This window comes from Hydractinia symbiolongicarpus, chromosome 1 (genome assembly GCF_029227915.1).
Source record: "Hydractinia symbiolongicarpus strain clone_291-10 chromosome 1, HSymV2.1, whole genome shotgun sequence".
NCBI classification, from domain to species: Eukaryota; Metazoa; Cnidaria; class Hydrozoa; order Anthoathecata; family Hydractiniidae; genus Hydractinia; species Hydractinia symbiolongicarpus.
In genome coordinates, this window is record NC_079875.1 from 5,610,130 (window position 1) to 5,732,025 (window position 121,896).

The 121,896-nt window shown below is 33.8% G+C and overlaps 11 protein-coding genes across 12 annotated transcripts in view; 6 read left to right on the forward strand and 5 right to left on the reverse strand.

Annotated features, from left to right (window-relative positions):
* The window catches only part of LOC130633558 (snurportin-1-like), a 7,774-nt gene extending 4,684 nt beyond the window's left edge, over positions 1–3,090 (forward strand). The window contains exons 8-10 of the mRNA XM_057444560.1: positions 894–974; positions 1,072–1,152; positions 2,301–3,090. Of these exons, the coding sequence (XP_057300543.1) occupies positions 894–974; positions 1,072–1,152; positions 2,301–2,570 (432 nt within the window). The 3' untranslated portion in view covers positions 2,571–3,090. The remainder of the gene's footprint in view (positions 1–893; positions 975–1,071; positions 1,153–2,300) is intronic.
* A 103-nt stretch (positions 3,091–3,193) lies between these two features.
* Positions 3,194–10,860, reverse strand: LOC130633526 (bifunctional peptidase and arginyl-hydroxylase JMJD5-like). The gene is made up of 8 exons (XM_057444557.1): positions 10,578–10,860; positions 8,564–8,715; positions 6,894–7,063; positions 6,449–6,603; positions 5,818–5,985; positions 4,848–4,914; positions 4,459–4,500; positions 3,194–4,241 (listed from the first exon to the last, which is right to left on the reverse strand). Exons 1-8 carry the CDS (start codon positions 10,814–10,816, stop codon positions 3,993–3,995), a joined length of 1,242 nt encoding a protein of 413 aa, XP_057300540.1. The 5' UTR covers positions 10,817–10,860; the 3' UTR covers positions 3,194–3,992.
* An 18,786-nt stretch (positions 10,861–29,646) lies between these two features.
* On the forward strand, positions 29,647–41,316 carry LOC130633661 (E3 SUMO-protein ligase PIAS2-like). Its single transcript, XM_057444566.1, has 18 exons — positions 29,647–30,489; positions 30,666–30,706; positions 31,710–32,047; positions 32,772–32,929; positions 33,142–33,226; positions 34,291–34,341; positions 34,413–34,503; positions 34,823–34,960; positions 35,195–35,300; positions 36,780–36,853; positions 37,050–37,144; positions 37,219–37,284; positions 37,740–37,831; positions 37,908–37,976; positions 39,069–39,276; positions 39,458–39,561; positions 40,569–40,606; positions 41,020–41,316. Exons 1-18 carry the CDS (start codon positions 30,468–30,470, stop codon positions 41,125–41,127), a joined length of 1,884 nt encoding a protein of 627 aa, XP_057300549.1. The 5' UTR covers positions 29,647–30,467; the 3' UTR covers positions 41,128–41,316.
* Positions 41,317–41,541: 225 nt separating this feature from the next.
* LOC130633677 (survival motor neuron protein 1-like) lies at positions 41,542–48,900 on the forward strand. The gene is made up of 11 exons (XM_057444567.1): positions 41,542–41,866; positions 42,579–42,656; positions 43,783–43,817; positions 43,907–43,967; positions 44,711–44,968; positions 45,628–45,758; positions 46,079–46,134; positions 46,427–46,473; positions 47,589–47,648; positions 48,314–48,475; positions 48,553–48,900. The coding sequence occupies exons 1-11, from the start codon at positions 41,816–41,818 to the stop codon at positions 48,631–48,633; spliced, it is 1,020 nt and encodes a 339-aa protein (XP_057300550.1). The 5' UTR covers positions 41,542–41,815; the 3' UTR covers positions 48,634–48,900.
* Positions 48,901–49,840: 940 nt separating this feature from the next.
* On the forward strand, positions 49,841–51,902 carry LOC130633693 (solute carrier family 35 member G1-like). Its single transcript, XM_057444568.1, has one exon. The coding sequence runs from the start codon at positions 50,001–50,003 to the stop codon at positions 51,255–51,257; it is 1,257 nt and encodes a 418-aa protein (XP_057300551.1). The 5' UTR covers positions 49,841–50,000; the 3' UTR covers positions 51,258–51,902.
* Positions 51,903–55,145: 3,243 nt separating this feature from the next.
* Positions 55,146–61,626, reverse strand: LOC130633797 (uncharacterized). 2 transcript variants are annotated; one of them, XM_057444577.1, is made up of 6 exons: positions 61,360–61,626; positions 60,008–60,785; positions 58,991–59,067; positions 57,823–57,996; positions 57,024–57,101; positions 55,146–56,390 (listed from the first exon to the last, which is right to left on the reverse strand). In XM_057444577.1, the coding sequence occupies exons 1-6, from the start codon at positions 61,499–61,501 to the stop codon at positions 55,825–55,827; spliced, it is 1,815 nt and encodes a 604-aa protein (XP_057300560.1). In that variant the 5' UTR covers positions 61,502–61,626; the 3' UTR covers positions 55,146–55,824. The 2 variants fall into 2 exon arrangements, with proteins under 2 accessions (XP_057300560.1, XP_057300559.1); XM_057444576.1 differs by having other exon boundaries at positions 61,351–61,626.
* Positions 61,627–61,640: 14 nt separating this feature from the next.
* LOC130633823 (uncharacterized) lies at positions 61,641–84,233 on the reverse strand. The gene is made up of 10 exons (XM_057444579.1): positions 83,716–84,233; positions 83,418–83,525; positions 77,082–77,856; positions 76,105–76,187; positions 75,981–76,034; positions 67,518–67,571; positions 67,250–67,303; positions 65,703–66,011; positions 64,157–64,465; positions 61,641–63,541 (listed from the first exon to the last, which is right to left on the reverse strand). Exons 1-10 carry the CDS (start codon positions 83,741–83,743, stop codon positions 63,528–63,530), a joined length of 1,788 nt encoding a protein of 595 aa, XP_057300562.1. The 5' UTR covers positions 83,744–84,233; the 3' UTR covers positions 61,641–63,527.
* LOC130633903 (uncharacterized) lies at positions 73,185–75,152 on the reverse strand. The gene is made up of 3 exons (XM_057444584.1): positions 73,849–75,152; positions 73,581–73,634; positions 73,185–73,369 (listed from the first exon to the last, which is right to left on the reverse strand). Exons 1-3 carry the CDS (start codon positions 74,117–74,119, stop codon positions 73,329–73,331), a joined length of 366 nt encoding a protein of 121 aa, XP_057300567.1. The 5' UTR covers positions 74,120–75,152; the 3' UTR covers positions 73,185–73,328.
* A 6,691-nt stretch (positions 84,234–90,924) lies between the features above and the next one.
* On the reverse strand, positions 90,925–95,828 carry LOC130633781 (uncharacterized). The gene is made up of 3 exons (XM_057444575.1): positions 94,284–95,828; positions 93,488–93,655; positions 90,925–92,774 (listed from the first exon to the last, which is right to left on the reverse strand). The coding sequence occupies exons 1-3, from the start codon at positions 95,503–95,505 to the stop codon at positions 91,948–91,950; spliced, it is 2,217 nt and encodes a 738-aa protein (XP_057300558.1). The 5' UTR covers positions 95,506–95,828; the 3' UTR covers positions 90,925–91,947.
* A 12,199-nt stretch (positions 95,829–108,027) lies between these two features.
* LOC130633871 (uncharacterized) lies at positions 108,028–113,225 on the forward strand. The gene is made up of 5 exons (XM_057444582.1): positions 108,028–108,358; positions 108,800–108,925; positions 109,153–109,257; positions 111,040–112,707; positions 112,949–113,225. The coding sequence occupies exons 1-4, from the start codon at positions 108,055–108,057 to the stop codon at positions 111,363–111,365; spliced, it is 861 nt and encodes a 286-aa protein (XP_057300565.1). The 5' UTR covers positions 108,028–108,054; the 3' UTR covers positions 111,366–112,707; positions 112,949–113,225.
* Positions 113,226–116,228: 3,003 nt separating this feature from the next.
* LOC130633855 (protein ABHD8-like) lies at positions 116,229–121,091 on the forward strand. The gene is made up of 5 exons (XM_057444581.1): positions 116,229–118,442; positions 118,618–118,714; positions 118,829–118,942; positions 119,462–119,532; positions 120,084–121,091. The coding sequence occupies exons 1-5, from the start codon at positions 117,769–117,771 to the stop codon at positions 120,421–120,423; spliced, it is 1,296 nt and encodes a 431-aa protein (XP_057300564.1). The 5' UTR covers positions 116,229–117,768; the 3' UTR covers positions 120,424–121,091.
* Positions 121,092–121,896: the final 805 nt, after the last annotated feature.

Genomic DNA, 121,896 nt, shown 5'->3' on the forward strand with positions numbered 1-121,896 from the left:
GGAAACCCGATCTATGATACCGAGATAGGAAAATCCGGTCTACGATACTGAGGTAAGGGAAACCCGATTTATAATACAGAGGTAAGGGAAACCCGTTCTACAATACCAAAGTAAGGAAAACCCGATTTACGATAGCGAGATAAGGATTTATTTCTTCTTGACCTCCAGCGCGATTTTACTTCCAAAGATTTCAGAATGGGTTTTGTTAAATGACGTTTCGGTGATGACAATAACCACCTTTATAAAAATAGCGTGGTTTATTTACTATAAAAATCATTAAAAATCACCAGTCACTAATTTCAAATTTAAATTCCCTTTAGTAAAATTAACAATTTTTACGTAGCTACAATCCTCTTTAAATTTTCTAAAACAGCCGTTTTTTGCAAAACAGGATCATGTGGCAAATGTTCCACTGTCCAGTGGGATGCGAAAGCTCCACTTTAAGAGATCTTTAGGCAACCAAAAAAAAATCCGTTAGTCGCAGTTTCTTCAATTACGCTTTGACATCAGCAAACATTAGTATTGTGTAAGAGTTTGGGTGTAACCAAATTACCAACAATTACAATTACCTAACTACAAAGTCCTAAGTTGTTTGTGAACATTGGCAAGGTCAACGTACGTGTGTCTAATATAGAGAAAGCGCAAATGATTTCTTGTTTTTTTTAGTAATATTTCCCACAAAATTGTAGTTTAAAAATTAAATTAAAATTCGTAAAAAAGTAATTTTTCCGTTCCTTATGATTTTTTTAAAGATAATTCTAATCCTGACATTTACTAAACGTTTAAGTCCTGAAACTGTAAAATAATTTATTTATTTATTTTTTAATCCTCTTATATCAGAATTCGTTATAAAAATGCGTAGATCTCTAATACAATTTTGTTTTCGTTTTTAGGTCGATTTCAGATTTTTTTGGCTAAACTCGAAACTCCTAGAAGATGCTCCAAAGCTATCCGAGCAATCTAGTGTAAACCCGGTAAGCCGGTTCTCTTTTACTGAATGACCCCGATTTACAAGTTCGGAAAAGCATAATAAGCTATTATTAGGAAAATATTCTGATATATATCTTTTAGTTCAAGTTTAAACCGTGTAGAAATGTTTTGTGTGAGAAGACGGCGATCGTGAACGCTGTTACAGACACATATCCATTCGAGGTAAATACGTTTCTTCTAACTGACAACTTATAAGCAACGATCACATTCGTACGAATCCAAAATCATTAGGCAATAAAGACTAGAGTACTTTAATTGGAGATACTTTCGCGAGAGAAACTTTCGCGAGAAAAAAAATTCGCGAAATTTTTTGAATAAACTTTCGCGAATGAAGAAATTCGGAAAATTTCGCGAAATTAACTTTTGCGAATAAAGAAACCTTCAAATTTTTGCGACATAAACTTTTGCGAACAAGAATTTGTCAGTTAGAAAAAACTTCAAAATTCTTAACATAATTAAAAATGTTATACATTTTCTTTCTTGAAATAAGATTTATAAAGTAGTTTGTGCGTTTTTCGTGAAAAATGATAAAATAGCTTACTGGATAAACTTTCGCGAATAAAGAAACTCGGAAACTTTCGCGAAAGTTTCTCCAAGATTTTACTACCTTTATGCTTCAAATATATTTTTAGAACCACATGCTTTTTTGCAAACAACCTTTTATAAGCAGGATAAAACTCAAATCTCTCATAAAAGCATTTGTTAGCCTACAACCCACCAAAAGTGATTAAAGACGAAGACGAAAATGGCGCTAACAAGAATTAAAAAACAATAATTTTCTCAAGTTTCGTACAAAGAACGTAACTGCACTTTGATTTCGATTAGTACACTTAACCTAAAATAGTCAGTAAACACGCGAATTTATTTTTAAAAGTAGAAAAGCCAACCACAATAACCAAAAACTTTGCGTTGCTTTTTAAGTATATATTCAGCGGAACGAATTCTTGATTGATAGTCGTGTAGTTCTCTCCCTATGCAAAACTTTCGATAAATCACTTTGTGGTTAGAATGATGAGTTGTGTGACGAGAAAAGTAGTTGGTTTTTCCATAGATTTGGATTTTAACCCGACTATAAATTGTCCAAGAACTTTGCTACTTTTCCTATATGAATCAATTGAAGAGTTTCATATTAAAGAACTTTGATGAGTACAGAAGAGAAAAAATAACTGGAGGAAAATACACCACATTTTCTTTCTAAACAAACTGTACATGAGACCCAACTTAAACGCGATAACCGCAAAGACTTTAAACTGAATTATTTGAAGTTATTTCGCGTTATCAAGCGTTTTTTCATTCCCTTGTGTTTTTAGATCGACGGTGTACTGTTTTATCATAAGTTGGGCCATTATGGACCTGGTCGCACACCCCTCGTGGGCTGGTTAAAGCCATATATGATACCCGAAATACTCGGTATAGCGATGCCATTAACAGTTATGGAGACAGCACCCGTAGAATTTAATCGTGACATTTTAAAGAATGCAAATAAGGAACTGCAAAACACGACTAGTGATCGATCTTTTAATAATCCGAAAGATGTGACAAAGAAGAAAAAAGATAATCAAGTCAGTATGGAAAGCTGATCACATGTTGCAACAATACACCAAAACACGATCGTTTAAGGTAAATGTGGATACACCTTAACGAAAGTTAAAGCCTGCATTAGACTAGCTTAAAAGAGCAGTGCACTCCAAAAGACACGCGTAAACCAAGCATATTTATTAATACATATTTATAAAAGTAATGTGGTTGGATTTTTAACTGGCTAAATGTTTTTGTATACATCCAGATACGTGAATGATCATAATCTTGGACTCAAAGTAATATATTTTAACAAAGACATATAGTTGAGCCTATTTAAACCAGTCGTACATGGAGAATTTAGAAGTGTCCCTCGATTGGAAATGTCTGTTTTATAGGTTTTTCTTCTTCTGAGGTTTGAATGTACACACTGTCGAAACCTGATATGGAGCATGCATGCTATGTACAGGTTTGACTGCGCACTTATATTTTATACATTACACCTTTTATCATGTAACAGGCGTAGCAATTGTAAACTTACCAGTAGCTCTTTTGTTACGAGTAGAAGTGAAAAAAAACCTTTTTTTTTAGTTCTGTTTCCCTTTTTGCGATTCACATCAGGCAGAAGATCATTTTCAACTTCTAAGGCTACAACAGGGAAGACAAATGATAAAAAAATCACATAAAAAGTTGGAAAAAGATCGATCATTATTCATTCTGATATTCATTCATTCTAATAAAATAATTCCTAACAAAGTGAAATAATTACAAAAAATCAATATATCACCATGTCAATAAAAATAAATACAGTCAATAACAACGCCAATTAGTTGAAAATGTCAACAACGATTCGTACTGTCAACTTTATTTTTTGCGTAATACATTAGGAACGGAAATTTTATTTGTCTAAAGAGTTTGGTTCACCTAGTTTTTTTTAAAAAAGGACCAATGCATAAAAATAATATATAGGGTAATCAGAAAATCAATAAAAACTTCCGTTTTTGAACTTTTTCTTTTCGTTCTATAAAGTTGGATCCTGAAGACCCTTTTTTAGATCTATGGTGAATATATGTACACTTTAAATACTTCTACCCTTCTTTTTGTGTCATTTCCCGTAATCATTACTTTTGAAATTTGGTTAAAATTCGTTCAAAAGACTTACCCATACATTTTTTGACTTCATAATAAAAAAATTGTGTCCGAAAGTCTTTCCGTCGAAAATTTTAGTTCTTAATGCAGTCCTCGAAAGAAAAGATTGATGCTTCAAATCTTTACGTCTTTTTGTAATCGCCAGAAAACAAAGTAATCTTTTTGTAATGTTTTTTGTAATTTTCTTTGTAATGTAATGTTTTGAAAACAAAATAAAAAGAAAATTGAAATATAAAAAGACTAGGTATAAAAACGATAAAAAAATGTTTCAAATATTTTCTTCATTTTTTTAAGCACTGAAGTATAGCACACTTTTTTGTTTTCTCGTATCTCTACTACAGCTCTTCTCTTTCTGGCTCTAAACTCTCGTCTTCACCTAGATCTTCATCACCTTCTTCACCCTCCATGCCTACACCACCCTCTTGGTCTTCACCGCCCTCTTCGCCTCCATTTTCCTCTTCACTCACTGCTCTTTCCAACCCTGGGAACATCCTTGATAATACCGTTAAGTCGTCTTCCGTGAGATTATCTAATTCTTCCATGGTTACCATTTTATCTCCATCTCGATCGAGCATTGACAACACCTAAAAAGATACAAACTTAGAAAGTTTGAATTCGTTTTTCCAACATAATTAAGTAGAAAGCGCAAACACAATCCAAAGCAAGATTTTTTTTTCAACAATACGCACCATTCCTGAAAATAATTTTGCGAAGATTTTACCAAAAAATATTTCCGCAATTGTCTGAAAAAATTCTAAGAAATAATTATATTTTCTTTGAAAAAACAGGCAAAAAAATTACCTCTTTTATTTCTGCTTTACTTGCCACTGCACCTATATGTGCCTAAATAAATAAATAAAATTATTATATCTGTAATGAGATGGCTCACAAAACACTGCGTACAACTTTCGCAAAACCCTGCGTACAACTTTCGCATCAATGTAATCGGATGAATCATTTAATATACAGGACTGAGACGTTGTCTTTCGTGACGAACGCAAAAATAAAAAAACAAACGAAAAGATAAACAGGAAAAGAGAAAAACAAAAACAAATGCTTTTTTTATAAGCAATTTTTTGCATTTCTTTTCAAATGCTGTTTAGGGAAGACCGCCATGAGTTTATAAGTTTATTGTTTATTTTCAAAGTATTTTTTATTTATGCTATAAATGTGCCCAAATGTAAAAATACCTTTATTCGACCAGTCATCTTTCGAACATGTAATGGTCCATCCTGAAGCTCCAGCTTCAAAACATACCTACGAAGAGAAGTAACAACAATCTACCATAAAGTTTATATGCACACTTTAACTGCAGGAAGATTTTGATCTTCTGACACTTGAGGTTGTTCACTTATATCAAGTCCTCATTTTCCTGATGTATTTCTGACATTTTTTGACTGATTTTTCGAGATGTTGAATACTAAATTTTTTTAAAGAACGTATCTTAAGGGAATAAACGTTTTCGCGAGAAAAGATTGCGGAATTAAAGAATTCATGGTCGAAAATTTGGTAAATTACGGAACTAAAGACTGCGAATTAGTGATACAAACATAAAATTGCGGAATTAAAGATTGCGAATCTGATATTGTTTAAAGAAATTGCGGAATTTAAAATTGCAAATTGAAGCATAATGATCCATAATTTTTCCACGAAATCGCTTGATAATTTTTTTTTCATCTTGGTCATTACGATTTCTTTCTTTAAAAATTTCTTTTGATGCAAAAAATTAAGGGGTTTCCTTCATATAGAAAAAAAAACGAACAGAAATAACTCGTCTTTGAAAATCGACAACATTAGATTGCAAATTTTGACCAATTTCGCAATCTTTAATCCCGCAATATATCTTGCGCAATATTTTCTTGCGTAACATTTTCTTGCGCCATAATTTCTAACCTTAAGGTATCTGAAATTAAAATATTCCAATATCCTGATATTTCAACCTGGAAGTTTTTTGACGCACCCTAAACTGTATTCCAATTCCTTACTTTCGAAACAAAGTAAACACCCTGAACTTTATGTGGAGCGCTAATTACGATGTTTGGACTACGTTTTGTTTCATTTAGACGATAAAGAAAACTGACAATAGAAAAATATTTTTTCACACTACCAAGGTAAATTCCTTGTTCACACGTTCTTTGTCAAATAATTCAAAACACTTACCGCGCAGACTCTAAATCTCCAAATTTGAATTTATCGAGCGGTACATATTTGCCAGCATCTTGATTCTTCTCACAGTCAGTCAAGTTAAGCTTTTGCATATGGTAAAACCAAACGTTCACAGCCATATTGCGTTTGTTATCAGTAAACGAGCGGACCTGATGGAACCATCTAAAAGGAATGCATATAAATAAAGGGCTTATAAGCCGTTTTACCTGACCCTTGATAATGAATAATCGTTCAAACACAACCAAGAATGTTTATGGTAAATTGTTCCCAGTTTCAAAACTCTACATATTTTAGTTATCTTCCCATCCGACTGACCAAGCCATATATGTATAATTTTTACTCACTTACAGAGAAACAAATTTCTAAATCTTAATTTTCTAAATTTTACCTGGGGAGACACCTTGCACGACAATACACAATGTTTAAACAAAGCGAATTACAGAGCTAACAAATGTTTATACTGCTATAATCAGCTTTTTTGTAAGTCACTACAGTAAAAAATCAGTAGCTCATCTCCACGCCCTTTCACAAAAAAATGGAATTTAATGTCACTTTTTGTAATTATTTACTTTAGTTTTTATCTACCCCACGACAGACACAAACCCATAATTTAATAAAAACAAACCTTGATGGAATAAACAAACAATCTCCAGCTACCATATTAGCTTCCCACCATGGCGCCTTAGCTATGCCCGGGTATTTATCTAAATCAACAGCATCAACATCTACTTTGCTAAAAGCTCCATTCGGTGCATCTATATCGATAAATTCGCGATGTTTCTGAATAACACAAAATTGATAAAGAAATAAAATGATTAAACAAAAAAAACAAATAGCAAAGTAAACACGTCTAACAACAATGTAAAAAAGCAAGGCAAACAAACAACAAACAAAACAAACAATAAACAGAACAAACCAAAACAAACAAACAAAGACTGAAAAAAACAAATACAAACGTTTATAAGCAAAAAAATGATCAATAGGATAAAACAACGAAAAAAACACAAACTCACAAACATAAAACATAGTTAGACAAAAAGATGAAGCATGAGAAGTATTCTCTTACATACCCAGTCCACCATATATAACTGTTTAGAACCGCTAAATAAACAATTTACGTTGTCTATGTGATCATTATGGAGAACTGATTTGGTCCCTCCACTGGAGAACCACATCACAACATCGTTCAGTACACGTGTGTATCCTCCACATGATAAACTTGGAAATAAACGGAGATCACCTGTACAAAAATTTAAAAATTTAACCAAAGTAACCTCTATTAATTATAAGTACTGTTGGTAATAATGCACCTGTAAAAAAGGCTTTGATTCATTTCAAGCATCTGCGTAAACTGAAAGCTGTACAAGGACAAAATCACAACAATACCACAACTCTGGGCAATAATCCAAATATCTATGAAACTTTAAGTTCTTAAGGTTTTTTCCCTTTTTTGTTTTGTTTTTAAAGTTTTCTGCTATAACAATATTCAAAATTTTTCGAGCCCACAGACTAGGTAGAATTAAAGCGAATGTAAAAAAGCCCTAAAAAGTCATAGCCAAATATAAGAGTTTAACAGAATGCAAATACAATAAGTAAATATTTTTTATACATATACATATACATTTTATACATATTTATAAGTTATTTTAGTTATTTTAGGGTCATCAAGCATGACTTTAAGTATCTCTGAAGTACATCAGACACCCTGAATTAGTTGGCTAATCCCATAAGCATAACCTTTTATGTTACATTGGTATGTTATTTTATTTTTTCACAGCATGTAGTTTGTACTGTAATTTTTGTTTACATCATGACAAAATGATTGTGGGCATGTACAGTTAAAAATATTTTCATACTTATTTATAGCCAAAACAATATAACGTTATAATATGTCCTAAGCAGAGGCAAGCGTTGCAAAGGTGAGATTATAGAGAATGAAGTATTTCCAGCTTTAATGATGTACAACAGTGGCTCGTTAGAGATAGTTAAGAACTTCTGTTACTTAGGTGATATGTTGGGCAGTGAAGGGGGTGTTGGAAGAAGTTTTACTTGCAGGATAGGTTCTGCTTGGAAAAAGTTTAGAGAGTTACTTCCTTTATTGACTAGCAGAGTCCTGTCAATTGAGGTAAAAGGTAGGTTGTATGAGGCCTGTGTAAGAAGTGTTATGTTGTACGGTAGTGAGACATGGGCAGTGAAGCAGGAAGATCTTGACCGTTTAGAAAGGAATGATATGAGAATGGTTAGGTGGATGTGTAATGCCAGTCTGAGAGACAGAAAGAGTTCAGATGAGCTAAGAAGCAGGCTAAGTCTCCGTAGAATTAAAGATGTTATCCAGATAAGAAGATTGAATTGGCTGGGGCACTTGGAAAGAATGGAGGAGGATAATTGGGTAAGAAAGTGTAGAGACTTGATAGTTCCTGGGGCAAAGCCCAGAGGCAGACCGAGAAAGACTTGGCAGGAGGTTATAAGGACAGACTTGATAGAGAGGAAGTTGAGTTTAGATCTAACACAGTCTAGATCAGATTGGAAGAGGGTCATTAATATACCCTGTCCAACCCATGCTAGCATGGAAAACAGACGTTAAGCCGAGAATGATGATGATGATGATGATGAGAGTCATAGAATGTCATGCGTTTGCATAATATTACGTAAAAAACAACAAAAGTTCCTTGTTACACCAGAAGCACGACAAAAAAAAAATCACAAAAATTTACATGCATTGTAAGTAAACCTTACAAACCTCGCATTTTTTCTTCTAAACTATGAACCATATATACATCTTCTTTCTGATATGTTTCTAAAAACTTTTTAAATGGCCATCTCCACATTGACAGTGACCTGTTTTCTTTTTTCCCTTCTTCAACATCCACTTGCAGCTCCCCAAAATGCTCTCTAAATGCAAAAATATGCAACATACAATGTACCTTTTCACACTTTTATGTCACAAACGTAAAGGGTAGAAAACTTTCTCACAATTCATAAGAATAAAGATATAGAAAAAATACAGGGTTGATATTATTTTTGAATTCCAAGTTGCCAGCTTCTTTGGTGGAAAGGGTATTCTTTTGCAGCCCATTTCAACCAACACAAATGTGTTAAAAAATAAATAAATATTTATATTATCGCTTTCAGTTTCAGATCATTTAAAATGACTCTTATTATCATGTATATAGCAGAGTAATTAAATATGAACCCTCAAAGGTCTATATGAAAAGTACATCAAAGTGATTAAAATAATAAAAAAGAAAAACCTTGCAGTCACATCATTCAGAACTTAATTCCTTCACAATTAAACATTTAAAAGTCTTTTTTCAAATATATTTTGATCGTAAAAACAATGCAATTGTTGTGTTGAAGTTGTTAAAGGGCCTATTCAATTTAAAAAGTAATTTGACAAATTATCCCTTGCAAGCTTGTCATAAATAACAGTGTGTAATTTAGAGTCAAACTAACATTTAAAAGGTAAGAAATTTTTATGAATTAATGGTCTGAAAATTGCGAATTTTGAGGAAGAAATTTTTGCAAGTTGAAATTTTCATGAATTAAGCCGAACAGCAAATCTGAAAATTAGAGGAAATTTTTTACGTATATTTATGTCTTTTTAAAAAATAGGTCGGGAAGGTAATTTATTGTGAATAAATTACCTTCCTGACCTACTTTTTCACCTACAATATACAATAAAGAGAACGGATTTAAAAAATGCTTACTGTTTTTATGGAGGGGTTCATGTAATTTTTTTTGATAGGCATTCCGTGATAATGATTGCTGGTAGCTGCACCCATTATGAAATATTGTGTATACCGTACATTTGAATTTAACATTTCTAATTCAATTTTTTGACAACACAAAAAAATAACACAGTATAGTACAGTATCAGTATTTGTAATTGTCAACACGAGTGCCAACATGAATTAGAAAAGTCGGTATTATAGAAGTTTAAAGTTTTAAACATTATATAATCTTATTTCTAATATCAAATTTTTTTTTTTAATATTGAGAATATTAGAAGGAAGTTTTATTATTTCTGATGTTTAAATGTATATACATATACATTTCATCGTTAAAGATGCCTTTAACATAAAAACAGCACAGTTTTGCCATTGCAATTACAGGTTTTTGATTTTAGGCTGTTCCTTAAAATACCTTCATTTTGCAATCTTTTCTTTGGTTTTAAAACAGCCTTTGCAATTTGCGATGGTACTCAGCATTTGCCAACGTAATTTCCAACAAATTTTTAAAACATATAACCTAGCGTTGGCAATTATATGCCGTGGTAAAATCGCACATAAGAAATCTACAGGTTTTGTGTGCAGTCGCACATGTGAAAAAAGAGGTGATATAACAATGAAAAAAAGTTGTTTTTTTCTAGAGTATAGTTCAGTTACCTTTTTTGGCACTCCACAAACATTAAAACTCTTAGCTAAAAATTAATTAACTATTTTTTGCAGTTTAACAGCATCATAAAAAACAGTTTTTAACTTGAAAATATTACAACTTATCTGTTTAGTTATTGTCATTTGGTGCTTCATATTTTTTTTCATATCATTCATGCTTTTTTATTTTCTAACTTGCTGGCTGAAATACTTCAGTTGGAAGCACGAATCAAGGAAATTTCTTGGAATGGCCTTAGCGCTGTCCTTTCCACACTCCTATTCTGAAGGAAAGTGATTGAATTTTTTTTAACCTTTGCGTTGTGTGCATGCATCTTAGATTCAAGAATAAAAGGAACAACAAAGAATAACTATTTTACGTACTTTAAATATTCGTCATTCCATTTTTTAAATGCAGGCATGTTTTTAGCAGCTCCTTTGAAAACTATTGGCCTGCTTCCAGCAATATATTTCTCAAAAAAAGTCTGGACATCGGGTGCATCTTCAGTCACATCAATATGACCCTCAGATTTTCTTTGTTCACCAAGAGGTTTCATGTTGCCTGTAGGCTCTGCAGATATCGCAGCGAAAAATAACAATAAACCATAAAGATACAAATCCATTTTTATTTTTATAGGTCTGTCTCTAAAAAATAAAATATTGTTAGCTCTTAGCTAGCCTATCTTATCTTGAAAGGTTAAAATAAAAAACTAATATATAATATATCAGCAAATATAGATTGAAATTTAGTGTATGACAACTCATCTAAACATTGAGGGTTTAGCCACCTAACTGACAATAACATGCAATATGTGTTGTGATTAAAATCTTGCAAACTGGCATTTGGCGCACCTCGTTTTGACTAGGGTTCACTTTCGATTTTGCAAAAGGAAGTTTTTTGTATTATTGAAGGTCTACGGTGGAGGGCATTGAAGATTACATGACACACGGTCCTCAACCCCCCGCCTTCTATCTCCGAAAATTTTACAGAAGAGGAGTAAAAATAATTTGGCGGTGATATTTTGATCGTATGTCAGTAAAAATTATAACCTCGTCCCTGGAGCATCTTCTATCTTTTTTGACATCGGAACGGCGTGACATGATAAGTGGTAAATGACATGATAAGTGGTATATTTTTTAAAATTGTTTCTTTAATTCATTTTCTTCGAGGTATTGATACGTACCATAGTAAAAAGATTATTGTTTCTCTTCCTTTAAATAACAATGTATGGCGCCCTTTTAACCTTTGCGTTGATCCGCGGGATTCTTTTTGCATCCAACAGCAGCTGCAATGTTATTTATTATATCATATCAGGGTCTTGACTGTATTTATGGAAGAAAATGTAGAAATGTATGTAAGAGAAGGATAGATAGATAAGTAACGACATATAGGAAGAAGAGCTTCATCACGAAAATAACATTCTCATGAATGAGACTTTTAAATCACCACACGCTTTACAAGAAGAGTAACGTCTGATTTTTGCCGTTGACCCAAACTGTCAGTCGACTGCATTTTTTTAAGATATACTTGCGTGTATGCAGCCGTTTCTTCTTGCAACTTTTTAGCCATATGCTGTCTATGTCATACTAGACTAGTTGTAGGCTTGAGGGTGACATCACTCCCCTTTAGTGACAACCTCGTCCCCAGGGTTTGTTAGGTTTTTTATTCTTGGTTCTGTCTTACAATAAGTAATGATTTATTTCCTTGTCACCCGGTGAAAAATTCATCAGTGAAAAATTTCGTGGGAATTTCGTCACTTCTTTCCGGCCATAATTTTTATCCTCCGGTTTTTGCCAACAAAACAAAACAAGTTTTCTTTGGTAGCTCAACTTTAGCCGGACACTTTTATCCATCAATTTCGTCTTCAGGCTCTGGAATCGAGGTTGCTCTATCCATTTTATCACTGGAAAATACATATTTGACAAAAAATAATCGTAGAAAATACAGAAAAGTTACTGCTTCTACATATGGAGGTAAATTTAAAAGACGTTTACATGTTTAAATTTTCGATATCCCTATTGCACCAAATCATAGGTCATGAAAACAAGAAAAGTGTCTAGGTTGCTCATTTCCTGTATGACAGAGACTTGACTCGTTATGTATGGCCAGTCACGGCAAAAACCTTATATTCTAAGACAACCTCGTTCCCATAGCATCTTACCTCCGTGATAAAGCCTATACGAGGATAGCGCCAAAATACGATCAGGGTCGTGTGTATTTACCATTGGAGTTGAGGTAAACTCTTCTACTATCCGATCCGTGGCGAGAGTTGAAACTACCACTTGTCAGGCGGTTGCAACACTTGGGAAGCAAATGTTTAGTAAAGTAGACTCTCGATATAACGAACCCCTTAAGGAGAATGGAAAAAATGTTCGTTATATCGAGAATTCATTATATCGAGAGACTAGTAAAAATGGAAATTTTTCCCCAATTTTCCTAAAATCGCTTAAATGTTTGTCCATTGGAAGAACTTGGATGAAAAACACTTTTAATTTTTACTTCACTACAGTTATAGAACACCGTCTAATATATGTGGAATTAACTAAGGTTAAATCACATGAAATTCGAATAAAATATGTTCGTGTTTGTTTACAAAAAGCAATGCAAAGAACTTCTATCATAAAATCATTTGGTTGTTTTTTGTAGACACGCGTTTTGACTTTTTCCGAAAATGGCTCTAAATCTGATTTACCAAACTGTTTTGCCGGAAGAATTGCCTATTATTGTGATAGTAGAAATGTCACTTAAGACAAATATAAAAAGACATCATGTCTATAAAGACATATGGTTGAAATTGGGTGAAAACTTTAAAGACTAATGCAAGCCTCAAAATGCTGTTTGTGTAAAAACGGAAGATGATAAATTAGTTGGACATTTGTGATCAGGACGTTTTGCCGAAACTATATTTTACTTTTTACAAAGTCATGCGGAAGCACAGTGTATGGCAAAAAATACTAGTAAAAGATTAAATCTTGGAGACGGAGAGGGTTTGCAAGTACCCTCCATTTTGTATTTTGTAGGAGAAAAAAAATTTGTAGGTGGAATCTCTCTATCTCGACTACTTTCTATCTCGAACTTCTCTCTATCTCGAACAAATTTTATGGTCCCTTGCGAGTTCAAGATAGAGAGATTCCACTATTTTAAAAGTACAATTCAAACAAATAAATAAAACATAATTTTGGGGTTTTTAATTTTTCTTTTTGAGTTTTTAAGTATAGGTAACTAAAGATTGTTTACAAAGCTATCTAACCTGCTAAGAACAAACTAAGGCTCAGAACATTTTTTTAACAGTAAGACTTCACAAAAATCAAGACCAATTCACAAATTTCGAAATTATCGCTGTTTCAATAAGATTTAAATTTAAGAACACAGAGACTTGAATTTTGTAACTTGTTCTTATAGCAAAGGTTTTCCTAAGACAAAACAAGAATATTTCTGCTTAAAATTATAAAAAAAAGTTAAGAACAGCCAGCCTCAGGTTGCATTTTGCTGGTTCTTCTAAATTAAGCGTGTAGTTTCTTTTTGTTTTTTTAACAACCTTATTTTATACATTTTCTCAATCTCACTGATTTTTTCCGCATCATTTCTCCGTCCTCTTGGAAAAGACAGTATTGTAGAAGGGTTTCGATAGCTCGACATACTACTCTTTTATTTGGTGATTCGATGATTCGTTGGTTCTGATCAATTTCTTCAATGTCGTCATTTCGTCATCCTAACTTTCGATTGATCGGACCCGGTCAATGATTTCTTGGTCAGTCATGGAATTGATCTGGGAAATTTGGACATCTTTATCTGTGTCCACGTAGGTGCTAACCGTGAATTCAATAGAAGATTAATCATCATCTTCACAGGCTCTTTCGGAAATCCCCCGTCTGAGCAGCAAGTAGTTTGAATGGGTCATCTTCGTCCGATTGGCTGTGAATTTGTGCTCTTTGACTTATGCCAGCTTTCTTAAAAAAGAAAACCAGTGTTTCTAGTGTAACACACTGCCAAGCTGCAACGATTAAAGTCATTGCTTCTAGAATGTTGACTTTTTGGGGTGAAATTTCCTCGTCAACACTCTTTATCAATTGCCTAATGAGTGAGTGACGATAATAAGCTTTCAAACTTCTGATCACACCTTGATCCATTGACTGGGTTTAAATGTCGTGTTCGGTGGCAAGAAGACCAACTCAATAGCGTGTAGCCCTTCCACAGTAGGGTGAGCAGGACAGTTATCGATAATTAGGGCGACCTTTCTGTCTTTGGGCCTCAAACATTCGATCCATATCCCTAACCCACTCTATAAAGAGGTCCCCATCCATACACATTTTCTTTTGGGATCGATTCCCTTGAAACAGCGTGATTCTCCAATAACAAATAAAGGCAATTTTTCTCCGGTTGCATTTCCAGCTGCTAATCCAGTAAATCTTACCTTGGCTATGCTTATCACCAATGCAACGGTTTCCCTTGGACTGAAGTGAAAAGATTTTTCTGTGAGTGCTTGGTAGAAAAGACCAAAATCTTTAACTTGTACCTTCACAAAATTGTTGGGACGTATGTCTCTTTCCAGCTTGCTGTCATTTCAGGGGTAACACTATTCTCTTCTCCCGAAACAGCTTTGAAAGTTACATTGTGTCTCTTCTTCTTTTTATGCAGCCAAACCTCAGAAGCTTTAAAATCAGGAACGTCTAGGCTTCTGGAAAGAAAGGTAGCTTTTTCCTTGATAATAATTCCATTGACAGATCTGTCAGCAATTTTAATTATTTTGTTCCTTTTTTCAATATTTGAAACTATCTCCTGTAAGATTTTTGTAGATCTGTGCTTTGTGCCTTGTTTTATCAGATCTCCCAACGTCTCAAGGTCACGTCGAATAGATTCATTATACTCGTATTGTTTTTGTTCCCCTAAAACTTAAAAGAAAGTCCTGGTACCTTTTTGAATATCTTTGCTAGTTTAAAGATGCTTTGGCAAAAACTTCCACAGAGCTTGAGAATATCTCTAGCGAGCTTCTTCAAACTAAATTTGCTTTGCAAGAAGGCAAAGAGGAACTGGAGGGTTTGAAATGCGACAGTAGCAAGAAAATTACCGACCTGGAGTTGCAACTTGAAGCAAGAATCGCTGAACTGTCTGAGACCAATGCGGTGGTCTACTGTTATAGGTTCTTTCTTCTTCACTTGTTGCTTCCTTATTCTCTTTGCCGCCTCAAGCATGTTTTTAACGATAGGAGCTTCGCAAGGATCATGACATGAAATGATGTTGTGGTGAAACTTTATGGCATAGAAACAGCTTTCGATTATACTAATAGACGCATCACCTTGAATTAAACTCAACAGAGGTCGGGCAGGTGCGCACGGTGAACTTCCCTTCGTGTGACTACCTCCTCTCGGGGCTCCTCTTCGACAGGCACCTCCTCTTCCACCTCCTTTCTTGTGCCATCAGGCAATACGATGATCTTACGAAATAGAAAAACAGCTTCATCAAGGTCGTTGTTGGTACTCTTTTTCATTTTTTTCGACTGGAGTTGATTTGACCTGATTGATAAGCTTCGGTTATTTTTCTTTTATTTGCAATCCAAGTCTGGACACCATATTCCTCAGCGATGCTTTTGTTTGTACTTTTGCCCTGTGCATTTTTCTGCAGCGCTTTATATCTATCGGTTATAGAGATATTTACTCGCTTCATTTTCATTTACTTGCTGTTTTAATTTGCCTTCTTCACCTTTAAATTTTAAATAGTTTTTTGCGTATTGTTTCAACTTAGTGTTTAGACTTGAACGTCGAATGTTATGGTTCAAATCACTCAATTTGAATGACATTGCATTGCGTTTTCTTTTTTCTGTTCGTCAGTTGCTATCTACGTGGTGTAAAAATTTTGAAAACATTGTGTTTTGGTTTTGTTTGTCGTATTTTGTAGCATTTGATACTTTGAGTTTGTTATATAGAGGTCTTATTGGTTCAGGAGACGGAAAAAAGGGTTCGTTATGTCGGGGATTCGTTATATAGAGGGAATTTATAAGAGTTTTTTAAGGTATAATCCAAGGGGAACGAAGTTTGGTTCGTTAAATCGAGGTGTTCGTTATATCGGGAGTTCGTTATATCAAGAGTCTACTTTATACTTTAATAGGGCGGCTTATTTTTTCTATGTATAGTTATAACATAGAAAAAAGTAACACGTGCAAAAGCGTTCCTTAAATACAAAGGATTTCTTCTAAATTCTCACGAAAGGGCTTATAAGTTTCTTTGCAGGTAATATACCTGTCTACATGTTAAGATAAAATGTATAAGTTTATTTAAAAAAACTCTTTTTTCACAATGAATACCAAAGAAAAAACACGTAAATCTTCAGTTGCCGGTATTGTTATAGCAGCAGGGTAAATGATGAAAGATAAAAAGCGGTTATGATTGGAAATTGAAAAAATATGCTAACATTTTCAGTTTAAACAATAGCTCATTAATCATTTTGTAAATTTTAGTAGAAAAACTTAGCAAAAGTTAAAAATGTCCAACTTTTAAAAAAACTTATAAAATCGAAAAAATTGTACATCTTTGCTGTTTACACGGTAAGTTTTTTATTTTACATTTAAACGGTCCGTTTAAACTTACCGTGTCTTAACGGTGCAGTGCTAATTTGAAGGCGAATGCTTAACTTACAAACCTCAACAGTTTGGTGCTTTACATAGCGAAAAGAAACGAGAAAGAATTGTCACAACTAAAAATATTAGGCCGCAGAAATAGAGAAATGTATGTTCTGGCGCAATCGCGCACACGCGCACGCGCACGCCACAGTCAATTCCTGATCATCCAATACCCAGAAGGGTAAGTACTTACCATGCTGCGTTTATTCATGCATATGAAGGTAAAGTCCTTATGACGCTATATTTATTCATGCACATCAAATCAATGCGGCAAATGAGTAAAAATAGTTCTAGCGCACATGGAGGTAAATTCCCCAGCACATTACTGATCTCATCAAAAATCAACGCATGCGCAGTAACTGCGCCAGTTTTAATGAAATTCACTGACAATCAAAAATTCATACAATAAATGTATGACAGGCTACGCAAGGTTGCTCTATTGGAAGATGTACAACAGAGGTCACTTAGGAGGGCTGGACAACGAAAACCAGTCAGGCCTGTGACTATAGTACCAACACCGGAGGCTATGGATGTATTTGAAAAACAGGAGATGTCAAAAAATCACTTGATCGTGAAAACCAAGATGCGAGGATGGTACAACTGGTTAGTGGACGCAGTTCCCAAGCCTATAAAAGAGGGAGTCAAGAGAACCTATGGGGCCTGCAAACGTAAATTTATGAATCTCTATGATAGTGCGACTAACATCATCGCGAGACCTACGCTTCATGATGAAGTGGAAAAAGAGGCTGAAGAAGACTATCTCAAAGATATTCAAAATCTATATACTCAGCCAAAACAAGATTTTACACCTCGGGAACATAAGCACGCGCTGCACAAGACATTTTGAAGTTTTCGTATTCCCGGTGTATAAAAGGCCGACGTTGATGGGTATATAACGATGGTGCGACCTAACGTGAAAACCTTGATCAAGGAGCAGGTAGAAGATATGGGATCAGCAAAGGTACAGATGTCCCTATGGATCATGTGGAAGAAGAAGACGCTACCAAACTCGGAGGAGGCTATCGATGAGTACATTGAGGTGAAGAAAGTCTTTAACAGCAAGATGACAGAAATTTTCCAAAGTAGCGACGTAGACGACGTGCTGGATAGGATGTTTGCTGATATCAAGACACACGTGGAACATCCAGCACTACCCCAGAGGGGATTCACTATTGGTTAAATCCTGCACCTTAATGTAGACTTTCATAAGCTACAACTAACAAGGGGTTCATCATACGTAGCACTACCCAAATGAGTAGCCTCAAAGAAGGTCATCATCAACCCAGTGAATTAGGACGAGGATTGTTTCAAGTATGCGGTCATAGCCTCGTTACATCATGCAGATTTTGAAAAAGACGTGCAAAGGATATCTAAGCTGAGGTTCTACGTAGATCTCTACAATTGGGGGGAAGGTGGGGTATAGAGTTCCCGACAACCATCAAAGACATATCCAAGTTTGAGAAGAACGACACAGGCATTGCAGTAAACGTCTTGTATGTAATGGGAAAGAAGGTCAATATCCTGCAGCGATCCGAGCACAACAATTAAGCGTAACAGGCATGTGAATCTGCTTCTCATCACGGATACTATTAGGTAGTAAAAACCTCAAAGAACACAAAATCAATGCACTTCTGCCTGAACTGTCTTCAAGCCTTCAGCACAGTTGAATCGAAGGATAAGCATTATGGGTATTGTGGGACCACGAGGCGGTCAAGGTCACAATGCCAAAGGAGGGTGAAAAGTGGTTAAAAAAATTACTTGCGTTTGTACACCTTGTTTTGTAAAGACATTGTGCCCCGGTACGTCAAACTGTTAAAAACACTAATAAAAATACCTTTTTTCAGCTTTGGCCCCTGCCCCGTCAGCCAGGAAAAATCGCGGTTTGTTAAGAGGCATCGTAGGGTCCTACGCTGCCTTGATGGTAAGCTATCGTTTGACCCCCTACCCCTCGAATGCAATACTCGAAAGACCCTTCCTGCCAGGCGTCTCTTTATAGTAACCATGGAGGCGCGTGGTTATGTTCTACCTGTATTGTAACGTACCCGAGGGTCTATGATAAAAAATGGTGTTATCAATAAATGTTGAACGTTATTAAAGAGCCGCATATGGCAAGAAATTATAGGAAAAAGTGAGGGGGTACCACCCTACTCCGGTCGGGTAAGCTAGGGGGAGAAAAAAAAAAGGGGGAGAAAGAAAACTTGCATGACGTCTTTGTCACGCTAAATTGCGCCCACGGGATTGTTGTCAAATCAAGAAAGCAGAAGGCCGTAGCTTTGACAAAATTGTTGGCTGGGAAGGGGGTGGAAAAATTGCAGGATGAGGTGAGGGAGCAGCGTCAAGCCCTCAAGGACAGGGATATTGCTGTTGTCATTCTTGAGGATGATCTAGGTGATAGAGACAAACAGCTCGTGGTGTTGGGAGATGAACTTGAGGACAGATATCGACAACTTGTGGCACAGACCCAGGAAAATACAAGACGTCAGGAACGGTATGTACCACATGCTCAAGATTCCAGGAAAGACAACGTTATTTTAATCCATCGCAAGCATACCGCACGGGACGACAACGGGTACCACCATCTTCCCTATTACTGCACGCGTGTTCAGAGTCGCAACATTAAGACCAAGAGATGGTGATTCAAGGACAGCTACCCAAACGCAGAAGAGATTGTAGTCATAGACAACCCCAACGGTATTCACGCATTCAATAGATTCGAAGAAGAAGGGCGCGCGGAGTGCTACCGATGTCACTTCAGGCTTATCGACCTTACTCGAGATGACCTGTACAACCTAGATGTTCCAGCACCAGAAAACTAATTTTAAGACTCATCATGAGTTATACAGTTACAACTTCATCGGATAACATCAAGGACCGCAATAGGTGTGGACAGATCTGTCCACACCCAACCAAACACAATTTTTCTAAAGTGTAGTCACTTTGGAAAGTGGTAGACATTTTTGACCCGTTTGGCCGCATATTAAAAGCCATTGAAATATCAAAAGATGGAGGCATACATAAAAACACAACAATTGATTACAATATTCAAGTACTTGTACTACACTGTTGCATCAAGGTAGCGTCTGTGACTGGTTATTGCCCAACATGCTTGGAAAATTTTACGTATCGAGATGGACTATACTACAAAGCTTTTGAATATAAAACTGATGAAGACCTTTTAGAGAGATTAGCGTCAGGGAAAAAAGCCTAGAGTACATTCAAGGAAGAAGATCGAGGAAAAGTTAGAGAAGGCTATAAAACGCCTAGGGCTGCATATTGTTCAAAGGGCCAGGAACAAGTATGGTGCAATCTGTTATGAGGTCATCAAGGATAAGGACCTGAAGCTATCGGATTTGGCTGAATTGACAACAATAGGCAACATACTTAAGTTTGCTATAGAAGATAGACGCTTGGATGATATTGAACTGTAAAAGGAACCCAATGTTATCAAAGGTATCGTCTATGAGTACCCGTTCTATACATTACATCCTATGGATTCTCTGCGAGATCCGAATGACGAAGATTGGGATAAGAATCTAGTGGAGCGCATGAAGAAATATTACCAATCCTTGATAACATCCTCTGGGGGTACCTGAACATCTTCAGGTATAAGCATCAATTCTTCTGACACGAAGCTTCTTTCAGGACCGTCTTTCAAATAGTACAAAACACAGCTACCTGCCACTACCCTGTCCAACCTGTAGGTATGTTGGCTCCAAAAGGCGTCAGTTGTGCGTCTTTTCGAAACGCCATGCTCCTCTTCTGGTTGTAACAGATATAAATAGATGCCATCCTCAGGTAGGGGCTTTTCCTCGGGGTATTGCTGACTTTTTGCGAGTGGTACCTCCTCGAGCTTGTTCGCCCTGCTAGGTTTCATGGCAATCATGGCAGTCTTGGTATTGTTGCGACTTTTGACGATAGTGTACAAGTATTTCACCCAAGTGCTTGACGTCTCGTTAGAAACCAGCTCTTGCGCATCTCGAGGTTTAAAGAGTCTCTGTGCAAGTACCTTGTTGTAAGACTCTACAAATGCCATGAAAGTATGGTTTTACTTGGTGGTAGCCTGTTTCATTTCCACACCCTTATCCTCTAACAATTTTGTTACATTTGACTTGAATTCAGAGCCATTGTCACATTGAAAGGTTTTAGGGTATCCTAAGAGTCCTGCTTTAAAAATATCTTTTATCATGTCTGCGACTTCGCTGGCCTTTTTAGTGCGTAGAGGTCTCGCTACCTTGTACCGTGAAGCCACGTCAATGCCTGTCAGGATGTACTTGTACGTGCTTCCATATAATTTGTCGTGAGGCATATAGAGAATGTCAACCTGATGCATCTCGTTGGGTGTTGTAATGGTGAAGTGGGGGTAATCGATACATTTCGGGCCTTTGATGTGTCGTAGCCAGAGCAGTTGCCTAGACAGCCAGTGAGTGACTAGCTTCTTGGATAGACCGCTCTGCTTCGCGAGAATTTTGATGGCTTCCCGTGCAGTCTTCTTCCGTAACAATATGTGGTGCTTTTGACATATGTTTATTGCATGTCATAAATGTTCTAAAAATATTTGTAGGCAATAAACCCCAGAAGAGACAAGGAGCCAACAATGAAGGTTAACTAGCCATCTTGTTGTTGTTTGGAAGGCGTGTAATAATCCGACAGTTTAGGTACTTTACTATTTGACGCGATGTAGTACTTGTGCATGTCATCTTCAAGCTCTCTCAGGCTCTTCCCAGCCTGTATTTGCAATTCCTGTTGTTTGTTGAACCAGCCGATCTTGGTCTGTCTATCCTGTACCCATTTGCCATCCTCCATGTTGATATGTGCTTGCCCCTACGACAAACACAAATTGTGGTCACTAATATTCCACACTGATCCTCTTACATTCTTTCCAGCTAGATCTTCGGTTTTCATGTTCAAACCTTACCCCTCTTGCATTCTTTACATCTTGATCTCCGTTTTTCATGCTCGCAGATATGACTACCCCGCACTCCTTACATCGATACTTTATCCTTCGATGTTTGCAAATCTGGCTCCCTTTGCAGTCTTTGCATTGGGCCCTCCGCCTTTGATGGTGGCACAGCTGCCTACCTTTGCACTCTTTGCAAGTGGATTTCACCTATTGGTGTTCACAAATCTGACTCCTTTTGCACTCTTTGCAGTAAGACCTCTGACTTTCCCCACAATCCTTGCAGTAGGCCTTCACCATTTCATGTTCACAAATCTGGTTGTCTTTGAACTTTTTACACTGAGACTTGCGTTTTTGATGAGGGCACTTGTTTTTGGCACGGCTGTGCTTCTTTTTATCCAGGCAAACTATGCAACTTTTTGTTTGACCATTCCCTCTGATCCTAAAATGGTCTAGGGTTAACACTTTTTTACATGTTGAGCAGCTCTTGTTTTCCATATTGATTTGTATTTGCCTCTAGGACAAACACAAATTGTGGTCACTAATATTCCACAGAATGGAAACAGCCATCCAATATATTCAGTTACGCGTACTGCAGCAGATACACAGCGTATATCCCTGTTGCCGTCGGCTTTCTTGGTCATGTAGAAGGTAATCCTATCACTCAGGCGTTTTAGGGGTCTTCCAAAGCCATGCAGGGTATGATCAGAGGAAGCTCGGAAATCGAAAAACAGGGCGTACCTTTCATTGAAGAATTACCCTATGGTCACATTGGAGTCGTGGTTGCCGAAAAGATTCACGACCTGCTCCAAATGATCCTTTGGAAGCATGGCATGACCATACAATTCGTTGGGTTCGCCTTCCACCGTGACGCTTATGACGAAATCTTGGGATTGTAGAACATTTCGTTGATACCAGCGTAACCCTTTACGGTTGAAGGGTTCACAAAGAGTAGCAAGACACTTTTGAGACTCTTGGTCGGGGTGTCAATTTGTAAATTGTAGCTGGTATCAACCTTTTTCATGGTCACCACCTTGCATAGGGTAGTGCTAGTCTTATATACCGGGACATAATGTCGCTCGCGAGACCCTCGCTATGTGAGGCAAAATGAATCACAAACTGTAGCCAATCATATAATCCCGCTGGATAAAAAGGCAAGTCTCTCGTCAACTCAAATATCCTAGGGGTATACAGAACGTATTGCCATATGCGGCAACAATGGCCTTTTCCTCGTTTGTCCCGGTATGGTTAGTAGCTTTGACCTGCAGAGCCCTTGTAGTCCCATCGTTTGGATTGATACCCTCTAAAGTGTGGTTATTTTCACGTTCAAATTTGGGTAGTCCAGGTAGACTGTGAGTGGAATAGTTGTTGATATTTTGTACCTTGTTGCCATTTAGAAATCTTCGTTCTGATTGATTGTGGAAGGTGTGTTACTAATCTGGACGCGTTGCTTTCTACCCTTAATACTAAAAAGCTATTTCATTTCTGCGTAGGGGTCCAATGTAGTTCCGAATGCACTCATTTATTTATATGGGGAATTTGTTTTTAAATAAAGATGCCGACGAATCCAGTATTCCATCACGATATTGAGGAGGAGGGCCGTCCAGATGACAGATCCGAAGATCCTCCAGCAACGCCAAGGGCTCCAGCAACGTCAAGGCCAGGAAAACAACGGAAGCCTAGTCCCCGAATCGATAGAGGGTATCAGGAAATTTGTAGATGACACGGAGAGCCTTATACAAGAAACTTCGTTTGGTGGCGACGAATTCTCACCGAACGTGAAACAAGAAGGTTTAGCCTCGAAATTCAAACGCTAAGGGGTAATTTGAAGCAACTGAAAAGCAAGTTGGTTTCATATGATAGTGAGATCGTGAAAGCAAAGGTCAAGGTGAAACAACTCGAGAAGCAGAAAGCCGGGGCAACCGAGGGACAACAAGCTATCCTTGAGAGGGAAATAGCAAAGGTGGAGGAAGAGATTGAAAACCTGGAGGATCAAAAAAAAAGGCTGCGCAAAATGCACATAGTTTACTTTCCTCTGATATCTACAACCAGTTGATGGCCATTAAGGAAACCATAATGAAAATTGCTGGAGATGACACGTCCCTCCTTCAAAAGTTCAAGATCTTGTTCAAGGAGCATGGTTTGACTATAGCGAGTATCGTTTCTGCTATATGTCTACTGATAAGCACCATCGTACTTGCAGTTACAGGTAAAAGCGTTGGAGGTGCAGGAGGAGGCGCCGCAGCGAAGGGGTTTGTAGAGAAATAGCAGAAAAGGCTTGGAAGGTTCCTGCCTAAGAGGTGTAGTATGCCTGAGAGGTGTGGTACGCCTAGAGGGCGTAGTATGTCTGGGAGGTATAGTAGACTTAGGAAGTATAGTATGCTTAGGAGGTGTGGTATGTATAGGTGTTTTGATTCTATGCCTAGGGGGTGCGGCAGCTGCAAGTCTGATGGCCCGCTCCGTAGGCTTCACAATAGGCTTGTTATTTACATCAAGATGTTGTTGTTTTACCCCTCAATTTTACCAATACGCAGGTTCATATTTGAGGGTAGCATGCACACGCTAGGCATGACGGCAAGATTGACTGGAGTTGCGGCATACTGCAGCACTTTCTGAAATGATGTTATATCTTGCCCTACATTCTCTTCCCGCCTCACAATGCTTTGAAATTTCTGCAACAAGATTTGCCTTGCTGTGTAGTTGTCAGCACCAGACCCGAGTAAGGATGCCTTGGCTCCTGCTTGCGACCCAAGCAACAAGACTACATAGACGCGAATACTTTCACTTAGCTTGGTCAGACCTTCCGACGTCAGACCCTGGCTTGTTAATATGATAAGCTTTGCATAGTCACCATTAACCTGAGGCCAGGAGAGGTTGAGTAGGGATTTTTGTACTGATGAAAGCCATCCTCATACGGCATGGGGACCTTCATTCTTGCCAATATACGACGGATGTGGTAGTAAACATGGAATTTAAAGATTGAATTGACAAGTGGTGCAGAGCACGTCATGTGTTTAGCAGAGATGCCTAATGCCGTAATTGCGCTATGAGTTGCACAATTAACCTGGATATTCCAGTAGTTCAAGGTTTGTCCTGTCCAACCCACTCTGACAGGATCATTCAACAAATTAGTTGGAGTTTTGATGGCATACTTGGTAAACTCGGGGAATACTACGGAAATATATGATACCGTAGACACGTACAGGTCCTGGTGCTCCGAGTTTGTTATACCAAGGGGCCATTCTCTCCTGTTGGACTTGTACTTTGCCTTGGGGTTGTACGGGTACATGTTCATCCTTTCTTAGAAGAAAGGATGAATCAACTCTACATCACCGATATTAACAAGCCCACGATTTTCGAGGATTACTTAGGACAGGATACAAGGATTGCCTTAAAATCAATAAGTATTAGACCCATATGGCTGAGCCTTTACAGCAATAATGAATTTGTCATGCGCAAAACAGGGCCCGATCAAAGGGTTATTCGAATTGAGATTATGAACGGTCTGTACAGGATCAAGGATTTTTCGGCCATTGTGAATAGTCAGGCAGAGGATAAGATTAAGCTGTTTGCCCTGAAAAATGGACTCTGCAGTTTCAGTGTCAGTGATGGGTATACAGTGGTGATTCATCGACAACTGCAAGAGCTATTAGGCCTACCCTATAATCCTAGTAAAACGTACTATACGAAGGGCAACTATGACGCATTTTTACAAGACTGACGTCTACCACAGATTGAGACTTGTTTATCCTCAGTTGGACGAAGACGACTGGCTACTGGATGGTAAAAAGTCTAAATCTCAAAGGCTTTAGAAAACGGGGTTATCAGTGGCTACGAGATTAGTCTCATTATGCAAGAGAAGCAACGGTATATGTTGTTAAAGGAACAGATACGTCAACGATTCAAGCGGCTTGTTGACGCCATCAACGAACGAGAACGTGCTCAGCTAGTTGCGAAAGGTCAAGAAGAGGGTAGAAATGACGTCTTAAAAAAACTTCAATCTGTACAATATGCAAGCAGTATGTAGACTCTCCACCTGCTTACAAACAATTTTCTACAAGACCTACAAAATATATGGTTTTTAATCATCACTCAGCAGCCATTCTTTTTTAAAGTACTTATACCGAAATTCCACAACATGTACCTTGGGGTAGTAGTTTTTACCTTGCACGTACGCCGATGATAGTGCCAGGATGGCACTGACTTGGCAGGGTTCATCATAGGGTATTGACATACCGTGGAATTTGGTCGTGATCTCATCCTTGTAGTATTTGAGATTGGTATGGATGTATCGCCCTTTTTTCACGGATTCTGTCGTCAATTGCTCAGGTATCAATTCTTCGATTTTTTTCCAGATTTGGCGATACTTTGCAACCCAATCGGGGTACTCTTCGAAATCAAGACTCATCGCTGGTACAGCACTGGCATTGTAACGGCTAACTCCATATGGGGACCAGATTTTTGGTGTTTTTATCCTGAGGGCTACCACAAGGTCTCGTGTATGGTAGCCTACAATGTATCTTTGATCCTTGCCTCCATTAGCAGGGATAGGTTCTGACACTGTTAGACGTTGATATTATTGATATCTGTAAAAGTAGCAGCAAAGTTGTAGAAATTTCTGGGGTTGACAAGCTCATTCTCAAATTTCAATATCCTTTATTGAATTTCAAACAAGGTCCGAAGATTGTTTCTCCTCGCACATACACAACTACAGCCATTATATGTGATATATTTCTGATAGCAGTACCAACACAACATTTTAGCCTTTACCACGAACCTACGTCCATGCATCAGGTGCATCGATCATAAGCATCCAGCATACGTTCGCAGTCATACATTGTTCCATTTTTTTACAGTCACAAAGACGATCCTCTAGGTCTTGAATTCGTTGTTCATTCTCCTTCTCCTTCTCTGATTCTTGTACTAGGGCCAGGACCATTAATGGAAGAGAGAGGTCTATGCCTGTGATAAAAATCATGACTACTGCAGTTCCAAATACTTCAAATTTTGATTGAGTGTTGCACATTTATTATAGTATTTTTTTTAACTTACAACATGGTTGTAACCCCAAAAATTCCTTTTGCGTCAAGTGACCTCCAAATCTTCTGAGGCGTCTCGAGTCTGGAGCAGGCCTTCCTTTGTAGCGCCTTTTCAACAGCCACAGCGACATTTCGTACGCACTATCATACACCTTCCGCTCTTCCATATAAGCCAAGCAGCACGAATCTCCACAAAAGTAGCCCTCATACACGTAGTCACCACCGTCATCCATTTGGGCAGCCATGTTTTCTTTGATATGAAAAAAGCCAGATTTCGTCGTATGTTTTGTACTTACCTGTGGAAGGTTGTATCTCATGGGACACCTGACTTTGTCGCACAGTTCTACAGAGCACCAATAAGTATTATTTTATATATACATTCCAACCACATCTAAGGATTTCACCTACATATTGGACACATGTTTCTGCGCATGCGTTGATTTAGATGATGTCAGCAATGTGCGGGGGAATTTACCTCCATGTGCGCTAGAACTATTTTTACTCATTGCCGCATTGATTTGATGTACATGAATAAACCATCGTTATGAATAAACATAGCATCATAGGTACTTTACCTTGATATGCATGAATAAACACAGCAGGGTAAGTACTTACCCCTCTAGGTATAGGATGATCAGGGATTGACTGTGGCATGCGCTTGTGCGCGATTGCGCCAGAACATACATTTCTCTATCTCTCCCCCTGGGGACTGAAGGATGACCTTTTTGTCGTAGTGGCCGCGGAGAAAAGTTTCCGCGCCGCTCATTCTGCGAATTTTTTTTTTTTTTTTAAAAAAAGAAAATGGTAAACTCTTTTTTTATCACAATTGGTCTGTTCAAAAGTCTTTTACCTATTTCTGTTTATAATTGTTTAATGTAAAAAGCTATAGTTATGATGTCTTTATTACATTGATTGTAATTTGCTAACCCCAGCATGCATCTAGCATGTAGCATATTTTTTGCATGCTATGATGTGACTGTCTTCAGACACCAGCCTGTCTGTGGTCATGCTGTGTTTGGTCTTGAAAACATCTTTGCTGGTAATAACTCAGACTTTAGTTTGTAGCAAACTTCAACTTTGAATTTAAAAGTTAACTTTGTTCTCTATTTTGTCAAGTTAGCTATCTATTCTCTCCTGGCTAACAATGTTGATACTTTTGATGATGAACTCCAGCGTAAAGATAAAGATGAATTCCGTTGTTTACATTTTCACCGGTAAGCAGCAGGGTTAAAGATGACGCTAGCTGAAGCAAAGTATTTATCTGTCCATTTCACTGCACAAAGGCATTCTTTGGACTTAAATGAACTTAAAAAAAATCAAAGGCATCAATCTAGCTACACTTGCTTCTTGATAATGGTTTAAAACCCGAAATGTTTCTGTGAAAAATATTCACAGGAAAAGACCTCTCTTCAACAAATCCTAGCATCTTTTTTTATGCCACGCAAATGCCAGAGCCAAAGAAATTGGTTTAATAATATTTTTTTTAGATCATCATGTACAAACCGTTTTTCTCAGCTAGCTAATTATATATATCTGTTGAGGATATATTATATAATTTATACCTCAGTTGGGGTACTGATACCTCAACCAGGGTATGCTGATTTATAAACAAAGGTGAAAAAAAAACTAAGTTTATATTTTAATTGTCAAAAATCTATATATATATATATATATCACTAGACTTATGTACAAAAAAAAATTAGAATCTCAACTTGTGCACATTCCAAATCAAGATTAAAATCTATATGCCCTGATTGAGGTAAAAATTATACCCTGATCAAGGTAAAAAAATATACTGCTACATGTAGTGTAGTGGGCTTGTATGTAGCTTTCAGTTCTAGGGACTGCAGATCAAATCCTGCTTGCTGCCAGATAATATGTTAGCGATGCACAAAGTAGCTCTGCTTCTACATAACCAGTGGTTATACTCAATCACCATAATCTGAGGTCTAGTCTGGGTGAACCATTCTCAGTAGACAATTGACACACAAATGTGCCATGATAAGCTATTATTCACATAAAAATTATACCTCAATTAAGGTATTTTATCCAGATCAGGGAGGTCTCTATCACTCCCCACACAAATTTTGGTGTGCAGAAAAGCACTCCAGGGCAGGCATTCACTCCTGGTTAGCCTGGATTTTAAAAGCTTAACCCTTTCAGTTATTTTTAAGAAGACCAAGAAAGAGTGTCTTAATCTCCCATTTGAGCTATAGGATTCAAAATGTCTGCCTAACTAGACAAACACTTATTACGCCTGAAACTTATCCAGACTAAAGATTTTTTTCTGAGAACGAGGCTAAAATGAGTTTTAAGCCAATAAGAATCCTAACAGTGCAACAGATTGTTTTATTATCCAATGAACAATACTTTATTTTAAAGTTTATACAGTACTGTGAAAAGGTTTGTTAACATCGTGGTTCGTGTTTATTTCATGTTACGCACGAACCACGATAGCCCACGATGCGTATTTTTTTAACAACCGTGGACCTCACGATCATGTTTCGTGGACTACACAAACAAAAATTACACCGTGGTGTCCACGATAAATAACTTCTATTGTATAACAACAAAGACTGTATTAGTTTATCAATTGAATTAAAAACCGACGGCAAAAAATAAATTAACACGTTTGTGAATCAAAATGCGATGTAAAAAACATTTCTATCGCCGCTATTCGCTCATATACTTTCAAAATGCAATCTAAAAAACATTTCTATCGCTGCTTTTCGTTTTTCTTTGCGATCTAAAAAAAATTTCTATCGCCGCTTTTTGTTTATAAACTTTTAAAACGCGATCTTAAAAAACATTTTTAACACCGCTTTTCGTTTTTCTTCCCGATCTAAAAAAACATTTCTATCACCGCTTTTCGTTTATAAACTTTTAAAACGCGTTTTTAAGAAACATTTCTATCGCCGCTTTTCGTTTATAAACTTTTTAAAATACAATCTAAAAAAAGCATTTCTATTGGCGCAGACAAAATTAACTTCTCTAGACAAATATTTTGTAAAAATACGATCGCGTCCATGACGAAAAAGTATACACCAAGCAAAAACTATGAATATGCCTTTTTAACTGAATAAAACCTGAAAGAAGCAAATTAACTATAATAAAAGACTTTTGAAAAGAAAAATAATTAAATTATACTGGCTATAAAATCGTGGAGCTCGCGAAAATAATCATGGGACACACGATCCTTCATGGAGATAATAATATTAGTGTGGTGGCCACGATAGCATGTTTGAATGTTTGTTATACATAAAGACCATAATTTTATTATGGTTCGTGTGCACCACGCTCGTTACACGAACACGATGATAACAAACCTTTTCACAGTATTGTATGCTATCGAACGTTAAAGCTCATGCAGTGTAGCATAATGAAGATCGTCTTATAATGCACCATCTTTGATGTTACGTCATTTCTTTCTATACAATTTTGCAAGCACGTAGACTAAAGGTATATTCAGCAAAACTAATTAATTATTCATGAATTTTATTTTTATTTATTAAGTTGTGTTTTAACATTGCAGGTTAGTTACAATAATAATTGAGAATACTCAATGATTTGTTTGCCCCATAATTCTCCGTTTTCAAGATCAACTTCAAATTTTAAAATCTTTTAGGCTAATGGCAAAAATCTTCAAGCCCCTGGCCTTCATGTTTAGGGATTAAACTCATACATACAAGAGTCAAGCACTTACTGAATTACTGTTACACAAATGTTAATGTTTGTCACCTGTGGTATATAGCTTGTACTTTCATTTTTGATGCATATTTGTTTTATCATATTTTTTAAAAAAGTTAGGTTAGATCTTAAATTTGTCTTGCCAATATTTTTTGTGTTTCTACGGTTCAATAATAATTGCTGACACCAACATAATTGAGATTTACATGGTAATATACCTTTAATTTAACAGCAGTCAAAATGAGTCGTAAAGATGGAAAAGATGATTTAAAGGTACTTTTTACTGTTTCTTTTTTTAACTTTGTTGGCTTTTATGTTTTTACTTTTAGCAACTTAATAATTGTTTTATTTCTTAAAGGAAGAGTGTCTTTGAAGAAGATGGAGTAGTTTCTTAATACTTGGCGTTTGTAGCATGTGCACACAGTTTTTCTCAGTCATCTGCATATAGCAGTGTGTTTTCCTTATATATAGATTTTCTACTTTTTTGTCTGTTTATGATTGTTTGTGTTTGTTTGATTGTTTTGCGATCATTATTATTTATTTTTTTTAATTGGCTTTTTTTCAAATTTTATTTATAATCTAAAGCAAATTTAAATATTTTAAACATTTTAAAAAGTATTATTTATCTATTTATTATGAGCTGACCCTAGAGGTTATAGTAACCTGAAATTATTGTCAGAATACACTATACACTATAAGTCTTTATTTTAATAGAATTGAAAAGACACTATCGAAAAGTAAAACAAATATAAGTATTGTAGTATATATAATTTATGTGAATTTTTTTCGTTTTCACACAATTAAGAAATTTGTATAAACACGAAGCCTTTTCCAGTCCTGGGAACTAACTTATTAAATTAATGCCTTCTTGCTCAGCACAGTGTTGCCTAAAATATGCTACCACATTTTTCTTATTAAATGTGTAGTTGATTCTTAATGACAAAAACCATCTTTTTTTTCTTTTTAACTTTCCATTTTTGAAAATAATATGGTAGCATATTTTAGCCCTGGGTGTCAGCAACACTCTTTCTCAGAGCTTTTTTACTAGCGGCACAGGAGCTGTAAAGCATGCGGATCAATTCTCATAGCAAACACATGGTGTGTCTACTATGAGAAAAGAACATTTTCTTAATTTTAACCCATTTATAAAAGTAATAAAACTTAGTTTGTTATATCGTTAGAAAACTAAGATTTTGCTATATAAGAAGGTACAAAAAAAAAGAACAAAGTAAAGTACATTTTACTTGTATTGAAATTCTTTCTGTTGAACTTTTAGAACATGCTGAACTCATTCCGGATTGCCGAACTTCAAACTCTGTTAGCTTCTTGTGGTAGATCGAGGTCTGGAAGAAAACACGAGCTACATGGTCGTGCACTTAGCCTATTAAGATCGTCAGAAGGTTCTCCATTACGTGAAAGAGTACGCTCAAAAATTCTTGAACTATACCATCAGCGTTGTTCAACTAGCTATGTCGGTTCTAGTAATAGTGGCAGTATTAGTAGCAGTAATATTCCTAACTCATCATATGGTTCGTCTTATCACTCATACCCAAATGAAAAAGAAGATACTCCTCAGTATATGAAAAGACATTATAAACTTGTGCCACAACAAAGGTAAATATATTATCTCATTTGTTGTCTTTGAATCTTTTGGATGCATGAATTCAGAATTTCCACTGCTCCTCAGACCCCCCACAAATTCTACGCTACTTGATGCTTTGAATTTTGTAACTTTCCTGGTTGCTTTTTCTATGTTATAGCTATGAAGTGATTTAAATTCTTCAGTTGAGGGTTACAATAAATGCTTTGCACTTATCAGGGGGGGGGGTCACTAAATCAATGCTAATTTTGTATATATGGCAAGTTATAAAGCACCAATTTGATAATTCTTCTTGCTTTTTTTACTGAAAAAAGCCCACAAACAAATGCACCAAACTTAACTCCATGAACCAACACAACCTCCATAACAAAACATGACGATTTTAAAAGAAGTGAAACTAATGTGTGGGAGACACATGAATGCTTGGGGTTTTGTCCAAAGATCTACATTAAACATGTTGCTTTAATAGATTTATTTGTATTCACAAACATCGTTGCAAGCAAGCAGAACTGTGTTTTAAAATACAAAGTTTTTTTATAAATTAAACTATCTAACCATCACTGCAAGATCGAAAGCTAATTTGAATCCTGTAATTTAAAATAAGTTTATCATTAATGGCAATGGTTGCACTCATTAATTAAAAAATGTCTTCATAGATTTAAACCGAAAGAATAAGAAAAAGATTTTCCTGAAATGGTCATTTTCTTTTTTATTTAACGTTTTTTGTTTTGCTTATAGATCGTCCAATAATTACCCTATGCAAGAACCAAGGATGCATATGTACGAACCACGCAGTATACATCCAGTTAATGCTATGCCAATACACCCTGACGTTAGATTTATACCTCTACCATTTTACGACATCATTGATGTATTGATAAAACCTTCAAGTTTAGGTATCATGATTTAAACTTCTTTTCTAACAAGAATAAAATAATGTTTTTCAAATGTCTGTTTTACCCATGAGTTTATATGATAAACACCTCTTTTATTTACCACCTTTTTACAAGCAGCTAGTCTAATGGCTTATGAACCGCAAGTGAAAAGTTGTTATTAAACCTTAAATGAACCTACATAACCAAATGTGTATTTTTCTGTGTACTTTTAGTTCAGAAGACAGTGACAGGTTTTCAAGAAACAACTTTAGTTTGTCATCTTTCGCCATACCAAACGCAACTCATCACAAATTCAAGGTAAACTTGCAATAAGGGATTGTCTCAAAATTTTAGCTTATCGTCAGAACAAATAAGTACGATAATGGTTCTTGTAAAAGCTACATAGTAAAAAAGAACAAATTTTTACTATCGAAAATAAAATCAGAGAACGAATTAGATAGATTTCGGATTAAATTTCTATTTCAAAAGTTGAAATTTATATTTTTTAGAAAGGAATTCTAATTTCAGAAATTTTTCAAGAAATAAAACAAAGTCAGAACGATTTAAGGATTAGCCATCTTTATTTTCTTTCTCTCAAAGGTTAACTCTATTCGTGCTGCCTGGTTTAATTTTTCCTTTATTTTTGGGGCTTATAGTTGCACTTAATATTTTGTTACTTTTTCTTACCTTTATTTAGCTTTAATTTTCCAGAAAATTTTGCTTGGAAAAATATGCCAAATTTTTGAGCTGATTCAAATTTTTCAAAATTTATTTTATGAAAAGAAAAGTTTTTCATTGTTTCACAAGCTTTAGGTGACTTCTTAGTATATATGTGTGACAAATATGTAAATCTCAAATTTAACAACTATCCAAAACTCTTCTCTTAAACATACATAGTAGTATTTTATTGGGACACGATAAAAGACTTTCTTTTAAAGCTTCAACATCAACATATTTTGTTAGGAAACAATGCTTTCTCTTAAAGTTTAAACATCACCTTATTTATTGTTATGTAAACGAAACCGGAACAAATTAAGACAAGTTTTAACACAAAGTTTGTTTCTTTTGGAATGATCTTCTTTTATTATGAAACGAAATGGAAGACGTTTTTAAACGGATTAATTTGATTAGAGCATTTTATAAAACAAAGAGAGACAATATCGAGACAAACAGAAATTATGCCAAAAATAGTGTTATTTGCTCAATTGAGGCTAAATTTTGAGAGATGACCTTTAACTTGGAATCTGAATGTCAGTTTTTCCCCAGCATGGTGATATTAATTGTGCTTCTACTTGTTTTTTTTATGGCAATTCACAGCGACATTGCACGCAAAGAAAATTATTAACCAAAAAAGACTTTACAAAACTTATTTTTATTTGTAGATCATTTAACGTAAAATCAATGATTGAATACACAGTGCAAGTTCAACTTAGGTGAGAGTTTTATTTCTTCATTCGTTTAGAAGCTTTGAAATATTAAAAAATTCTTTTTTTGCCTTTTATAGATTTTGTCTTGCTGAGACGAGTTGTGTTCAAGAAGATTTGTATCCGCCGCGCTGTAAAATTATCGTAAATAACAAAAGTTGCACTCTCCCGGTATGAACTTGTGATTTTGTGTGCTGCAATCACAATCTCTTATAACATTATGGCAGAGTGTTTGTGTTTGGTTTATATATAAAGCCCTTAGGAAGCTGGTCAAAGAAGTATAACCTAGCATTTATGAGGAATTTTGTTGCTATAAAATCTTGCAAACAGCTTCTTTTAATAATTTGTACTCTCAAAAATATTTTCATGAAACATTCCCTAAATCTTCTGCTGCAATAATGCTCAATGTAAAAGATTGTGCATTGTTAATATATTATTCTCAAAAAATAAATAGTTGTAATTTTTCTGAAGTTACAATAATTTTCTTTAGGGTCAACCACCACCAAATGCACAGAATCAGGAACCACGAAAACCACACAGACCTGTCAATATTACTCACCTTTGTCGTCTTTCGCCGATGCAATCGAATCAAGTACAAATACAATGGATGCCATCTGATTCTGGCCAGGTATGAATATGGAGGATATTTAGGAAAATCAGAAAAGTATTTGGTTTAAACTTTTTTCACCTTTTTTTGCAAAGTTAATCCAAGTTTCCTAATAGGTTTCGTAATTTAAAGACATGATTTAACCAAACATGTATCCTATACATATTTTGGTTAAACTATGAAATTGACTATTTTTATATATTATTCTAGTTATATTTTTTGTAAAATCTGAATATCCCATTTTCATCTTTTTAGCGTTATGCTGCCACCGTACACCTTGTAAAAACTGTTCCTGCATCTACACTAATACAGAACTTACAAAACAAACCTGAACGTTCTCCTGATCACACTATTGCATTTAGTAAGTAATGCTAGCTTGTGTTTTATGTACAATCTGAACTATATTATATATCACTAGTTATTCATAATCAGTCAGGAGAAACATGCACAGACCGCAAAAAATAATATAATTTTTGTCAGCTATTGAATGGAATATCAAGAACTGTCCCATAGATCTGCAAACCATACTATGTAATCATAAATTAACAGGTTCGAATTAGCAATTCGCAATTTGCGAATTGACCGAATCACTTTGTGAAGAAAATGATAAGATTGCGAAATGAATATTTTTGTTTCACTTCGTTGTCTTTTTTTGCGATATTAAAAATTAATAATTCCTTCTTTTTCTTTGTTGAGTTTCCGTTTAATTATCAAGTTTCGCTTGATTATTTTATGCCGGAAGAAGAAATAATAACCTTTCCGTTAGCGTATTTCACTTGTACATATTTAGTGAAGTTTCGACTAAAAATACTTGAGCAAGTTTTGTAACATTTTCTTCTGAAGAGCTGTTTTTATTGTAAGAAATTGTTATTAAAACCTCATTTATCAAGCGCAGCTCCATATAAGTGATTGCGTAAAATATTTACATGTTAATTTTTCCTAAGGCCGTTGTTTAGACAAGATTATACAGTCAAAATGTTTTTTTTTAAGTTTTCAGTTTCAATATCGGTAAATAGTTCAATTAATATTATTAACTTCTTATGAGTAAATATAATAAAGCTGAAATAAACTTATTTCATTTTTTGCAACATTATTTCGGCTATCAAAGACAAGAAAGTTAAAACTGAGAGAGTCGCTAGCTCAGACGCTCAGTTCTCGTGTTTGAGGTTCACGAGTTTAAACGTTCCCTACTTGTCTCCAACATAAAGAATAATAACGCATGAAGTAAAGCTCTCAGGTCACAAAGAAATACAAATTCTCCTCGAAAAACAAGTAGCTAGTAATGAACAAACCAATGGTCATTGATCTACAGTGTTCCCAGTCCACATATAGATAGTGGTTTACTTCGTTACAGAATGTGAACTGACTTTACTTTTCTAATTCGAACCCTGATTAACACATTATTTAAGATAATATTCAAAACTCATATACATGACTTGCTTATCAGAATGTACTTTGTTGCATCCTGATACAGCTATATTGACACATACCTGATTTTATATAAACATTTTGACCAAGGAAAATCACCACTAATGACATATTAAAGATCTGTTATGACATGATGCTTTAAAGTTTGTTAAAAAGAATGTTATTAGGGATATATGACTGGCTTAACGGGTTGCACTTTGTGTATGATTTGTTGCACCCTCATGCCACACATATTATAACAGCACCAATGACCAATGTAGCAATTTTTCAACCATGTTACAAAGATAGGTAGATATGCATATTTGAAATGGCTAGCCTCACAAATATTGAGGAATATACTTGCATGCACCAAAATATTTTGAATCTTCTCCGGCAAATATTATTCTGCTTAATTTTCCTTTTATATTTGTAGTTAAAGAAAAACTACGTCCTGATCCTGACAGTGAAGTGGCTTTAACAAGCTTAAAAGTTTCATTGTGCTGCCCTGTAAGTATTTTTGTTTTTTACTTTGGATGAAATGGTAATGCAGGCTTTTGAAAGTTGATTAAACTTTCTGTATGGCTATGTTTAAACATGCTTTTCAAATATTTAAGTCGCGAAGATGCGGTATGGCATTAAAGATAAAAGTCGAAAGGTTATTGTGAAGACTTGAAAAAAAAGTATTTTTTATTTATGGTTTTAGATTGGTAGAACAAGAATGACTATGCCATGTCGGGCAAACAACTGTAACCATCTACAATGTTTTGATGGTTCTCTATATATTCAAATGAATGAAAGGTAAATTTACCATATGACTAATTCTCACTCAGGGGAGTTAACAATATAATATAACAAACTTTTTTTTGTTGTAGGAAGCCATCTTGGGTGTGTCCTGTGTGTGATCAAAAGGCACATTATGACCAATTATTTAAAGATGGGTATGTTTTTATTGAAAAAAGTACAAGGGTAGTCTTTAAAATTTCCATGTGAGTAAGAAAAAATTTGACTAAGAAAGGTACATAAATTTTCATAATAAGTTAATCAGGAAAGTATCAATTAGGGCATACACAAAATTAAGTGATTGTCTTGGATTTGTTTTGATTACCAACAGACAACAAAGTCACTTGTGGTGTCTGCGAGATTAGGGGAAAATCAGGAAAAAGCTTTTTTATAAATAAATGGCCAATGTCAATTTATATTTTATGATTAGAATAAGTAGATCTGATTTTAGTAATATTCAGCTTTTGTGAAGGTAGTTCCATCGGATGCAAACCAAAATGAACCACAAGGTATTGCAGAAAAAATCAGAGAAACCCACTTGAAAGTTTTGGCAGACACCTTGTAACATTGTGTGATTTGAGCACCCATTTTTGTTTTATTTTTATAATTTTAGAATGTTTTCTAATATTATTCAAAAAGCATCTGGCTGTGACGATATTGTCTTTTTTGAAGATGGGTCTTGGCGACCTCTTTCTGATATTCAGGGTAAGTTAGTGGGTGAATTTTTGGCTTAAATTCTTTTTAACATCTTTTTGTTCAAAAACTTTTTTCTCGTTTTTAGATAACTCAAAACCATTGTCTCAAGTGGTAAATACTCCGAGTAGAAAGCCAACCAACATTGTTGACTGCAGTAAGTTTGTTTTTATTTATACATTACTTAGGCTTTTGGAGTTTGTTTAGATATTACCGACTAGTAGTCTTGTGGTTTGCTTTCAGTGCAAAAGGACAACTTTTGAAACCCATCCAAGTCATTTGTTGGATTCTGTTAATGTGAATTACTTTAATTCTTTATTTCTTGTAATTTTATACAAAATAAGTTCATTTAACTTAAAAATTAACGAAGCATGAAATTAACAATAACACAGTTAACATGAAGAAAAGTAATGCCAGCAATCACTCATAAAAGAATTTATTTTACCACGCTCATCTTAGTGATAAAAAGCATTAACGAGTTTCCCTTGTTTTTTTTAAAAAATGGCTGCAATACTCCCCTGCCCTAATCATATCAGGTGAACTGTATCAGAACAAGGAGTCAAAGTAAAGTATCTGTTTTAAATGACCTAGTAATAACTAGATATTTACTTTACACTTTAATAAAAGGCATTTAATTTATGCAATTATCAAAAATCGCATTATTTTTGTCTTGTTAATTTCCTAAGGATTATGGTATACATAATTTCATTTCTGACAACGCAAACGTAGCCAAACGATAAGATAATTAATAGGAGAGTGTTTGCTTCCTTTCTGCTTTAAATGCTTCTGACTTGTTTGGAAATAATTTGACTGTACTCCTTCTCTGTTAAATTTGTAGAAATTTTTACGTTTTTCAAGATAAAATTCTATTCATGACAATGTTTTTAAACATGACTTACTAAACTTATTAAACTTATCTCTACAAAGAGGTGGTTGTTATTTTCATTTATTAAAAGCTTGAGTTAAGTTTATGTAAGGTGGGAAAATTGAAATTTTATTTATCCACTCAAAAGAAACATTCAGAGAAAATGTAGTTTGGATGTAGTTTATGAATAAACCAAAGGAATTTTTGGAAAAAGCTGGCGCCGTGAACTTTGGTAAGGCAGGACTTCAACCGCATTGATAACAGAGTCAACAGGGCTTTAAAAACTTAGCAATTTTAAATGCAGTAGTTTACAATATACTAATATGTTTTTGCAAAGTTGGAGTAACGAAAATATAACATGAGATATCTTGAATTAATTTTCAGAAACACCGCCATTAGAAACAGATGTACCAACGGCAAGGGATTTCCCTACACCGCCAGGCATACCAAAACTTGAAAGATGTTCAACCAGTACTGGTCCATCAGAAAAAGAGAAATCTTCTGAAGTTGATGTTGAAGTTATCACAATAGACGATTCAGACTCTGAGGATGGTTTACCTAACACACCTTCACCAACTATCAACGAACCTCCGTGAGTTCCTTTTTGTTATCAATATTAATACCTTTTGTGCAGATTGTCTAAATGTAAATTCTTACCAAATCGATTTCATCTCTAATAACCCCCTGCCCTAAGATGTTTGAAATAAGGGAACATATATGGAAACATTGTGCAAATAACACACTTTCAGTTATTTGTCATTGATTATTATTAGGATACCTGCAAATATACGATATCCAAATGTGCGTTATCCAGATCCATCCTATCCTAACCACCAACAACCATCGTCACTATCATTCTCTGATCCAGACCTCCAGGGTGAGTTGTGTTTATATTGGTTACTACACAGTTTCTACAATCAAGTTTTGGCTGATTAAAGAAAGGTCAGGGAAAATTTTTTTTTAGTTAGTGCAAACATGGTAAAATAATAACTTTTCTTAGACCATGTTTACACGCAGGGGGGGATGAAATCTCATCCTGGGATGAAATTTGCTCTTATATTTAAAATCATGTTCAAAAAGTGTGAAAAAGTGTACATTCAGCATTCTCATCCTGGGATGAAAAGAATTATTGTGTTTACACGCATTTTTTTTTTTCTTAATCTCATCCTGGGTTGGAATTTTATCCCGCCTTAAACATGTAAACACACAGGGATGAACTCATCCCGGGACAAAACTCATCCCCGGATAACATTTCACGTGTAAACAGCCTCCTAGAGAATCGAATGTGATGTTTTCTCAAGTAATTTGGCAAAAGAAAATCAAGCGAAATAATTGTTTAAACTAAAAAAAAACATTTAGGGCCTATTTGTTGCAATTGATATAACATTCAAAGCTGTTATTTATTCTTAAACTTAAACCAAAATTGAAATACATCTAAATATATCCTAACATGCTGTAGAAAATAATATTTCCTTCACAAGTTTGTTAATTCAAACAGACAATCTGGCACATGTTTTTTATATTCTTACCTTCCTGCTTCTTGCCACAATCACCATGTTCAGTTTTTCTATTTACTTTTCTATTTGTTCAATTTTTAAAGAGATAGCAAATTCATACACAATGTTTTAATCTTTTAATGATTTTTTGATAAAAATTTACAATATTTGAAGAAAGTAATTGTTGAATCGGTAAAAAAAAAAACATAACTACTTCTAGCATGCAACATAAATCTAAATATATAAAAGGTATATATCTGAATGATTGCTACTGTTTATTGTTTTTTAATTGACTTGGAATCTCAGTAAAGTGCAGGAAAGTCCACTTAGAATGGTTAACAATGTTTTCCAGCATTTACGTTTTCTACTTTCGCTGGCTTTTTTGTAGGACTTGATTTGTACAACTTATTACCACATGAAGATCGAGTAAGTTTGTAAATATATTCTTTGATTGTGTACTGTATCAAGTTTCTGTTGGAAAGAAAGTGATAGCAGGGGCTTTTTTCTGAGTTTCAGAGAACGCAGTTTTTTACATGAAAAGAGAACATTTATTTCATTTTCTTATTTATTTCTATTTCACGTTGTTAAAAAACTCATTTAAATCGACTAAGTAAAAAAAGGAAAAACAGTGTGATCCTTACAACATCAATAAAGTTATCAAGCCATGTTGATCTGCTAAACATGGTTCCAATTTAAACCACACTATTTTTTTAAATCTACAAGTGAAAGACAAAAAAGCATAATCATTTAAATGTTTTCACGTCAACAATTTTTTGCTGGTCGCCTGACTCCTTTGTTACCATATTGCCATTTGCTGAGTGTTTCTGTTTTTATTTTAGATCGCTGCAGCCATGTATTTGGATCAAACTGGTATTCTTAGTCAACTAAATGCTCGCAATAACCACACGTCACCTTCTGGTAGTGTAATTGACATCAGCGATGAGTGACTCAGATGAGAATTAAGTCTTATTTATATGTTTTGTTAATTTAAACGCAAGTAGAGTTTCAGAGACATATCATTGTAACTGATTTGATACCAGTAATAAGTGTATTGAAAAGAGAATGAAATATGATTTTACAGTAATATGCTTTGAATATTAATTTTACATCATGATTTATATACATAACTGCTAGTTGGAAAAATTAATACTTTGCGAGAAATCTATGAAATATTTTGTATTTCTTTGTTTGTCTTTTTTATAGTTTTTTCCTTGTATATATTTTGAGAAGAAAATATAATAAATGTTTGTTGTTTTTATTTTAAAACATTTCTTTTCTTATGCTTTAAGGGTAGTTCCTCAAAACTTTTAAAATGTAACAATTATGGACAGATATAGAGATGTATCCATTCTCCAGCTCAAGCACCTTTCAATGTTGCACTAAATTTTTCTAGAGATTGAAACTTAGCATGATTGTTGATTTTTGAAGGTGCTATAAGATTTTCATGTATTTTTTTATTGATGCTGTAATTGCAATAGGTAAAAACGCCATCATCTGGTAATTTCAAATAAAATTTAAAAAAATACTACTTACTACTTTTCAGATGTTATCTTACCAAAACCTGTTTTAATTACAATGTGTAATGTGGTTGTTGTTTTGCAGATTTCAGATTTGAGTACATAAGTATATTTGTGAATGGCTTGTGAGCAAGATGGTGTTGTATGGAAGAAGCCTGCTAATCCATTAGTAATGTATTTATTGTTTTTTAGTTTAATCTGCAATTTTATTCACAAACGACTCATATAAGGCTGTTTCAAAATTTTGCGAAACATTCTACAAAAGTATGTTAGAATTGCAAATTCAATTTTTTATTGATCGTTTGCGTACCTATGTCTATAATGGATTTTGCGACAAACAATTAACAAGAGATCATTGCTGAGAGTGGCTTACAGTGCTCCCAGAGCACAGCTACAAAGAGGGTTCTTTTCTACAGGCAGCATTTTTTGCGAACTTACTTTATATTCATAATTTCATCCCTGTGCTAAAACTTTAAATGTGTTGATTTTAGACTAAATGAAAGTCATCTCTGGGTTTATCTCATGTAGATTGAAATTACCAAAATGAAAAACTTTATTTTGCCCTCAAAAATGCAATGTAAACACAATTCGCCTGAAATAAAGTATGCATATGTACAAAGCTATGTGCATGTGTGAAACATTATGGGCCCTGAGCAACACCCCCTATATGAAAACCTCCATATACACAACACGACGAAATTCCATTGTGTTTTAAGATCTTATTTATGATATCTCATTTTTGTCTTTGACACAAAACTTCAGCTAAATGGCTTCTAAATCCTTTAATATATGATGAAAAAATATCTCAATTTTTTCGTAATCTCAGCATAAAAGTAAAGTAAACTTTATTTTGTCTGCTAAGTTTTTTTCGCTTGTTATAGACACGCAAGTCTGACGATGATGTTTGGGATGATCGAGCGCTAATAAAGGCATATGACAAAGCAGTTGCACAACTTAAAGTTAGTAACACGTGATATTTACTGTGTATTAGTACAAACTATGCAAGCGTGACACGTTGCTTTTAAAGGGAATAATGAAAATATATCCAACAACTTGAATAAATCAATTTACGAAATTTAGAGTGTGGAGTGGGGAATAATTTGCGAAATTCCTTTTGGATTTTAGTTTTATACTTTTGACCACATTTTCTTGTTAGGGTAAAAACATGATAAAAGATCAGATATTTTAACTGGCCTACTTAGTTTATTAATATATTTCGGTAAGATAGTTACCATAATCAGATCTAGAATATACAAGTCAAAACAGCAAGAATTATTTACACACGTCCGTTTACTAAGGATTGTATTGGTTTAGAAATTTTCCTCTCTTTTCGTATAACAAAAAATGCGATTTTTTTCGTCTGCTGACGTATTAAAAATCCAAAATAGCGATTTCATAGCGATTCGTGTTTTAAAACTTTTAAAGCTTTTTTTTGTAAAAAAGTCTTCTGGAGTATCCTCTGGATATCTATCTAAAGTATACATAAGTTTTTAGTTTCTTTCTGTCCTTATATATACTTACTTTTCCACATGCTTTAAGTTTTTTGAAATAAAAAGGTATAAATTTTTGAAGATTACCTTTTCTATTCAGACGAGTGTTAAAACGCCTAGGGTTTTCTCGTTTGTTATGAAAACCAATAACCATAGTGGAAAGGGAAAAAATCATTACATTTAAAAATCGGCTTAATTTATGAATACATTTTCTTCAATTGATTTACAATTTCGTGGAATTTTTCATAAAATGGTTTACGTTCCACACATGTAAATCATAAAATTCTGTTTATCAGTGAAATCAACAAGTTTGTATGGAAGAAATGTTTTTCTATGATTTTTTTGAACCTTTCACTTGCTGAGGGTGATGTTTGGTTCAGAATTTAATTTGGCCAGGCATAGATAAACTAACGTCAACTAACAACAACAACCTGAAAACAGCTTTTTAATATAATATGACAAGCAATATTACGCTTAACATTTCCTTAGCAACTTTAGCAGCTTTGCGAAAATCAACATTTTACGCTTAGCAACAAATGTTGATATTACAAATGGTGTTTTTAATCCTCAGTAAAAAGTTAAATTCTATCGTTAGGGTGAAGTGTTGTCAGAAAGTTCTGGAAGCAAACAGTAAGTTGCATCACATTCTTTCAGTTCTCTTTTTAGCTTTTAAGAAGTAGGTTGGTTTATTGATTGATTAATTTTTTACACAATTGCAGTTACAGAAGTGAAGGTGGAAAAAGAAAAAAAAAGAAAAAGTCGAAAAGATCTAATAAAAGGGTATATTTATATTATGTAAAATTATTCACTCTTTAATATGTCTAAAAAGACCATTTGAACCAACCTAGATCATAGTCCTTTCTGTCCTATCCTCTCTTTAACGTAAAAGATTGATTGGGTTCCATAGTTTGTATAATTTGTGAGCTTTAAATTTACGCACATGGTAGTTTCCGATTAAACCGTGCTCAGTAATAAGAACATGTCTCTTTCTTGTTACAAGCTCGTGAGCTTGTATTAAAACGCAAATGTGTCCTACAAGAATGGAAATTTTTGCCTCTCTGAGCACCGACACGGGAGTCGTCGTGTGTTCGAATCTCATCTTGGTAACTATTTTTACTTTTTTTTTCTTTCTTTTTTAAAAAGATAAGACAAGTGTTCAAAACACTTGTTTAACTAACTAGTAAATAAAGGTGTTTCCACCAAATTTTTAAAAAGTGAATGTAGGCAGAATTAACTGAATTAATGAATTTCGCAAATTTTGGGGTTTGTGGGTTTGTGGTCTTTCTTCTTCCTGTCAGTCGGTTCACCCAAGACGGACGAAAATTAAAAGTTCGAGGAATTTTCCGTTCAGGAAGGTCTCACAAATTTTGAAAAATAAGTGTGTAACAAATATTATTGCGTATCTGAATAGTAAAATATGTCGTGTCTAACTTCGTAACAAAAATCCCAATTTAATAGACAGCTTTTTGTAAACTTTATTCGCGAGGTTGTTTGCGTATATCATACGTCTTGTTTATTTTTAGTCTTGGAAGATTGGATCCAGATGTTTGGCTGTATATTCAGAGGATGGTTTATACTACGAAGCTACAATTGTCTCTATAAATACTGAAGACGAAACAACGCTGGTTCATTTTGATTACTATCACAATGAAGAGGAAGTAAAAACCAGTCAGCTGTTACCAGTGGATAAAAAGAATAGTTTACAAACAGTTCCACCTACAGATTATCCTGAATCAATTGAAGAAAAGAGTCAAGAAACAACAAAGAAATCCAAAGAGAAGGTACATATGTTTGTTATGTTATGTTTGTGTTTTGTAGTTACTAACAACTGTCATGGTATACGGGTTAGTGCATCAGGTTTATAATCATTAGGTTTAGGTTTAACACCCCCCCCCCCCCCCCTACCACAGGTGTATGTAACACTGCAAATTGTCTCGTGTCACAAGCAAACAAGCCTTGTTATGCGTATTTTTGAGAGGTAATGATGGTTGGGGTGATGCGATCAAGGAAAAAACAATAATCAGAAATGTATCACTATTATATAAAGGAACGATATTTTTTTGTTGTTCAAGGTTGAAAAAGTTCTAGATGTGCTCTGTGAACAGTTAAGTATTGGTATCATTGACCATTACAGGGAGATGTATCCTGAAAAAATTAATCATGACAAGCTTATCTTTTATGGAAAATTTATTCTTCTGCGCAAATATAACTTATTGCAATACGGTCTGCTTAAATTTTCTTGACTTTGCTGCTTAAATGTCCTTAAAGTTTGAGGTTTTAGGACCAATTCCCTTAAATCTCCCCGAAGTTTCCTGACTTAATACTTAGTCAAATAAATAGATGCTTGTTGCTATCCTTTTTCACCTTACTTGTAAGTGTATAGTCGGTTACAATCTTTACTTAGAACGTATTTGATATTTAACTCTTTTATGTTATTTAGAGGGTAAGTGGATGGCAGGTTAGTGATATCTGTTATGCACCCACTGCGAATGGGAGTTACCAACAGGCTGTGATCAATTCGTTTTCATCTGCAACAAGCTGTCAATTGACTTTCATCAAAAGTAGACTGAGGTATTCAGGGTTTTTTTCGGCAGGTTTTGCTGCTTATGTGTGGTGACATTTACTGTTAATCTTTTGTTAAACTATGCAAAACAGTTGCTAATTAGTTTGAGTTTGTTTGATTCTAATTATCCTCCTCACGCAATTATGATGGAGAACGTACAACTTTTGTACCCCGTGTCGCAGCCCCCGGAGCACAGAGGTAAAAATGACCGGTTGTTGAGCGTGGACTAAGCCTAATGGACACTTAGAAATGCACCGTAGGTTTCTTGTGGAGAATATAGTGAATTGAGAATATCATTCTCTTTAAATCAAGCATATTTTTATTTTAGAAAGAATGTAAAAATTTCTCAATTAAAGTCGACATCTGACAACACCGCAGAGCAAGGTAATATTAAATGTCAAAACCACAAACTCTTTTTTGCAAGTGTTTGGAGAAGTGATTTTTTCGAGCGAACAGCATTCAACGTTAATATTTTTTTTGTTTTTTACGTCCAGTGCATATTCGCTAGTTCAAATTCTTCTGTTAACAGCTGCTTAATTCGAACACTCCTTTGTTCGAATATTTTTCGATCCGTTCCATGTTCGAATTAGCGTGTGTGCAGTATAATTCAATATATTCAAGTTCTCCTTTTAACCGTTATATGAGACTAGTTGCTTATAAGTAATACACATTTTAGATTCGCGTAATTATGGATGGCCATTGAATTCTGTGTTCCCTCCATCGGTGAGTTTTAAAATATGTTTTTTGCATCAACTTATTGATCAGTTTGTGTTGTAAAAACAAACAGGTGGAAGAGTTACTTCGATGTTGTCGTTTTAAGAATCTGAATTTGACGTTTTTGCGTGTCAGGTTTGCCATCAAAAAAAAAAAACTGAAATTAATAAAAAGACTATTTTTTTTTGACACTCGTTTATTAATTTATGGTTTTCATAATGTGCGATTTTAAAGGCCTGAAGTTTCCCAAACATTAAAGAAGCCAAGTACTTTTCCTTTCCTCCCGCTTTTAACATTTTGAACCCCCTTCCCCCCTACTCCCTATCCTATTAAGACGTTATTGAGCACCTGCGAGTATACCATGAGTTTTGAAGTTAGTAACAATCTTTTCAGTTTTAAGAACGCTTGTCAAATCAATCTTGAATAGTCGAAATAAACTTGTAGTTTTGAGCATTCTTTTCTATAATAATACCCGAATGTAATTTTACAATTAAGTCGAACAAAATGAGAAAATACATCACTTTGTTTAAGATCTTGTGAACCAATATGCAATAAAGTATTAAAGGAGTTGTTCAGAATCTGGTTAAATAACTACATACGGAGCTGCATACAGAACTGTAATTTGCTTACTAGATGTAGGTAGCTAGCTGGTCTGGTTCCAAAATGACCAGGGTACAATCGCATCAAAAATATGTATTACCTGAGCAGTCGACGACACTTTCAGGACTGGATTTTAATTTGTTTTCTTGTTTATATTGTAAATGCTGGACATTTGAATATGTCAATATAAGGAAATTAATTATTAGTTACACTAGCCCGTAAGAAACTTTGTTAGGAATCATAATGGTTAGTTCCCAGGAGCTACTCATTAACGAAGAAACCTTAAAACGAAGCCGTTTAGCCTGCATATTATCTAATTCGCAGCTTGTACAGGCTGCATCTTTCTATCTGCCTTTCTATCTGCCTTTAAAGGTTCTGTAGCTAAGGCGCAAGTCTGCATTTATTCATGTGACTGAAGAGCCCTTGCTAAGGATATGTTTGGCATATCTTCGAGGATCAAGCCCATGCTAATATCGATCGTTGACTTTTATGCTATACTTTTAACGCCAACATTTTATTTCCAGCGTCCGTCAATGTTTGAGCCGCCGTCATATCCTGCTTTCCATTCCACTGATTGGTCATATGTAAGTAAGATTTTTCGTCCAAGAAGTAATGCCAGAGTTCTTAATTCCCATACCTTTTGTATTTTATCCAATAACAGGCTAAAACCTGACAATCGTAATTCGTAAAAAAAGGATATTTGCGCTGTGAAAAGTCGGAAAATAAATCCTTCATACACAGCTTTTTAAAAATAATCTTGGAAAAAATTATTTGTTTTTAGACTTTATCTTTTGCGTCGCTATATGCTTTTATTTATACCTATTTTTAACATCTAGTTGCTTCTTTTCGTATTGTCTGCACCACGCACGTTGAGCAGAGACTTCGTCTTGAATACTATCTTTAAAAATACAATTTTGTTTCAAAAATTTAAATAAAATCTTAAGAATTCGCGTTAGACATCGGAGCTGTTTCAAAACACTTGCATCTCTGAACCGGAATTCTACACACCACTGTTTAAACGGAATGGAGAACCACTAGAAGCACAATTTAATTCGTTTTCGTGTGTGTCTAAATGTTAGGGTTAAAATTATGACCAATAGATGGCAAGTTGTTTATATGCAGCTATAATTTAATCGAACTCGACTGAAGTGCTATCTTAATGTCTCTTCAGCCAATGGCGCTACTTTAAGGGACTTTAAAATTTCGTTAATTTTTTGGAATAAAGTAAAAAAAAATTATAATTTTCTAGTTTGGCAGAGGTCCAACCGCAAGTCGTATGTCGTCTATTCCACTGCCGCCATTTCCACCGCCGCCCGTACTGACTGATGATGTTATTGGTGGCGATGAAGAAGCGCTTGCAAATATGCTTATGTCATGGTACATGAACGGGTACCATACCGGCTATTATCAGGTATAACATGGTATAGTACATTAACTGTAACAAATGACTCGATCAGGTTTTCAATTCTAATTTTTTTTTTCTTATAGGGTAGCAAGCAAGCTCATAGAAGGGATAAACCTAGAGAATGTCAAACCGCCGACGCTTCTCTTCTTGAGTCAAGTACATAGCTGCTCGCGGCATTTTAATCTTACGTTACACCGATAGTAAAATATTTCGAAGCAGTTCAGGAGTAGCGAAGCGATTCTAAAGAAACTTTATCCACGCATCTACGTTATCTGCGTTCGATTTTTACGAAAAGCTGGATATGAAAGAAACAAAACAATTCGCGTTTATGTGTGAAGGATAATAGAAGGGTTTTTTTAAAAAGTTTTGTAACATCGTGAACAATTAATTTGTAACTGCGTATTTTTTAAATATGTTGTACTACAGTTACACTTGAAAGTTTTAACTGCTCTATCCTAGTTGACCGGGCGCTTAACTGTGACAGATTTCACAATATTATGGCTACTATTTGCCGAGACCTATGACACTGCTTCGTCTATGTTGATCACATCACTGCTGGTTACTATAAAAATAAAAACAGAACTGTCGCACTGCTTCGTGTTGCGCACAATTTAAGTAAAATTGTTTTGCATAATGATTCAGTGTAGAATTCAAGGGCTGCTCGAGCAGGGTGGGTTTGGTGTCGAACTCATTATAGAGAATTTCTTGATTTCCATAAAAAAGGCGCCTGTGGGGAGGTGACCTGTGGCACATTTTTCAGCATCAAAACGAAGGACATGTTTCACCTCTTAGTAAATAAATTTTTCGAAGTAAAATCAAAACAAATGAAACCGCGCCTGATTAGGTAAGTTTTGTATAGTGAAAGTACTTCTTTCAATAAAAATATCTTAGAATACACCTCCGACGACTGACTTTCGGAAAGTAACTTTGATTTGTTTTTAGGTTACAAGTTTTTGCAGAAACTGTTCCTATAAAACACGAAATTTTACATATTCGCCTTGTCGCAATCCGGCATTCATTAAGTATTGGGTAATGTTAAAAAATGTCTTCATTGTTGTTATTGTCATTTTTTTCATGTTGTTGCTTTTCAGTGAAAGATTTTTTGGAAAGGTCCGCTAGTGAGGAAAACAATAAGGATATGGGGGATAAAGCCATGGATGCATATATTAATATTGTCAAACAGTTTCCCTAGAAATAAATACACGCGAAAATTAATAAAATTTTTATCCTTGTCATTAAACTCCCGTGGAGTCAGTCTAGCGAAAAAAACTGTCAAGCAACAACCGGGGCCTTAAAATATTCGCAAAATGCTTAGGGTCGCAAGTCTGCAATTTTGTGTTAAAAACCATATTGAACTTTCTTACCTAAGAGGTATTCAAAGGTTCAGACTAACCTCAACAACCTCAGCGAGACAAAGAAGCAGCTGGCAGTATAATGCGGAAGAAGTGATTTATTAAAAAGTCAAAGCACAATATGTTTTTGAACATTTCAGCTTAGATTCGCGAGGCATCGAAGATGTCCCCCCTCAGTTATGAACGAAGAGTACTCATTAGAAAGTAATACCAAGAAAGATGATTTAGACTTAGATTCACTTCCATCTATTACATTTGAAGACAAGATGGTAAGTTTTTTGTCCAACATTGTTGTTGGAAACAGTGCTAAAAACCAACGAACACTAGGTTTAATGTTGATGGCTGCTGCTGGTGTGTTCTTAACACTTGGAAACAGTTTAGTTCAATATGTTTATCAAAAATCTCATGTGCATTTGTCATCATTTCAAGTCCTGTTTGTTCGAAGTGTTATACAGGCTATTTTTACACTAGCCTTTATGACATATGGAAAGGTGCACCCCTATGGTGAACGAAAAAAGAATGTGATAGCGCTGGTTGCTATGGGCATTGCTGAAGTTATAGCTATCGTATTTGTATACCTTGCGTTAGAAAAAATGCCTGTTGGTGATGCGACAGTGATACAATTTACGGCACCTGTGTTTACTGTCTTGTTCAGTTTCATATTTTTACGGAAAGGATGTGGATGCTTTGATGCAGTGTGTGGTTTGTTTAGTTTTGTTGGAGTTATATTCATTGCAAAACCAGATTTAATCGTTGATACATATCACCATGTTATCCATGTACATCAGCATAATGTCATGCAAAAACATGGAAATACTACCTTGTCCAAAGAAGAGATAAAGCAGAACCATGACTATCTAATTGGAGGAATATATGCGCTCCTTGCTGCAATGTGTTTAAGTTTGTTTTTCATCCTAAACAAACTTAATGGCATGAAGTTAGATGTCACCTTAACAATTATGTATCCAAGTGTTTTTGGAATAATTGTAGCACCCATTGCAATGCTCATCAACAAAGAAAAATTTATCATAACACAGATGGAGGGAGAATATTGGGGACTCCTTATTGTTGTTGGATTTGTTTCTTTTATTGGATTGATGTTTATGGCAGAAGCGCTTCAGCTGGAAGATGCTGGTCCAGCAGTGTTGATTCGTAACTGTGATGTTATTTATGCTTATTTGTTGCAATATCTGTTGATGCACCATCCGCCAACTATACCCGCTCTTATTGGTACTGTTATCGTGTTAGGTTTCTCAAGTTTAATGGCTTTAAATCGTGTGTTTAATTTGCAACGAAAGTGTTGCGGAGACCGATTTAGGTGTTGCGAGTCGGCAGAAAATGCTGATGAAGATGGTGATGAAGAAGAAACACATTTTATGTTGCAAAAAGGTTACAAAGATGACAATGATGATGAGGATGAAGAATTTAATACATGAGAAACGTGTGTACTTTTACACAACAATAGAATAAAAGTAATTTTCCTGTTTCGTTATTCAGATAATTTTTTTGGGGAAAAATATACAAATTTATATATATACAATGCACCAAATTGCAGATTCATCTCTTAAAGATTGTGGCATTATACATTAAATTTATTTGAAAACCGCAGACACATGAAAATAAAACAATTAAATGTAATTGGTGCATGTGCTTCCTAACCACTAAAATTTGTTTTGTATTGTATTTTTCAGTTAATTTTTATATCCATTTTTTTATTTATTTTTTTATCAGTTAACAACAGCAAAAATAGTTTAATTGAGAATTATATCAAAAACAGTAAAAAGCTTTTATCTATAATCTAAAATATACAAACACGAAAAAAGTCTCATACAAGGATGGCACAATTCTTCTAATCAATCAATATATCTTATTTTGGGATTTTTTGATGTTGAAACAATAAGATATATAGCTGCTTTATACTTATTTATTTTTAAAACCTTTAGAATTAAATTTTGAAGGTATAAAATTTAGTACCTGCAAAATATAATGGCTTGTTTTATATCTATAGTAAATATGTAAATGTTATCTATTTTTTATTTTTATAAATTTGTTTCGTTCTTATTTAAATGTTTTAATCGGATGTTAATTTTTTTTTAAAGCCAAATTTAAACCTTTAATTGTGGTCTTGTCGTCTATTCTTCGTATAGCTAAAGCTGCTGCTTATAAACATTAAAGTTGCTTATAAAATTCAGGTTGGAGTATGGTGGACACGTAGAAGGTTGGGGTGAGGGTGAGGGGCAGTTTTTCTCATTTGTTAATGCAATATAACTCAGACCTCAGGTGCTGAAGATCTAAAGTGAATTCTCAATTCTCTGAGGTCATCAGAAGTTTTCAAACCAAAACACCTGAGTAGAACATCTTTGCCCTCTCCCATCCAATATATTTCAATAGGATTAAAACGTTTGTAGGATTATTTTTTGTCAAGGGATAAAATCGTATTTTTTTATTTAATATAATAAATAGTATATTTTAAGGGGAAATTCGACATTCTATTTTTTGTAGTGTTCTAATTTTTTGTTTATGTTTAAATTTCCTGTATATTAGAAAAAAATATGCAAAATAAAGATGTGTTGATCAGGAACAATTTGCATTCTACGTGGACTATGAACAGTAGCTTACCTGCTGATTATTTAATCACTTTTTATTGTGTTGTGTTAGAAGTGTTGGGATATCGTGAAAATTGGTACAAATTTAGAGGACGTATCGGGATTTATAAACCACTTCCACGTTAGTAGCAGTACCAAGGAGAACTGAACTTTTACTTGTATCTTGTTAACAAAAAGCTTCTTGGTTATTTCAAGTGCCCATATTTAGAGATCCCTTTATCCCCAAAGTAACGCCCAGAGAAAATTTTTGAAAAGATTTAATCGCGAAAATTTAATCCTTCAAAATATGCTGAAAATTACTGCTCGCGAATTTTTTTATTATAGAAAATTTTATAATAAATGTTTATGTGATAATACATTCTTATTGTATATATGCATCGCTCAAGATCGGTGGTGTTACACTTAGGCTGAAAAAGCTTCCACCAGACTAAAGATGAGAATAGCATTTTAAGAAAAAAAGTAAACATGGATACGTGTCGAACAAAGGGAATTACTATATAGTTTCTTTCTCTGACTGGTCCAATTTTAATAGAATTTGATGACGTCGCAATTGGCCAAGTCAAGCCACGAGGTCGTGACTGTGATGAGTGTAATTAGTGACGAAATGATCCATTATTATAAAGCAATGGATTAGACGTCTACTTGACACGAACAAGCGACATATAAAAAAATATTCGAGCAAGCAAGAACATTTTGCTTTTCATATGTTTTTTTATTTAAATACAATTTTAAAATAAAAAAGTAACTTTTATGCAAAATTCTCATATGTTTTGTTTTTTCAATTCCATCTAACTTTACTTCTCGCTCAAGACTCGCTTTTCTATGATTTTGATAATTCGCCTAATCGTTCTTTTTAATCGTAATTCTTTTGAAGAATATTGTATTTCAGGAGCACTAATATACAAATTTAATTTAAAGTTTTTGAAAAATTTGCGTATTTTGAAAAAAATTTGGAATAAGCATTAGTAATTAATTCACTGTATTTTAGTTCAACTTTTGGCTCCTCGGAGAACGTAAACTTACCAAGCGTCCAAAAGCCACTTTTATTTACGCTCAACACTGGGTCCCATCCACATCAGAGGCGCCACCCCTTTCACCCTGGTTTTTATACGTCTTTACGTCGTAAATTCTAGATGCGAATATATTTTAATGACGTTTCAAAGAAAATTCCATGCATATTTGATAGGACAATAGTGTTGTAATTATATATTACCGACCTAAAAAATGCGGACCAAATGTTTTACGTTAAACAAAATTATAGGTCAAAGGTTAAGCGCGCAAAGTGAAAGAACAGTGACCCCACCCCTAACAAGTGAATAAATAAACTGTATAAAATAAAATTCACAATTTCACAGAAATTGCACGTAAAAAGTTTGAATTTGCGAATTTCTAACACGCAAAACTTTGTCTAGCCAAAAATTAATTTCCTGAATTGACAAAAAATTATAAGGAAAACGAAAATAACTTTTACTCAGCCTGGCAGCCAAAAATTTTATTGTTTATACTTTCAACATTCACATGGCGACCTAGGACACTCATCACACGTGGCGTACGTGAATCACTTCTCCACATTGTCATTAGAGAAACCATAGTCATTTTTTTTTATCACTATGGTAAAACCAGCTTGGTCGTTTAAACTGGAAACACATGCTTACTTGTATCCAAAGTAACGCATAGTTTAAACGTTCAAAGTTTTCTTACGTAAGTTAACTTACCTAGCATATTTCAGACATAACATCATAACTATTTTAGTGCCATTTTGTGGAACTATAAACTTTCACAAAACATGACAAAATGTTTTTGCCGATACATCGCCTTCAAAGTACACTGCTTATTATGTGATTGGAAAACTGTGTTTATCTTTCATATAACGAATCAATTTCGTCGTAATTACGACCAAACTTGCTGATATATCGCCTTCAAAATACAGTTGCAGTGATTGGGTAACTCGTTAATTTTGACATAACGAACATAATTTTTATATGTGAAATTAAGTATATTAGTATTAACTCATTTTTTACCAAAGATGCCTTGAAATCCTTACTTTTTAGTTACCCACCATAATGGACAAAAAATTAATCAAACAAAGGCAACCTCGGTACCGGGCCAATTTTTCGCTTTTTTGATATCCGAGACGGCGCCGCCGTCCAAGATTGTCAGAAAGAGAAAAATGGACCTGGGGTCGAGGTTGCAAACAAAGGCAATTTTTTCGTCAATTTTATAAACACGGTCAATAGGATTTAATGGGGAATACTCTGCAGCCAACAGACTGGAAAAATGCTAGTTTTGTGCATGCGTAAGCCAAGTAATGTTTAAAGTTTGCTAGTGGCGTTCTTTACAACGCCCCGCACATACAAATGGTCCATTTTGACGTCCACGAAGATCGCGCAATTTACAAAAATTGTCGTGCTGACGACAGCAACAATTTGTTTCAAGTGTATGAATCTAATAACCAAAGATCAAAAATGCGCGCTCTAATATAGAAACAACTCATGTAATAACTTGTGGCGCGAAATTCTAAACTAGCCGTCCTGTGTTCTTGTATTTTGTCCATGATGCAGTGTTGCGAAAAGTAAACAGTTTAAACTCTTATCCCCCTAGACACTTACTTGCAACAGTGGGTAGAGGGTTCAACTGGTCCGAAATTTATTCAGAGCGGTAAAAACTCCGGTAGCCCTGACTAAGAAAAAGACGGGTAAAATTAAAGCACAAATTAAATAAGTTATCAAGTACATATATATTTTTTAAATACAAATTTCAATAATAAATAAAGTATTAATATAGCAGTGGGGGAGCGTGATGGAGAGCAAAAAAACCACTTCAGTATTTTAGCCAACATTCTGTAAGGTTAAAACATCACGTTACCGCTTAAACTTACTGATTGTGATATAAAGGAAATATATCTAAATAAATTCGAATATTTAAAAAAAGATAATCTAGTTATTTGCTCCTTTTAATAGCTCTGAAGGAACACACAGTCCATATATAGCAACACGCACTCCATATATAGGAACACACAATTCCATATATAGCAACACGCACTCCATATATAGGAACACACAGTCCATATATAGCAACACACAATTCCATCTACTATAATATATACAACTAAAACAAATTCGAGATAAAAGATTCTATAAAATACTAAAAACTGAACTTCTAATAAAAATTTAAAAATATAAAATTCTAATTACGCAAGCGAAGTTTAGTACCATGTTGGCATATACGTTATAAATGAAAATAACAGGAAAAATAAAAAGTTTTTACTCCAACAGTTGGGTAAAACTTTACATGAATCTATATACACTATGGGATTCTTTTGTTGTACTAATCTTTAAAACAAGTATCAGGCTAAAAATTGAGAATATTGTTGGTACCATGCTAAACCTGAAACATTTTATGCAGTTTTCGCTTGCTGCTCAACCATTTCAACAGCTTGTTTATTAACTTTTCTCAACACTTCTAGAAATTTTCCAATAGTGCACCCTCTCGTGCTCAAAAGTTGTACTAAATAAAATGTAGGAGAATAAGAATTATTCTGTTTGACTGCTTGTTGACAATTCGGAATTAGTCGGTGCATGTTAAAATAGTCTGCCACGTCTTTCCAATCTGGCAATGACACATAAGGTTGAAATTGAAGTTTTTGTGCAAGTTGATCGAGCTGATCCTCTGTTAAATTACAAATGTGATCTACATCAGAAAAAGTTTTTAAAACATTTAAAGCTGCTTTTGGTATTTTTTTTGCTTTGAAGCATTCCTTAAGGTCTTCTATGCTTCTTTCACCCTCCTCTGACAAGACTAATGTCCGCAAAAACGTCAGTGCGGGGCTCCCACCACCGGCCCTGTGCAATTGTAACTGCACCATTTCCTCCAGCGTAAAGTCACAGGCTCGTGCAACCGCGTCTACATTGCATGGTGGAAGGGCGGAGTCTAACTTTTTGCACAATTCGGTAAATTTTAAATCTAAATAAAATAACGAAGTTTGTGCAGAAGTAGCTTGTAATTAAAATATATTTGGGAAAAACAAAAACAAAACTACAAACAATTAAACAAACACAAACAAAAAGACGTAAGCAAACAAACAAAAAGAAAAACAAACAAACATATAAAGTGGTATAAAAAGTGCTATAAATCTAGGGTTAGAAATAATGAGTGGATAGAGGGCTGCTAGTATCCAACATGCTGTAAATCTAGCAACAAACAGATGATCCTCTTGGATTCGCTATATAACTTAACAGAAGAATTGATGCAGATTATGTACAAGTAGACAATGGCTGACTATGAGTGGGAGATTTAAGTTCCAAAGAATTTGCTGTGACTGAGATTACGCAAGTTAAGTTCGATGACGAGTGAGACTAAAAACCCATTTCTTTGTTGTCATTTTTCTAATTATTGAGAGTATTTAGAAAGATAAATACATGACTGAAATTTAAAGTACGATAACATCTGACGTTTTTCTTTTTTTCAATTCGAATTTAAACCATACATAATTAATCACAAAAAAATTTACATAGTTTGGCTAAACGCGAAATTTAAATAAAATTAAAAATGTGTTATCCGCAAAATTATTGACATAAATGATATTATAATTCTTACCATCTAATGGTTTGTTAAAAAAATCTGCATCTTTCGATTGGCGTTTCTTGGCAGGAGTCTCCTCAAGGGGGGTCGTCTCTATAAATGAAAATAAAAAATATGAAGGAAAAGGATGTAAAACAACTAACCATTAGATCTCTGTCTAATTTATAAGAAGTTAGAAAAAAAATCAGGAGGTAGTAAAAAGTTGGAGCTCGTAAAAGCTGTTTTTCTGTTATTGAAGTAAAAAAAAAGGTTAGAAAATTTGAGCACGTCTAAAAAGTTTGAAAACAAAAAATTGAAGTTGAAAAGTTTACAATACTTTCTGGCTCCACTATCATTCTTTTTTACCATCCAAATTATATTATCAATTTAAAATTATTGTGTAACACACCTTTATTCATTAGGAGAAAACAAGTTTGACTAGATAGCGAAAAGATTAAACTAGTTTACACATAAGAAAACATAGTTGAATAATATTTGCTGTGCTATGGCAATTACATTTGTGCATGGTGAAAAAGCGTCAAATGTCAATAAACAAAAATTTTCTAAAAACGAAACTTACTAATTTTAATGTTTTTTTATATCAGATGTGTTATAATGCGAACAAAAATAATTCTCATCAAATAAAACACAAAATAAAAAGTAACAGCAAACATAACAAAAAGAAATACTAAACCAAGAAAAAATAAGAATATAAGGCCATGTTAAAAGTTTATTTTTTTTGTTTAGTCTAAACGCATACAAAATACGCATTTCTAAATTTTATTCTATTTTTAGTGCATTTTCCTAACAGCAAACACAACAAAAAGAAACTAACCATCCACTACTACTGTTCCATTTGAACTGATTTTGCAAGGATCCATGTTTCCTACATTTGTTTTATTATGAGCAGGTTTGTATTCTTTTGGTTTTCCGTGAGTCGAACTTCGTGGTTTAGACTTCATATAGTCCTCATTTGAAGGCTTGACAGTTTCATAATGTGAATGCGTTCCTACAAAGAAGTATGAAATAAAATTAAACAAGAAACAGAAATATTATTTGGTCTGACTTGGTTTGTTTTGGTTATTTAATGGCTTGACAGTAGCCTCGTCCAAAAACACTTAACCAAAAAAAAAAATAATATAAGGCCATGTTAAAAGTTTATTTTTTTTGTTTAGTCTAAACACATCCAAAATACTTAGGGCATTTTTAAACTGTATTCTATTTTTAGAGCATTTTCCTTTCATTTCTTTAAACTGTACTTTCCAACAAACTTAATTCTGTATCTTTTAAAACGAAAAACAAAAGTAGGTAGTACTTCTACTTAAACAGCTCTATTTAATTCCTGATTTATACCCACATTCAAGTTTCAGGCTATAACAACTACATGGAAAAACATTTTGTCCAAGAATTTTGCATAAAGACATTTTTGTAGTTAATTTTCGTACATATTCAAAAAACTGATTTTATCATACAGCAGAATTTTTTAAAAAGTGAATTTTAGTCAGCAGTTGAGAGATCTTAAACTTCACTGAAATAAAATTTGCAGTTTTAAAACTCTGGTATTTTGGAAGATTTGATTGCAGTTGTTTTTTTTTTAACAAAATTTTAGACAATCAAGTTTTGAAAGCCAATAATGGATTTAGAAAAGGTTATAAAATCAAAAAAGTATATCTTATTGCAAAGTAAATTGGTTTAGTAACTAACTCAGTAAACTAGCAAACTGTGTGTGATGATTGTGTGCTTCCCTGCTTGTTTGTAACAATTAAATGTAAGAAAAAAACAAAGTACATTATCTTTTGAAGTAAAGAAACCAGTCCATGTAAATCCGTAAAATTTAAAATCTATTTAAATTTTTAAAATCTTTCTTTATTCCCCAAAATAAAGAAATTTCTGCAAAATGTCAACATTTTTCCATTCCCGGAATTGAATCCAAAACATAAAAAAAACACAATTTGTTTAAGGTGAGATATAGCTTTTGATATATTTATTTTATCCAAACATACCTGGTTCAAGAAGAGGTAAAGAATCGTTGACGTTGTCTGTTGAAGATTCAACCTCATCTCTCGAAGTTTCAACCCAACTGAAAAAAAAGAATGGTCACAATAATAACTGTTTCACAAGAAATTTTACTAACTATAACAGAGATTCACCTGAATCTAAAGCTTATCTATTTTTAATTATTATTAATTACTGCTGTTAACCTAATTGTAGGAAGGGGGAGAGAGAGGGGGAAGGGCGATCATCAAATGTACGAAAAATCACTTAAAACAGAGATATGTACTATCAGAGTTGCCACTCTTTTTTAAGAGTAGAATTTCAGAAGATTTGGGGACGCTTGATGATAATTTTGAACCTTTTTTGAGAAGATGACAGCATTTTCGGAAAAACATGAGGAGATTTGGGGACATTTTCACATTTCTCCTCATTTATTCGATGAGATTTAGAGGTTAAGTTGTGATGTAGCATTTCTATGCATTTTGAAAAAAAAATGCAACAGGTTGTAAAACTAAAATTAAGGAGATCTGTGAATGAAGTTGTTAAAAAATTTACTTTTAGAAAAGATTTGAGGAGTTTTGATGACACTTTTTGAAATTGAGGAGAATTGAGGTGTTTCGAGGAGAGTTGACTATTTATTGGTCTTGTGCATGGTTGAATCTTTTATTTGATCTACCTTATTCTATGAAATGAACGATTTCCAAACCGCCTTGTAATAGAGGAGACCGCTTCGCTACCATGGATTCAACTGTTGCTGTAATTTTTGCTGTGTGTGATATGGCATATCCTGAAATTCGCGTTAAAAGTATTTTTAAAAACAACCTTGCTCAACCGCATAATTAAATGCCTTTTTCAAAATAAGTTCATTGAACCGCGTTAATTTCAAGACCGTTAATTTTATTTGCGTTAATTTCTTGACTTGTTAATTTCATGGAGTAAGGTAAGCTGATCCCTGCAACCTTAACTTACTTAAATTTTGCAAACATGTTGATAATAATTAACAAAATAAAATATTTTTCACAAACCTTTTGTAAATCAATTTGACATTGTAATCAGTAATGAAGTTGTGTATTGCTTTTATTGCAGCATGATTTTCTGAAATTTCTGTTGGAAAATTCAATAAGACCAAACATATTTTTTTAAATTGTCCTTTCATATCTTCCAAAGATTTCTTCAGCTCACTATTGGGTTGCTCATTCGGTAAGTTTGCATATCCAGGAGGTCGGTGATCTCTGTCCATAACAGTTAGTGCAACATTATCCTCCAAAGTTAAGTTTTGAATTTCATACTTGCCTTGATTTTTACTATTCCAATCTACGACAACAAAATAGTACACAGGCTCCATCATTAGACCACAGCAAAATTTGTAGTCATCATGTGGACACTCCTCATATGAACAAAAGTTATAGTGGTGAAGAAAATACTTATCATAACTCCTCATCATTTCTAGAACATCCTTCCAAGATAATTTTGGGCAAGTTTTAAAAATACCACTCCAACTGGATACAGTAACTGTTCTATCTTTTACATTTTTCTTTTTGCATATGTTCCAGATTGAATTAAATTGAGAGAAAAAGATTCGAAGGGAACTTCCAATACCACAAAACGAAAGGTAGGACCACCAATTGCTGTGAATCTTGTGACAATCATCATATCGTTTCTTGTATGTTTTACGATATCCATCAGAAAAATTAACAATCAACTTTCGGAAATTAACAAAAACACCAACAATAAATAGAAGTAATGCTGAAAGAATTGGACCCCAAAACTTTGATGTAGCCATGAAATTGCCTTTAATAGAATCTATAAATAAAGAAAATAAGAATATATAACATTTTTACAGCAAAAGTAATAATGATTATGCAGAGTAAAACTGAATGTAATACAGCGAACAATGCTTCATGTCCTGCCTCCCTTGGTTAGTTGTTCAGTTTCAAATCTTGCACATTATAGATAGGTTGCAGGCTGGTCAATTATTTTCCATCCCAATCACCTACCCCCTACCTTTCTTTCTCTCTTAGGGATGCGAATTTCTCAAATTTGCTTAGTAGATATACAGATATTATTTTCACACACTCGGCTGTCAACTCAGTGTATTTGAATAAGCCAATGGTACAGTTGGAAATATGCCTAAACTCGTAAAAGTTTATAACAACTGCAGCACCAAAAAATAGGCCTATTGTGAACCTTATGTTCAATTGACATAACAAAAAACACAAGCATTACATATTATATAAAGAACCATTAATTATATATTAAATATTATATATTATATATTAAAGTTTAAAAGGTTTCATGAGTAATACTTCAAACAGATGCAGGAATTTTTCAGTGGCAAGAATACTAAAAGCTTGGAATTAAAAGTCACCTTTGTCACCTTCTTGAATTTGTGGGGTTGTCGTGCTTGTGCTTTGTGTATTGTTTGTGTTGACCAGTTCTTTTGATGACATGTCCACAGGGAACCCATTTGTTATACATATTCCATTGAAAAAAAAAATAAATAATACTAACCAAATCATCTTAGTAGTAAAATCTAAAATGAAAAATTAATATTTATAAAAATATTTTAATCTTATTTTCCTAAAAAATGTGAATTCTCAGAGCAGAAAAAGACGCATACACTAAAAACAATCTCATTTGCAAAAAAAAACAACAACAGAAAATGACTCTGATACGTGTTTGTGGCTGGAAAACCTATAACTCTCCTAAAAAAAACTGACACCAAAGTTGACAATAAAATTAAAAAATCTACAGATTAATATTATTGTTAAATTAAACAAGGATTAAATGATTCAAAAAAAAAATATTAAATCTGTATATTCGTGAAAACAGGATTCGAATTAGCAATTTGCGAATCGAAACGTCATCTTTGCAAGTTAAACTACGAAGAGAAGGGTATAATAGCGAATTCCATTTTTGCATAATCATTTCATTACTTCTTTTTATAACACAAAAAATTAACCATTAACAAGGCATGAGTAAAAAGTGGCCTACAGTGCTCCTGGACCACAGCTACAAAAAAGTGTTCTTCTCTACATTAGAAAAATTTTGCGAAACTGACTTTATTTATAATTCAAATTCTGAAAAATATTTAATATAAAATATTCATAAAAACTAAACCGAACATACAAATGTAGACACAAATGTTCAATAATTATGCTTTCTTCTTGTTCTAGTTTTTAAAAGTTTTAAAGTTTTAATACAAACTGTCTTGTCTATCTATACTGGGAAATGCTATCTGAGGTCAAAAGTATAGACTAAGCTTGGAAGGTCGATAGGCTGACAGAGGGCAATATTTCTCACAAGAGATAGATAAAACAGTTTATATTGTATTTATAACTGATAGCTGTTTTGTTTGGGTTTGTAGAAATAGAGTTATTATCTAAAAATTCAGGCCTTTTTAGAAGAGGCTTGCAAAGCACGCGCACACCTTTACACACACACAAAATGGCTTAGGCGTGCTATTGATAGCACCTGCAAAATGACAAATTTTATAAGAAGTTAACCAGAGCAGCACTTACTTAGGCGTGCTTTTTACCACACACATACGAAAAATTCCCTAAAAAGGCCTGAAGATTTTCATGTGACAATGTTTTAAAAACCAGGTTCTGATAAAGAAAGAAAAACGTTCAATTACATGTACTTCAAAGAGAAAACAATCGTCCAAAGAATCATGTGTAGAATTTTTTTTAATTTTTCTTGTACTACGGTTTATTACACGCCATTTTGCTTATTGTGCATTGTGCTTATGGATGTTTATATCAGAAAACCAGTATTTATGTGTGCACCATCAAACATGGATTTAAAATTATCAACATTTCTTGATGATGAAATGGATATAGTGTTTGCAAAGGACGTTTTTACCACAGTTGTTTGAACTGATTACATTATGGTTGCTAGATGGTTAAAAGTTATGCTGTGATGTATAAAGCCTATAGTTAGGCTTTTTAGCCAATCATCACTGAGGATTGCTCATATAAACCGGTTGAAAATAGCTATCAGTTAATAAAGTCAAATATCAACTATAAAAGTTATATAAAACTAAAATTATACAAGATTAAATGGGCTTTAATTGAATTCAATAAAATATAACATTGGCTGTATTAGTATTTTTACTCTCGAAATGGCTATACACAGCTTAATTTTGAATATCCACAGAGTAAGTTTATATGCTCATGTAGGAAACCCATGGGCCAACTAGTATAATAATAGTATTATTAACCCTGGTGCTTAATCAGGTTATTATGGTAGGTAGAGAAAATTTAAAAATCCCTGTAATAACAAACTGCAATTCAAAAAATAAAAATAATTATGCGTTTTGCTTGATTATTTACAATGTTTTATATAATTTGTGTACATTAAAAAAATGTTGTGCTTTGTACAGACATGCATAACAAAATAAATGGTATACAAAATCAAAACAAAATACGTAATAATATACATTGTTCTTTTAAGCTCTTTATTTTTGGATCGCAGTAGTAGATATAATTCAACCAATAACCAATGTGGATGTAACAAGTATTTGACCAAAACAAGGCTTTACCACTACAAATTAGCACCTGAAGAATATATATCAAGAGCAATGTCACTTCAAGTAAAAAAGCATAAAAATCATTTGTTTTCTTTTGAGATATATATACTTGGCAAATCTTATCAGGCACTATTAAATAAAAACAATGAATTCCATCACAACAATAAAATATCTAACAAACATTACATGAAGATGTTACAAAGAGCAGTTTTACTCCTCATTTGTTCTTTATATTTGTTTTTGTCAGTCAACCCTGTCTAAATGTGCATAATCAAGATTTCATAACATCCTCTTCAACAGGAAACACCAAAGGATTTTATGAACGCAGATAAATTCTATTTGTACACACCTAGTTCACATTAAAACCAAATAGCTGGGAAATCAGACAATATTATTGCAGACAGTTGTAAACAATCAACCAGAGCAAGTAAAATAAAGTGGAAGGAACTTTTTTCAGAAAAAGAATCACACAAATTTCTGAATTTCACAGTTCCTTTTTCCAGTTCTCTTTCTGAAAATCGTTACTTTCAAAATACTAGCAAGAGCATCAAACTTATTCTTTTCTCCAAAATGAGAGCCAAATGGGAATAAAAGGAGTGGTCATTTAGAATAAAAGACTTCAAATAGAAAGTAGACTACATACCTTTTTGAGATAAGAAATTATTGATGACAGCTTCAATTACATCGTTTCTGCCCAAAAAAGTCAACACTGCTTGAATTCTCCACCAAACAACTTCATCCTTCTTTGTTGTGATAATCCATTGTTCCAGAGTTGCCAGTATTCTTTCAACAACATTATTCGGTTTATTTAGAAAGTAATTTTGTATTGTCCCATAAGGAACCAAGAAATGTAGAACGTATCTACCTTCGTAACCACTTTTGTCTGCAATAGTATGGAAAACGGTAGAACGGCCTTTTCGAGTATGAAAATCAATATTTGAGTTGCTAGTATCTATGAATGAACAGAAGATTATTGTCAACATAAAATTGTAACAAAGATGATCATTTATTTATGGATGTTACTTCTCCAATAATTGTTGCAAATATAGTCTAACTTAAACTTCTAATTCTTTTAATTCTCATTTTTATTCAATTATTCAATATATTTTTGCTCCTTTAAAGAGAGGGTATATAACAGGATGTACAGTTTTAAGATATATGTGAACCTGATTACTTGACGCAAGTAAAAAAGGAGAATAAAACAACACTAAAATAACCATTTCTGTTTATTTGGGTGGTTGAGGAATGAATTAAGTGATATGGTATACCGCTAGTTGTTTTTTTACTTTGGCTGTGCAAATCTGCTTGTTTAAAGTTTAGAGGCCTTGTAATATTATAAGGAATTGTACTAAGATATTTAAATTAACAGTTTAAAATTTCTCTAAAAACATGAACCAACACTAGAAGAAAAATATTTTTTTAGTATTCTAATGATCCCCTAAAGCTGTGAATAAAATCGCAAATAAAATTGATTTTTATATCCACATATGAAACTATTAATTTCAAGAAATTTGAAAACTAAAATTATCCTATTAAAAATATACAGGCTTCAAGACATGTGCCACGGCTACCTTTTAGCCATTGGTTAACCTAACACCAACTAATAGTTGCAGACCTTTTAATGATCAATTTTTTTGAGCTTAATTTGAGCATAAACCAAAAAATAATTAATTGTAGCTCTAAAAACTTAGAAACTGAATATGGAAGTCCTAAAATCTAATTGACAATGTTTTGTCATTAGATACCTTATTGGTATAAAATGCGGTGCGTATAAATTTTAGCACTTTTTCGCGCATGCAAATGGTATGTGTGCCAAAATTAGTATGCGCGAAATCGTGACAAAAGTAGGGTGCGCCAAATTTGGTATGCCCTAAATATCTTCAAAAGAAAACTTTGTATTTTTTTTTAATTTAATCAAGATGCCTGCTTTAGGTTTATTCAATAAAATACTGTAAGAAAAAAAAAGTGCTGTCAATAATAATAAAAAACCTTTTAAGGTGTTATTTAAAAAAACAATTAGTTTATTATTTATTATTTTTTTCACTTAATCCTCCACAGGGAACTTATTGGAGGGTGAGGCATACTTTCAAAGTTAATTCAAAAGAAAGGGGCTTATATAAAGGTAAAGGTTTACTTAATGAATTATAATATATTATAATTCATTAAGTACGATATAGCCTTTATCATACCAATGCTGTTAAAAGGGCTTTTATTAATTTCATTCTCTTCAATCTCGTAAACCAATCCAACGTTTTTGAAGGCCACATTAACTGAATTAAGCAAGTCTTTTGTTGAGCAGTTATTTTCGAAGGCTTTACTGCAAACACATTCAAGGATAGGATTCTCTGTTCGGAAAGTTGTACCAAATATCCTTCCTACTTTAGCATCCATTAAGCCCAAGTGATATGCAAACTCTTGTCTTAACCCATTAGCTTGTACTGCATTCTCCATAAACCATTTGTCTGTTAAGTATGCTATCATGCACTTTCGTATATGTTCTATAACAGATGCCACTGTAATTATTTTTCCCATATCAACAGATATAAGCGTATTATCAACTGCATACACTGCATTTGGAGAAGAACTGAAAAACATGTCTTGATCTTAAGGTATATCAGAGAACCGATAAAAAAATTAAGAATAATTATTGACTCAGTCATAAATACTTTTACCATCTGGAAGCTGCTTTGGTGATTCCAATTTGCTAACAGAAGTATTGTCCGTTGCTAAAATATAAACAAAAAAACATGCACTTTTGTATATAATCTATAACAGATGCGACTGTAATTCTTCTTCCCATATCAACAGATAAGCGTATTATCAACTGCGTACACTGCATTTGGAGAAGAACTAAAAAACATATCTTGAGCTTAAGGTATGGCACGGAACCAATGAAAAAATTAACAATAATTATTGACTCAGTCACAAATAATTTTACCATCTGGAAGCTGCTTTAGTGATTCCAATTTGCTAACAGAAGTATTGTTCGTTGCTAAAATATAAACAAAAAACATGCACTTTTGTATATGATCTATAACAGATGCGACTGTAATTCTTCTTCCCATATCAACAGATAAGCGTATTATCAACTGCGTACAGTGCATTTGGAGAAAAACTGAAAAATATGTCCTCATCTTAAGGTATGGCACAGAACCGATAAAAAAATTAAGAATAATTATTGACTCAGTCATAAATACTTTTACCATCTGGAAGCTGCTTTGGTGATTCCAATTTCCTAACAGAAGTATTGTCCGTTGCTAAAACATAAACAAAAAAACATGCACTTTTGTATATAATCTATAACAGATGCGACTGTAATTCCTCTTCCCATATCAACAGATATAAGCGTATTATCAGCTGCGTACACTGCATTTGGAGAAGAACTGAAAAACATGTCTTGATCTTAAGGTATGGCAAAGAACCGATAAAAAATTAAGAATAATTATTGACTCAGTCATAAATACTTTTACCATCTGGAAGCTGCTTTGGTGATTCCAATTTGCTAACAGAAGTATTGTCCGTTGCTAAAATATAAACAAAAAAACATGCACTTTTGTATATAATCTATAACAGATGCGACTGTAATTCTTCTTCCCATATCAACAGATAAGCGTATTATCAACTGCGTACACTGCATTTGGAGAAGAACTGAAAAACATATCTTGAGCTTAAGGTATGGCACGGAAGCAATGAAAAAACTAACAATAATTATTGACTCAGTCATAAATACTTTTACCATCTGGAAGCTGCTTTAGTGATTCCAATTTGCTAACAGAAGTATTGTCCGTTGCTAAAATATAAACAAAAAACATGCACTTTTGTATATGATCTATAACAGATGCGACTGTAATTCTTCTTCCCATATCAACAGATAAGCGTATTATCAACTGCGCACAGTGCATTTGGAGAAGAACTGAAAAATATGTCCTCATCTTAAGGTATGGCACAGAACGGAAAAAAAAATTAATAATAATTATTATTGACTCAGTCATAAATACTTTTACCATCTGGAAGCTGCTTTGGTGATTCCGAGTTGCTGACAGAAGTATTGTCCGTTGCTAAAATATAAACAAAAAAACATGCACTTTTGTATATAATCTATAACAGATGCCACTGTAATTCTTCTTCCCATATCAACAGATAAGCGTATTATCAACTGCGTACAGTGCATTTGGATGAGAACTGAAAAATATGTCCTCATCTTAAGGTATGGCACAGAACCGATAAAAAAATTAAGAATAATTATTGACTCAGTCATAAATACTTTTACCATCTGGAAGCTGCTTTGGTGATTCCAATTTGCTAACAGAAGTATTGTCCGTTGCTAAAATATAAACAAAAAAACATGCACTTTTGTATATAATCTATAACAGATGCGACTGTAATTCTTCTTCCCATATCAACAGATATAAGCGTATTATCAGCTGCGTACACTGCATTTGGAGAAGAACTGAAAAACATGTCTTGATCTTAAGGTATGGCAAAGAACCGATAAAAAAATTAAGAATAATTATTGACTCAGTCATAAATACTTTTACCATCTGGAAGCTGCTTTGGTGATTCCAATTTGCTAACAGAAGTATTGTCCGTTGCTAAAATATAAACAAAAAAACATGCACTTTTGTATATAATCTATAACAGATGCGACTGTAATTCTTCTTCCCATATCAACAGATAAGCGTATTATCAACTGCGTACACTGCATTTGGAGAAGAACTGAAAAACATGTCTTGATCTTAAGGTATATCAGAGAACCGATAAAAAAATTAAGAATAATTATTGAATCAGTCATAAATACTTTTACCATCTGGAAGCTGCTTTGGTGATTCCAATTTGCTAACAGAAGTATTGTCCGTTGCTAAAATATAAACAAAAAAACATGCACTTTTGTATATAATCTATAACAGATGCGACTGTAATTCTTCTTCCCATATCAACAGATAAGCGTATTATCAACTGCGTACACTGCATTTGGAGAAGAACTAAAAAACATATCTTGAGCTTAAGGTATGGCACGGAACCAATGAAAAAATTAATAATAATTATTGACTCAGTCATAAATACTTTTACCATCTGGAAGCTGCTTTAGTGATTCCAATTTGCTAACAGAAGTATTGTCCGTTGCTAAAATATAAACAAAAAACATGCACTTTTGTATATGATCTATAACAGATGCGACTGTAATTCTTCTTCCCATATCAACAGATAAGCGTATTATCAACTGCGTACACTGCATTTGGAGAAGAACTGAAAAACATGTCTTGATCTTAAGGTATATCAGAGAACCGATAAAAAAATTAAGAATAATTATTGAATCAGTCATAAATACTTTTACCATCTGGAAGCTGCTTTGGTGATTCCAATTTGCTAACAGAAGTATTATTAAACAATATATTTCGGAAATTTATTCCATCTTAAGGTCTAAAATATAAAAAACATATTCAGTAAAAACTGTTAAAAACATTAAAATAATAAAGTTTTTTATCATACATATCATACATAGCATCATACACTGTACACAAATCAGAAAAAAGCTGATGGTAATTAAATCGTAATTACCCACGTCATAATTAAAATTTTTTAAAATTTAATCACCAGCGGCCTGAATCTATATTCATCCTTTGTATTTAAAGATGGTTTCAATTGATTGATGAAAAGAGCCTCTAAAGTCATTAAATGATACGTTGATTTTGAGTTTGAGCACAAGATCGTTACGTCATCAATCGACAATTCACGTTCGCATTCTTTCCAATGATCCGCAACCGGGCCATTTCGTCGATGTTCTTTGAAACGACATATCAAATGACGGCTTGTTTGACCGACATAGCAAGACGAACATCTTGGACATGAAAATTTATATACTACGCCACTTTTCAAAGATTTTTCGACTGTTGGCTTTAGTGATGGTAGACAGCTTTTCAGTTTATTCAGCGTGAATATAATTCTGCACGGAGCTTTGATGTTGTTAAGCGTTCGTTTGAAATTATCCGAAACTTTACCACGATACTGAATAAATAACAATTTTTCTTCTGTTTCCTCTTCTTCTTTTTCTTTTTCTTTTTCGTCCTGATCAGTTTGTGGAATCGGCTTTTCAATGATTTTTCTCAATGTGTCTGAAATAATGGGGTCGTAGAATTCAGCGGGATATTGGTTGTTATCTAGAATTCCTTTAGCCTTTTTCAGACTTTCATGAAATGTTTCCCAACTGCTACAAGCTCTATAGACTCTATGTACAAGTCCAGACACAACCGATCTCTTGTATTGTTTTGGTGCAAGGGCGTGGAAATTTAGTGTTAAACCAGTGTCAGTTGGCTTTGTATACCACTTTGAGACAAGGTTTCCGTGTGTTCTTTTTATAGACATGTCTAGAAATGCAATTTCTCCATTGTTTTCACGCTCGATAGTAAACTTTAGTGATGGGTGAATATTATTAATATCATTCAACTTTTCCTGGATCTTATCTTTGTTGATATTTCTGATAATATCGTCCATATATCTCGCGAATAAATCTGCATCTCCCTTGATAATATCGTCAAATTTACTGAGCCAACCATTAGCAAGCATTGGAGCTGGTGGGCTCCCCATTGCCAATCCATCGACTTGTTGGTAATATCCATCATGAGTCGACATAACTACATTGCTACTACATAGTAAGGTTAATTTATGAAAAGTTTCTCGATCTACTGGAGATTTTTCGTATTTTCCAGAATATAAAAGACTGGTACAATCATCAATTGCTTCGTTCAGTGGTACATTTGTATATAGGGATGTGACGTCAAAACTCACAAGTTCCTCATTTTCTGCAAGTTGGAGATGTGTAATTAGATCAGCTATTTGTTTCGTGGAAGAATTGATGTTGCATTCATCTACTACTGACAGCCACTTTGCTACCTGGTTTGCTAGTTTGTAATATGGAGAACCTGGCATCGATAAAACTGGTCTCATTGGTGTGTTATTTTTGTGTACTTTAGCAAATTTTAATTATGACGTGGGTAATTACGATTTAATTACCATCAGCTTTTTTCTGATTTGTGTACAGTGTATGATGCTATGTATGATATGTATGATAAAAAACTTTATTATTTTAATGTTTTTAACAGTTTTTACTGAATATGTTTTTTATATTTTAGACCTGAAGATGGAATAAATTTCCGAAATATATTGTTTAATAAATATAATCATTGTTGGTCATTTTGATTGCAATATTACATGGAACCACAATGTTTCTGACTTATTCATTATTGAGAATTAAAATAAAACGAAATGGCTGGTGGAAAGATTTTCTACATTATCTTAAATCGTTAAAGAAGAAAGAGAATCACAGTCTTCGTATTCGTTTCCTTGAAGAATGTCTTAAATCAAACATAATTCCGAAATTTCTTAAGTTTCGTATCCCCGAAAATGGTTGTTTTGACGACAAAGCTGTATTGGAATTTCAACTGAAATTGCTTAGAAAGGAGTTATATAACGCTAAGAAAGATTTGTTATCGGCGGAAGAGAAACTACATGAAAATCGGGAGATATTAAAAAGTAAAGTATCATATCGTATCATACCATCAATTATATTCCATACTAGACTCGAAATTCGACAGTTCAGAAGTACACATGCAGATACGCTGAATAAGAAATTGAACAAACTGTCAGATGAGCAAGGAAAACCGTTATTTAATGTGACAAACACAGTAATTTGCTATGAATTAACGGAGAGACTCCCAAAATATGTTATGGAAACATTAGCCTTGGGTCCAAGAAACCCCATCATAGAGAAGTTCAACAAAAATGATGTGTTAACTGGTTTAGATGATTTGATTAGATTTTGCAAAGATAAAAAGATTAACGACGAGCTAATCACTGACATAAATGTTAAGACTTTGGCATACGTTAAGAAATGCAATAAGCAAAAACCATCTAAAAACATTCAAATGACAAAAAAGTATCTAAAACTCAACAACTTGATAGCAGTTCCCTTCGACAAGGGCATCGGCATTTGTGTTATGAAAGTTGAAAGTTATAACAACAAAATGAACGACATTATTGGTTTACCCCAATTTAATAAACTTACATCTAAAAGGAAAAATGAGAAGAACCCTGTGTTCAAAGAAGAAGAAAGAATTACATCTGTCCTGAAAGAGTTAAAAGTGAAGGGAAAAATCAGTGAACAGCTTTATGATAAACTAAAGCCAATAGGAAGTCAACCACCTAGAATCTACGGACTTGCTAAAGTACACAAAAATAACACACCAATGAGACCAGTTTTATCGATGCCAGGTTCTCCATATTACAAACTAGCAAACCAGGTAGCAAAGTGGCTGTCAGTAGTAGATGAATGCAACATCAATTCTTCCACGAAACAAATAGCTGATCTAATTACACATCTCCAACTTGCAGAAAATGAGGAACTTGTGAGTTTTGACGTCACATCCCCATATACAAATGTACCACTGAACGAAGCAATTGATGATTGTACCAGTCTTTTATATTCTGGAAAATACGAAAAACCTCCAGTAGATCGAGAAACTTTTCATAAATTAACCTTACTATGTAGTAGCAATGTAGTTATGTCGACTCATGATGGATATTACCAACAAGTCGATGGATTGGCAATGGGGAGCCCACCAGCTCCAATGCTTGCTAATGGTTGGCTCAGTAAATTTGACGATATTATCAAGGGAGATGCAGATTTATTCGCGAGATATATGGACGATATTATCAGAAATATCAACAAAGATAAGATCCAGGAAAAGTTGAATGAGATTAATAATATTCACCCATCACTAAAGTTTACTATCGAGCGTGAAAACAATGGAGAAATTGCATTTCTAGACATGTCTATAAAAAGAACACCCGGAAACCTTGTCTCAAAGTGGTATACAAAGCCAACTGACACTGGTTTAACACTAAATTTCCACGCCCTTGCACCAAAACAATACAAGAGATCGGTTGTGTCTGGACTTGTACATAGAGTCTATAGAGCTTGTAGCAGTTGGGAAACATTTCATGAAAGTCTGAAAAAGGCTAAAGGAATTCTAGATAACAACCAATATCCCGCTGAATTCTACGACCCCATTATTTTAGACACATTGAGAAAAATCATTGAAAAGCCGATTCCACAAACTGATCAGGACGAAAAAGAAAAAGAAAAAGAAGAAGAGGAAACAGAAGAAAAATTGTTATTTATTCAGTATCGTGGTAAAGTTTCGGATAATTTCAAACGAACGCTTAACAACATCAAAGCTCCGTGCAGAATTATATTCACGCTGAATAAACTGAAAAGCTGTCTACCATCACTAAAGCCAACAGTCGAAAAATCTTTGAAAAGTGGCGTAGTATATAAATTTTCATGTCCAAGATGTTCGTCTTGCTATGTCGGTCAAACAAGCCGTCATTTGATATGTCGTTTCAAAGAACATCGACGAAATGGCCCGGTTGCGGATCATTGGAAAGAATGCGAACGTGAATTGTCGATTGATGACGTAACGATCTTGTGCTCAAACTCAAAATCAACGTATCATTTAATGACTTTAGAGGCTCTTTTCATCAATCAATTGAAACCATCTTTAAATACAAAGGATGAATATAGATTCAGGCCGCTGGTGATTAAATTTTAAAAAATTTTAATTATGACGTGGGTAATTACGATTTAATTACCATCAGCTTTTTTCTGATTTGTGTACAGTGTATGATGCTATGTATGATATGTATGATAAAAAACTTTATTATTTTAATGTTTTTAACAGTTTTTACTGAATATGTTTTTTATATTTTAGACCTGAAGATGGAATAAATTTCCAAAATATATTGTTTAATAAATATAATCATTGTTGGTCATTTTGATTGCAAGAAGTATTGTTCGTTGCTAAAATATAAACAAAAAACATGCACTTTTGTATATGATCTATAACAGATGCGACTGTAATTCTTCTTCCCATATCAACAGATAAGCGTATTATCAACTGCGTACAGTGCATTTGGAGAAGAACTGAAAAATATGTCCTCATCTTAAGGTATGGCACAGAACCGATAAAAAAATTAAGAATAATTATTGACTCAGTCATAAATACTTTTACCATCTGGAAGCTGCTTTGGTGATTCCAATTTGCTAACAGAAGTATTGTCTGTTGCTAAAATATAAACAAAAAAACATGCACTTTTGTATATAATCTATAACAGATGCGACTGTAATTCTTCTTCCCATATCAACAGATATAAGCGTATTATCAGCTGCGTACACTGCATTTGGAGAAGAACTGAAAAACATGTCTTGATCTTAAGGTATGGCAAAGAACCGATAAAAAAATTAAGAATAATTATTGACTCAGTCATAAATACTTTTACCATCTGGAAGCTGCTTTAGTGATTCCAATTTGCTAACAGAAGTATTGTCCGTTGCTAAAATATAAACAAAAAACATGCACTTTTGTATATGATCTATAACAGATGCGACTGTAATTCTTCTTCCCATATCAACAGATAAGCGTATTATCAACTGCGCACAGTGCATTTGGAGAAGAACTGAAAAATATGTCCTCATCTTAAGGTATGGCACAGAACGGAAAAAAAAATTAATAATAATTATTATTGACTCAGTCATAAATACTTTTACCATCTGGAAGCTGCTTTAGTGATTCCAATTTGCTAACAGAAGTATTGTCCGTTGCTAAAATATAAACAAAAAACATGCACTTTTGTATATGATCTATAACAGATGCGACTGTAATTCTTCTCCCATATCAACAGATAAGCGTATTATCAACTGCGTACACTGCATTTGGAGAAGAACTGAAAAACATATCTTGAGCTTAAGGTATGGCACGAAACCAATGAAAAAACTAACAATAATTATTGACTCAGTCATAAATACTTTTACCATCTGGAAGCTGCTTTGGTGATTCCGAGTTGCTGACAGAAGTATTGTCCGTTGCTAAAATATAAACAAAAAAACATGCACTTTTGTATATGATCTATAACAGATGCGACTGTAATTCTTCTTCCCATATCAACAGATAAGCGTATTATCAACTGCGTACAGTGCATTTGGAGAAGAACTGAAAAATATGTCCTCATCTTAAGGTATGGCACAGAACCGATAAAAAAATTAAGAATAATTATTGACTCAGTCATAAATACTTTTACCATCTGGAAGCTGCTTTGGTGATTCCAATTTGCTAACAGAAGTATTGTCTGTTGCTAAAATATAAACAAAAAAACATGCACTTTTGTATATAATCTATAACAGATGCGACTGTAATTCTTCTTCCCATATCAACAGATATAAGCGTATTATCAGCTGCGTACACTGCATTTGGAGAAGAACTGAAAAACATGTCTTGATCTTAAGGTATGGCAAAGAACCGATAAAAAAATTAAGAATAATTATTGACTCAGTCATAAATACTTTTACCATCTGGAAGCTGCTTTAGTGATTCCAATTTGCTAACAGAAGTATTGTCCGTTGCTAAAATATAAACAAAAAACATGCACTTTTGTATATGATCTATAACAGATGCGACTGTAATTCTTCTTCCCATATCAACAGATAAGCGTATTATCAACTGCGCACAGTGCATTTGGAGAAGAACTGAAAAATATGTCCTCATCTTAAGGTATGGCACAGAACGGAAAAAAAAATTAATAATAATTATTATTGACTCAGTCATAAATACTTTTACCATCTGGAAGCTGCTTTAGTGATTCCAATTTGCTAACAGAAGTATTGTCCGTTGCTAAAATATAAACAAAAAACATGCACTTTTGTATATGATCTATAACAGATGCGACTGTAATTCTTCTCCCATATCAACAGATAAGCGTATTATCAACTGCGTACACTGCATTTGGAGAAGAACTGAAAAACATATCTTGAGCTTAAGGTATGGCACGAAACCAATGAAAAAACTAACAATAATTATTGACTCAGTCATAAATACTTTTACCATCTGGAAGCTGCTTTGGTGATTCCGAGTTGCTGACAGAAGTATTGTCCGTTGCTAAAATATAAACAAAAAAACATGCACTTTTGTATATGATCTATAACAGATGCGACTGTAATTCTTCTTCCCATACCAACAGATAAGCGTATTATCAACTGTGTACAGTGCATTTGGAGAAGAACTGAAAAATATGTCCTCATCTTAAGGTATGGCACAGAACAGAAAAAAAAATTAACAATAATTATTATTGACTCAGTCATAAATACTTTTACCATCTGGAAGCTGCTTTGGTGATTCCGAGTTGCTGACAGAAGTATTGTCCGTTGCTAAAATATAAACAAAAAACATGCACTTTTGTATATGATCTATAACAGATGCGACTGTAATTCTTCTTTCCATATCAACAGATAAGCGTATTATCAACTGTGTACACTGCATTTGGAGAAGAACTGAATAACATATCTTGAGCTTAAGGTATGGCACGGAACCAATGAAAAAATTAACAATAATTATTGACTCAGTCATAAATACTTTTACCATCTGGAAGCTGCTTTGGTGATTCCGAGTTGCTGACAGAAGTATTGTACGTTGCTAAAATTATCAAATTATTATTAGGTGTGATACAGCTCTGGACATATGTATTTATTTTATTCAGACATACCTTGAACTGATGCAAGAAGAGGTAAAGATTCGTTGACGTCGTCTTTTGAAAAATCAACTTGATTTTTCAAACTTTTTACCCAACTGAAAAAAAAATTAAAATAATATCCCAATGCCATCACCTTGATAAAAATTAAAGTCATAGTGTGGTTGTCTATTTAGTTAAAAATGTTTTACTTATAATCTTTTTAATGAAATTAATGAAAAACCTTTGAAATATAAATATAAATTTATTTAAGAATTTCATTGGACTTACTTTTTTTTGTCATGAAAAAAAATAGATATGTCCAAATTTAACTATAAAAAAGTCATGGTGAATTTTTATTCTTCACTTTTATAAAATAGCTAAAATTTATATTCTGCTTTATTTTATCACATGATTTTGTTCTAGCCAATAGAAAACGCAAATAAAAGTACATAGAATATAATTGTTAGGGGCTGTATTATAGGTGCTTCATGTAAGGTGACTAGTCGATAAGGCTGTCAAAAATTCCAGGAATTTTGGTGACATCAGTATTTCATATACAAATTTTTTTTAAACATTTACTAACCACAACCAAATAGGATTATACACTTTATAAAAATGGTTAATTTTGTTAATAGCAGCAAAACCCACCAATGCATACCAATCTCTTTTTAGAATTTGAAGTGTCAATTTTTAATGTGCATTTGAACACCAGTTAAAGAGATATTGGGATTTCATGATCTTAGTCACCCATGTGGTGAAAAATAACCGACATTAAAGCTCTTTACCCAGTTATAACGATAATGTTCAATACAGAATGATATTCATTAACATCATTTGTAATGTCAGAGTTAACAAAAAAACATTGTTTTTGGCTACATTGAAAGAATTTAGACATGCCCACTTTGGCCAGTAGAGACTATTATCATAAGAGATTAAATAATATAACATATCACCTGACCAGCTTTCAATAAGGAAGAATAGAAACAAAGAACTACAAAATTATTTCAAACCTTTTGTAAATCAATTTGACATTGTAATCAGTAATGAAGTTGTGTATTGCTTTTATTGCAGCATGTTTTTCTGAAATTTCTGTTGGAAAATTCAATAAGACTAAACATATTTTTTTAAATTGTCCTTTCATATCTTCCAAAGATTTCTTCAGCTCACTATTGGGTTGCTCATTCGGTAAGTTTGCATATCCAGGAGGTCGGTGATCTCTGTCCATAACAGTTAGTGCAACATTATCCTCCAAAGTTAAGTTTTGAATTTCATACTTGCCTTGATTTTTACTATTCCAATCTACGACAACAAAATAGTACACAGGCTCCATCATTAAACCACAGCAAAATTTGTAGTCATTATGTGGACACTCCTCATATGAACAAAAGTTATAGTGGTGAAGAAAATACTTATCATAACTCCTCATCATTTCTTGAACATCCTTCCAAGATAATTTTGGGCAAGTTTTAAAAATACCACTCCAACTGGATACAGTAACTGTTCTATCTTTTACATTTTTCTTTTTGCATATGTTCCAGATTGAATTAAATTGAGAGAAAAAGATTCGAAGGGAACTTCCAATACCACAAAACGAAAGGTAGGACCACCAATTGCTGTGAATCTTGTGACAATCATATCGTTTCTCGTATGTTTTACGATATCCGTCAGAAAAATTAACAATCAACTTTCGGAAATTAACAAAAACACCAACAATGAATAGAAGTAATGCTGAAAAAATTGGACCCCAAAACTTTGATGTAGCTATGAAATTGTCTTTAATAGAATCTATAAATAGGGGAATGATTTTTTTGTAAATGGTTGTAATGTGTATTAAATTATAACATTATTGTAGTAAAAAAATAACTGAGAGTAATGGAGTGAACAATGTTTCATGCCCTGCTATCCTTAAAGAGATTCTTGTCTCCCAAACAATAGATTGTTATTGAAATCAATATACGCTAAGAAAAGTAAATAACAAAAATCACAATACTCTTACAAAATTTCTAAATTCATGGTTTCTTCCCTGCCATTTTGTTGCCTTCTTGCCGCTTGTTTACATCCACTCGCTCCAGCTCTCCAAAGACGTGTGACGTAATAAGAAAGTATTACCCAAGTTAGCCCTACCACCAGAACGGAAATTACGATAATGCACGGCAGCGAATAATTGAGTTTAGCAGAAAAATATATTAAAATGACAGAAGCATGCTCTACTTTTTCTTTCTCAACCACAAAAACATTAGAGGAGATTTTACCGTATCTTTTCGAGCCACCAAGGGTTTATGATGACTCGGACAATGGCTTGACCGATTGCAGCCGTGAGGAAGAAGAAAATGTCCAGGAGCAACCGCACATAAGAGCCTGCGTAATGAGGGGGCAAGCGAGGTTTGGTGTCAGTGCCGAAACTGCCAAAAGAAAATCTTGGCTATTAAATGCATATGTTGTAAAGAGATGGATGAGACACGAAAAATTATTGAAAATGAGAAAATAGGCAAGTATACCATTTCTTATTTTGTTACTTCATTTTCAATAAACTAGATTTAGTTATTTGTTTTTTCCTTTCAGCATGCATTACGGATCACCCTGGTTTCTATCCAGTCTTACTAAATGCAGACGTACTTTGGACGTCGTTGGTTAATTTAGCAGATCGTGAAGGAGCTTATCTTCCGTTACGCAATAAAGGAAGTAATAGGTGCAGTGTTTGTTTCTGTTTAAACGTACCCTAAACTCTTCATACATATTAATAAACTTCTTAAATTATATTTTATAACATACATGTACGCTGCTTACCGCCAGTTTACCTGGTGGGTTCACAATAAAATGGGAAGACGTGTTCGACGAGTCATACCATCCTGCGCAGTTCGTCGAAAACAAGCACAGTTCGTGGAAGAGGATGGAAATTATGTTGTATTCAAAGGGAATGATGAAGTAGCAAGTGAAATCATCATTGCGATGGAATGGAGACGGGATATACCCATAAAATAAAATGTATATATTACAAATAGAAAAATTACCATGTTTGATGTATATTAGTATTTAAATCTTTCATACTTTACACAGTCTTGTATCATTTCGAATTTATTCTTTTGGTCTAACAGAGCCATGACTTTCGTTTTTGTCAGTATGGTTGATTATACACCCTGAATACCCCTTTCTTGCACTTTTTTTATTGATAATCTTGAGCTTGAAGCAATCGTTCTTTTTTGGATGCAACTGGTGTTTTTGTTATTATCCAAAACAGCAAGTTGTGTCCCAATGTCCATATGATTGCCTTCAAAATGGTACATCTTAGGTATAGGTATTTAGCGATAACGTTATGATATACCTATCGAATACAAGAACACGTCAGCGAACGGCTTTAAGATAGGAAATATTTTTCACCCCATAAAGAGTTGTGTGGACTCCACCTGCCATTTGCCGAAGATGTTTTTTAACATTTATATGCAGGATTATCTTTCTGAACTCTGTGTGGGCTGTATTCACCCACTTTCTTGTCATCTTTTCATGCGAACACTTTTTAAACTGAATGGTTCCGTTGGTGAAAAGGAATAAAATTTAATACAGAATGACCATCCCATCAAAAACTTACCAGGCCAATGATGTTTATTGATGAAGTGGTAAATAATTGATTGAAATCTTTCCACAAGAATATCTTGATTTCCGTGGCTTTATGACAAGCTCCACCAAAAATGGTTTGCTGTGCTCTCAACTCATTCACCTGTTTAAAAAAGGTGGCAAAATATATAACAAACGGCATTACAGAAACTTGATAATGATTTTGGAAGTAAAACATACCTATTATTTCACAGCCTTTTTTTATTTAGCTCTAAGCTTTTTTTAAGCCTTTTATCACATGCCATGGATCGATCGAAAGCCTTTTATCACATGCCATGGATCGATCGAATGTTTGATGTGTTTATACGCATCTCTAGTCATTAATTTACAAATTTGCAGGTGGCGATCAGTCGAAACCTTTTCTATGTCTACGCCTTCAGCCAAAAATACGATCCATAACACGTGTAAACCTTTCTTTTTCCATGCAGTTAGAGTTTTTAACCTACAAAAATAAAAGTTTATGAAAGGACATGGGAGTACATAAAGGTATACATAGGTACAAAATGAAAAAGTAAATTGCCTCATTAACAGCAACTACATCACTACTAACTGTCTCCAATAGATACATCCATAAGTGTATATGTACAATATTTGGCTGAGTGACGCGGACTATGACAACATCCATCTCCAATTAGGGTAACTTTCCCTTGTTGCAGAATACCAGCGATCGTTTTCTGATGGTTCTTTTCCCAAGTCTCTCGTATCACGGGTGCCACATTCTTTTCTACAGCTGTAGAATGTTGAACTATGCAAAAACTTCAAATTCATAATATAAGCAAACAATTCAAACTTTGACACTGATATGCCAGCAAACGTAACTGCAGCAACAAGGTCTAACTTACCTTGTCCCTTTAAACATTTTAATACTGGCTGAGACAACCAGGTGTATGTATTGTGTTTGTCAATTTCCCATTCCTCATCGTCCATTTCTTTGTCCTTGGGCTGATAATCAGTATCATTTGTTTCTTCAATAACAATACTGCTGACATCGGATACAAAACTGTCTTTTGCTGATCCTGACAGTAATTCAGCAATGTAAAAATACATATTCGCACCATGTAGGGTAAGTTATAATTTCACTCAAAATTACTTACCTGTTTTAAGTAATACACACGATTCACCTAAGTCGTTTTTTACATTGTTCAACAGTTTGCTTGCTAACAACGAGTACATCTTTCCTGATTCACTACATCCAGATGTTTCGGTAAAGATAAACAATTACCAGTTTCTTCCAATTGCTTGGCTTTGTTCACACTCAGCACAAACTACATCAAAGTCTGTTTGCGTACTAACGTTCACAAAGTTGTTGCACTCCATATTTTTTGCATCATGCCTTGTACTTTGATTTTTCTTGGTAAATTCCTATTTGGCTAGATTTATCTACATAAACTCCTACCTTGTGTTTTGTATTAGTCCCAGTCCTGTCTTGTATTTTGTCCATTTTGTGATGTCCTGTTTCTTAGGTGGTCACCACTTTCATTTAAGCTATTTTGCTTTGTGGTGATCTCCTTTCAATAGACTTATTTACAACAATACTTATAATACAATCATTTTTCTATAAAATCATGTACTTTTTGTCTATTGATGAATAAATTATTACTACTACTACTACTACTTAAAAATTTGACCAAAGCTACATCATTGCACATTGTTTTTAGCCAACAATAGCATGTCAGTTTGTGCGTGCACAGTAAAAATTTTCAGTACTTGTGTAAGCTTGTTTTTCATACTGTCCCTTGTTTTTACTTAATTTTATAATTTTTCCCGCTAAAATTGACTCGTTTCACCTGATTGTGTTTCTAGCGCTTAAATGTTTTGGCATTCCAAATCAGCTTGACATAGCATATAGACTCTTTTCCACATTGTTTTTTTTAGTTTATTAATCTTTGTAATGAAAATTTATAACTTCTTTAATAATGTTTTAGTGGATGATGTAATAAATTCATTGTCTCGATTTCTCAAAATATAAGATTAATTTAAAACAGTTCTTGGAAGGAGAAAACATGAACCTTATCAAGCTTGAAATAAAAACAGTTCTAAATATAGAGTGCCACGTAAAGTTATTTGGTGGGCTATGAGAAAATTAGGTGTGGATGAGTGGCTAGTTACGATGGTACAGTCTATGTACAGCAATGCTAGAAGTCGTGTCAGGATTAACGATTCACTTAGTGATGAATTTAGTGTAAATGTTGGTGTACATCAGGGTTCTGTACTTAGTCCTTTGTTGTTTATTCTAGTCTTAGAAGCGCTGTCGATGGAGTTCAGAACAGGTTGTCCATGGGAGTTATTGTATGCAGATGATTTTGTTCTCATAGCAGAGTCGATGGAAGAATTAGTTGAAAAGTTTGAGAAGTGGAAGAAAGGACTAGAGGAGAAAGGGCTAAAGGTAAACACAGCAAAGTCTAAAGTCATGATTAGTAGCATTGCAGCCAAGTGTGACCTTGTAGTTGGAAAGTGGCCTTGTGGAGTTTGCAGGAAAGGGGTTGGTAGTAACTCAATATTTTGTCAGACTTGCAAGCATTGGGTACATAAGAACTGCAGTAGTATTAGTGGAAGGTTAAGAGCTGACATACAGTTTGTATGCAAGCGTTGCAAAGGTGAGATTATAGAGAATGAAGTATTTCCAGCTTTAATAATGTACAACAGTGGCTCGTTAGAGATAGTTGAGAACTTCTGTTACTTAGGTGATATGTTGGGCAGTGAAGGGGGTGTTGGTAGAAGTGTTACTTGCAGGATAGGTTCTGCTTGGAAAAAGTTCAGAGGGTTACTTCCTTTGTTGACTAGCAGAGTCCTGTCAATTGAGGTAAAAGGTAGGTTGTATGAGGCCTGTGTAAGAAGTGTTATGTTGTACGGTAGTGAGACATGGGCAGTGAAGCAGGAAGTTTAGATAGGAATGATATGAGAATGGTTAGGTAGATGTGTAACGCCAGTCTGAGAGACAGAAAGAGTTCAGATGAGTTAAGAAGCAGGCTAAGTCTCCGTAGAATTAAAGATGTTATCCAGATAAGAAGATTGAATTGGCTGGGGCACTTGGAAAGAATGGAGGAAGATAATTGGGTAAGTAAGTGTAGAGACTTGATAGTTCCTGGGGCAAAGCCCAGAGGCAGACCGAGAAAGACTTGGCAGGAGGTTATAAGGACAGTTTAGATAGGAATTTAACTTGATACAGAGGAAGTTGATTTTAGATCTAACACAGTCTAGATCAGATTGGAAGAGGGTCATTAATATACCCCGTCCAACCCATGCTAGCATGGAAAACGGATGTTAAGCCGAGAATGATGATGATAACCTGGTTCTTCTTAAATTTATTTATAAATATTTGAATTAATGAAGATATAATAAGCAGCAAAATCACACGTTCTTGAAGCTACTTTCATATTACATCATAAAGCTTTACTGGAGTGAATGTCTAATCGAAGCAAACGCTTTGCGCTGCTGTAATGGTGGACGAAAATCAACAAGAATTTGGGTTTGTTATGTGGTTACTTAACAACATATGTTGAAAAGGTATTGCACTTTAATCGTAAAATTAAGTGGCTACAATAAATTTTGTTTAGGACACAGGAATCCCTTTAATTAGTTGGACAATTTTGAATCTCGCACAACATAGATATATTGCAGGCTTGTCTATCCTTTTCCCACTCACCCACCCAACCACCCACTATCTTGTGCTGGGTGAGTATACAGATATTCTGCCATAGCAATTATATATTATATATTATAACATTCCTCACCTTCGCCATCTTCTTGAAGTTGTGGTGATGTCGTACTTGAATTAGTTGTACATATTCCATTGAGAAGATAAAAAAATAATACTAACTGAATCATCTTGGTGTTAAAAACTAAAGTGCAAAACAAAACATAAAAATAAACAACAACACAGAAATATTTACTTATAACAAAACCAAATCTAAAAAAGCCAAAATATGGTAGACAGTTTGGACTGTTTAATTTCACAACTTTAAGATTTATGTAACAAATTTAGTTAGGATAAACCACAAAAGACAGGGTTCTGCTACCACAGTAATATACCTTGATTGACAAGGGAAGACAGAAACATGTTCTTAAGTCAACGTCATCAGGCAATAAGTTTGATTTGATGAAGTACCCTTTGCAGTACAACTTTTTTTTCCATACTGAATAAGACATTTGACATACCACTTCCTAACCATAAATCTATTCTCTGGTTAATTTGATCCCCAACAAAGCAGTGTATAAGAATACAATTTAGTTAATTTTCAAAAAAAATATAAAAGAAAGGAACATAAAAAGTAACAGAAATTCAAAAAGTTTTACTTCAAACCTAATGGATTTTGTTATTCAACCACATACAACCATTTTGGCAAATACTACTATTGTAAGATCTCACACTTTTCCCTAACCAAAATTTGTTTCATATATATTATTAGCTAGCTGATTTATTTAAAAAGTTAGGAAAGCAATAACATTAGGATAACAATATTGTTGCACAAAGAAATATTCTGAAAAATACCTTGCTTCATAAATGCTACAACTAATTGGGGATAATACAAAGAAAATGTAAACAAAGAAGTCAAATATTATTGGTTAAAGGGGTTTGAATTTTTGTATAGACTTGGCACAGACAGGGAGCCTAGGCCAGCCTATGCTACCTATCTACTTATAGCGGATAAAGGATAGAGGATATCTAGCTATATATAGCTAGATATTTGCACAATTTTATTATAAGGTTGTAATAAAATTGTGCAAATGTAAAAAAACTGTACAAAAAATCGTGTGACCATGTTTCGCCATGGCTAAAAAACACAAAACGAAAGCACAAAATATCTCAGTGGGACACAGTTAGTAAATCAAAGCCGAAAACGAAACTAGGGAAAGTTTACCCCTACTTTTCACTAAAAACAGGACTCCGGCCCTTACTTTGATTTTCAGAAGATATCACAAGCGCATGTTGCCTCTTTTTTTTATATCGGGACGATGGCGACAAAAAAGAGACCACCAACATTTTTGATTTTAAAATAATGTTCAGCATCATTAAATTCTTGTGGGGAACTTCAACCTGCATAGGTTGAAAACATTTTTATTACTTTTCTATTTTTTTATTACTTCTTATTTTTTTACCTAAACCCAACCTCGTCCCCAGGGCTTGATAGGTTTCTTATTCCGCATTTAGCGCGAGTGGGTCGAAATCGTTGGCGAAATCGTTGGCTGATAAATTTTCCTTTTCCTATCTTTTCGGATCCGACTAAATGTTGAAATCTTTCCGACCTTTTTTTGCAAGCAGGAACGGAAAGAGTATCTTTAACAAAGTACCAACCCCTTTTTTATTTGCGTTTGTTACAACTTTCATGTACTCACATTAAAACATTAGTATCAATTCCTGCTAATCCAAGAGATATTCATCCCAGTTAGTTAGTTAATGTAGACCATTGAACCTCCTGTTGAGGTTCCATGAAAGCTAGCTTGCACCATTCACTGGACACTTAACCATTCAATGCATTAACTGCACACAGTTACAAAGTTTTGGAAATTTTTGGAAAAATCTACAGAATGTGGAGGTTTCTCAGCTATAAAAAAACCTATACCCTCACCTCTCCTAAACGACAGACGATATATTTGAGATACAAACGCCTGGATAAACATTTAAACATCCCAAATCCATTACATTCGGTCTGTTGAAAGAGTATACTGTTAGAAAATCATCTTAACTGTTCCAAAAATTAACCCCCATACCTGAATCCATATGTTTTTATAAGCTAAGAAATAATCACTCAACAAGTTTTTGGAACTATTTTCAATGGTGGCTAAAGTTTAAATTTCTACGTATTCAAGTCCTATTCCAAAGATTTATTCAGATAATATAATCCCTCCTTCTTTTCTGAAGAGAACCTTCTCTTCCTGCTCACCATATATAACATGTAACACATGGGACGTCTCTTTCGCATGACTGCCATTTATATGACAGCAAGTGAAATAACCCATGAAGCATGACCTTAAGTACAAACAAAGCAGTCTGAACGAGAATGACTGATAACTATAGCACACGGATTGATTTGATGGACTATATAAAATGTTGAAGTCTTACCTTTTTAAGGTATATTAATTATATTATTTTGTTATATCGTTTTGTCTTTTCTAGAAGATATTTCTGCTCATCTGTCGGGTTCAAACAATAAGTCTCTGATCCTATACTGTTGTCGCTCGATATGTGGAATCCCGGATAAGTGCCATTTCATTTGTCATTATTAAAAATTATTTATTTATAGTGATATTCCTATCAATGTTGTGTCCCAATACAAACGTGGAACTTTCACTGGAACCATTTTCTTTGGTCCCTAGGATTTGTTTCCTAATTTCTCCAGAAACCCTGGATAAGTGAAACATTTGCTAAGTGGGACCATTTTTCTGGTCCATTAAGCCAAATTGCACTATCTTAACTGGACCAAAATGTTTTTTTACATTAGAATAACAATTTTTTTAAAATCTTTATAGAGGGATCAAATATCTTCCCAAAGTTATTCAGTATATCATTTTTAACAAATACAGTCCTCATGTTGTCCTACTTCCACATCAAAACAAACTTCCATTTCACTGTTACGTATTATATTTTGCAAATTGCAGCGTGTTAAGCGTATCATTCAGAGAAGAAATTATACTTATAAGGATACTCACTTTGCTTGAACTGAAAAAATCGTACCACATACAAGAAAAATGAATTTGTGACACTTGAGGAAGTGGGTACCGATTTTTCGTCGTGTCGCTATAAAAAAGCGTTTCGTAGACAAAACAAACAACAAATGTGTGTGTATAAAAATATATTAACAAAATAAAATACCAAGATTTTGAAAGGGAAGAGCGTAGCTGCACGACACAAAACAGACATACAACAAGTTTACAACACATTCACAACCACTGACATTTATCACTTTGAGCATTGAAGATGTTATATCAGCAGAAAGATCATTTAGCTTCATGTCTTGGTCAAATTACTGGGTAGGAATCGAGCCTACGACCTTGACACTGTTTGATGTCACGCTCTACCAACTGAGCTACCAGTGAGGACCAAGACAATCAGCTGACAAATCAAACCGCTCTTTGTGCTCATCGAGACAAAAGAGAGTGATCATCTGGACATTACAAACGAATGTACAACCACGACCGCTTCCCTTCAAATATGTAGAGATATACAATGTGTGTGAATTGTTTTTAAAATTTAAAGGTGTCCAAAAGGACAGCATCTTCCTGTAATATCTGCGATGTTGTGCAGATTGTGTCAAGCATAGCAACAAGCTTTTGTTTTTCTGCTAGAAGTTTCTTCTTTCCAACAATGCGCCAGCTTTGTGCAAGCTTTCTTTCAATGTTTTTGATGTCAACTCTAAAACTTTCCATAACTGTGCCTAATTTAGTAACGGAATTTTGAAGGGACACACTGACATTAGCCTAAAAATGAATAAAAATAGACTGTTTGTAACTCTATTCTTGCAAATTTGCCCTTAAAGGAACGCAAGGCACAAAGCCTCAGTTTACTAAAAAGTATTCTTTGTTGCGGTGACACCATGCTTACTTATCTTCGCAATAAAAGTTGGAGAGAGCAGCTAAATTGGTAACTTACTTTCATGTCAGTTACATTAGCTTTGATACAAGCAATTTCATCTTCTCTCTCATACAGCTCTGCTGTCTTTCCACTGAGAATCAATTTGAGTGATTCAATTTCTGCAGTTTTCTCTCCAGCAGATTCTTTTGCTTCCAACAGCTCAAACTTTACTTCTTTGTGTCTTTTAACCAACTTTCTCATGGACTTCACAAGAACTGCTTTCTTCTTTTCAATGATGATTGTAGCTCTGTGCAGGCTGTGAAACTTTCGCTTCTTCTTGGTTTTAATCAAAACAGCATCTTCACAATACATCACTTCATCCGAGAAACAAACCTTTTTTCTTTGCTGTCGTTTCTATTTTTCTCTACGACATGGTCAAACTGATCTTCCTGCTTTTCTTGTCTCTTTAGGCAAGATTTTAACTTCTCTTGTTCTTCAACTTTCTCCATTGGTTTGCAATTATCTGTATGGTTATTCTCCTCCACAGGTTTTTCTTTATCTCCCTTTCCTGTCTTGCCGTCAACTATTACCTCAACTTTCTCCACTCGTTTACCTAGAATTCAAAGCTTCTGTTACAGCAATGCAAGTTCTATTTTTGTTATACGTAAGTTGGAAGTTACGATTAACTTTTCGTTGACTATATTTATACAAGAACTATTACCTTCACTCAATTCTTTCGCTGCCTCGATATCGGCACGCATTTTACATGTCGTCATATTTCATCGTCATATGACGAGATCGTCGCTTTTTCTTTCTCGTAAGTTGTTCTTCAACAACAGAAACTGTCGGCTGTTGTTTACTTTCAATATCTTCGACATACTCAAGCAATCCATCTTAATTTTTTATTTATATTTTTTTCTAAGACAGACTACTTTCTCTGGATATTGACGTCGAATAAAATTTGTAACCAACTTTTCCTTGACGTAAAAGTAATTTGACATCATAGTTACGTAATATGCTTGGTCCGTGATTGGATTAATTTAGTACCCAGTACACCAGCGCTATCTAAGAGACTCCTTATATAGAAATTACAATTTGTCAAGTGTTGCTACGTTAAATTGAGTTAAATTTAGTTATAAGATAGAAATAAGTAGTTGCTTAAAATAGTTTTTAAGGCATTACACTAAATGTAAACCGACAGAAGCTGAAAGTCGGCTTCTTTTTTCGTCGTTCTCCTTAATACGGCTAGTGAGAGTGTTGAGCGATCACAGGCTAGTGTAATCGGGAAAGTGTTGCAAAGACTTGTGATCAAAACAAGGTTAAGTTCTTTGCACTATAATATGTTTTACAGGTTGGTTTTTTCGATAAAGTTAATTGTCACGTAATATGATTGGTCTACGGTTGAATTAATTTAGTGTCCAGTGCAATCCAAGAGACTCCTTGCTGACTGTAAAAAGTTTAATGGATGTTCGTTCAATCTGTCCAGTCAGTATCAGATATATAGATAATTCAAAATAATCACTGTGTCAAGACTTACTACTAGAACTTTTTTCCCCTCGAATGCTTTTTGTTTTATCTGATGTATCTAGTGTCAGAGCTATGCATTGTGGTACCGTGAAAATTTATAAGATTTGTAATCAAAAGCTCGTTGTTTACACGATTGTGTTTATTAGAACGAATCTTGATTGCATGAGAAAAGTACGTTTAAAGGTACGTCTGATGTTTTAAAGTGATAAAAACTTGTTATCGCTTTACCTGAGCAAAGAAGTTGATTAAGAGCAACCGCTGTTGCATGATGTATCATGATCTGTTGAAATTTTGCCCTGTCGATATCTTTTCTATAGACAAGTTGGAAGCAGGATTGCTTTGAGAAAAGGAAGGTAGGATTAGTCGCAAAACTTTCTCCTTCTTTTTATAGCACACACACTTGATGTGAAAGTTGATTTCTATTAAAGCATACGGGGGCACAGGTTCCACCGTTTGAAAGTTGGCGCTCAATAATTTTAGTCTTCATTTTACTAAAGATGTTAGCGTTCTCGGAATTTTTATTGGTTGTTAAAAAGTTGTCTGTCTGCAGAAGCTTGGAAGTTAACTCGTATTAACTTTAAAACCGCAAAAACACAAATTGTAAAGCGCATTCTTAGATTCTAAACGCCCAGAACTGGAGTAAAGAACGACTTAACTAAAAACAACTTAACTCTGACAGGGACAGTGGTAAAAAGGAAATAAATAGGGAAATAAATATTAATTTTAGGTAGAATTTCGCAATACTTTAAAACACATGATATGTATAATACGAGTCGAGTTTTTGGGAACATTTGGGTATGAATTGCAGTTATTTTTTGGCTTCGATTTTACGCTGACGATTGTAGAAACGAACGACCGCGCATGCAACACAATACGGATTGCAGGTTGTAGTGTGTTTAAGCAAGGAGGTTTAAACCTCTCTTTAAACCTCCTTGGTTTAAGTGAATTTTGCTTTTTGCTATTCGAAATCTTAGTTACATCTTCGTAAATGTTCATACCTTTAAAAAATTAAAAATCAGCATATCGCCAACGTTTTTTCACGCTATAGATATTTTTTCGAGACGCAAAAATATTTACATGATGATCAATCTGATGATACTTTCGAGGAATAGATACGCCAAACTCTCAATAGATTGGAACAACTAAAGGATCCTAGTAGATCTGGTTGGATATTGCGAAGGAATAAAGGCATTATTATGGAAATCAATGTATTTAAACCACTAAGAAGATCAAGTAATATCTATCTACCACAAAAATTAAAAGCAACCAAGGATAATAAATGTTTCAAACGATGACGATGTTACTATCAGTTGCTTCATCCACAACCCAAGAACCCTCAAAAACTACAAAAATTAAATTTCCTATAGCCATTAAAGACATAACTAACAGAGCACAGAGCAATATAAAAATAAACGTGTTCGGTTAAGAAAAATCAACCTACCCCATACGACTTACAGATCATGAAGAAGCAGGCGACCTTCTACTATTATCCAACGAACAAACCAATCATTATTGTTGGATAAAGAACTCCTTAAAGCTAGTATTATCATAGAAAAATTGTCAAAGCTAGTATCATCATAGATAAATAACCACGGTCATTAAAAATTTATTCTTTTTAGATATAAAAATCACATTGAGTTATGTTCGAAGAAAAAGAAGAAGGTAGTGGTTAATATGCCGAAACCTAATTCAAAAGGTTTGATAACTTTACTAAACTGATGCAAGTACCTTATGTGATATTTGCGAATTTTGCATGCATCACAGCAAAATGGAATGAAATCAAGAAGTTCATAAGAAGGGTTTGTACAGAAAAAAGCATCAACATCATAAACCAATTGGATTTTGTATACATGTTGTAGATGGAAGTACGAACCAATACTTTATGCGACATTGGTCTTCGTCGAAACTCTACACAAACTAACAAATACAATATGCGACTATTACCTGGAATCTATAAAACAAATCGCCATTTCTGTCCTGACGATCGTGCGTGCAGCAAGAAACAACCAGAAAACAAGTGAGTGGTCAAAATACAATTTTTTGACATAAACATATCGCAAGCATAATTTGAGCCTTTTTAAATAAAAGGATTAAGCATATATAAGCCTGATTTGAAAATTTTTTTATGTGTATGAAAAAACAAACATGTATTTCATTTAATGGCCAACCAGTCCATTCATTCATGCGTAAGAAATGACAATGTAATACATAAAGACACAGACACTTTAACAGTAAAAAGTATACTACTTGTACTACTCAACAAAAATTTTTCACATATTCAACAAACCAGTAAACAATCCAAGAGTAATGGACCACGATCACATCACAAGAAAACTTCATGGCAACTATGGTGCAGGACATATACTTCTGGGATGTTGGCATTTAACAGTCTTCCTATTGATGTCTTTCTCACTAAATTTTTCGTTACTTTTTCATTGAGCCATTACTTTTTGCTTAAAAATCGTGCTCCCAAAATCATGGGTTTACTTAAGGGCAGTAATTTTTGCTAGAAATAATTTACGCGAAAATTTTTTTTTTAAAATAAAATATAATTTTTATGTAGCTCTCGGTAAATCAAAAAAGACAAAAAAATTAATTCTCGCGGATTTCTCGAATAGTGAGTTTCTTAATAACTTTTGCGTGAACCAATTTTCTCTAAAGAAAGTTTAACACTTGGATTTTCTTTAGACCTTTTATAGCGTTCAATTTTTTTACAAAAGTTTGTTTCTTTTTTTGTTTGCATTTTAGCTGGTCACTAGCTACAGAAAAAAACAGCGTCTCGTCACATGATCGATATAAGCCAATAAAAATATAAATAGAAGGCATTACACTTCCATGTATTGTTTCAAATGTTAGGTAAAATAAAAAGTTAAAAAACCTAATGACCAAATTTGATGGCGCCATATACACAACAGGTAGAAGCATATATGAAATGACATGCAGTGTGTTTCAGCAAGGTTAATGTGACACAACAGAATTGAGAACTACTGGATGATAGAAAGTAGCCGAGTACATGAAAAAATCCAGCAGGTAGAGACATAGTAATAGTCAGCAGAGACAGTAGTGAAGACAAGGGGAAAACTGAAAATATGGACAACGTCACAAAACACTACAAAATATTCCAAAATTTTTTAAAAATTGACTAAATATTATCCAAATTAAAAAATAAATTTCAAATAAAGCATGCAAAGAGAATGAATGATCACATTTCCAAAATTGTTTAATTAACGTCTTGTCTGCAACATAATTTCTTCATAAGAAGGGCGGTTATCATGCTCCAGCAAACGATCAAAATCAGTGGCTTCTTCATACCGCGGTGGGGGAGTAATAGGTGTGTGGGCTATTTCATCATAGTTAGGTGGTGGGTTGTTAATAACAGTACTAATTAAAGTGTCTCTATCAGAAACCTCTTTTTCTATAACAACCTTCTTTTCTCGCAGTCCACAAATGATGTATTTATATCGCAACGGCCAGTGTAAAAAGCAGATTGGGACTAATATGAAACTCCAATAAGAGAATGGCAATGCTGATTTGTTTCCAGAGTAAAAAGTGCGATCCTTGAAACCAGGTGTATATAGTTTAAACTTGCATCTGGATTGATCATCATGGGAATAGTGATTTCTCTCCAAGTTAAATAAATATTCTTGAAATCTTTCTTCGCTATTGTCTTCACTCCAAACAATATTCTCGGTCACCTTCCAGACGGCAGGCTCTTGAAAAGCATACACTTTATCTCTATGTTTCCACGATACAATCGGAACGTCTATCACCTCCGAGAATGTTCCGTTTAAACCTTCTTCATTATTTGGAACACGAGAAGAAGATACTTTTACTTTTAACTTTGGCTTGACTTTTGCCATATCTTCACAAAATCTAACAACTCCTTCAGAAAGTGTATCTAAGTATTTTCTCGTCTTTTTTATGTTTATGTACTGCTCTAATAACAGTATAAAGTAAAGCAAAACGAGAAACAGCACTGTTGAAATGGTTCCGCTGTTACTATCCAAAAGGACTCGAGGTATTACCATCGCGCTTGCTATTCCAATTCCACCTAAAACAAGTTTTAAAAAGATAGTTAATGAAATAACATACGTGTTTAACGGGAAAGGCGGCGTCCTAACAATGGCTCAGGAGTCAAAAGACCCTGGGGATGAGGATGTATTTCGACCTCATACTGCAATAGCATCAATAATAATATGAACTCCAAACATTTTTCCGGGAGAATTAAAAAGAGATTATCAAGAAGCGATTGTAAAATACTCTCTGTGTGTCTACTTGGGAAACTGCACTTGGTTGTAGGAGATAAGTATAAATGAAATTTTTAATGTAATCTCTCTCCTATACAACAAATGTATGAATTCTTTTACAGTCAGCTTACTGCGAACCGGTTAAAATGCTCACATTCCGTATATCTTGCGCACATATTAAAATCCGGCAAACGCGTTTTGCGCAATAAACAGACCAGCGCACTTTGCTCGATGATTCAATATTTCTTTTCGAAAAGTATATTACAAAGAAATATTTCAGCGAGACTCATTCTGAATGAAAACATTACCAAGGCTGGAGAAGATAAAAATTCTAGATATATCTATATGCTCAAGTCTGTAAATTACATACATGCCGGAAATATAGCCAATTTGTTTTCGCCGCCATCAGCCCGACTTTCGTGTAAATCACTAAAGTTCGAAAACCAACAGCCGTCCCGTAGCCCCTTTAAACAGATATGGGATCTGGATATAAAAGTGGAAAAACGTAAATGTATACCTAGAAACATCGGCTTCACAAGATTTATCGGATACTCGCAAATAAGTGTATTTATAAACACAGACAGGAAGACGCTAAAGTAACCCATTGAGTCCAACACCACAGCATGTGTGTGTTCAACAGTGGATGTATGTGTCCATAGTTGAATACATACCCATGTGAAGCCATCTAAAAAAAATTCTATATCACAAGAAGCTAACAGATATCCAGAACTCAGATTGTCAATGGTTAGTATTTGATTTTTGCACTTTTTAAACAGAAGGGACAGCGGAGCCACATCATAAGCAACGCATAAGAAATACCTTAATAAATAAATTATTACGAATTAATTTTCGCGAATTTCGTGACTTTTTCCTTTCATTTGTGAAAAATTATCCTGAAAGGTATACAAAAATCCAACTATTTACGAAATTCGTGATTTGTAAAAAAAGTAATTCTTTCCTATGACGCGCTTATTTTTTATAAACCACTATTAGATTCTTTGCAAAACTCTCGAGAATAATTCAAAAAATTATTGGAAATTTAGTAAAAATTATTCTTCGCGAAATGACATAAGAATTAGTTAACACCAGTTACCAGTGTGGCTCATTGGATATTGTAAGAGAGTAAGAATATGGTGAGAGAGTGAGAATATAGTGAGAGAGTGAGGATTTAGTGAGAGGGTGAGAATATAGTGATAGAGTGAGAATATAGCGAGAGAGTAAGAATATAGTGAGATAGTGAGAATATAGCGAGAGAGTGAGAATATAGCGAGAGAGTGAGAATATAGCGAGAGAGAACACAAAAACATACTCACATAAACTCGAAGTTGTGGAATACATGAGAATCCATTTACTGGCAATTCTTGATACATTTAAACACAAAAGCAAGCCAAGAAAAGAAAGCAGAAACAGTAAAATTGATCCAGTCGACACGATAACATAAAACAATTTTCTTGAAGAAAAATATTTACAATTTCCATTGATTTTCCATTTGAAATTAGCACCACAAGTCATTGGCAAAAAGACAGGTTTGGAATCATCATTAAGATTGCCACAGAAGTATGAAGCTACACTATATCGATCCGTATTCACTATCAGACCTTCGTGTCCATCTGGTATAGCGCAACCATGAGATTTTTTATCACAATATTTTCCTTTATAACCAAAGTAACAGGAGCAGGTGTGATATACATAATGCTTAACTTGAAAATCCGCTCCGTATTCTATACTAACTTTTTGGCACTCACCATATTTGCAACGAGAACATTCGGATATTTGTGAACTACAGAAGAATGTGAACGATACGCTGACGGAAGAAAAAAATACATCCCAGCTTGATGTGATAAATTCAGGACGTAAAGCAAAATCTTTGTATTTTGTCTTGTATTGAAAAAAAAAGGTTTCTCCTATTAGAGAGGCTATAACCCATCTTTCTGTTGAAACATTGTAAGAAAGCTTGGTGTTTTTTGGTGGATCATAATGTTCGAATATAGCCCTGTCGGCTATACGCACAACCTTGCCTTTGACTTTTTTATGTAAAGCAACTATTTTGCCACGATTTAATAGGAACACGTCTCCACCATTGCATGCAACAGTATCATTTCTCATACAAAAAGGTGTCAAAGTGTAATTTAATTTCATCTTTTTTGAATTTCCATACGTTAAGTAACACTCGCTAAATATATCTGCGAATGGACTTGTTTCATTTGTATGGTGCATCCAACGTCCTGTTTTTATTTCAATTCTAGTTATGCGTAAAGAACAACGCAGACCTGGAGCTGAAGCATCACCTTGACGAACAAGAAATCCTACAGAGTGATCAGAACTCATATACGTAAATATCACGTGCGCCTGCATGTGCTCATAAACCGGAAAAACCTCATATTGGGAGTCAATTCTTTTATAAATACCATTTAATATATTTACAAATGGAAATGTCTTTTCTGATGGATGTTTGAAATATATTCGGTCACACAGTTCACCATATGCCATCCAATCAGTCACTGGTGCAATGAGGAAAAATATCAGCACTCTCATGTTATTTGAATATTTTCTTGTCCTTCTTTTTTCTTTATTTACCTAAAAAAAATAATTATCCATTAAGAGTTAATTTTCTCACCTGCAGAGCTCTTTTAGTTAAAGGGTTATACCTTATTTAGGTAAAATTCGACAAGGAAAATAGACAGAGATTTCGCGATTTGTTCGATCGAAAACGAACGAACGAACTATTTGGTGGTATAAACCATGGTTTATGAACATGATAACTTTTTTAGTACAAATAGTTATCAGTTTAATGAACGCTCTATGTGAGGTTATTTTTGCTTTGAAAATTAACAAAATTACGTACTCGCGATGCAATTCGATCCAGACGCGCCGACAACTGCTATTCACATGGCTTCATGTCAACATTTCAATTGATGGATGACGTCATCGTTTTAATATCGAAGTCAAAATTAGTGAACCATCTAATGACCCTTGTGGCTTTACTTGTCAAGAACTAAACACTAGAGACGAATGTAAAAGTCGGACCTTAGTAAAAACGTTTTACTTAATTTTTGTTCTTTTTTTAGATGCTGTCCCGTGGGTCTTGCTTCTGAATTTTATTTTCCTGCAGAGATGCATATAAAGATTTTATAATGGATTTTTAATCTTGTTTTTTTATATATTTTAGAAATAAAGATGATCAAATTATAGACATATTACCAGAATAAGAATGCTCATTGTTGGTTTGTTGATACAGCATTAATGTCACAATGTTTCACTAAAAGATATATGGGATTTATAATATACTATTTTTAATACTGTTGATAATTCATGAAACTCTATTGACCGATTAAACCCTAATTTTTAAAAAACGTGGTTTTATTTTAGTGTAAAAGAAATGAAAACCAAATTTGTTGGAAATATTTATTAGCTAGCTGTCTAAATAATAAAATAAAAGAGAGAGAATAAAAGAGAAGGGAATAAAAGCAGTGTGTAGCAATTTTGAAGATTTCTTCGAGATAAGATCGCACAGTAGAAAAACCCGAAACAACAATTACTTACTGACAATACCTAGAGTGAGACTTGAAGTAAATAGATCTGGTTTTAAATTTATGGGATCAAAGATTTATAATGACTTGCCAATCGAAATTCGAAAATCGGATACTTTAACAAGTTTCGTAAGAAACACTAAAAGCTATTTTATCCAGTAATAAATTATTTTATGCCTCATTGTAAAGCTAGTATTTTTAACTCATATTTTTAACTGTCATATAATAATAATATTTTATAATTTTATTTTTCACAGGACATATATTAAGAGCAGTTTTTTAAAAACTGAATTATATCCATCCTGTATAAGCATTCATAATAAGAAGAACTTTTTCTTTAGTTAAGAATTTGAAAGTAGTATCGTTACAAACCCGAGTTCATCTCTCCTTTTTCCCTCTTTAAAGCACTGACTGCCATTTTTCTATAAACATCTGTTTTTCTATATAAGTTGAATTAAGTTTATAGAAGAACAGAAGTTTATAGAAAAAAAGAGTCATCATAAAACACGGAAAAATGATAAACTTTATTAATATTCTTTATGTTCCCCTCTGCTTAAGTGAGAAAACTTTAAGTATTTATAACTTTCTCGGCAGTTTTTCCCGTTCTCTTTTTTCTTCTTTTCTTTCAGATTAGAAATTTTAAACGTCGTTTGTTTTCCAATTTCGATTTGTATAATGTGCGCCAAAAAGCCATATCAGGCCCAGCACGCAGAACCAAAACATACACTGTTTATCTAAGAATATCTTCTTTGAAATACGCAAATAGGTAAAATACCTTTTAATCTGGAGGTCATAGCTGAACTTGACTAATTTTTTTGAAAATGTTTCCTCGTAACAAATATTTACGCTCGTTTAAATGGCAAATGGACTTCGCTTGCGCCAATCTTGCTTCGCCTGCTTAGCAAAAAAACCCAAAACAAACGCCATTGTGAAACACGAATATAAAATGTTAACCATAAAAAAGCTTACCAACCTTCGTGATATTGGTTATACTTTGAGTTATAAAAGACTAGCTTGCGGAGAATTCAATGCTTGATTTAAAGAACATACTTTATATTTCGACAGTAGTTTGTTAACCTCGACCTCGTTTGTTGATCAAAGGTAGATAACTCATTTGATCATACCGCGAATAAAACAAATGTCAATTTGTCTATTGTTTCTATTTGACAACTTGAACAAGGTCAATTCTTTAATGCTTTTCCACTTTGACCTTTTATATAATTACATGTGTGTCGGTTAAGAAAGTCAAAACTTCTTCCAATTACTGCGCTTTTTATCGCGCAGGTCTGGGCACGAGCGAAGCACTTGTGGGTTAAATTTTGATACCCTCACAGAGCGTGAGTCATTTCCTAAGGAAAACATGAAGCACGCTGAGACAATCAGTCATTTTCTTCTTTGATTTTACAATAATTTGATACTCAGTACTGACATTAGGGTACATATTATAAAGGTTTAAGACTTAACTCACCTAATCCTAGCACTTCACGCGGGAATTCATCTATATATCCCTATACATCCCTAGCTAGCTATGTAATATATATAATAGTAATTTGTAATTTGTAACAAAAAGTTAACTTTAGAGGTAAAGCTAAGTTAGCAATGAACAATAATAATGAGCGCTCTGTCAAGACCAGTCATTTTAATATCATTTAAGTGTGTATTTTATTTTCAATCGATTTCCACTGTCCTCTTTTGTTTATGCTAGCTATATAAATTCTTTACTAACTGCTCTACTGCGTTAATCTATGTCAAACTTGATGGTAGCTATAAACATAGCTTAGTTTAGAAAAACTTGCGTTTCAAGTCTTTCCAGCTATAATTTGTTATTCCTTCTTGTCATAGTGCACTCATAATGATAGAATAGTGTTTCATTTCAAAACGTTATTCCTCACAGCACAACATGAATGGTACATGTAGCTACTGGTAGCTATCTCCTAATATCAACATCAACATGTCTTCTCTTTCCTTTCTAAAAAAGTCAGTTTTCTTCTATTCCAATATCTTATCTATGTCAATATACCACAAAGAGGCCTAGCAACAACATCTAAAGCTTACCTCCCACTTTAAAAAAGTTCGAATCAAAATTCAAAATAATAAAGCAAACATAAAGCCACATTTTGTTGTGTTTACAACATGTATTCTCGTCGAAAGTTGTCATTTTGTGGTAACTTTTTTTCGGATTAAACCAGACGTCATCTTTCCGGATAGCAAAAAAAAATTACAACTATGTTTGGTCTTTTTGTGCTATACCTTTTTGCATTAAGAAAAATAGAAGTAGCGATAAAAAGTATTCTTTTTTCAGCCTTTTAAACAGGTAAGAAACAACGAGCTGTGTGGCCTCATGAACAGAGTCAATACACTTCCAGAATGGGTTTCGATATTAGATAAGTACTTTTTACCACATGTTTTGATTAATCTCTTCGTGCACCCTCTTCTTTTACGTGACTTTTCTATTATATTGGTACGAAGCAGGACTTTTCGGGGTTCTATTTTGCTCTGTGCGCTGGCTAGCTAGCTAACTAGCCACAGAAATGCTTAGTGAAGTCCTTATTGTGAAGAGTAATTCATACAGCTAGGTAGCTATAAATAACATAAGGTAGAACAATTGATTTTATTACACAAAAATGGAGAAAATATAACATAACATTTTTGTATTTTTGTTGGAAAAAGAAAATGTTTGCATCTAGATTCGTTATGTACTTAAACTTAAATTCTGTGTCATTTAAAACTTTTGACAAATTTGTATAAAAATAGCCTTCTAAATTATGACAGAAAAACTTTGCTTCTAAACTTTATCCATGACAACAAAAGATAAATAAAACAATAATCTGCCATTGTAGTTTCTTCATGTATATCAATGCTACTTAACAATAAAACAGTTGTTTTCCTAGTTGCATACCTTATCGGACAAAACTTTGTCGGACAAAATTTTCGTCAAACAAAATTTTTCGTCGTTTGGTATTTATAAAAAAAAATATTGAAGAAAGAAGATGTACAACATTGCTTGAATGTAAATTACGTTTCATCGTAATTAAAGCCAGTAAAATTATTTTTACAAATTTTCATTCCTCAATCTTGCTTGCATATAATGCTGTATATATGGAGGAAGCATAAAAGATAATTACTTTATATCTAGTACGGTCTTGCCCCCGTGCCTTTTTGTGGTAGAGTTTTGTGTTGTATCATTAGTAATATGTTGTTCGTAGTTGTGGGGTGTGGTTTGTAAAAAGTGGTTTAGTAAGTTCTGTATATTGTTTTTTCGCAGTTTTCTTTATTGTCGTATTGCGCTCATTTCTTCTACAGCGCGTTTTCACAGTTATGAGGTTTCTCTATGTGTTTTCAGTTGTGTTTTTAATCTACTCAGTCCTTTTTTATGAGTTTCTATGTGTGTTTTTAGTTCTTGTTCTTATAATGTCTGTGTTGAACATCGAGTAAATCGAGAGGGTGGTTGTTTCTTGTTGTTTGTCTCGATGTCCCAACCACTATGGTAAATCACTTCCACTGCGGTAGCCTAAGCTTATCCGTACAGCACTAGTACCTTATCGGTAAAAAAAGTCGGCAAAAAGTAACTAAGTTTTGGCTAGGAGACTGATATTTTTTGCCGACATTTTTTTTCCTACCGATATTTTTTTTCCGACTTTTTTTCCGACCCTTTTTTAGCCGTTGTTGCTTTCTTGTTGCTAATTTTTATTAGTTTTGTGCAATTATTCTTTATTAGTATCTAAATTCAAAAATTTAGTCGGCAAAAAGTGACTTAATTTTGTCCAAGTGACTAACATTTTTGTCGACTTTTATTTTTGCCGACTAATTTTTTTGCCGACTTTTTTTTTTACCGATAAGGTATGTCGTATATAACCGAAAGTAGGTTTGTTCAAAGACTGAGAAAGGAAAGGTTTCCGAGTTAAACCATAAACCATTCAATAGAACTGCTTTAAAGAAGCAGGGTCTAAAGTATCATCAGCATCGTCAGCACCACCAAGTTTAAAAATAAAACTGAGTTAGTCAGAGACTACGTCAAAGACTTAGCTATCAAATATCATAATAAAGTGTCAACAAGACGGCACAAGTAGGAAGAGTAACCCATCGCCTTCGACAAAAAATTTAAAATCAGAGACTAGTTGTCATTAAATCCCCATAGTCGATCCTAAGTTTAGTTCACTGCAACTATCAGACGTGGATGCAAACTTGTTCATCAGCAACGCCCTGAAATTGCAATTGTTCATGGCTATCTTTGCTAAAATGGTTGAGACAGAAACGCAAAGCTAGAAAAGATGTCTGTACGGTTTCTTAAATATCTCCTAGGCGAACCAAGGCAGCTAGTTCAAGGGTGAAGTTATCAACCACATTGCAATGACTCTGCAAAGTCCATTTTGTTACATCACTATGGAGGACGTTCCAAAATACTAAACGAATATAAACGAGAGCTGTATTCTTGGTCAAAAATAAAACCAAATGAGTTGTCGAGTCTTCGAAAGTTCTACTCTGAGACACTTTGTATTGTCTATGGACGATAATCGCATTAGTTTCGTTACAGGCTCCAGGTTCACAAATTAGACTAACGAGCCTTGTATAATCTTGGGCAGTTAACTCTAAGATTTTCTTTACAAACCCAAAGTCAGAAACTAATCTTAGACACATTGTCTAAGTACGTTAGCTGCGGTAGTTTCGTCACAGACTCAAAGTACGCGAACTAATTTTAGGGACATTGTAATATCGATGGACGATAACTCCAGTAGTTATCTTACAAACTCCAGATACGCAAATTACGCTTAGGGGCCGTTTTTACTCCAGAGCTATTAGCTCTCGTAGTTCGGTTACATTCTGCAGGTACCGAATGAAAACACTAGAGGTTATTGTAATTGAATACTAACTTTGAGATTTCCCCTTCCTTTTGACTTTAAGTAAATAAACTTTTGCGTTCAAAATGCAGAAAGGCGCAAAAAACGTTTCTGTCCTTAAAATATAGTAAACTTTCACTCTGCAGGGAAATAAAACAGATAGAATTAAACAATTGTTAATTTCTAAAAATTAGTTGATTAATGAAATTTTCCATTCCGATCCGAACTAAAAGTTAAAATCAATTAAATTTTTCTTACAGACAGAAATACAGATTTTTTTAAGGGAATAATTAGCATATGGGCAATCTAATTAAAGTATTTTATTAAACATGCTGCGTCAGAATAAATTTGGGAAGTGTTTATTAAACATATTTACAAACCAGAAAAACAAAACAAAAAACAAATGCTCTCGCTTGAAACCTTTGTGGCAATTAAACATTCCCTCTAAAATGTTATTGTTACATTTGTAGAGGATATAATACTTTCATATCCGTGTTCCCAGCGTTTATAAACGCTTGGAACACGGATGTGAAATGGCAAGAACCTCTTTGATTGAGATTGATATTTTCACCTTGTTTTAAAAAGAATGATCATTGTCAGAAGAGATTTAATAATTTTGTATTAAACTATTCCAAATAACTGGACTATGACATGAAGTTAAAAATCACTGTCCTTAGTTTTTTAAACGGGACCAAATGACTTGTAACCCTCATAATAATATATTGGAAAAGACAAATCAAATCTCGTAAGCCATTATATGCACTATTTTTTATATAGAACAAGCGCCATTTGAATTTGTATTTTTATATAGAACAAGCGCCATTTGAATTTGTTGAAGCGCACTTTACGGACTAAGGACTTAGAATCTTAGGCTTCGGTTAGATCCAAATTGTTGAACGATACAAATTTCTGTTGATTAGAACTGACCGTTGCGTAGGTTATTAAAAAATGTACACATTCAGAAACTGCGATTAACACATTTTGAACGTTCTTTACCTGATATACAGGTCGGATGATACTGTTTAAACATTTCGAATACAACAGCCACTAAATCAGATGGCTATTCTCATGAATATTATATCTAGGGCTGTAGTTGTAGATTTAATTTTGTTTAAGTGAAAGATGTTGAAGAGATCTATTTATTTTCTGAGTTGCTCTGAAAAATGATTTAATGTTAAAAATATTTCAGTGTAGTTGACACTCTGATTAATGTTATGTAAGATACAATAGTTTCAAATGATCATAATTATTAATATTTCTATTGATAGTAATTTCTAATACTTTTAAAAAGGAATTAAAATAACCACATGGCATGCATTATACGAGTCACTGCGCAAATTATGCATGAATTGTGTTGGCAATGCTGTATGTAAAAAGATTATTGGTTATCACAAGCATCATTGCCATTTCACCAACATGGTATTAACATTGTACTTTCTCATGGTAATTCAAAAAAGAGGAAAAGCAGGAAATATTTTACAAAAGTTTTCAAAATCAAACGCTCCACAAATATTCCAAAATTTTAAATTCAACGGTACAACTTTTATAAGCACTAAGTGAAAACAGGACCTCCGCGAAATATGAAACATTCTTGTTTCACGTGTTTCACTATTTTGTATTTATTTATTCATGAAGATGTTTTAGTAAAAACTATTTAAATTTTCATTGCTTCATCAATTAAGGTACTTCTGCGGAAACGTAGTTTATTGGTTCAATTACATTACTTTCTCACCGCATGCTGAGTGTAACATTGCCTCCTCGAGTAATTTACTTGGGTGTTAATCTTAAACAGTATCTCATTAGCATATCCTTTGTTTACTAATTAAACCATTAATTACATTAATTACAATCGTTATTAACATATTCTATTAATGAATATATTAACTACTGGCTCGACAAAATATTCGTATATCCGTCTAAGTAGCTAGTAGCTGCATGCTAAGACATGAAATGGCAAGGAATGTTCGAATTAACTTTTATAAGTTTTGAAAGTATAGAAGACTAGCGTGTAACTATTTTAGAAACCTGTATTGAGCAGGAGTTATAAGTCCTTCGTGTATATTCTTTTGGAATATCAAGTTTGAAAATGTTTCTTGCTAAGCTAAGCAATATTTGATCGAATTAAGTCGTGTTAATTTTGAACAAAATTTTAATATGTTGAGTATAACAACATTACATGTTTTATATGTCTAGCGTTTTGAAATATAGATTTGTGTATATTTATCAATTATATAGATTAAAATATATAAAATGCACGAGTTGATGTTTTTGGTGGTGCTTTTTGCAATGGCTATCACTTTCGGTATGTATTCTCCTTTAAACATTCTCGTAGAGTAGTATCTGTGGACTAGCTGTAAGGTTGATTATAAAGCCATGACAAGTGATTGGGTTCACGTATACTCTTGAAAACTTCATTACGCGAACTCGGCTTTTAAGGTAATGCGCTTCAAGACAGAACATTTATCAATAGTTTATTTTAAAAACTGAAAAGCTATTTGCTTATTTTGCATTTTTCAATATTATCACCTTTCTATATTTTTTACAAATGAAAACAGACTTTTAATTTTTATAGCAAATGACTAGAAAGTTAAACATGTAATCCGCTTTGCGAATGATTGGAACCAAATCCCTTTTGCGACTATTTGAAACCAAAAACAGGTGCTACAAACGTGATTTGCATCAATTTAATATTTTAATTTTTTCTTCTCAACAAATTGTGTAGGAAATTCTACAAAAATCTTCTGTTACATAACACAGCCAATCTCTTTCTTATGTAACAAGCATGCCACATAATTGCAATGTTTATGGTAATTGCACGCTGCATTAAAAGACGTAAGCTGCGATGGTTAGATTAAAACAAATATTTATAAACATTGCACCACAATGAAATGATAACAAAGTAACCACGAAGCTACTCAAGAAAAAGACTACAATAGCGTTCATTGTCTGTTGCATATAAAGACTCATTCATGGCATTTAGGATTTTGAACAATCATTTTTCTTAATGATAACTTTTCTTTCTAATAAATAAATAAAAAATTATTTTGATCTTTCTATTGATAACAGAAAAATGGGGCTTAATAGCGAGAATGGCAAATTTCATCAAGTGTAATTTTATTTGGCGAATTTGACCTTTTCTGAAATTTTAAAAATTTTGCCGATGATCAATATTTGTGTAAAGGTTGGCGATCTTTAACACGTGCTTTGGAACGTAATTTTTCGGCGAACAATGCTTTTGATAATGGCTCCTCTGCACAAACACCATTCTACTTAGGAAAGCGTGAAAAGTTCATCATCTCTACAACATGCCAATATGCTTTCTTTTCATTCTCGTACTCGTGGTCGTACAACCCCACTTAACTTCTGTGGGAAGTCATAGTAACATCTCATCAACCGGTTAAACACACATTGGAATTACCAATTAATATAGTAATAAAACATAAAATCGCCAAACTTTAGATACAATGAAAAATATATTATTAAAAGCATGTGTTAAGCCACGTTTTGTTCATCAAAACTTTATTTCGAAGTTTACATTTTAGAAAATTGCAACAAAGGACGTAAAAAATTACTTTGTCTTTGAACAATTTATAGACATGATAATAGACACATATATTATCAATTCAACGCCAGACTAACTCGCGACATATTTCTGAAACAATGTTGAATGCAAATAAAAATAAACCGCGTTATGTAATCGGAAATTTGTTTGTTTTCTTTGCGGCGTGTTGAGTATAAAGGGTCTGTTTTTATCTATCATCCTGTTTACTCTAGTGTAATAATTATTAATCAATAAATATATTATCTGCAATTAGAAGTTAATCAAAATAGAATGGCTAACAACATAACAAAAAAGATTTTTATTTGGTTACATCACGAATAATGAATACACAGTATAATATAATGCAGTTAACGATGCCCATGAAAATTATGACAGCATGACAAAAGTTTGATAGGACAATCACCTGAGATAAATCCTGTTCTTCTGTTTGAAGATTGCATTTGTATTGTAAATGATAGCCGTTGCTACGATTAAATTTTTTCTATTCTTCTGTTTTTTGGAAGAAAGTTAATGGTGAAGGGAAACATAGAAGGGTAAGGAAAACGTAGAGATGACAAAAGTTAACAGACTGGACACTTACATTAAGTTCAATTAAAATTACACAAGTTAGCTTATAAACTAATTTTGAACCATACCTTGTAAAATAAAAAATTAAACGAATTACGTGTGTTAAAGTAGATAAATATAATATAAATAAATAAACAAAATTAAAAAAACTAGAAAGAAAAAATCTTTTTGGAATTTAAAAGTCGTAGCAACGAATTTTGTTTTTGTACCTTTAGGTTGACTATATAATTGAAAAAACAACAAAAAAGAAAAAGAGAATAAAAAATTAATTTATCTAGAAACTTTTCCAAAATCTAAAAAACCTGTGTGCGTTAATTTTTAATCCTAAAGAATGGGTTGAATGGTAAAATTTGTGTGGGATGAATGGTAAAATTTGTGTAAATGTCTCAAAATGTCAACACGAAGCCCTCGCTAGTTCAAAAGTTATTAATAAAATCTAGACTAAATGACAACAAGAAAAATTGGTATTTTTACTTATAGTCAGATAGGTTTTTAAATGATATTATGCAGCCATTTATTTCATCTTTGATTGCATGAACCTTAAAACCCAAACAGCACGCATTAACAAAAGAGTATCAAGATAAACAAGAAAATTAGTCTGGCCATCAGGATGACATTTTAGCACACGTCACTCGTTCCACAGTTTGTAATTAAAGCAAAGAAAAAAAGAAAACTAATATGATAAAGTCCGCAAAACATTATACCGTGGTTAAGCAATTTTTCAACTTATGTTTCTCTTATTTTCTTGCAGCGAACGGACTTCCTATGCTTGGGTTAAGGATTCTCGTCCCATACGACAAGTCCAACTACACTGTTGGTGCCAATGATAACCACGGAGATGTTGTTATCCGCACTGGAACTGCTCAAGCTTTCAGAATGGTTAGAGGTAAATAATTAAGTTCTGACAAACAATATTTATGTTCGTTTGTTTGTCATATGAACCTTATGGCAAGGAGCTAGGATTTTAAACAGGAGTATGTTAACAAAGATCTCTTAAATAAAATCAGAAACGGAAGCAGATTCCTATTCTAGAATAATCAGAGAAAGGTTTTAGAAAGACAACAATATTTAGAACTCACAATGCCCTAAAAAAATAGAACAGCCAGGATTGACTCTAAATTGAACGATTCTGACCAAATGTGTGATATAGATATAACCAATAGCATTTTTTTATTTGGCGTCTCTGGTTCTCATTTTTGCTTTTGTGTTATCTCTACAATATCTTTCAAATCATATTTCAGGACTTGATGGACATTTTGACACTGTGTCATTACAATCTCTTGTCAATAAAAACCAATACATTAGATGTAACAACAACACAGTTTATCTTGAGAATGCAGATAATAGTATCCAGTTCAAACGCGATGCATCGTTCTTTGTGAGACAGAATAAATACTTTATTTGGTATTCTGCCATTGAATCTGCAAAGCAGCCTGGTCACTTTTTACGTCATTTAAACGAAAAATTAGTCCTCAATGTTGATGACGGTACAGATAAGTTCAAAGAAGAAGCAAGCTACTTGTTAGCACCCTATGGTAAAGTTGCTTTCATGTCAAATGTATGTTTGCTCTATTTGAACAAGGAGGAATCAATACAAACTCATCGAGTCAAAGATATGACTTTGAAAAGTTGCCTATGAACCTTTTTTCCCGGTCATTGTTTTAAGATTTACTTTACGTAGTTCTGCCCTCCCTCACGCGCATATAAATAATATTGCAATAGACACAACTCGTCTATAAGGTTAGGTTGATTTGGCAACGGTACGGAAAAATTACCAGCGTATATCATACTTTAAAAAGGGTCGCAATACCATAAAAACATAATGCATCTTACAGGTACAACCAATACAGATTAGTTACCATACTGTATTTGATCTTTATTATGATTGAATAATTAGAAATTCCTGAAGCGGGTATCTTTATGTTTATTTTTAGAACCACGTACAGGAAAAAATTGGCAGAGAATACAAGGAGAGGTAGATGTTATTACCACTGGCCAGTCAGGAGTATGGGCTATTAGTCAAAATGGACAAGTCATTGTACGAGAAGGGACATATAATTACGGGATTATATCGCCTAAACCTTCACCAGGATTTTCATGGAGCAGTGTTCGTAAGTAGCTTTGTGGTACATTACTTGCTTCCAGTGCGGAATATTCTGATTTCAATTTTTGGCTTGGCAATGCTAAAGGCTATAGAGTGTGAATCAATATTGTATATGGCTAATTGCTGGGCCAGTCCGTTTTATATTAGTTGTAATGTAAATTGGGACCTTAAAATGACGTTCGCTATACACAGGTGTATAATATATACATATAGGTTTTATTATGAGAGATTTATGTCCCTCCCTAAGAAAAGTGCGGAGAGGTATCCGGTATAAAGAATGTTCGCTATAAGAAGGCTTTGCTGTAATAAAGTTAGACTTATTTTGCTATGAAAGAAATATTATTTCTAACTTTTTAAATATTTATATGATACTTCCCGTTCTTTAGCTGGCGTAAAGTTGCGTGATATCAGCTCTGGATTCAACATTGTTTGGGGGACTGACTACTCTAACAAAGTATATGTTCGAAGAGGTGAGTTTTAATTATGATGAAAAATGTATTATTTTTATACTGGATCAATCATATGTATATGCATAGGATGTCAAGGGACACCTTTCCATTAAAAAGATTTATAATGTTGTATATTCGACTCATGGTTGGAAATATATTTATTATTAAAGGTATAAATGGTTCTAATCCTTCTGGGACACATTGGCAGCAGGTTATGGGAATAATGAAACGGGTTTCAGTAAACCCAAGAACAAATGAAATATGGTCGTTGACGTCCTTTGGATACATATTTCGACGTGAAGGCGTTCCTAGAATCGAAATGGAAGGTGATGCAGCAGGTATGATTTTTTGACGTCGTTGTCATCGTTGTTGTTGTTGCTATTGTTATTGTTGTTATTGTTGCGTTATTATGTTGCTGTGCGCTACTCACAATTAATTGGAAAATAATTAACTTATTTTAGAAAACTTCACCCTTAGATGGTTAAGGTTTTCTAGGAACACTCAAAACTTTAGCACATTTTGCCGACAATCTTTCGTCACCGAACACGATTTTCTGATCCCCTACTGTTTAACGTTGACAGATAAGAAATATTTCTCTTTCATTTCAATATTCCAGTGGTAACCAGTTAAGTGATTACGAGTTATGGCTAATAGATTTCACATCGGTATTTTGGTCTTGGTCTGAAGGCGGGATTCCCATTAAAAAAATGTGCTTGAGTCGATTCGACGTCCAAGGGTTAAAAAAATAGCAATATTGAAAAAATGTTTTTTTATCAAAGGAAAACGTTGGCGATGGATTCCTGGGCGCCTAAAGTTCATATCATGTGGTGACGTTGGGATCTGGGGGTTGGATTTTGCTGGACGTGTGATGTATCGTACCGGAACGAGGATTGGATACGGGCCAGGTAACTTCATTGCGTCTTATTGGTTAAGACGGACAATTTGTTAAGAAGTAAACAAAGGCCGATATGTAATAATAAGCATACCCTATCGCAGAGGCCAAATAGCATTCTGAGAATTTGTTTTGATCAATTTATGTCTTACTGATAGCAAAAAGAACTTAAAACAACGCAAGTTTGGATATTTTCATTATTTATCTTCTTAACATGTGATAAATTATATATATTTTCAGGACGTACCTGGCAATTGGTGGAGGGGAAAATATTGAAGCAACTTCATACAGGCGATGATATAGTATGGGGCGTAGACAATAACAACAAAATCCATGTTCGACTAGGTAAGTGAGACGAATATAGCGTATTGAAGTGGACATGAACAAGGCGTTTTAAATTAAACTACTGATTGTTTGTATACAATTGTAGGGAAGCCCATTACGGACATGTATACTTCATATTAGTTTACACTACGGTCTTAGGTTTATTTCTACAATCTGAAGATAATTTTACCATCTTAAGATAATTTTACGATCCTAAGATAATTTTACGAACTTAACCCTATTCGGTCCGGGGGGGGCGGATTCCGCCCCCGTGACGGTTTTTTTTAAATAACTCCTTATTGCTATGTTATTTGGCTATGAAACTTATTGAGTTTCATTATTTATCTATTAGACACCTGCATGCCAAATGTTTAAGTCCCATACCTTTCAGAGGCTTGGATATTGGCCATTACTCGAAACTACCCCTAAAAATCTCTATGAAATCCTTATAATGGGTAAAATTTAATAACTCCTGTTAGGATTATCTTTAGAGCTTGAAACTTGCAACACGACTTTGTTTTATTAAGAAAAATCATTTTGCATAATTTGGACACGTGATTAATTTGATTACCCGATTTTGTCGGATTTTACCCGAGAGTCGGAAAAAACCGGATATTCGGGCAATTTTTGGCAATTTTTTGTTCGATACACGTACAAACCGAAAAATATGTTAAACAACTTTTATTTAGCTTTCAGAAACTTCAAACAGAATACAAAAATTCGATCTGGAACAAAAGTAATTAAATTTTAAGCAGATAGTGTCATTTTTAACAAATTTCAAGCTTCTGATGACGTCACAGAAAATGTGCTGACGCAACCAAAAATTTATTGCTGCCATTTTGTTCTTTTTATGACGTACTAGTTTGATTCAATTTGAACAACCCTATGAAAAGTTATTGAGGGGGGGGCGGATTCCGCCCCCGGTCATAGTATGTTCAAAAAACCCCGGACCGAATAGGGTTAAGATCTGAAGAAAATTTTACGATCTGCAGATAATTTCTACGATCTGAAGATAATTTCTATGATCTGCAGATAATTTCTACGATCTGCAGATAATTTTACGATCTTAAGATAATTTCTACGATCATAAGATATTTTTTACGATCTTAAGATAATTTTACGATCTTAAGATAATTTTACGATCTTAAGATAATTCTACGATCTACAGATAATTTTACGATCTTAAGATAATTTTACGCTCTTAAGATAATTTCATAACACATGTTCATTTAATTAAACAAAACTTGATGCCTACATTCATTCGTCTTTACGGCTGATAATGCATAATACTTAAAAATTAAGTGCCTTGCGTATTTCACACCCACGTCTTCCGTTTTTTCCAGTAAGAACAATCACATTATTTTCTTCAAATCAAACGTAGCCATTGCTATACCCACCATATTTATTTTTGCTTGTTTATAGTTTCACTGGATTCATGTTGTAAAAAAGTTATCTGCAGATCTTAGAATTATCTTAAGATCGTAAAATTATCTTAAGATCCTAAAATTATCTTAAGATTGTAGAAATTAACCTCAGACCGTAGTGTATACTAAATACGAAGTAAAACATGTCCCCAATGGGCTTCCATTTAATTGTACTTTACGGAAAAATGTGAATAAAAGCTCAATAAGGCTAGCTGGTTATGTAAATTTCTTTTAAAAAAATCAAATAACTTCACAGCTTAGTCACTAAGACCATATCAGGAGTCACAGAATTTCTTTAAAATGCTCCTGGAAATGATGTTAAATTATATACGTTTCTACAATCTGCGAAAAGAAAGCATATAATATAATTTATTTTTAGGAATAAGTGAAAGTTCTCCGACTGGAACTCACTGGTTGCGCATCGGCGGTAACCTGAAATACGTAGCGGTAAATAACATCGATAACTCGGTGTGGGGCATTGGTCCGTTTAATCACCACAACCTAATCTTCTTCCGTAAAGAGGCTAGATTAGTAAACACAGGATTTTCCCCGTGGACAAATTTCGGGGAATGTGATAACAAGTTTGGTTATAGGACGAGGCTTCGTTATTGTATTGAAGAAGCGCCAGGTTATCCAAAAGTAAGCTGTATTGGTCCGACTACTGATTTTCTGGAATGTAATCTTCACGCTTGTGTAAAAGCATGAGTAGGTTATGTAAAATATTGTATGTTTAGTTGTAAATAGACTTTTAAAATAACCTTTATAGTTATGATCTGTCTTCAATCCTGGTATTTGTTGCCACCTTAAAAGATATTTTCCAAGTTGTTTTTCAGAGAAAGAGAGAAAATCTATATATTTTCAGCCTTGCCGTTGTTCTTATTTTGTTTTTATTGTTTATCACTTTTCAAATTCATTATTTTTTTTTAAATTGTTCTTATAGAGAAAAGAAGTTTATGTAAGTTAAGTTAGCTATGATTTACAGTTACAATAATAATCAAAAATTGAATTTTAAAATTTTAAAATATTGATTTTGTTTCCCCATATTACTCAGTCTTCTTCAAAGTTCAATACTTTTTCAGATTATTGTTATTGGCGGAAATCTTTAAGCCACAGGGCTTCTTGTTCTTTAGAGAATATCAATCTGGGATTTATGGTTAAAACAAAAGTTCTTTTGTTTAGAGCAATAGAAAAATAAAAATAATGACCAACAATTTATTCTTATAAAAAAAAGAAATGCCTCAAACGGAATACCACAATATATTTTTACCTAAAGTATATGGTCCACTCACATAAAATTTTTGGAGAGTTATTATTACTAAAAAAACTTAATCTTTTTCTTGGCGGATGTCATTTATTCACCCTTTTTCCCAGGAATTTCCCCCGTCATTTCTTTATATTTTGAAAAGGCAAAAATCTCTGGGGACGAGGGTGGTAATTTTTTTAAAAACTTAAGTTATCAAAATCCAGGTCATCAATCAATATTCCGGACCAGATTTGGGTCTGATAATCTTTACAGTCGGACCAATCCCAGCTAACGGCTGGGATTGGTCCCACTGTAAAAAATGACTTATTGATCTAAGTATTTAAGTAAAGAACACTGACAGAGCGTCCAGTGTAACTGCGGAGTTCCAGCATTTAAGAGAAGTGTTTTTCACTTTGGAAGAAAAGTGTTTTAAACGGAAGAGAAGAATGCAGAAAAGAAGAAGCGAAGTGTTTTTATTAAGAAGAAGAAAAGTGAGCCAGAGGGCCATCGTACAACCAACCTCGGTCCCAGGGCTTTTTTATCAAAAAGAGAAAAAAGCAAGTTGATCGTACAACAACGGCTTTCGTTCTTACAAACTTGGCGCTCAATTCAGAAAAAACGGCGCGCCATGGCCATGAACTTCTTTTGTCTCGCGAAATACATTAGTTACAATTGTCTTTTTGTAAAAATAAGATTGGTTCAGCGAGTTCTAATATATTTTTTTTCGTAATATTATTTCAAGAAAGATGCTAGGAGAAGTGGGTGGCCTTTCGAGGAGAGTTATACCTTGTCAATTGTTTTCAGGTGGTTTGGAGTATTTAAAAGCTTACATTTGAACTACAGAAATCTCTGATATTTCTATCCAACTAGCTAGCTATTATAGCCAGTAAGAGATAACAGCATTTTAGACCATAATAAAGTTCACTAACAACTCAACTGAGCTAATCATTGCATTGTTATAGTTATTGAGTAACCTAGCTCGCCTGACTATATAGTCAATCAGTATATAGTCAATGCTTCAATTAAACTTCCCTCCTTTTTTTAGACGTCAATTAGAAGAGGGTGCTGACTCTCCGAAAGTGCAGTATATGTGAGGCGGTCGTGGGCGATATTTCGGTCTTTTTTTAGAGTTTTCGTCTGTAACCGCACTGAAAAGCATGGGCCCACCAGAATTGTGTCCAAAATGCAATGCACACAAGCTCATTGTTCTCATTTAAATTTTGTCGAGAAGAAGGAAGGTGCTATTTTGTCGTTGTACTCTCAGTTTATTATTTGTGGGATTTTATTACAGCTATTTATGGAATAAATGATGTAAAAACAGATTTTTTCAGAACTCGTCCACTGCCACTGCTTGACATTAGGGAAGAGTCAAAAATCGATTCAATGTTCGTCACTTCAATGTTCTATCTTCAACACTCCCCCCCCTTCCGTAGCAAAAACGTCACACTAATTTTCGATATTTCCCAAATGCAAATATACCATTTTCCAGCATCTTGTGTTACATATGTTTCACCGTTCAAAGCGTAAACCCTCCATACTGCCTGGCCGCACTAACTATCTGTAAAAATAATCAAAACAAATAAGATACCCTATCCTATACAAAGTTGATGTGTATTGGCCACTTCGCAGAACTGAATTGTTTTTTCTGTATACTTCTATTTAACAGTTTTTTAAGTTTTGCTTCATTTTTGTTTTCTTCTTTTCTGTATAAAAGCACTTATCAAAAGTTTTTAAATTTAAACTACGAATTTGCTAATGGAATTAAAAGTACAAACACAATCAATTGGGTGTGTTGTAATAAATGCAATCAATGGTATCATAACGTTTGTGTTGGAATTGAAATAGCCTCCGGTTTCGATGTGTTTACCTGTATGGACCACAAGAAATGACTTCTGAATGTACATTTTTTACACTTAGATATTTTTTACTAACCGCGTTGTTATATCCTTTCTTTTTTTTATAAAGGCCATTGACCAACCTCAACCCCAGGCACTCTTTGTTTTTTACATAATATGGAGTCGGAGGTACCACAGAGTCTATCGTACTTCAAAGTATATTCTGCAAATTATCTTCTTTGTAGTGCCGACCTGGTAGGCTGTGTTGTGAGCAGTTTGTACATGTAGCTATATCTAGCTATTTTATAATGCTGATTGTATATGTTCCAAGAAACAAGTGTTTTATTGATATTTGTTTACTTCTTTTTGAAAAGGAAAATCGATATTTTGATAAACGTCATGGTCAAAACCCCCTCCCCCCAAACGTCGAAATGATGGTTTTTTTTTGAAAAAATCGATTTTTGACTCTTCCCTTAAAAGAATAAATTATACATGGTATATAATAAATGTTTAAAAAAATGTTGTTTCAGGTTGATTCGGGCAAAATTTTCAGTTTTTTTTTTAAATGCCGGAGTCATCCGACGGCCCCATGTTTTTTGTGGTGTTACCGGCGAGTTGGCACCCTCATTCAATTAGTCTTCCCTTTCAATGATTTTTTTTCAATATATATATGCCTATAACAAACAAAACATAATGCAAATGCTGGGACTTACTGATAAAAATCTTCATAAATGGCACAGAAAAACCACTAAACTCAGAATCCTGGTATTTGTCCAAATGGAACCCTGGAAGTGGTAGCTAGAGGTAGAGAAATCCATCAAGTTTGAAATAAAAGTTGTGAGTTTCTTATTTAAAAGTAAAAATACACCATACACATATAAATAAAGTAAATATACAATACACAAAAAATGTTATGTGTCCTGATTCCAGTACTATACATCCCCTGTTTAAAACGCCCATTATTTGAAGCATTTTGATATAGCCAGCCTGTTTGTAAATGGATATAGCATATGCTAGCTGGTGACCTTTATAGGTTAGAAGCCTGTAACAAGTCTTGTTTCTCTATCATTAACTGTGACCACTATTATAGTTTAAAAGTGCGTTATTGCCTTTGTGAACTTGATTTACAAGGGCAAAGGAATATCTTAATTGGCAAACGAATCAGTTTAAACAATATATAATGAGGAAATTAAAATTTGTCTTGTTCAAGAACCTTTTAAGCTCTAAAGCTTAACATTATTTTTATCCTTTGTTACTTAGCATGAATCTTCAGGGCTATATTTTGCACATGTTTGGATGCTCATTTTCTCAACTTTGAGGGAACTGTAGCAAAGTTGTAAATTTTTTATATATAAATATTTCTTCACAATTAACACACTAATGTGACTGGATTTAGATCTAACCATTTCATTACCTATTTCACTCATACCAAAACTGGTGTAATTTATGAAATAGGAGCTGTACAAGTTCATAAATATCAGACCATATTTTGATGATTTTTGGACATTGGTATCAGTTGTTTTAAGTTTATCAGAAAATGTTTATAAAGAATAAGTTAAAAAACAAATTTGATTTTAGACTTAGCATTAAATTCAGAAGTTCCTGAATATGAAATCCCTGTTTCATAACAGCAAATATTAACATAGTTATTATCGTTTGTTTCAGGAACAATACATTGATAAAAAAATTAACAAGCGCAGAATTTTGAAATTGATAAAAAAATGCTCTAAACTCCTTATTTATAATGCTTTTAGGAACTTTCTGAGCAATTTTGCATATTTTTTTTTATTTCCAGGACACAAAAGTGATAAAAATATAACACTTTAAAGCTACAAAATTGTTAGGTTTTATCAGCTTGTGACCTCAAAAATAAAAGACACAACTATTTTTTTGTAATTATTTGATATGAAAAAAAAAGTTCACACTACTGAATATATATCCTACGTAAAGCAAAAATGTCATAATTTCTTAACAAATCTGAATTGGGATATTTTTCTTTGTAAATACACCACTTCTAGTTATTTTGTTATCAAATCCTGTCCAGAAGCATGGTACATACATAGTAAACATTGTCAACCATATGTGGCAGTAACCATTATATACTCATTACTCAATGAGTCTAACATAACAGTCTAAAAAACTTAAAAAGGCAATAATAAAGTAGAGTTGGTTATGTAAATTGTTAAGATTTTATCATTTTATTACCCCTAAAATTGTTTTTAGGCATTATTACATAAGACTTAATATGATTTTAATGCTCTTTACAAAATACAGGACTTTTATCTAATTTAAAAATGACTATCATTATGACATTTTTGTTTGTTAAAAAATTATCAGTGTATTGTTCAAATACTCTGATAAATTTGTGTCCTGAATTTTTTTTTAGTAAATATACCATTAAGGAGTGCTTTAAATAGGATAGGGAGATTGAAAACACAAGGATAACCAAAGAAATGATAAATTACTAACAATGTTACTTTTTTATCAAAATCATGTACCACAACAGGTTTTTTTAGTATTTTGACCAACTTAGTTTTTGAAGAACAAGCATACGCAGCCATCCCGAAAATTTTAGCAAACCAGGTGGATTTAAAGACAAATTATGAGGAAATTTTGCTTTTTTGCAATGTCCAAATCAGTGTCTGATATTTATGAACTTGTCCAGTTGTGGTGTAATGTAACTTCACATACACAATAGTTATCACCACAGGAGCTTTTAATAGCGCCAAAACTTTCATTGTTATTGTTGACCTATTGTTGAATAAACACATGAGCTTTTTTTTGCATGTTGAAAACAATAGAGTTCATGTCTTGCACACAAACTTTAATTAGCTCATGTAAACTTTGTGAAACCTATTGCTATATTTGACTATTATATATAGCAAAATATGACCATTGGATCATCAATGGTCATATTTAAGAAAAGAAAACATTGTACCAAGCTATATTTTGTTCTGAAACGATAAAATAGCAACCCTTATGAAGCTTGAAAATCACTATATTTTGCCCCTAAAGGATTAGAAAACGACTTAACGCCTAAAAACTGCTGGTATCTTGTTTCTAAGATGAAAACGACCCCTACATGTAAAGTTACATTCAAGCAGTACTGGAGCTCACCAATAAGAAAATTTGTGCACGGTGGAGCATGACATTCTAATCTATTGTTATCTTTTGAAGCAAACCTATATTTTTATTAACTAAACAGGCTGGAAAATGTTTTTTAGAAAACAAATTTACGTGTGCTGTCTTCCACAGATCCCCTTAGTTAATTCGCCTTACTAAGATTTTTCCAATAATGTTTTTGTAAAAGGATAAATAGTGATGTTAGAAGCAACCATTAGCTACACTTGGGGCAAGTCAGCAAGTATTGCAACCATTTCAATCATAAAATAGGCTTTGAAGAGAGAGAGATGTGCATATTTTACATGGCTAGTCTCACAAACATTGAGGGATATACCCTGTCTATTATTTCCAGGAGGGACCATGGCTTTGATGGGTGTGTCCTGAAGTATTTAATGTTCTCTTTGAGCTATGCCAACTCAATTAGGGTCAGTGCTCTGGCATACAACTCCCTGCAACATCCAATGGCCATTCAATTTTTCTCACATGGCTTGGGTTAACCCGGGTCTATGGTAATATTCAATTGCCCATATTGAATCGCCACCAAAGGGAATCGAACCCCAGTCTCCCGCACAAAGTAATAACCACTAAACTACGGCACCACAAAATCTACGGCACAGTGAAAATAATTCAATAGGTATCATATTAAAATAAATTCATTGCAGGATTGAAATGTAAATATGGGAGTGGAACGTTTTAGCCAATTTTCTTTTTGCCCAACCCTGCACAATTACTTAGTCTCTTCACCAGCATTTTTTCCAAGTGACCTTTTCAGATGTTCTTGGTTAATACAACTAAATTAAAAAATATAAATCTGATAGCTTTATAACAAATCGTTTTAGTGAGTCTGTTAATTACCTGATGAATGAGAGATTTATCCCTTCAAGCATGTTGATGAAATTTGCTGGAGATGCCATATCTTAGAGGCAGCAGCTCAGGATTATCAGTTAAGTCAAAAGGCACAACTAGCATCAATTCTGTCCATCCAGAAGAACTGCCTGATCAAGCTAAAGAAAGGACAGTGTGTTCTCAATATTTATTTTGCACTGAAGTATCTAAAGCAAAAAAGTCATTTTTTATAGAAGTTTCATCGGGCCGAACCATCTATGTACAACAGTATGCCCAAAAGGAAGAGCATTTGTTTGATGAAAACAACCAAATTAAAAACGATTCCTCAGTTGTTTTGTTTTTAATTCATGGTGTTGGAGGATCCTCTGATATGTGGGATGCACAGATCCACTACTTTCTCAATGAAGGTTACGAGATTGTTTCACTTGATTTACTAGGACATGGAAAAAGTTCCAAACCAAGTATTAATGCAGCTTACTTATTTGACAAATTAGCCAATGATGTTTTATACGTTTTTGATATGTTTTGTAAGCGTAGAAATGTAGTGATTGGACATTCCTATGGAAGTTCATTTTGCACATTTCTTTCAAAAGAAAGAGGACATAGTATTTCTAAAATGGTTTTAATTAGTGGAGGTGGTCCAACAACATTAATGCCTGACCGTTGTAGTGCATTCTGCCTGCCAATGCCAATGTTTTACCTACTTAGGCCAGCACTAGTGAAGATGTTTAGAAGGTATACATTTGTTTACATGTAGTTTATATTTTTGGTTGTAGAACATTACAGTTGGTTGCTAAATCTTAAGGCTTAATAAATATAGTGACTTTTAGAGAACCTATAAACAAACTTAACAAGATTTGTGTTTGAGGCTTCACTAGTTGTATTATATAACCTAAACTACTTTTTATAGAATGGCATTTCATGTGGACACAAATGAAAGAATTCGAAATAAGATCACAACATTTGGAATATCCTCGCATGTACTGAAAGCTGTTATGCAAGGACAGGTAGGACTTTCTTGTGTTTTTCTGTTGATTGTTTTGTTTTTTATATAAAGGTACATTTTCTTTTTTTTTTCATTTGTTTACTTTTTTACTGACCTTCCTCTTCTTTATTTAAAGCACTGGTCTGAGGCTGACGAACAATATCATGCTGATTTGCTGGTACCAGTTTTGTTAGTTTATGGAAAAGGAGACCAGTTTGTTTCATATGAAGATGAAGTATGGATGAACGAGGTAAGTTTTTTTCTTCTACGTAAGTTGTATATTCTTCCTTTTTGCTCTTATGTTTGTAGCAGTATTAATAAAAGCTTGAGAAAGTGTTTTGTAAATAACCGTTTACTGGTATAGTCTTTAGCTCATTAAAGAATGTATGGGTTCGTCCATCGTACATATTCTGGTCATAAGATTTTTACTTGTCACATATCCTGATCATCAATATTTCATGCATTTGTAGCATGAAACAGTGATTTTGCTACCCTTTTGAAAAAAATACAGGTATTAGTAAAAGAGATGCTTTACTAGAATGAACTTTTCATGAAGAAATTCTCTCAAGCATCATTGTTTATAAAATTCTGGAAAGAAATTTTCACAATAGGAATGATCTTTACAATTGCTGAAAATAAAATTCCACAAACAGGCATTTTTCTCATATTTCAAAAATGCTGCCTAAACTTCACTAACTTGATAAAGTTTCTTCCTTTAAGTATGTTTTAAGAAAGATTAAGACTGTCGTAGACAAACATTTTGTTTTAGACTTTGTATGGTTCAGAGCTGGAAATTATAGAGAATGCTGGACATATGGTCATGGTTGAAGCGCCGACTATGTATGTAGTTGATCTATTTTTAATTAAGCTCGTGTTTTTTTAATTAAGCTCCAATCTATTAAAGTTTGTTTGTTTTTTTATTGTTTAACTTATTTTTACAGATGACTCACTATCATGTTTCTGTTTTATGGAGAATATACATTTTCTTAATCTGTGTAAGATCAAGAAAATGTATATTTTTTATAATATATAATATATATATATATATATATATATATATATATATATATATATATATATATATATATATATATATATATATATATATATATTAATTTATATTTTTAAGCAATTTGACTTTAGAACTTGTTTTAGAACTTAGACTACTATATCTTCGTAACCGTGTATTTACCCACTTACCTCTTATACTAAAAAATCACAAAGTCCATAGTTTGAAGCGTCTGTATTCTTTAGTTACAAACGTGCTATACCATTTTGAATTGATAGATATTTGAGCCTTCAGAAGCAAAGCATCATTAGAAATAAAAAAATGTTCAAAACTGTGAGTTTCAATTTTTAAGTTTCGGAATTTAGCTTTTTTTACATTTAAGAGTCAACATTGTCATCCATAAATTTCTAAATCGAGATGTTAGCACGCGGCTGGGGCATGTCCAAACACTTGAAGGTGACGAAGATGAAAAACAAGCAGGAAGTCGCTTTAGCCGATCTTCTTTTCATTCTCACGATGGTCACGTACGTGAGCGGGAAGATTCTAAGACGTCTGTACAAGTGAGACCAATGAGTGCATTCTCATTGCACGGATATGGTAAAGCTGGCAAGGAATCGTCATGTTGGGAGTCCTCTCCTTCTGCTCCTCCACGTGCTGCATCTCGTTTGTCCCAGATGTCATCCACCAGAAGCATTCGTCATCGAAGAAAGACAATGTTGTAATGTACATCTTCAGGACGATCTTCTCATACACAAGAAAGTGGATATTTCAGTCAAGGAGAAATTGTGCCTAATAATTAATGGGAGAATTTTAATTATTTCGCTCTGAACTAAATGGAAATCCTACTTAGACACTTGTTGTTTGTAAGAAAACACGACATTTTAAAAGCTTGAAGTATGGGATCTATGATACACATGTACCGTTAGCAATATGTCTAAATTGATAGAATCTAGTTTTTTTTACCTGCATTGTTTTCTGCTGGTCATATCATAAAATACGTTTACTTCAATTCAACAGCACGAGGAATCACCCATTTGGTTTTTAAAGAGAAATAAATGCAATAAATAAGTGAGTTGCCCTACTCAACAAATTACCCAAGAGCGTTTTTAGCCGTAAAGGGAGTAAGAGGAATCGTTTTTTTCTATAAGGGAACAACAAGGGATATCGAAAATGACTTACCGTACTATATTCTTATGCTAAAGCAGCTAAATAGATTTTATAGTGTTATCATTGTAAAAAAATATACAAAGAACTGGTCCTGGTTGCAGTTCTAGACATTTTTGAAAGATATATATTATATGTACAATAGATTAATTTATTTTTATTGTTTAACAACAACGCATATGTATGAACTTGTTTTTATTGTATATAATATTCTTCTTAAAACTAACTCAGTTTGTTTCATTAAATTAATAAAGGGTGTTGGGGGGGAGGGGGGTGTTGGGGGGGGGGGCATGGAAAATACTCTTTTTGACATAAATAATGTGGCAGTAACCTTTTTAAAAATCGGAATTTTTTTGCCACTTTAAGGAAAGGACCGGAAAAGTCAAAATCGGGAATTATGAAGATAAGGGTTTGTTTTTAAAACTCAACTACAAGGAACAATATGTAACAGCTTGTTGAAATTCCTTGCGCAAAAGCCTTAAACTGGCCAAAAAAAGTTACAACAGGACTTAAAATTACCAAACAAACATATAAAAGAACTTAAACAAATACATACAAGAGGACTTCCGAAAAAATTATGAAAGACCCACTATTCCTTTCCCATCAATCTTGATTTGAGTTTTTTACCTACAAAATCAAACTTCACTTTTTATATTTAAAAATTTTTAAATGTTATTAAACTTTTTCTATTTATGACCAAAAATTATTTACTTAATTAATGGTAAAACGACAATTTGGATCGTTAACTCAGCCAACTATAAATTAAGTGCTGAGTGGAAAGTGTATATTTTCATTCACGCTATTTTGGAAGAAGTCCAAAATAAATAAGCATGCAAGCAGAAAGCTTAATAACGTTCTTCTCCTGGACTGAAATTTCCACGTTCTTGTGTATGATGGAATCCCCACATTGACTTTAACATCTAAAATTACGAACTCATTACCGTAAATGACGGATTAGGCCCCTGTTTAAAAAATTTGCTTCTGTGAAAAAAATTAATAAGCGCCCCTGTTAAATTAACCGCCCCTGCCAA

Bases quoted from the DNA above. Each gene is read 5' to 3' on its own strand.
- LOC130633526 (XM_057444557.1), bottom strand. From the start codon at position 10,816: ATGGATTTGTATCTTTATGGTTTATTGTTATTTTTCGCTGCGATATCT. The intron at 8,716-10,577 runs GTACGTAAAATA...TTTTGCATTTAG, and splicing joins TGGAATGACGAATATTTAAA to AGAGCATTTTGGGGAGCTGC. The intron at 4,501-4,847 runs GTATTTTTACAT...TTATTTATTTAG, and splicing joins AGATGACTGGTCGAATAAAG to GCACATATAGGTGCAGTGGC.
- LOC130633661 (XM_057444566.1), top strand. From the start codon at position 30,468: ATGTTAATGTTTGTCACCTGTG. The intron at 37,977-39,068 runs GTAAGTTTGTTT...ATTAATTTTCAG, and splicing joins AACCAACATTGTTGACTGCA to AAACACCGCCATTAGAAACA. The intron at 40,607-41,019 runs GTAAGTTTGTAA...TTTTTATTTTAG, and splicing joins TATTACCACATGAAGATCGA to ATCGCTGCAGCCATGTATTT.
- LOC130633677 (XM_057444567.1), top strand. From the start codon at position 41,816: ATGGCTTGTGAGCAAGATGGTGTTGTATGGAAGAAGCCTGCTAATCCA. The intron at 44,969-45,627 runs GTACATATGTTT...TATGTTATTTAG, and splicing joins CAAAGAAATCCAAAGAGAAG to AGGGTAAGTGGATGGCAGGT. The intron at 46,474-47,588 runs GTGAGTTTTAAA...TTTTATTTCCAG, and splicing joins ATTCTGTGTTCCCTCCATCG to CGTCCGTCAATGTTTGAGCC.
- LOC130633693 (XM_057444568.1), top strand. From the start codon at position 50,001: ATGAACGAAGAGTACTCATTAGAAAGTAATACCAAGAAAGATGATTTA.
- LOC130633797 (XM_057444576.1), bottom strand. From the start codon at position 61,501: ATGATTTGGTTAGTATTATTTATTTTTTTTTTCAATGGAATATGTATA. The intron at 57,997-58,990 runs GTATGTTTGGAT...ACTTCTTTGTAG, and splicing joins TTTACCTCTTCTTGAACCAG to GAACGCATTCACATTATGAA. The intron at 56,391-57,023 runs GTAAGAATTATA...TATTTTATTTAG, and splicing joins TTTTAACAAACCATTAGATG to ATTTAAAATTTACCGAATTG.
- LOC130633903 (XM_057444584.1), bottom strand. From the start codon at position 74,119: ATGGTAAAAGTATTTATGACTGAGTCAATAATAATTATTATTAATTTT. The intron at 73,635-73,848 runs GTAAAAGTATTT...TTTATATTTTAG, and splicing joins ACTAAAGCAGCTTCCAGATG to CAACAGACAATACTTCTGTT. The intron at 73,370-73,580 runs GTAAAAGTATTT...TTTATATTTTAG, and splicing joins ACCAAAGCAGCTTCCAGATG to CAACGAACAATACTTCTTGC.
- LOC130633823 (XM_057444579.1), bottom strand. From the start codon at position 83,743: ATGTTTCTGTCTTCCCTTGTCAATCAAG. The intron at 76,188-77,081 runs GTTTGAAATAAT...TTTTTTTTTCAG, and splicing joins GTCAAATTGATTTACAAAAG to TTGGGTAAAAAGTTTGAAAA. The intron at 64,466-65,702 runs GTATGATAAAGG...GTTCATTCATAG, and splicing joins AAGCCCTTTTAACAGCATTG to ATACTAGCAACTCAAATATT.
- LOC130633781 (XM_057444575.1), bottom strand. From the start codon at position 95,505: ATGAGAGTGCTGATATTTTTCCTCATTGCACCAGTGACTGATTGGATG. The intron at 93,656-94,283 runs GTGAGTATGTTT...AATTTTTTTTAG, and splicing joins TTCCACAACTTCGAGTTTAT to ATGGCTTCACATGGGTATGT. The intron at 92,775-93,487 runs GTATACATTTAC...AACTTGTTTTAG, and splicing joins TGTGAAGCCGATGTTTCTAG to GTGGAATTGGAATAGCAAGC.
- LOC130633871 (XM_057444582.1), top strand. From the start codon at position 108,055: ATGATGAAAAATGTATTATTTTTATACTGGATCAATCATATGTATATG. The intron at 108,926-109,152 runs GTAACTTCATTG...ATATATTTTCAG, and splicing joins GAGGATTGGATACGGGCCAG to GACGTACCTGGCAATTGGTG. The intron at 109,258-111,039 runs GTAAGTGAGACG...ATTTATTTTTAG, and splicing joins CAAAATCCATGTTCGACTAG to GAATAAGTGAAAGTTCTCCG.
- LOC130633855 (XM_057444581.1), top strand. From the start codon at position 117,769: ATGCCATATCTTAGAGGCAGCAGCTCAGGATTATCAGTTAAGTCAAAA. The intron at 118,443-118,617 runs GTATACATTTGT...TACTTTTTATAG, and splicing joins CTAGTGAAGATGTTTAGAAG to AATGGCATTTCATGTGGACA. The intron at 118,943-119,461 runs GTAAGTTTTTTT...ATTTTGTTTTAG, and splicing joins ATGAAGTATGGATGAACGAG to ACTTTGTATGGTTCAGAGCT.